The 138,827-nt window shown below is 40.0% G+C and overlaps 8 protein-coding genes across 12 annotated transcripts in view; 4 read left to right on the forward strand and 4 right to left on the reverse strand.

Moving 5' to 3' along the window:
- Window positions 1-3,437, reverse strand: part of ehmt1b (euchromatic histone-lysine N-methyltransferase 1b) — a 25,745-nt gene extending 22,308 nt beyond the window's left edge. Inside the window, exon 1 of one of the 2 annotated variants that reach the window (XM_034126058.1) lies at window positions 3,395-3,437. In XM_034126058.1, the coding sequence (XP_033981949.1) occupies window positions 3,395-3,415 (21 nt within the window). In that variant the 5' untranslated portion in view covers window positions 3,416-3,437. Of the gene's footprint in view, window positions 1-3,154; window positions 3,257-3,394 lie in introns of those variants that run through there. The other variant, XM_034126059.1, reaches the window with a different exon arrangement.
- Window positions 3,438-4,814: 1,377 nt separating this feature from the next.
- Window positions 4,815-7,436, forward strand: ssna1 (Sjogren syndrome nuclear autoantigen 1). Its single transcript, XM_034125898.1, has 3 exons — window positions 4,815-5,130; window positions 5,958-6,157; window positions 7,194-7,436. Exons 1-3 carry the CDS (start codon window positions 5,079-5,081, stop codon window positions 7,284-7,286), a joined length of 345 nt encoding a protein of 114 aa, XP_033981789.1. The 5' UTR covers window positions 4,815-5,078; the 3' UTR covers window positions 7,287-7,436.
- Window positions 7,437-7,516: 80 nt separating this feature from the next.
- On the reverse strand, window positions 7,517-35,991 carry tprn (taperin). Its single transcript, XM_034125839.1, has 4 exons — window positions 33,662-35,991; window positions 14,186-14,393; window positions 11,850-11,974; window positions 7,517-11,187 (listed from the first exon to the last, which is right to left on the reverse strand). Exons 1-4 carry the CDS (start codon window positions 35,795-35,797, stop codon window positions 11,125-11,127), a joined length of 2,532 nt encoding a protein of 843 aa, XP_033981730.1. The 5' UTR covers window positions 35,798-35,991; the 3' UTR covers window positions 7,517-11,124.
- Window positions 35,992-37,457: 1,466 nt separating this feature from the next.
- On the reverse strand, window positions 37,458-40,192 carry tmem203 (transmembrane protein 203). Of its 2 annotated transcripts, none has more exons than XM_034125903.1 (2): window positions 40,054-40,192; window positions 37,458-39,600 (listed from the first exon to the last, which is right to left on the reverse strand). In XM_034125903.1, exon 2 carries the CDS (start codon window positions 39,349-39,351, stop codon window positions 38,935-38,937), a length of 417 nt encoding a protein of 138 aa, XP_033981794.1. In that variant the 5' UTR covers window positions 39,352-39,600; window positions 40,054-40,192; the 3' UTR covers window positions 37,458-38,934. The 2 variants fall into 2 exon arrangements, with proteins under 2 accessions (XP_033981794.1, XP_033981795.1); XM_034125904.1 differs by having other exon boundaries at window positions 37,458-39,596; window positions 40,054-40,186.
- Window positions 40,193-40,403: 211 nt separating this feature from the next.
- alad (aminolevulinate dehydratase) lies at window positions 40,404-46,946 on the forward strand. Of its 2 annotated transcripts, XM_034125906.1 has the most exons (12): window positions 40,404-40,514; window positions 41,211-41,336; window positions 41,473-41,523; window positions 42,402-42,498; window positions 43,083-43,218; window positions 43,309-43,392; window positions 43,813-43,901; window positions 45,102-45,157; window positions 45,248-45,335; window positions 45,418-45,504; window positions 45,759-45,888; window positions 46,446-46,504. In XM_034125906.1, the coding sequence occupies exons 2-12, from the start codon at window positions 41,218-41,220 to the stop codon at window positions 46,502-46,504; spliced, it is 996 nt and encodes a 331-aa protein (XP_033981797.1). In that variant the 5' UTR covers window positions 40,404-40,514; window positions 41,211-41,217. The 2 variants fall into 2 exon arrangements, with proteins under 2 accessions (XP_033981797.1, XP_033981796.1); XM_034125905.1 differs by lacking the exon at window positions 40,404-40,514 and having other exon boundaries at window positions 41,218-41,336; window positions 46,446-46,946.
- A 2,560-nt stretch (window positions 46,947-49,506) lies between these two features.
- LOC117479053 (atrial natriuretic peptide receptor 2) lies at window positions 49,507-108,760 on the forward strand. 2 transcript variants are annotated; one of them, XM_034126073.1, is made up of 22 exons: window positions 49,507-50,637; window positions 63,541-63,722; window positions 66,000-66,113; window positions 66,496-66,631; window positions 68,219-68,313; window positions 71,523-71,658; window positions 74,000-74,084; window positions 81,142-81,262; window positions 83,842-83,916; window positions 84,817-84,894; window positions 88,310-88,414; window positions 89,842-89,913; window positions 90,808-90,967; window positions 91,066-91,230; window positions 93,593-93,761; window positions 100,642-100,788; window positions 101,980-102,103; window positions 103,996-104,064; window positions 104,694-104,868; window positions 106,123-106,221; window positions 107,501-107,592; window positions 108,215-108,760. In XM_034126073.1, the coding sequence occupies exons 1-22, from the start codon at window positions 49,941-49,943 to the stop codon at window positions 108,275-108,277; spliced, it is 3,159 nt and encodes a 1,052-aa protein (XP_033981964.1). In that variant the 5' UTR covers window positions 49,507-49,940; the 3' UTR covers window positions 108,278-108,760. The 2 variants fall into 2 exon arrangements, with proteins under 2 accessions (XP_033981964.1, XP_033981965.1); XM_034126074.1 differs by having other exon boundaries at window positions 91,075-91,230.
- Window positions 108,761-115,565: 6,805 nt separating this feature from the next.
- Window positions 115,566-120,367, reverse strand: spag8 (sperm associated antigen 8). Its single transcript, XM_034126017.1, has 6 exons — window positions 120,219-120,367; window positions 119,379-119,538; window positions 118,709-118,754; window positions 118,111-118,225; window positions 116,948-117,010; window positions 115,566-116,189 (listed from the first exon to the last, which is right to left on the reverse strand). Exons 1-6 carry the CDS (start codon window positions 120,285-120,287, stop codon window positions 116,082-116,084), a joined length of 561 nt encoding a protein of 186 aa, XP_033981908.1. The 5' UTR covers window positions 120,288-120,367; the 3' UTR covers window positions 115,566-116,081.
- A 5,623-nt stretch (window positions 120,368-125,990) lies between these two features.
- Window positions 125,991-126,584, forward strand: pmchl (pro-melanin-concentrating hormone, like). Its single transcript, XM_034125963.1, has one exon. The coding sequence runs from the start codon at window positions 126,057-126,059 to the stop codon at window positions 126,435-126,437; it is 381 nt and encodes a 126-aa protein (XP_033981854.1). The 5' UTR covers window positions 125,991-126,056; the 3' UTR covers window positions 126,438-126,584.
- The last annotated feature ends 12,243 nt before the right edge of the window (window positions 126,585-138,827 follow it).

Consider the following 138,827-nt stretch of genomic DNA (forward strand, 5'->3'; position numbering starts at 1 on the left):
TGCGAGGCCTTGCCAACAACCTTGCCAACAACCTTGCCCAAGTTCTTATGAAAGGCAATGTTAAACTAGCTGTTGGTCCACACTGAAACATCTAAACAAATGGATTGATTTCCATGACAAAGTCGCTCATGTTTCACGGAGGATAAAGCCAACCGATTTGGTTAACGATGAGGTTAACATTTTTCACCTGGAGTGAAATATCTTGACAACTATTGGATGGATTGCGATAGAATTTGGTAGAAATATTGAATGTCTTTAAATTCTTGGGTTTCAAGCTGAACACTCCCACTTGTCGGAGTGCACCACCGAAGCAATCTTAAAACACAAAGCCTGTCTCTTAAACCATAGGTCACTTCTTTGCTGTGTTTTCACCATTCCTATATTTAGCTATCAATCAATGTGTTTGGAAGTTTTCATGAGGGTTTAAGATCCCCTAATAACGAAACAAAAAAAATTGTTTCCAGTCATCCCATGACTTTTCTTCTGGCAACGCGCAAAAGTCAACGCACATAAAAATCTAAAGGCTTAGCGCTTTTTTCCTCAAAACAGAAATGTTAAACTATAACCTTAATTATGACGTATTGATTTTTGCAAATTGATTGAGAGTCATGGAAGATAATAATTGTGATAAAAGTGAATTGAATGTGCCCCTTTACCTCTTTGATCAAACAAAACGCATATTATCACTTATACCTGATGCACGTCTCCTAATTAAATGGTCACCTACATACCTATTCTAAGCGTTGATCAGAACATTTTTGTGATTGTTCTTTGTTTATCACATAGTCATTTGTCAGCCAGCACCATAATGCCCATACAATTCTTCGGAGACACAAGGGGACATTTATTTCAGCTGAGACTATAATGACCAATACATCAAGATCAGACTTAATGTCCTTCTTAAAATGCGAACAGATTGCCTTGCTTACAGAATAGCAATATCTAGAATGTTAACCCCTGTATGTGGATGAGTATCATGTCACCACATTTTTCCCAATACACATCCTTATAATGGAGCCAAAAGCACATCCAACCAAGCCTTTTTCCTGCTGTGTTTTCTTTCCGAGATCCTGAACACTGAGGGACCAGGAAATCAGAAACACCTGCTTGATGTTGTGCAGATAACAATGCCTTACCTCAAAGATGAAATGCAAACCTTTTTTTGTTAAAATATGGTAATTTGTGGTATTGCAAATGACAATTGGCAATGTAAATTCAGTGTGTAAGAAATTACTTGCCCTTATTTCAACTTTAGTAGAGGCTGATTGAAATAAAGAGCAGGCTTTGACACAATCTTCTGCACCAAATATAAAAAAAAGAAAATGGCCAGTGAGGGGAAGCAATAAAGTGATGCTCCAAGATGAGGGTTTATATTGGGTTATAGGCATAGACCTAGCCATAAGGGCTGCACATAACATTTATTTGCATTGTGTTATAAACTACGGAAACGTTTTCAATCAAACAATAAGTAATTTAATTGTGCATTTGAAAAACTAAAACTTTGATTGATACATATTTTGATTGCAACATTCTGGGCAATCATGTTCAGTCAATACATGTATCTATTAATTGATCAATTAATGAAGTAGGATCCTGCCACTTTAATGACAACGGATTTCATTGGGACTACTTTTTTGGAGAAAGTAGTTCCAGTGAAAACAGACAATGGTGAGGTGATTTCAAGGTTTATAAAAACCTGTTTGTTCTAAGCTTTAGTCTAAATCAATTTGCCCTTTATATCGGGTTGCATTATTTGTAAACAAATATAAGTAATTGTAATTGTTTAGACTTGTATTGCAATTGCAATATGATCCACGAAAAAGGAGGGATTTATCACTTGTCAATGACAATTCGTATCATCATTGAAACACATATACATTAATTATTATACTTTTTTAGGAGTATCTGTTCCAAACAAATATGTTCTGTTAAATCTGTAAAATAATATTCAAAGGCCCAGACATCTCTGCAGCCCTACCCTACCTGTTTAAGTGGGTATGTTAACATATTTAGCCTATGCTTCCTGCTTCCTACTTCCTGCCCTTTGGATATTGCACTTGTCAATATTGTGATTTTATACAATTTCAATTAATTGTGCAGCCCTACTCTATTGTATTTGAAAGGAGGCAGCATTTTAACAGACATATATCTACATATATCAAAAGATACAACTAAAACAGGGCCAGATAAAACCAAAGATACCTGGAGAACTGTTATGGTAATTTGAGGAACTAACCTTTATGACAGGCCACCCATTGATCTACGTGTCTAATGCATCAACAGATCACACAACACTTAGCTATGAGTGCAAACGGAAGTGGCTGCATACCTCAGTGTCCCACACCTTCCTTCACCTCAACATACTGCCTTCTCTTTTGAGGAGATATCTGAATGCTGCTCGAGCGACCTCTGCTGAACAAAATCGCATCTTATCTCTCGAAAAAGAATAAAGAAACAAAGACTGTAGCAGTGATACATTTATGTGGTTATGTAACTAAGTCATAAGTAAATCAGTTAATCTTTACTGATAAAACCTTCATACAAACAACAATTCAACCTGTTACAGCCAGCCCTAGACTGCTTTATGCCGACTGTAAACCAGGACCTAGCTAACAAAGGCAACCATAAGAGTAGTTTCTTATAAAAGTGTAATGTGGACAAATAACAATGCAAAAAGCCTCATAGCAGGTTCAAAAGCTGGCGCCATATGTTTACAGTGGGAGGCAGCACTGCCAAGGTTCATTTGACTGCATCAATTATCATGTAGCTAACAGACTGCAAAGCATAACGGGTGATAACATTATCAGCCGACCATTTAGACATATTGTTTACAAACTACACAGAGACTACTCTCTATCGTTTAAGTAAACATGTTAAACCCAATTATCAGCTTTTGTGTGGATTTGAGTAAGTGTGCACTGTCTGCTAACTAGCACGGCGGCTAGCAGCTAGCTAAACATCAGTGTACACATTAGCATCAAGTGAGCCGGTGACAGACGATACAGCTAAAGCCGTGAATAACGTCGGCTAAATACGCATGCATATATATTTTCAGTTTGATTTTGAACCGCTAAAACTGGACAGAAGCAGGACACTGACTTGAGGCTGGAACATGTATAAATAACTCCCGACACAAAGCTAACAACGCGCCTACTTGGAGTATTCATGTTCCCGGGTTCAGCATCTTCCTGCACATTCAGTTGCCCTCCGGTCCAGCACAAAAGCAAGAGACTGCGGGCTTCCAGCGGCCAATTCACGACAAAACGAAACCTCTACACCGACAATTCGCTCTGTTTACAAGCGGGGTTTTCGTTCCCGGGGAGCAACACATTTTCCAAAACCATGGATACAGTGTAAAAGTAAAACAAGCTTAGAGTAACGCTCACACACTCACCTCGGGTCCAACCGAAGCCATGGTGCCTGGACGTTAACTCCGCCCACTCGCGATTACGTCACATATATAGAATTAACAGACGGTGTTATACCACACCTGGTGATACGACTGTCAGTCATATTCTTGTTTTAATAATAACTAATAAGACTATATTATCCAGAATATATTCATATGTCATGATAATAACACATAGTATTGAAACATGCTGAAATCAAAAACATAAAGGTGCCATAATCATCTTGTAAATATTGAAAGATACAACCCATTAGCCAAATGCAAATACAATAAAATACACTCGAATAGAACAAATAAGTGTTATAATGTATAATAATAATAATAAGTCTTCACTGAATAACCAATTTCAGATGTTTGGCTTCCTCTCCTCACCTGTGTTTAGGCCTGATGCCTGTTTCATTTCCTCTGTTTCTTCAGTTCTTCAAGACTGCAATGAATTTATCTTTATAAAATACATTTGTATACATATTGGAGTCATTTTTCTCAGTTATTTGAGTATATCCATCTATGAACAAACACTTAGTTGCCATTTCTAAGGTAACCTCAAATACATTGAATGCAATCATATTAATTCACATACATGTTCATATTGAAAAGAAAAAGGGAGAATAACATTGGCTTCTGACCATGTGGAAGGAATTATTATCTGTAGCCTATACACACAGTAATTAGCTATGGGCAGTAGCCGTATAGAAAGTTATTAATGACTCTCACCTCGATCAGCTGCAACATTTAAGTTAGATATACATTAATGCATCAATAATAAATATACAAAATACAATTCTTTTTCAAAAATGTGTATTTGTACTTTCACAAAAATAGACATTGTAATGCCTGACTTGGATTAATATTCAATATGTGATATCATATAAGAGTAATTCTTCCACTACTGTCTATTACAAACAAATACAAGTGCCTTGACGTAATATCATACCGCAGTCAGTGTAATGTCAATTTAAGTGTTCAAATGTCCTATATTCTGGTTGCCATTAATACACAGGTGAGGGTCTAAGTGATCTTTATGCAGACACATAACAGATGAATTTCCAGTCGTTGAATGCAGTTTGGTTTGCTGTTTATGGTTTGAGTTGTTACAAATTAGGATACCAAGGTTGATGAGTTGTAGCTGTGAGCATCTGTCTGCTTAGAACAGTTTGCTCTCTCTATTCCTGTGTCCTGCGCTTTTTCCAGTAACCTATGACCCTATTTATACACCCTGCGCCGACAACAAACACAAACGGCTCCTACAGACAGTATAATAACTATCCATAGACTGTATATAAAATAATTATTTTACTACTAGACAATATTCACAGAATGGTCAAAAGGGGGCGCTAGGGACGTAGCACCTAAATATAAGAAGACGAAGAAGAACGAAGAAGAATCATGAAGTGAGGAAGAAGCAGAAGAAGAAGAACTGCCGGGTACTTCAGTTGTCCGGGAAACCCGCCTCGTAACCGCTCTTAACCCGCCTTTGAACGCTTTTCTGCGGATAGGCGCTTTTTCTATGCGGATACATGTGTGAACCCGGGCGGATTTAACTCAGCGAAACATATGATAACCTTTGGGACACGAGAAATAACATATAAAGTGTTTAACATTAGCATAATAAGCGGTGTGTAGCCGCGGTTGAAGCTTATAGTCAGGCGGACTTCAGCTGAAATCCAACATGAGCCAACAAGCTGCGGCTCTGCAGAACTACAACAATGAACTGGTCAAGTGTAAGTGACTTATTCATCTTTTTAATAACTCTAAATACTTATGTGTGGGATATTAACACTAGTCGTTTTTGAAACAACGTGATGCTGGTGACAGTTTTGACGTTGTGCAGAATTCGGAAATGCATCCCAGAGCAGGTTTCACATGTAAATGTCACTTTAGGTCCAAAGAACTCACTTTGTAGTTTCACACGTGTTCAGCTTTCTCTTCTCCTTGAACTGTTCTTGAAGCTTCTTTGACTGGATAGTGCTGTCCAATCTGATTAACCGTTCCAGATTATGTTATCCATGACCTGGAGATCACCCTTTAACCTCTTGCAGGCCCAATTGTGCAACTCAGGTGTAACAGCTATAATATGTATGACCTGGAGCCGGTTTGACTAATGTGTTGATCACCCACAGAAAAACCAAATGTGTTTTTAGTTGAGAAAAACTCATGACTGAAGTAAAACGGGCCACCTGTCAGATGCTGGTTGCAAAACACCAGGCATGTTACACACTTTCTGATTGGTTCAAATCTTGCCTTGTTATGCATTGAATATAATATGAGATATCAATAAAATATGTAATTTAACGTGATTCAAACAGGGGACATCCGTTAACTTAATGATATAAAATGGGTAAATAAAGGAAAAACACTCAAGGTAACTCTTAAAGAAAAAGAAAACATTGAATCCATATTATTGATGAACCTGCTACTATATAATAAACCATTATTCTAAAAATCTTTGTGTGATTTAGCATTACAAATCTCATAATCATGCAGGATGGTTTGTCACTAAGCTGATCCAGTGAGTCTGGTGTAATAACCCTGTGTTTGTCTCCGTCAGGTATGGAGGACCTGTGCTCCAAGCGGGAGGAGTTGAACCGTCAGATCACGCAGGAGGAGGAGGAGAAGGATCGTCTGCAGCACGACGTCCGCGTCCTCACAGAGAAGCTGAGCCGAATCAACGAGAGCCTGGCTCACAGACTCGCCGCACGCGCCAACTTCGACCAGACCATCGCAGAGACCCAGGCTGCGTACACCAAGGTGTGTGTGGGGACCATAGACTCTATCGTGGTGACTGATCTACATACGTTTCTTGTTGAGCAGCACTGAACATGCAGAAACATTCATTATGTCAATATCTATATATTTGTTTTTAAGATAGACAAATATATTAGTTCTTTTAGCTACTTGTGTCCATGAAATGTGTAATTGATAAGTAATAATTGACCAAAACATTGTTATAAAAGGTTGATATTCCCTTGGGTTTTACCTTTTCTTCTAGCTCAGTCTTTAAAAAATTCACATTTGAAGTTGAAGGGAAATATGTTCTTTAAAGACGAATCGTCAGGGTTTTTTTTCCACTTCATAGAAAAACCAGTCCCCAAAGTATGCGTTTGGTTATATCAGAAATTAAATAAATACTTTCATACAGTATAATGCACATCTGTGGAGCTTGTCTTGTCGGTTTTAGAGCTGTAATGAGAGATGATAAATTGATGATTTAATCATAAACAATCATCAAATAAATGAGTTTTACAATTAATAAATTATAAAGAAAAACGATGCAAGTCATTTTAAAGCAACAATCCCACATACTTGCTGTTTTCAGCCTTCCAAATATGGACATTTTCTGCTTATCCATGTTTCCTTTTATTGTAAATTGAATATTTTGGTAATTTAGCTTTAGCAAATACAACGTACTGTCAATCTGAGTCCCCCAATCTGGGAAACAATTAAAGTCTAAACATAATATCTGGGGCTTCCATAGGAACCCTCACAATGTTCACATGTTTATTGCTAACAGGCTTATGGACCGACTGCTGTCTTTCAGGACGGTCTTTTTTTTTCTTTCCGTGACGCACCATGATGTTGTCCTTGTTCAGCAGTTTCATCTCCCCACTTACTGACGCTGACCTCCCTGCGCTCTCCCACTAATCACTGCAAAGAAACACAGAGCTGCTCTTATTAAAGAACAACAAGCAGTGCCTGGGCCCCTTCTTAATGACTCTTACAGTATATACACCACACTACCTGTACGTATCTACAGTATATTTAATGTTCTTTCTTCCCCCTATAGATCTTGGAGAGCTCCCACTCTCTCCTGAGCGTCCTGAAGCAGGAGACAGGAAACCTGAGTAAAGCCACAGAGCCTCGGAGGAAGGATCACTAGTGGCCGGGAAAGGTCAACAAACTCTCTTTAGGACCACAACAGCAACACTTGACTCTGCACTTTTAACTTTATACCCCTCTTTGGACCCTTCATGAAACATCAAATTGATTTATTGTCGTACTTATTCTAATAAATGTTTCTTATCACTCCCATGACTCTTCCTTATTGGCAAAACCCAACTCACGATTAGTAGCAAATATGTTGTTCCCCAGGAAGGAAAAGGACACGTATTTACATTTGTTCAAGTATTCTATTTATTGAGCTTTCATTTGTACAAGTATGACATCACTTTTTTGTTTTATTTGCCCAAATCGTTGACAATAATTACAGTAAGCACATCTGCTGCGATGGAGATTTACAGACGAGGGGGGAAAAGTAAAGTAAACGAGAAGATGGAGAAGCTTCTACCACAGAGGCGCTACAACCAACTGCTCAGGAGGCAGATAGCAAACACATGTACACTTCAGAAGTTCCAATAGTGGTCAAAAGAAAAAGTCCTCGCCGGGATTATTTTAGACGATCAGTGGGGATTCCCAAAATTCACTCTGCCTCTTTTGGTCCTTCAGTCCAAGGAAAGTTTCCCACAATAAGTGGACGTCCTCTTCTGGGTGTTGGACATTGAAGGCAGCAGTCAGCACAGATGCATCCACAGGTGTGTTGTCATGTGACTGTTAGCACCACAGCATGTCCAAGTGAGGCCAAATTCAATGTTAAGAACCATACCAGTGTGTTTACAGATCATGTGACCACTTTGGCTGATTGTGTTTCCTCCCTTGATTCAAGCAGCCATTGGTTTCCATTCATTTCCTCATGGTATGAAAATGTAATATTAGACTTCTGAGTTGTGGAATCCATCAACCAGAACATCAAGTCTGCATTGAGTTTTGACAGTTACACGTAAGTGACCCTACATTATAAGGTCTGCTGACCAGCTGTTGCTGATAGTGCCCAAGACCAGGCTCAAAACCAGAGGGCACCGAGCCTTCGCAGCAGCTGGCCCGAGGCTCTGGAACACTCGGCCCAGACCCTAGGGGTTTTTAAATCTACTCTTAAGACACACTTCTTCTCCCTGGCCTTCTAGTCAAAGCGGAGCACGACTCCTGACTTTTCCCTGTGTTTTATTTATTGTCTTTTATTGTGATTATAGAAATGTGTTTTTATGTGATTGTAGTTATTACATGTACAGCACTTTGGCCCGACCAAAAATCGCTTTTAAATGTGCTTTATAAATAAACCTTGATTTGATTTTGATTTGATTATGCTAATGAATGATAGTAATGTAGTTTAAGGGCAGGATATTGAACGTTAACATAATTTTGTGAGGGATTGGAATATGTCTTTGGCATTGAGTAAAGAGAACAGAATGCTTATTCAGATTCCTCATCTTGTTTCAAGATCATTTGTTATTCTTGCATGCCCAAGGGCGAAAGAAAATGGAGAACATTCTTGATGAATGGAAGTAAATGGAAGCCACGTTTCACAACAGCGAAACTATATCAAAACACTTTTTTACAAACTCAAAAAACTTGAGTTTGAAACCTTGCTTTTAAAAATACTTGCCCAAAACAGAGACAATGCTCACCTTTACAAGTTAAGAGACAGTTGTTTATGAGGCAGTGTCTTTAATCTGATGTTTTGATATAGTCACCTTTTGTTGAACACGGCCCGTTTACTTTAACTCATCAAGATTTATTCCAGTTTTGGACTTTTGTCATCAAGAATTCAATTTTACACAAGTTGATATTTTGTTGGTCATTATGGGGGTATACCTTTTAAGCTTCTAGTAGATTTTCATACCGTATAAAATAGAGTGGAAATCAATGGACATCTTTTTCGGTTAAAAAATACATTCAAACTCTTAAACCACAGTCGTACGGTTTGCTCAATAGATGGAGTACAGTATATGGGATTTGTAATAAAATGGGCTAAAACTTGCAAAACACTGGTATGGTCTTTGAATGATCAGCTCAACTGACCAAAAAACAGATTTTGGGTTCATTTTAGGCCAAACATGAGGCCCTCACCTGTGTGGAACGCTACAGTTTGTGGTCCGAGAGACAAGGACGACAATCATAAGACTTGATGTTGCAAGGCTGCGGCAAACAGAGTAAAAAGAGTGGTCATGGCATTCATCGGCAGTGCATTCATCGCATCCAATTGAAGAGTTATATTCCAATTCTATTCTAAAAATGTTTTCTGCCTTACCCATGTCCTGTATCTGACATACAATCACTGGGTGCAGAATAACAGGTGTAAAAAGTGGCTTTTGTTTGGAAACAAAACTCTTCAACTAGACTTCTTTTAAGTGCACATATCCTCTGTCGCCTTCTCATGAGGTGCAAAACAAGGCTAAAAGCAAGACAGTGCAAAGACATTAAACATCCAAGACTCCAGACAAAACATAGAATTCCTACAATTCCTCCGACAAAGACGAAACGTCTCCTAACAGCACAAACCTTCGAGGACTGAACAAATGTCATCTGATTGGAGAAATGAAAGAAAAAGAGAGTAAGAAATAAATCTTATGAAAACTGTACAACAATACTGGCCGAGGGACGGGAGCAGAACGAATGTGAGGCCGTTACAGCAACACTTTAATCACTTGGCATTATGCGTTAAAAAAATCTGGAAACATGGTGCATTCTTATATATAAAAAACAATCTTAATTAAAAAAAATCATTTCATATCCTTTCAAAAACACACTCGCTCTCACAAACATGATCATAAGGACCGATTTCTTCCTCCGTGGAATGTGAAAGTACATGAGGTCCGACTGGAAAACAACAAAAAAAACGTCCGTCCGCACCGGCAGATATCTTTACAAAAGTGGTTTTGTACATGAGCAGGTCTCTGACATGCAAACTTCAACTGTAAGCGGGGAATAAATACACGAGAAGCCAGGATAAAAAGTTGGCCAACAGCTTTTTTTAAACGGGACGCAGACACCTTGATATACGGAAACATTCTACAGTATGATGATCTTGATTTCGTCAACGGACGTACAGACATTATTGGCCAAGGTCACTTTTTTTCAAGCGTGTAATCATGGGGTGCATAATTCCCCTTCCTCGTCACGAATGGGGGAAAATGTGTTGAAGTTTGCTTGCTGTTAAGACTCTTCTGCTGCAGCTTCAATACAGCATAGTTTGCCAGAAGACATACAAAAACTAAAAAGGCATACGGAAGCTTTACAGTACAGCCAAGCTTGTTGGCTGAAATCAACACATGCAGGTACAAAAACAAAACAATTGTGGCACCCTTTTGCAATTTTTTTGTGTGTTTTTGTGTGTTTGAGTGTGCCGGCGATCTACACAAGCAGACGCGTCCTCCACGTCCTAAATGACATGTTTCCATGCTAACACTGTTCCCGTGGCGACACCTACATGTGGCCACTGGCGGCCTCCTGTTCTCTGTAAGGAGTATGGTTTTTTTAAGCTCCCAAAAACCCGGAGGCAAACGTTGAAGACTTGGAAGCAGATAATGACAGGAGGGGGGGGGGGGGGGGGGGGGGGGGGGTTTGGAGAGGCCAGTCTAGATAGATTTCAAGCAATTTTCGAGGTTTTGTGAGGGACGATGTGGACAGATCAACCGTCCGGGATCGCAGGGTAAAGACAGTCCAGCTGCTTTGTTTTTTCAATTTGTTTGGTCAGGAGGAAGGTGGGAATCGAAACCTGGCAAATCTGCTCTGATATGCGGTTGATAGCGTAGCATGTGGCGGTTCCGTGGCAGGAAACAGCCGAAAAACTAAATACTGTGTTGCCTGTGAGATCAGGACGATGTGCTTTTAGAGGCTGGTCCCACAGCTGTGATGCTACTGGACAGCTGTTGGTCCGCTGATCAGAAGTAAAGAGCCGGCTCGCTGCTGTAGTCCGACAGAGAGGAGCTGTCTGCGGGGGTCAGCTGAGGAGGAGAGATATCATGTTGTCATTATTTTAAACCTTTTAATATTCCTTTTTTATGGCAATATACTTATAAAACACTCTCTGCTATATAACATGTGCAATATTATTATAATTAATAATAACGTGCAATTACGAATCTGCCACTACGTTTTTTTGCACTACTCAATAGTGCTCGTCACTGTACAGTTTGACATTAATTATTTGACTGTCTATGTTTCTTTAATTGCTCTTTTCACTGCACTGATAGTGGACAGTTGTATTATTATGCTGCTGTGTTTATTGTATTTTTGTAACTCTGGCACAACAATTTCCTTCGGGATAAATAAAGTCCTATCTTATCTTATCTCTTATCTTACATAGAAATTGATTTAAGTGGTCGTCTTACAATATACTATTCTATTAACCATGGGAAGTTTATAACTGTGTTCACTCAGAGACATTTTAAAATGTTAAGTGAGATACAGTTTATTTAGTCAGAGGCTTTGAGTTTTGTGTGTTTTTAATTCTGGAAGTTCAACCTCAGAACTTAATATAAGATTACCTGTAAAATGATTAAAAGGCCAAAATAGAGACAGACCCTTAAGGAGGAAAATGCCCCCAGTAAAACACATATTCTATTGTCTTAATGATTAAATTGTTATATTGAAACCCCTCTCTCACCATCACTTCCTCCGTCATCTGAGTCGTCTGGGAGCCGTTCTCCTCCTGGTAAACACTGTCCTCATGTTTGTGCTCCTGCCAGGCGCTGAAGTCCACAGAGTGCTTGGGAATGTAGCTCGAAAGGTCTGCACACAACAATAAGACATGATGTGTTACTGACAAGTTGTTGTTGCCTCTGTTAAACCTTCATTTATATTAATGTGTTGGAGAAATGACCATTTAATGAGATATTTTTGAGTCATTTTTGACGGATAGAGAATGAAAATGGAAACAGAAATAGCTCTGAAACTGTATTACACACTTTTTATTAAATGCTGTTCACACTTTGTCCAGTAGAGGTCTCTGTCATCATATCTGATGTTGTGTGTCTGTTACTCAGGGTATATGCAGGAATCCTGAAGTCAAATGTAATACCTTTTAAGACCTTTTTTAAGACCCTTTCCATACATTTTAAGACCTCATCGCCACTTTGAGATCTAACCGGTTACATTGGCGACACACTTTACCTCACATTTACTATATACAGTATTGGTTGTCCTTCCTCCTTATCTTCCAACCATTTGGACGCAGACTTGCATTTCCCCATAACGATGTTGTTTAACAACCGGCGTAAACGGACTTTCGCGCGCTATCAAGCACTGAGTGTGCGATGATGTCCTGTTTAGGTGACGTCAAATCCAACGGGATGCCATAAATAAACTACACAGAATCACACTACACACCTACGCAATGATTACATTCAGGCAAACTGTAGAATACAACCTCTTTGGACAATTTATATACTTATTGAAAACAAGCTACAAAATGTAATACCTTGGAAAATGCCGTTTAATACTTTTTGATAGCCTTAATTTCCGCTAAATTGATTTATCAACTTTGAATACTTTTTAAGACCCCGCGGACACCCTGCTTACTCTTTCACCAGGAGGGGAGGGATGCTTCTTTAATAAAGAAGCAGTGTCCTCATCAGACTACTTCCTGTTTCCCTGTTTCTATTACTCAGAAGCAAACATTTATTTCACAACATGTCCTTATAACACCTTTACAATGCAGGTGCTAAGGGACGGGCTGCTTCATGTAAACTCACTACAAATACTATAATAAAGTCAAACAGTATCCGTATTTACTTATTGCAAGATCCAACATATCTATCATCAAACCATTTAGGAGTGGTGTCATTTAAGTTTCCAATGCTATCTTTTTATTTGGTCATTATTGGCCGTAACTGGTAGTTAGGGGGTAAATAATAAATCTTGATTTCATCCCTCATAAAACTGAAGTGACTTATTGGTTGTTTGTCTGGTGTCCCCAACTGACCTTCTATCATATTACTATTATTATTATTATGTCTCTGGGTCATAATAAAAGTACAATCTAATGTTGTTTTGCTGCACATTTCTCCTTCAGATGTTGTTGATCGTGCCGTCTATGGTTATTTTGGTTCTTCTTTATCTATTTTTACCACTGTATAAAATGGTCCTATCCATATTTTGTCTTGCTAGTGCTTCTGATTATCTATTTCCTAACTACTACATCCTCAAAGGAGGTAATGTTTTTAGCTTGTTTCTCAGCGGGATTATGGAAAAAACACTGGCCTGATTTTCACGAAACTTGGGCATTAGCCTAGAAATAACCTATAACATTACGGAGCCTATACAAATCACGATGCAGATAGTCAATTATTCGTCCTTTTCATTAACATTGCGAGATATGCCGTTTGGTCTTGGTGGAGGTTTGAGCTCTCCGAGTGCCCCTTCTGTCTTAGTTGTTTTTACTTGATCTAATCTGTCCCAGAAAAAAAATGTTTTAAACACAATTTGTATATTTATACCCATAGAAAGATGAAAGCTGGTGAGATGTCAACAAGGGAAAGGATTCATCCTCTGAGGAGCATGAATGTGCTTAAATGTAATAACAATGATGCCAGCAAATGTAGAAGTTTGTGTATAACAAGTAGAACTTTCAGAGAGTTACCAGTTAAAACTTGTTATAGGGTTCACCCTCTGTGGACCATGACAATCAGCAGGGACATTAAAGAGTCACTTAGCCATGAGACTTCAAGATACATTGTTGTGGACTAGCTTTAGACAACTAGAATATAGAAATAGAGAGTTTTGCTTCAGAGGTATATTGAGAGTTCTGCCAAATTCATTAGGGATCATCCTATGGGGACCATGAATATTTCTATTCGCAGGGAATTTCCCAGCAACTTGTCCCAAAGCTGTGGTGAAGTGTTGGACAGAAGATAGACATTTTTATTCTGCTAAAACTGGACATCTAACCTGCATGTCTACCACAAAAACATCAAATGACCCAAGCATTTCATTTGTTCTCACCATTACTGTTGTTGGTGTGCGTTGGGGAGATGGAGAAGCTGGGTCGGGGGATGTGGATGCGTCCCACCATGCTCGGCTGCTCGTCAGACACCTTCTCATCGTGCATCTCGTCCTCATCCTCGTCCTCGTCCCCACTGTCCCATGCGCCGTTCTCCGACGGATACTCATACGTACTCTGGAGACTCGACTCATTGAATGAGATCTTGAGCTGCAGAAGACACAATCAGAGAAAGGAGAATTAGCGATTATCTATCAAAGTCAACACCACTTTGATTTGGCAATATTCTTTTTTTGTAGTGATAAAGGTTTTGTCCTAATGATGAAAATCAACATTGAGAGAAACAAATACAAATAGGTTAATAACATATTTTTTTGTTGGAGACACATGGCGACACTAATATCCCCTGCCCCATTTTATTTTCTCTTCATTGGCACCTTGATAAAGAAAATAAAAACTGTGACTGGCACAACTAAACTTTGGCTGGTGCCTTTTCATGATGTGGAGCGAGTATTTCATTTTCTCTTAAAATGTAGTTGGCTGAAAATAACAAAATGAGACAATAAGGTTCAGTTTTTCCTGATGAGAAAAACTGTTTTCACTAAATTATTATCCCCCCCCAAACTTTGGTTAGTTTCCACAGGGCCGAACACCAATGCAATCCTCAAACTTGGTATAGTGACCTTAAAATTAACATTTAAATTATTTGTCTGAAAAAAACGTTGCCCTATTATTCTTTTTGGAATTTTCTATTTCCTGTATTGTGTAAAAATAGGGTTTTGTCTCAAAGTTCACGCCAGAACTTTATAACATAATGACATCACTATGTTACACTTACGCTTTTATTGGCTAGCATCCAACACATTGTACGTAACAGGCAAAGGGGCGGGACATTTCTAAGAGGTTGACCAATCACAACAGAGCCTGCCAGCTAACCAATCAGAGCAGACTGGGCTCTGGTTTCAGACAGAGCGTGAAAAGAGGGCAGTATGAAACAAATAAAGACCTTTTTGAACATTAAAGCATGGCAACATGTCACAGTAAAGGCACAGAATACAATAATGAACCTGAACATGAGCACAATATGTCCTCTTAATTCACCAGCGTTTTCTAGGGCTATCAACAATCTTTTGGTCTTCATCATCAGCTGACATTAGCTCAATTGTACATTCATTAGATAAAACTATGTAAACATATATGTACTCATATAGAAGCACTGTTATCACTTGACTAAAGTTCAATACCCATCTCGTGTGATGACTCCATCCACTGAAGATGTAGGTGAGAACTCCAGGAAGTTGTGATGTGGACTTTTCAAAGAACAGTTTATACAATACAGACATCACTCCTCTGCATTATACAGCGCAGTAAACATTAACAGGTTATGACTTCCTTATTGCTCTGTAATGAAACCATCTATACTGAACTCTATCACATGTCCCAGACTTTTGCTAACGCTGCAGTAACACCAATTTATCTCAACACCAACTATTAGCTCATAACTTATTCAACAGTGTTTTTAAATGAGGTGTTTTGGAGAGCCAGCTGCAGTTTGTTTAGGCTGCATGTTCTGAACTTTACGTGTCCTCTAAAGGACAGGTGGTGGCCTTGCAGGAGCTCAGACCTGTGATTGGTTGTCTTAAGGGGCTCTCTGTAAGACATGTCTGTTTGGCAACGCTTCAGTGGTTTGCAAACATGGCTCCGTGTGGCGAGACGGGCCCTTGCACCGTGTAATCCGACGTGAACATGGCTACTCTGGCACCAGGGACTCTGTGGTTTTAGCCAGTGAGCACGCTGACTGGCAGTTATTCTCAAAGGGGACATCTTTAGAAGAACAATTTGACATGTTTTCCCGAGAAGTTGGTGCACCAATTGACCTTTTTAAGGATCATTTCTGTAACATTCAAAGGGAAGATGGTCCGAAAAAACGTAGATTTTTTTTAGCATCTTTGCTCGATTTTGTTCATTGTTCTTAAAGTCAATGGGTGTTTTTAAAGTTTTTATTTTTTTGGGGGCCTGAAATAAGATCTGTGGCTAATACAAGCTGAAAATATTTTTTACGTTTTACTTTAAAGGGGACCTATCATGCAAAATGCACTTTTGTACGTCTTTTATACATGAATATGTGTCCCCGGTGTTCCAGGGAACTCACCAAGTGTCAGAAAACACAACCCTCTCTATTTTCCTCCATACCCAAATCTCTAAAAAAGGGGCTGCAACGGATCTGATAAAAACTGATCCAGATTTGAACACTGTCCTGACGTCAGGACGGTGGCGCTACGGCTATTGGGCCAACTCCACCAATCAGGAGGAGACAGCCACGGCCATTGCCGTTCAAAAGCGCTGGAGACGCTGTAGTACATATGCCAGGCCTGTAGGTGGTGCTGTTCTCACAGAATCTGCCCAGAGCTAGAAATTGTCAAATTGAGCAAAATGAGGCATGGCTAAAATGCATGATCTGTTTGGTATTTTGAAAAAAAAAAAGTATAAATATGCCTTATATAGGTATGGTCCTACACTATATTAGTCAAATATAGCATGATAGGTCCACTTTAAAAGAATAGCAAATACCCCTATCGTGAATTTGTAACCTTTTACGTGCTGGGTAAACATGTGGTTGAATCATTTATTGATTGAAAAGCAGTTCCTAAATTAGACTGCAGAGGTGATTCTAGGACACTAAAGAAAATCACGCCTTCTGAGCTTTGTTGAGTTTAAACATGCACATTAGCAAATATTTACAATCCATCTTAAATGACGCTAAGAAGAAAGGCTTTTCCATAAAAAAGAAAGCGTAGAGAATCATTGTTTGGTCATGCAACTGTGGTGTAGCTTGCCTTTAGCTTTTTACTTCTGGCATTTTTGTTTTAAATGCATAAGTATCAGAAACATGTGTTTGCCAGGGAGCTTATTTTGTGCAATAATCCAAAACCCTATGGAAAAATTCCATTGGCTTTTCGTTAAGGTAACCAGGGCATTGCTAATTTAAAACACACTTCCATTCTGAATCATAAAAATTATTCCATTAATAGACCTCTATTTTACTTGTGTGTGTGATTTCATTTGGTTGTGCAGTCATGGCTCTAGTGGCCCACACAAATCTGATGGATAGTTTCAGAATGACCGCAGATGGTTTCTAATAAGCAAACGCAGCACGACAGCTCATAAAAGCTTTTATTTTTCTCCGCCGAGTTTCCATGGAGATGACAGCCAACACACACACACACACACATACAACAGTGTGTGTGTCCATGTCTTCTCAGCTGATTGCTCTTAACGTATAGTACCTGGCTCCCTCTACTCTGAAGTCCATGATCTAAATCTGCAGTAATCTCCATCACAAGGCCACAGCCAGCAACAGCTCCTCCGACTCTACACCAGTCAGGGTTCACCTTAAAGCCGCAATTTAAAGGTCACCTATTATGCAAAATCCACTTTTTCATGTCTTTTATAAATCAACATGTGTCCCCTCTGTGTAAAGAGATTCTGAAAGTTTCAGGAAAAAAGATTCTCTCTCTTTTTGTCCTGATCCATTTATATAAAAACCTGTCTGAAAATGACCTGATCAGATTTTGGCCACTTTATGATGTCATAACGATTTTTTGGCTTGTGTAACCATTAGCCAATCACCAACCAAGGAAACCCCCCCCAACCTTATCACCTGAATCTCCTCCTAGAGCACCATTGTGTTCTTTTTAACCAAATCTCTCTCAGAGGGGCGTGGGGAGGGGCTCCTTATTTTCATCTAAAGTAACAGACAGAGAATCAGCACTTTTGAAACAGGGCTGAAACAGAGGGGATTATGGGATGCTGCAATGATCTGTTTGGTGTTTGGAGCCAAACACTTCAGAGACATGTTTTGTATATATCTGAGACCTCAAATATATTGATGAAAAACAGTATAATAGGGGACCTTTAAAAAGGACATGCTTGTTTCCGTATCCTTTCTGACTTTCTAAATGGTCAAACGGTTCATGGGGAAATGGTTCTTTCATCATATTATGTGGGTCAGTGAGTCGACATGTCAGAAAGATGTCAGTACACATGGAAGCACAATACTTCTTACTCAATAACCTGGGAATTTAACACATTTCCTTGTCCTTCTGAAGTCTTTCAAAGTGGCTCAAGATACAGACTGTACCACTCAAGTCTCATTATCTGGTATCTAAGGCAAAGTATATTATTGGATTTGTTTAATATTGGTTTTATATTGATTTCACACATTCAAATGAACTGAATGGGGTTCAAATACTTTACGACAAGCACATTATAAATGATACACAATACAATAAACTTCCATCTATTTAAAAAAAGAAAGGAAGTGTTTTGACCATATTGAATGTACAGATTCAAAAGTGAGGGGTTTAGAGATGAAGGTCTGGAGTCAGTTGATAAAATACCAGCGCCTATAGATTATAGACAAGGATCTCTTCATTGAATAGAAAAAACGACCCAATGACATAGTCAACAACTCAAATAGATCTAAGCATGTGGCCATAGTGGTTTTCCACCAAGGGTTATACCAGGCTATTTCATCACTATGAAGGCATTATAATTGTTCAAAAACGGATCAGAAGCCAAGGCATTTTCTTGTCGTATGAAAGAGAAATCGATTCCCAAGGATTAGGGTCTATAGACTGAAGACGAGTGTCTATATTCAGAGGACCTACAGCTTAAAGACGGGGGTCTTGAAATGATGGACTAAATTAATCCAAGAGACACTTTCGGGGGCCAGCTATTTTTATATATATATAGAAGTTGTTGACCGGGGGGGGGGGGGGGGGGGGGGGGGGGGTTGCTAGTGGAGCACGCTCATGTACTGTCAACTCGCCGGAGCCTCGCAGCGTGACTACTGCGGAGCGCATAAAGCAGACTCTTCACTTCTTCTTCAGGGCAGGGAAGGCTACTGTCCCGCAGCTGCTGCCTCTCTGTTGGACTCCGGTACTGCACATTACTCACGAGACGTTGTAAAAAATATATATTAGTGGGGGGCGAACGCACTAACCACTCCGCCAATGCCACAGTCACCCTCGCCGTGCGGGCCGGGTGAGAATGTCTGACGGGCCGGATGTGGCCCGCGGGCCGCCAGTTGATGGTCACTGGACTAGGGTCTATAGATTCCAAATGAATGTTGGTAGAGTAAAGATCAGATTTACTGATGAGGGTCTGTTTCAGAACGCAGATAATGATATCAGTAATAAGGCTGTGTTGTTTTGCTTTCAAATGGGTCTTCGTGTCATGTCAGGGGGTAAACTACACATCACCAGGAAGGAGCTGCCATCCAAGGAGGAACTTTACACCCACCGATCCACGAAGAAGGAATTATGAGGGGGTTTTTGTATGCCTTGATTTCTTGTTACATATTTAATAAGCTTTATGTGAGCCAGAGATCCAAGATTTCCATTTCCAAAGACTGCTGCTCTGTAATTGTTGGGTACATGACAATGAATAACCTGAAACTTGAGGCGGCCATGTGGTGTAGGACGAGGGTTTAGTGAACAGTCTGTAAACCCTGTGAACTAAACAAGGGGCCTTTACAAGAGTAACCTTTCAACCAATTACTCACTAATGTTACCTAATGATAAGTACTACTCCGTGTGGGTTTTCCGGGTTATTACACATGTCACAATGCCTACAAACAGTAGTCATTTTACGTTTCGTCCTCTAGTTTCTCAAGGTTTGGAAAGGAGGTATTTTAAATAAATACCATCGACCTTTTTTGTACGATAACAAAGAAGTCTCGTTATTTGAGAAGATGGAGTAGAAATAAATGCGATGATTTGAGAAAGGAAATCATCAAAGTTCCCTCCAATGAAACTAAATTCACTTTTAGTTTTCATTACAAAATATTCCAGATGTAGGTTTCTTTCAATACTGGCCAAACTATGAGTAGCAATTCCTGCCAGATCTCACTCTCCAGTCACTGGATTGTCAACAAAACAGCCAGACTAGCTTCCCACATAGATATGCAGCCATAGTAACAGATACAGGCTTTGACACTATATGTTACCATCCAAACAACGAGCCTTCAGTCCCAGTAGTGCTTATTTTTAGCCCCAAAACCTGTGTTGAATCTTACACCACAGAAAAAGCATTTCCTTGCTAAACTGCCATCCTGTCTTAGAGGAAGTATCTGGATGACAGAAGTGAGTCCATCAATAAATCACGCTAGCCGCTGGGCTCGTTTCCTCTTCAACTGTCTTTCACTTTTCCATTTTGTCTCGTCTAGCAGCACTCTTCTCCCAATAGACTCATTTGAAATGCCTTAGTGCATGTCTTAGTGCATGTCCTCTCTCTCAGTTAGCGGCAGCAAGGATCCAACTTATAGAAGGAGAAACAAAAAAAATGGGGTTAATAGAACTGGGATCTTTGTGTATCCCAGCCTGCTGCTTCTCGTGTTTGAGCGTCGGCGGTGGGTCTTTTTCATGTCAGTGATAAAAGCCTGCATCATGGAGGCAGAAGTGATTGGTCTTCTGTCCTCGGGCTGTGGGACGAGCCAACAGGGGCCCGAATCAGGCCCACTGTCCTTCTCATTCACCACAGACCGAACTGCGCCAATGACAGGCCACCGACTGACTCATTATTTGTATCAAAGACTGACTGTGTATCACAGTATTAGAAAATCACAACTTACGGTTGCAAAATGTCTGCCTATGTCTAAGCATTTCATGTTTTTTATTTAGGAGTGATAGCGAAGAGAAACAGGGAATGCAGGTAAAGAGATTTTGGAAATGAAATGTAGCTTTTATTTTGAAATTGCAATGTCATAATAAAGGAATGTCTTACTTTTGTTTTAAGACGTTTTGTAATCAATAAAGCCCTATTTGAATATCAATTAATTACATTTAAGACTTAGTAATGATCCACATGAAGCCTGAAGGTAAGAAGGACATGAAAGAACTAAGAGAAAAGTGTTCACACTAAATGAAAGAAAGAAAAAAATCCTCTTAACAGTTACACCTTTTAGGAAGCTAGTATAATCATTTCTTATTTGCTTTCTCTAAAAATAGGGGTTTTGGGTAAAGCGCACTTGTTAGGCCTGCGGTTTGCTGCCGAGTCAGAAACTTCTGCAGCAAACCAGACTGAGACATCCGACAGAGGAAGACGCTGAGTTGAGTAAATAACACTGCGTTTCCTTTTAGCTGTTTGCATGTTGTGAATGAGGCACGGGGGAGTCAGACAAAAGGAGAAGTGAGGGAGAGAGGAAGTCAACAGATGAGATTATGTCTCCATGAATGGACCTCGGCCAATAGGCGAACATAGGAGCAGCGCCAGGAATTTTTTCCAGGCCACCCGGCATGGCGTGTCCTCGTTTGGTGAAAAGTGGGTCCTACTGAATGGACACACACACACACATACAAACACACACTCACACACAGATAGCTCCCTGGTCGTGCAGCTGATCGTGTTAGACTCTAAACCTGCAGAGGTATAGTGCCGCTGACACACAATAGCGCAGCTCTTGGTAACAACTGAAGGTGCAGCATCATGTGAGCGTTTGTGAACATGATGTGTGTCTGTCTGACTGGGTGTGTATCTCTTGAAATGTGTTTCTACATTCATCTCAGTGGGGCCAGATGGCTTAGGGCGTTGTGTGGATGGTCATGTTGGTAATGGGCGTGCACCTGCTCATATACAGCATATAGGCAGGGTTAATGGTTGGTCAATTTTTACTTGTCTCTATACAATAACTGTTATTTATTAGCAGCTATCAGTTCCACATTGGTACTGTGCATATGTAACTCTCTCTCTCTCTCTGATATAGAAGGAAGTAAGCCATTCTACATCCGTCAGCATCAAAGAAAAACCCAATGCGTCTAAGACTGAGTTGCCCCGATCACATTTAGTTTTGCCGTAGATACTCATTGCCGATTATTTCGTCCCAAATGTATCATCCCAAAGTCAGTTTAAACAATCAACATCTGACCCTGTTGTCGTCATCTAATGTGTTAATTTGCATAACAACGTACACTTGAAATGACAAGGAAATAATTGATTGCATTTGGATTCAAATATTTGCTTCAATAGTAAAACAAATAGACCCTGATTTAAAAATACAACAAACATCATGTAAGAAAGAATAGACTCACACAATGTTGCTATCGATTCATCCTTAATTTAGACTATGATTTATAATCTATCTGTGATGCAATACAAATATTAGATTTAAAACTAAATATATCTTGTCCGCTATTTTTGGGTGCCATTTTAAGAGCTTTTGACACATTTTGATGATTATATAGATCATAGAGTGCCCAAAAGACATCCAAACAGTCTGTACCTATGATAAGAGTTCATCTCTAGCCAGGTAGATAATACTAGATCAGCATTACAATGAATCTGCTGAGTGGCTTAGCTGCAGCTGCATTAGCAGGAGGGATAATAAAGCCTACATGTATCCAAACAAAGCACGCGGTGTACCTCTCCACTGTGCTGGTAAATTAGGATAACTAGTCTGAACCGGAGGACCTCATTTTGGGAGGCTTAGTGTGTCGGTGGATGATTAGTGATCAGAAGGAGAGGATGTCACGTTTGAAAAGTCTTCTCTCTTTTGATCCATTTTTTATTTTGACCTACATTTAAGACATGACGGAAACTCTTCTAATGAACTAGCTAAACCATTAGAATACAATTGAGAATCTGACATGTTGGGTACTCACTGTTTGCTTATACTAAGAGAAAATCAGTATCAATTTGATCTCTCTATGATAAAATATGGCCAAGAGGTGTTTTGCCTAGTTTAGCATTAACAGCAGGTGGAAAGTGCTAGAATAGCTTCGTCAGAGATTAACAATTAAGATATTAAAAGGTAGGGTAGGTAAGAATGGAGAAACCAGCTCGAGTGTGCTAGAATTTTAAAGTACGCAGCCGAAAAAGATCTGCCCCTTCCTTCAGACTTCCTTACAGAGCCCCTCCTCCAACACACACGAACGCGCACATGACCAATGAGGGCACGAGATAAGTTTGTGCACGAGATGGAAGGCTGACAGGCAGGTAGGCCATCCAGTTATTTTAGCCGGGCCGGCTCAGATGATTGGTCGTACTTTTCACAGCGCCACGGCTTCGACAGATGACATTTTTTAATGTATTTGTTGTCAAAGCACTTAAGATATTCATTGCTATCGGGATGTTAAGAGCATTCCATGGAATATAACAAAAAGTGTTTCTGAAGGGAATTACCTACCCCACCTTTAAGTCTGGGCCAAAAGTGTCCGAGGCCCTGCCCTTTACCCACAAACAGTCACTCAAAGAGACACTACATCTTAACATGACCACAAAGAAACTTCAAACGACTATAAAGAGAGACAAACAACAAAGAGAGTTGTGCATAGGCAACATCTTATTTTACAACAAACCAGCATGGTAAATACATCTTCATCAATAAAACAAATTCCAAGTCATTGTCGTTTGTCTTCAACCCAGATACAGAGGTGAATGGGATTTCTACTTGGAAAAGTCACAGTCTTAACAGGGACTATTTCTTTGGTAAAACAGACAAAGATGCAATTTCAATGATAATGTGCCATTCAGCAGGAATGTATGAATACTTTTTAAATGTATTATATAGTTATTTCATTCTGAAATGGATTACTGTCACAAAACCCAATTTCCACCAAGATAAATAAAGTATTCTGTTTCTGAACTGCTGATGTTTCCTTTTAAGACCATTTCAGGGCTATTTGCAACCAGTTTTAAAAATTGATAACCAAATAAATGCTTTGGTTTCCGTCAATGGAAACCACTTTTTTAACATAGAACTGAAACCAGACCATGCTGCAGGTGTGTGTGTGTGTGTGTGTGTGTGTGTGTGTGTGTGTGTGTGTGTGTGTGTGTGTGTGTGTGTGTGTGTGTGTGTGTGTTGAGTTGAGTTGCATGCTCACAGGCATCTGTTTTTGAAGGTGAAGCAAATGAAGTGACTTGACTCATCACAAACAGATGAACTTCGATCATTATCAGACTGACGTGCAACTCCATAGTGTCATAATTACGGAACTAAAAATAGCAACCGTTTTCAGTTTCTGCGGACTGGTTGCCTAGTAACCACTTGTTGCTCAGAGGGCATGGTTATAAGTACAGGTGACTCATCTGGTCTATATAGTAGTGGTACAGGAAAGAGTCCTGACACCCAGATTTACAGTTAACTTGTCTCAACGTATCTTTGTAATCGTGCTTTTGGTTCGATTCTTGATATAAAGCTTGAGAGATGTTGTTTTGTTTTATGACATATGACATAAAATATAAAAGAAATACTTTTACATGTGTCATAAAAACGGCAATTGCTATCAAGTGACAAAATAAACGACATCACGCTAAATATTTTAACATTCACTTTAGCAATTGGATTGTCTACGTTGTAATTTTATAAATATAGTATATAAATATATTTTGATTTGATTTTATGTTCTAGTCATGTAAATGTGGTTTCTAGGAAATATATATAAAGAATTGTCAACTATTCTTGGTATTTCTTTAAATAAAACACCCACTTTCTTCCTACTAAAAACACTAGAGGAAATCAAAAAGAAAATTCCTAGTACCAAGAGTAGCAATTAATTAAACAAATTACAAGGAATTAGTTTGAAGATGAAAACTTCAAATATGACATTGAGTATACTTATGAGAATGAATGATGTATCTGTTATGTGTAGACCTATAAGTATTCCCTTTTGTTTTGAAGGCCCTGTTACCATATTATTTATTTAAATCACAAATATATAAAAATAGGAAATCAAAAAAATAAGAATATGGGTTTAGCCAATGTTATTTAAATAATTAGCTTTCGTTGGTGTAAAAAAGGACACCTAAAATCTTATTCTTTACAGTTATGAGTAATTTGTGGAATGTATGCATGGATTCAAGCCTACGAGGTCCATCAAATATCAGTCCTTCAGGCTATCAGTGAACAAAAGTGTGTCAGAGAAAGGTCAGTGCACGCTAGCTAAAACCACAGCACACCTACTGAAACCCCTGCAGCGTTAAAGTCAAAAACGTAGCCTACATGCTCTTGTGTAGGTGTTGTTCCTCATCACATGACATAAAATCATTCCAGCGTTTATGTTGAAACGCTTCCAACTATCCATGATCCCACCGCTGATACAACCGTGGAAAACTCATCGAGTGTAGGTGGGGCAAGCGTTGCACACATGTGAAAATCTGTGTTTACACTGCCATGTCTCAAGACTGTGTGAGTCGTAATTGTAATAGTGTGCCCTTTGTAGCCACGTGTGTGTGTTTAAGCCCCTCTGTGTTATCTTATCTGGCCGATAAGAAACCATGTGGGATGAGACACATTTCCAAAACTTGTCAAAGAGCCCCAAAAAAACACATCAGCCTTAGACCAGTGGAGACATTTGAATCCATATTTCATCCCATTTTGCTGATAAGAAGGATCTGGCACAGACTTATATGACACATTGTATATGTAAGGTGATACCGGCAGGGTGGAGATCAGAACATATTAGTAATACACACACGGTCATTGTGTCGAGGGCGTTTAATATGGAAAAACTAGCTTATGGACTGTCAAATAAAAAGGTGTGTCTGAAAGGCCAGTATCAGGACAAAGGATGGGACAGAATCCTACACTGGGTCAGGATCAGGGATATTTCTCTGGTGGATCAAACCTCATTGTTAATATAAGGGTTTGTCCATCTTATCTACAATGTATTAACCTTAAGTGAGTGAAGAAGAGCCAATGGGTGTGTCTAACAATGATCCTAAAAGGGAGGCGTGTGGTGTAGTGGGTTGTGCGTTGATGTTCGGATCAGGGGGTCACAGGTTCAAACCCCACTGCAGTCAGCATGTCGTTGTGTCCCTGGGCAACACACTTTGCTCCTGTGGGGATTGTCCACAGTACTGAGTATGACATGTAATGTAAAAAATCCTTAGTTCAACTGATCATGAAAGGCTGTCAAATGATGGTGTTGGTATCAAATCACAAAAAACGGTATCCATCGGGTTCTAATAACAACATCCTAAACAATAAGATGGCCCAAGGAAGTGAATAAATAAAACATGCTTTGAGACTTTTTCAACCTTGCACTGAAATAACTGACCTTGGCTGGGGCTCATGAAAACATACCAGTCCTCTCTAAAACATAGAGGGCTGTTTGGGTGTCCACCCACAGTAATAGTCATTTAGGTTTACTGATTACAGAACATGGCCGCCAGGAAACCCTTTCAAGCATCTCTACATTTCAAATTTGACACAGATTTTTCGTCAACTGCAAATCCACCAATGACAGAATCTACAACGTCAGCACTGATGTAACAGTGTGTGTGTGTGTGTGAGAGACAGAAACAGTGTGTGTCTGTGTGTGTCCTTATCCTGAAATCCTAATGACAGGATAGAATGGCGACGAGTGGTGTTGCCCTGGCGACAGGCGCCATGGATATGCGACAAAGGGGAAACGGGAGAGTGGAAGTAGAGACAGACAGTCAGAGAGAGAAGACTGTAGGCAGTAAGACAGGCAGAGTGTCATCGTTTGAACAGGAACAAACAAATTATTAAAAGGGCATTAATGATTCAAAAATAGAATTATGATTTACATGCCGCACATCTCACGGCTGGGAAGAGGACTTGTTAAGCACCAACAGTCAAGTACTGTAGAATACACACAGTGTCCATAGAGAGAGTATTTGAATACGATTTACATTGTACACAAAAATAGCACCAGTTACAGCCCTAGACTACTAACAGTATGTGCATTTGTAACCGAGGAGAGAGAACAGGATGAAGTTATCAGGAATAAAGGCTTTGCTAAAGATTATTTTATTAAAAAAAAGGATGTAGCCCTCAGAAAATGGGGTAAAAAACACTATAGCTATAAAAAGTCAGTGGCTTCTACCTGCCTCCGTCATCTACCCACTCTCTTTCCTTTTATAAACTTTAAAAAAGCCCCTTCTGTTAACATCCTCCGCTTTTAGTCTCCTCATCTTCATACTCATGCACTCTGCAAGACACTCTCACACACACATACACACAACGACACACACTCACAAACACACACTGAATTAAACATGACTATGATAGTGGGGCTTTGCTGGCTGAATACTAATTACACTGACTTTGCAGGGCTGCACATGTGCCTGAGGCCTGAGTGTGTGTGTGTGTGTGTGTGTGTGTGTGTGTGTGTGTGTGTGTGTGTGTGTGTGTGTGTGTGTGTGTGTGTGTGTGTGTGTGTGTGTGTGTGTGTGTGTGTCCGTACGGGGGTGTTTATGCAGAAATGAACCATGGTTGTGAGAGTGTGTGTGAGTGTGTGTTCACATCCTGCAGCCACAGAGCCCTCGGAAGAAATGACAAGCTTGTGAAGAGGAAACCGCTCGTGACATCAGTCTAGCACATTTGAAATACAAATGAAAGCAACGTTTTTCAACGTAATCAGAAGAGCCATTTATCGTAAAAGTTGTGTCATTTCTTTGAAGAGTAATGTTGTACATGGACACTAATGACTTGGTTGTTGTCAGATAGTAACTTGGCCCAAAAACAAACAAAAAAACATGTTCTATTTCTTATTGTTGATGTACTTGCATGACTCTTGCCAATTTTGGTTTGAAGGCATGTGGTTGAATGCACTTAGCTTCAGTCGCTTTGGAAAAAAGCTCAATATAAATGGATGAGAGTGTCTTACTGCTCTTACTGGCTTTATTTTCAGTCACAACAGCTCTATTAAACCCACTTTAAAAGGCTCAGATATCAAATGGGCAAAGTTAGAGAGTAGCCGGTGAACATAGGGGGAGTAGATTAAGAGCCACATATCTTTCTCTGGAGTTGGTAGAGACCAAAACAAAGTTGATAGGGACAGTGAATAAACCCTTTTAGTGCTGAAGTCATGATAACGTTTGTACCGTCTGGTGTGGGTTAGGGTATGTGTCTAAAGTTGAATCATACCCTCTAACTAGAATCGCTCTTGCAACTCTTATTAGCACATTAGCTAACTTTGTCAGGTATAGCTGTAAATATGTTGTCAACATCTTATCAGATTGTCCATGCTGCAACCTAGAAAAATGAGCACTCGCAGATAAGGGGTCTAAACTTGACTTACATTCATCATGGAGACAGAAACACGATAACAAATGAAAGTAAATGCTCGATGTGTATATAGGCAACTGTTTGATTACACATGGTAATAAGGTCAATGTTGCGTTTAAGATTGTTGTGCTGCACTAAGTTGAACTGCCATATTCATTAATGCGGTATAAAACTATACATTAACAGAATGCAAATCCAATTTCAAACCTCATAAAACTTTACTTGGTGCCTGATTATGTCGAAAAGATGTAGAATATAGACCCCCCCCTCACTTCTGGATATATGTACAAACGTCTAAATTATCAGGGGAGTTTATTTCTGCTTTCTTATGTCTTTGGAGGGAAACATTTAAGATCTTAAAACAGATTTAGTTGCATGTCTTTATAGCATTAGTCGATCTGCTTTAGGTAAAGACGAGGGACTGCAACTGGAATGAATTGACAACAATTATGAACTCACTAAAAAGAGGGCTAGTTTACTGCTGTCACAGTTACTGTATAAAACGCACTGTCCCAAAGCTATTTTGGAGAAACAACCCAACTTCCACACACTCCTAATCTGAAGCATGTCTCCTGTCTCTTCCCTTCAGCCTCAATAACAAAAGAAAGCACTCGGGGTAGTGGGCCGGTATTTACTTTGTGGGTTGGCTTAGCTTTTCAGGAAGTATGAGGGACTGAGATGGGGAATGTCTGCTCGGTGGTAAATAATTAAACACAATGGACTTTCCCACCTGTAGCCCAGGCGCACAATGTAAATTTAGGAGTGTGCCCTTTCATTGGCCTTCCTGCGTTACACAGAGCTTTGACCTGTTTTAGGTCTGGGTATTTTTAACCTGCTGTATGCATGACATTTAACCTCAAGTGTGTTTCTAAACGCAGATTACGATAATGACCTTCACATGCATGCAGTAGGGGAATGTACTCAATGCTGCAAAAGCAAAATGTTGATGTGGCTGGTGCAGAGGGAGAGAGAGGTAGGCCTTTCTCATAGAGCCCTTTTTAAAGAAATCTTTCTTGTGTACTGTTTTTAAACTGCAGGTTTATTCATTTATTCAATCATGGCCATTGTAGGCTGACACAATTAAAGTAGAGAGGCAGAGGAGGGGGGATTCATACGAGAAGAAATATCCACATTTCCACATTTTAAAGAAAAAAGTAAAACATTTTGAAAATATTCTCTGAGATTAAGACTCAGATATTTTCTGAGATTTGCGAAGTCAAAAGTTTGTGTTGATTTTTTGTGGAAATTGACCATATCTCTTCCCTTTGCATGGTTGGATGAGGTTCATCCAACCATGCAAAGGCGCCGCTGTTCGCCATGTATTACGCCTGCAGCGGTTGATCTAATCAAATGATACTTTGCACTTGCAATAAGGAAATACTCAGGATTTCTTCCCAGAAACACCATATCTAAATAAGACATCTGTACTTTGAAGAGTTGTGCTATGAATTGGGCCTATTCGGATGATAACAATGTACTGATTTGAATGAAGTGATATCTTTTGTACATCAGGAACAATAAAGCAATTTACAGATGAAGGATACCACCGTGTTTCAAACCGTCGCACCTCCTAACTAATGTGTGTCGCCTACCCCGTCTACAAGATGGGTTGTGGGGTGTTGATACAATCTTTCTTCTTCAACCGGTTTCTTGTATTATTTACGTTTGTCTCGTCAATTTACCACCTCAATCGTAGAAATTATCACAGGTTTTTTTTTATACTAAAGTGAGTACTATTGCTCAGTATATTTTAAATAGACATGCTTTCACACCTGTAGTTCGCTTCATTTAGTCCACAAAAAAAACCCAAAACAAGCATTAGGGAACACGCCTGTAACCAGTAACGTGCTGACGTGCACATGTGTTACCATGGTTACTAAATTACCTTGCATAGTATAAACAACACGGACCACGGACTAATTCTGACCAACATACTCCTACTGCCTTATGAGATAGCTTCACGTACCCATTAGCTAGATGGGATGGCCTTCATGGTGCAATAGCACTTAACGGTAAGAAAACACAAATTAAGAGATTGATACAAAACCAAATCCCATAATTCCATTAGACTAAAAGCATCTGAATAATTATCCCTTTCAGTTTAACAATCCTCCACCAAAACTAATCATTATCCTGACAGAATGGTCATCATTACACATAAAAATGCTGCAGCAGTTTAAACAATTACAGTGGTTCGTCTGTGTGAATGAGAACAGTGGAAAAAGACGGCTAAGCTCATAAAATCTCTCCCTCTGGATGTTGTGCTGACAAACACATGGGTCTGTCTCCCTTTTCCCATAATAACCAGTAAGAGGGAGCAGACACTTCAAAAACAAAACCACTCCACCCCCTCCTGGTTGTTGCACTCTTTTGAAGGAGAGTGGCCGTGTCTACCACAAGGACATTTTCAAATTGGTCAAGTCAAGAGAGCCCATTCCAATCAAATCAGACCAAGAGAAGTGAGTCGATCCTGGCCTGTGCATTACACTCGGAAGGCTGAGTCGATTTTATGCAAATTGCGGGAATGATGCGGTACGAGAAGCTGCACTTGACCTACATAACGCTTCCACAATTCTTTCCTCAATAGAGAGGAGGGGATCACAGGAAGCTGGGAGCGAGGGGAAAGGCCTTATTAACCACCACCTCACAGGAATAAAAGCAGTGCACCGTGGGTAGAGGAAATAGACAAACAAAGCAGAGTGGTGCTTGTGGAGCGAGAGTACATGAGACTGTGCTGGATGTGGTCCAGCTTTCAGCAACAGTCTTGAAAGAGTTCAAAAATAAGAACATGCATCAAGAGAGCGTGGATAGAGTGAAATATTTTTGGAAAATGGGGAGGAAGAGTTGATGATCTGCTTTGGTTAAGTTCTCAAGTACTGACGTGCATGTGGAACATTCTTTTACGGCCAAGTTTTCTCATAAAAAATGGTTTGCTGGAAAAAGAAAAGCGGAACAAAAAAAACCCAATCTCCAGAGCAGAACGCTGAGCGGAGGCCATTCTCGGAGGCTGCTCTCACACAGAAGCACACAAATTCCGTACAAATTATACAGGCCAGGCCAAGCCTCGATGCTTTTGTAATTGCCAGTGCAGCCCTGCCCAGAAAAAGAAAAGAAGTAGAAAAAGAAATCTGGTCCTTGATGATGACCGAGAAAGAGTGGACAGACAACAAAAGCAGAACGTGTTTGGTGTGTGAGAGACATGGACAAAAGACAGGATGTGGTCATGTCTTATGGCCACAGTCCCTGGTGTTCTGCAAGCAACACATGCACTAGAACCAGGTCGCATGGGTGAGGCTCGACACAAGTCAGCAGCTGAAATATCCGTCATTATAAAGTCATGATTTGCAGGCGAAACCCGCAGAACTTTGTTTTAAATGCTTGTCACGAACCTAGAGTTTATCCTGCCAAAAAGCAAAGCTCAATTACAAGGAAATGAGGAGAAACTGCTTCACAAACTCCCATTTAAAGCAATTGTGTGACAATAAAAAAGCATTTTGGGTTCGAGTGTTTACCGAGTACTAAGGATGTTTGAGAGGTTTCCAGGCAATATGATAGCTAACAGACTTTCAGTCCTAATACTAAAGCTATCAAGCTAGCACAGCATGTCTCAGTAAAGCCTTTTGATTTGATCAAATAATCCAAAGTAAAAGGTTTCAGTTCAAGACATTTGTGTAAATATAATAACCTAGAGGAATTAAAGAGTACCGTCCAGACCTGCTCAGAAAAAACATTTCATTCATGCATCATTCCATTTGGTCACCGTGTGCACCGTATACAATCTTGAGTTTTGTGCCCGAGTTGTAAGAGGTGTTTGGATATATTTAGAGGGCAGAGGATTACAGCAGTCCAGGAAACAGGACTACAGGCCAACGTCTGAGAGGCGACTGACACACCGGCCTACATTTTAAAGCTGCCAAAAGGCTCGAAATATTTGGCATTAGAGGTGATGTGGTGCTTTTAACTCACACGTTGTGATGTAACTTGTGTTGAAAACATTTCCTCTTTGGCTGACAGAGTATGACATGCTTAGAGGAAGGGCGAGGGATGATATGAGGCTGGACCCTAACCCAGGCTGCTGTGGTTCCCTGCACCAGAAGGACCGGAACTATCGCAATGCTTCAAATATGTTTTTTATTGGGTTGAAAAAGACTGAGATCTTTGGCATTCAATAATTACGTAAACATGCTGAAAATAATGTTTGCCACCCAGGCTGATTCCGGGCTGAAAGCAGCCTGCAGCAACCTTTGAAATGAATTAGGAACATTCTGTGGTATCTAATTAATCCCTAATGAAAAAGGAACAATTTGCAGCCAGACCTTCGCCGAGCAAGCACCAGCTATCTGATTATGATTGTAAGAAAACCGTGATGCCCCAAACACAAACTTTGTTATCATTTCATTATGATTGAGGACCAGGCCTGGGAATATCTCAGCTTTGGGCCAAAACACAGATGAATTCAACCGAAAAATAACCAATAAATATGTTCCTCGTAGAGTGTGAGACAGGTACAAGCTGGCTCCAAACCCCGAGCCAAATCCTCAGAAATGAATACAGTCTTGGTGAGATTGTTCAGTCAATAGGCTTGGAGGGGCACCTAACACAATAATGCACTCTTTGACAAATAACATGCCTTTGTGGCACGGCAATCCGCAGCAAAAAGCGCTGTGTGTCGCTCCAAGTGGCTGTGTAAACACACCCTTTTAATCCACTTAGGCGTCAGGCCTGAGAGCAAGTCAAGTGATGGGCAGGGAGATTTAGAGCAGCAGACAGACTCACTCGCCACCTCGCATGCAAATAAGTGTGAGGATTTACCCGTGTGGCTTGACTCCTTAACAGGTTACTGGTGTGCTTGGTTTGAGAATAATAAAATGACGGATGCCAAGACAACCAGAGACTTTACTTCCCTGTGTGACGTTTGGTTACTAAATTTAGATCAGAGAAAGCTTTCATGATCCCCCAGGGGAGATTTGGCACATGCTACGCATTCGATTGCAAGGACACAATAATATTCCTACTGTTTGCTGCAGTGATGTACTGCTTATTTCCATGAAGAACAATAACCTATCAATTATGGCAGCAAATAACGATTATTTTCATTATTAATTAATCTGTTGTGTGTGTTTTTGGTGAACTGATTTATGGAAAGTGTTACAACACGCCCATCACAAACTCCCAGAAGCGAATGTGATGTCTTCATGTCTTGTTTTGTCTGCCAGATGACCTAAAACCCAAATATATGCAGTTTACAGTCATTTAAAACAGAGAAGAGCCGCAAATCCTCACAAACAAGAAGCTGAAACCTGCTATTTTGGGATAAATGACCCTTTTTTGTTTGTATAATCAACTAATATTTAAACCAGTTGTCTGTGTGTGGCCCCTACATGCTCCTAATATATTTGATAACTTGTGGAAGAAAACAACAGTTTGGTTCCGTTAATGCTCTCACCTTCTTCCCCGTGGAGCCCGTCTTGGAGATGCAGGACTTTGCGAGGGAAAGGTACCCACCGATGACCTCGATCTCCTCCACAGCAGGGTAGCGTTTCTTCAGCAGGGAGCCCAGCTGAGCGTACGGGGCCTGTGGGGGTGTGGACGCCAGGGGAGCCTCACTTGAGGCCTCCTGCTGGGGCTCAGGGGAGCTGGGCTGGCCCTCGGCCTCCACCCTACGCTTAGGGACCACGGTGAAGGTGTTCCCCTTTCTCCTCTGCCCCATGGGGCTGGGAGCAGGGACATGCTGCTTCTGGGGCTCCACTTCAATGTCATCTATGTTCGTTACAGGCAACTGATCCACAGGAGGTTGTTCTGGAGCTGGGGAGGGGGTAGAAGGGACAGGTGATGGGGCTGGGGAGTCTGACAGATCCGGATGAGAGGTGGGTGAAGACGGGACAGGCGGAGAAGAGGAGGGGGATGACGGGGCAGGAGGAGAGAAGTGAGCTGGTGTTGGAGCAGGAGGTGGAGATGAAGGTTCGGAGGTCGGAGAAGGACTTGCGGCAACAGAAGGAGATGAAGGCTTTGAAAGCCTCTTCAGCCTCTCTGCTTCCTTCTCCTCCAGCAGTTTCTCCTCAGTCCTCTTCGAGGGTGACGAGGTTGGCAGTCCTGGTGTGGACACCTCTGCCACTCTGTGGGAAGGGGAAGACTTGAAAGGGCTGGACGGTGCAGGGCTGTCTGTTGCATTTGAGGCAGCAGGACGCCGCTTGGGAATGACTGTGAAGGAGTTACGGGACTGCAGGCGCAGGTTAGCGAGGGCCCGTGCCTGGGTGTCCCCATCAGGAATACGATCGAGGTCTGGCTTTGGAGAGGGACGGATTTCGAAGTCAGATGAGGAGCGAGACACCTTGAATGAGATTGGGCTTGAGGGGGGCTCAGCACGGACACGACGGGTCTCTGGAGAGCATGGCACCTTGGGTTTTGGTGGCACCTCAGAGCCTTCCCAGTCCCTCTCTCTGATGGGCTTGGTTTGGGCCCTTTCTGGCTCAGCTCCAGGGCCTCCACTCTCCGCAAACCGCTGACGGAAAGGAGACACAGGTAGAGTTGTCCCAGCAAGGCACTGGGGGCTGCCCAGTTCAGAGAAAGCAGGCTGTGGCTTTGGTCTGGAAGACGAGGGACTCTGGAAGACAGGCGATGATGGCTGGCTGCTGACCGACGGGCCTTGCCTGACCTTTGGCACCAGATCTGGCTGTGGCCTGGACCAGAGTCGTGGCCTGCTACTGGCACTACAATCCAGATCCAGCAGGTTCTCTGTGCTGCGGGACTTCTTTTGCAGCTTCCCGTAGTTGCAGTCAAACTTCTGCAGCATCCGGCTAACCCTGCCCTGACCCTCACCGGTCTCATATGATGCAGACTCATGATCAGGGCGGCCCAGGGTGCTCAAGTTCTCCTCACTCTTGCTTAACGTGGTGTCATAAATTACCACTTCCTTGGCCCTTATCTCAGTAATAGCACTCCCTCTCCGGTCCAGGAGGTCGTTCAGGGAGCTGTAACTACTGACACCGTAACTACTGACACCGTTTTGCTGCCATTTGGACCCGCTGTGTGCCCCTCCAGCTTCCGGAAAGTAATCCGGGTCCGACTCAATTATGATAATATTGTCTGCACGTATAGTCCGTATACCGGGTACACTGCCATACAGCTCAAGGATGTGCTGGACCGGACGGGCGGTGTTTTCTCGGTCCTGTCGCCTCCTCCGCTCCTTCTCCAGCTTAATGAAGGGGTTCTCCTCCAGGGGGCCCAGGCTCTCTTGTAGCACCAGGCTCTCCTGTCTGGTGTACTCCCTCGGTGTCGTCCTCTCCGCGTCCGTCGGCTCTTTGTTGTTGCCGAAGTGTTGACTGGCTGTGGTGATGGTGTAGCTCCGCCCGGACCCGCCGCTCGGTCCGCTGCCGGTGTTACCGTTCACATTTCCCGTCTGCTCACCGTTAACCCGCTGCGAGCCCGCACTGACGGGGCTGGTCTCCGCGGCACCGGCTCCTCCAGACCCGCCGCCCTTCGCCTTCCTCCTCTCCAGGATTTCTCGCTTCCAGGCCGGCATCCTCGGGCTCTCTTGTCCGGGCTCTTGGCGGACGACGCGTACCTCTCCTCCGCCAGACATTGCGGAGTAAGGGGGGAGACGAAGAGGAGAGAGGCAGGCTCTGAGGAGGTTTTGCCGCGGTCCGGTGCGGCTACAAAACCTGTATCCGGCTCTGACTGTACCTGCACCACCTTTCACCGCACACTCACACACATCCCTACCGTCTGTTATTTCTCCCCTCTCCCTCTGCTTTTTCACTCACTCTCCTCTCTCCACACAGCCCCTGAACGCGGCCCCGCCCATCTGCAGAAGCACGAGCGGCTTCGGCAGTCCCATCCGCTTCCTGATTGGTCGTTATTGCTGAGGGACACGCCCCTCCCGAACGTCACACGTTGACGTAAACCACTCCCGTTTCTATTGTTGACTGGCCAAGGAAGGCCTGTCAATCAGAAATGCTGCGTTCAGGTTCAATCCGCCACTCCCTTTTTTTTGTTACTATATTTGTGCTATCAGTGTGTCATGTGTCGTTTATTTAGGGATTACATATTGATTGGTCGTCAATTGTGTGTATTACTCATACTCATTCATTAAAGGTTTAATTTTAGTGAGTACTAGTTGTTTGATTACAATCCTCACAACGCCGTTCATTCACCTAGCACATTAGAAACGTACTAAATATTATTACTCCTAAAATCTGTATCCAGTTTCCATTGTGGTTGTCCTATGACCACTGAATTGTGACTTTTCGTGATTCCTCCTCTTTTTTTTCCTAATCTATGATATCCCCAAAATGTTCCAAATGCATTGGGGTATTTTGGTATTTGTAGAGTTTTCCCTGTAGCCAATATTGCAGTTTAGGGATCCTATAGCTATCAATTGTTATTCAGCTGTGATCAATTGGGAGTATCCAGTGTAGGGTGGTGGCCGACGATGGTTCAGTCAGCATTGCTGGTGATGCCACCTGTCGATAATCCGGCTGCAGTAAACACATGAGCTGAGAGGTAGCACATGAATCAGCACTTAGAGGTCTATTATTGGAAACTACAAGCGATCACTGTCCTTCATCAAACATTTATCACCGAGACATAATTAACAACAGCAAGACGGGGGGAGAACTTAATCAAATGCATAAAAGAAATAGGTAAACATTTACCTTTGTCTGCTCCTCCAAGTTGTTTTACAGAAAACCAAGGAGAATGTTTAAAGGTGCATCAAATGGGTTTTAATTATATCACACACTGATACACGTGTATACCTTATTAGCACTGCATTTGGAACAAATCTAAGGAATTATAATTACATGAAATACACCTGTTATTCGTCCCCAATGCTGTTTAAAGACATTGGTATTTAATTTGGTTTAAACCTGAAAGCACTTATTTACTTTATTTGTAGTATTTATTCTTATAAATGTAATTGGCTTTCAATATTTCATATGTATTTATATCACTTGCATTGGTTATGTATGCTGATATTGTTTACCTTAATATCTTTTGCACATTTCCTTTGTCATTAAAAAATAAAACACATACATGTGTCTGAATATGATATTTCCTTTGAGCTGTAACGCAACAGTTTTAATCTGTATATTACATTAGCAAGACATTCCAATCCACTGATCTGAAGTATTAAACCTATCACTCAAATGTCTACAAGCAAATAAAATGCTGATTATATTTGACAGAACGAAAATAGAAGTATGGCATATGCAGTGATGTATTTTCTTGAAGTAATTACGACGAAAGACGAAGAGGAAATACTTATATAAAAGGCAAATACAACCTATTTTTTGAAGTATGCTTTGAAAGCAGTATTTGTAGCCTAAAAAGGTTAAAAACAATACAATCTAAATGGTTCTTCACGCAGTGGCGCCTCCTGGTGGCCAGGTGGACCACAACATCATAATTGGAACACATTGGATAAATGTTGATGGTTTATTTACATGTATATACAGAAGACAATAAAAGGTGCAATAACAAGAACATAAATAAGATTTGGAGAATTTCCTTCAAAAATCAACATATACATATGACACAATATTTCACATAGGGAATTACTTTTAAAATGGAGGCCTTGAACACATGCAGTGCATACACACGGTAGGATCGAACTCAGATCACATACATTACATATAGTTCAAATAAACAGCAATATTCAGGGAAGACGTGAGCACACAGTGGACTTCTTGTGGAAATCACATTCAGTTCTTGTACAATGAGACTGACAACAAGCTTCAGAAGCAGTTTCCTGCCTTTCAGACCATTCCCACTGATGGAAGTGACACGCTAGGCAACTCTGGGGTGGGACTCCCTATAAACAGGCCACAAAGTGAGACGCATGATAATAAACCAAATGTAGCTGGCAAGCAATTTCTTCTTGTGGGTGAAAAAGCAAAACAGCTGTCGCAACTCCTTGAGCTCTGTTACCCATCACAGGTGCCCAAAAGGGGCCCGGGGCATTACAGCCTTTCGGTTCTGAGATGTTTATTACATTTACATGTGTTGTGTGCACATGTGCATTAAAACATATCTATGGTATATACATTTTCCTTATGGCTCATTGTCTATCATTGATTGCACAATGTAAAAGGCACAGCATGTCCCAAATACACATTTACTACTATAGGACCCCTTTGTATCCGTACAAGTATCAAAAATGCAAAGCCAGATTTGACCCTGATGAAAAAAGGACTGACGTACAATATTTTACATTTACTTCCATTCAGTCTTCAGAATCAACTAAAGGTTCCCTAAAGGAATTGTTACTTTTAAGTATGTTTACATGGCCGAAATAATTATTCATTTATTTACCCTCACCAAGTTTCAGTATGAGGCTTTGTTCGTCACCCGGATTACAGAAAAGCTATTGACCCGATTTTTTCAAAACCAAGGGACGGACTTTGTTTTATTTTTCACTTATGGCAACGGCTTTTCGCACATGGTTTTTGTTATTTGATTACCATGGTGCAGCTACAACAGCTTTCAGTTTTCACTTATGCTAGTAAGATGTTTTGCTCATTTTTAAGCAATTAGGAGCACAAATGTAAAAAAAAACTGTATTTTGGACCTGTTTTGGGATTGTTTTTATAGGAGAAAATAAAGATAGCGATGAGCCAAAAGCAAAAAGACACCATTGTAATGCTTTAAATCTCTAATGGCAGAAAAAGATTGCTCTCTCTTCCCATTTGGTTGTTGATGTGAACCACTAATTGCTTCTCTTCAGTTGACGCGGCATGCTCGAATCATCAGCAGCTGCAGCAGGATGAACAGCGGCGATACGATGAGGCCGAACCACAGGTCTCTGGCCTGCTCCTGCTCCGCCAGCTTCTGACAGAGCAGCACCTCGCACACCAGCTTCAGGCTGAGCACCGTCAGCACCCAGAGGAGCCGCAGCACTGCCAGGCGCTTCTCGTTCTCCTGGTAAAGACGGATGGACACAATGGCCGTGAAGTAGGTGCTGAGGCCGTCGGCGGCGAACAGCGGGACGAACACAAGCCACCAGCTCAGCGAGGGGGTGAACATGTCAAATCGCAGAGCAACCAGCATGCTGAATACCAGCAGAGCTAGCAGGTGGAGGAAGAGTTCAAAGGTGGCAAAGCCCAGCCACTGGACCAGTTCCCTCAGGGAGAACAGCATGGCTGAGGACAGCAGGGTCTTCAACCAGGGACGGACTGACTGAGGACGGCCGAGACACGCACTAGGCAGCCCTGGTTAGGGGCCAGATATTCCAGAGTTAGGGTGGAGGTCAGAAGTCACTGCTTATGCCTGGAAATGGAGAGGTGCTGCAGAGATGACCCACTTCACTCTTGGTTACATCTTCAAATCCAAAACTGAGGAGGATGATGATCTGGGAGGTGTCTGCAGAAGGTCCTCTGGAAACCCTTCCTTATGTAAAATAAAGAACACATAACATTATAAAAACGGATAGAGTGTGTCACATCTGAAAGAAAGAATCAAAAACAACTACACCCCGCATTGTCTGTAACGTAGTGTAGACAGGGCCCATGTCACATCTTACTGAATTAGTAAACAGCTAGTGAAGATAGGCAGTGATTATACCTTTCTCCCTTATGTCATCACATTGTCAGCTCAATTTTCAGAAGGACTAACGTCACGTAGAAACCAATTGACTATCTGAATTAGAAATGATACATTAACATTACATATTAGCGTTAAAAATCGAGCTACTGTTACATCGATGATACAGCCAGTAGCCGATCCTTTCACTACAATGCTAGCTAACGACAGTCAGAGATGATACAGCCCATCTTATTACCAACACAACACACATAAAGCCTTATACAACATGTGTTTCATTGTGACCACACTTTACTTTACCTTAATAACAGTCGGGAGTATTTTCCTCCATCCAGCTGAAAGCGAAATTGTTTAGTACATAAGGCTAACAAACGGCTACCATCGTAGCTTCTTCTCTTGTCTCGCCTACTGAGAAAGCATCGCGAGAAGAGAAACTCGGATTGTACGGTGGCCGGAAGGGACGGATTTTGGTTTATGAGCAAATATTTGCAATATCACCGCTTATTTTACAGCGTTATGTGAGTATAACAAGTAGAACTTCCACCGGTTTTTTTGGGGGGGATAATGATAGATATAAAACAAATATAAATATATAAATTGTGGTTGGTTTCTTTATATTAGGCTCAATATATAGATACATCTCCGGTCTCTAGGTGGCAGTAGTGAGGTGACACTTCAACCGCAAACAGTCGGGTCAAAACCGAAGAAGAAACACAGTTCGTGTGGAGAACTGTGGAGAACTGTGGAGAAGTCATTTACAGGTAATTACAATGTCTTAATGTTGTATTTCTGTCGTTTTTATTTATATTTGTGTATTGTAGTATTACATATTGAATACATACGTTGCTCTGGGTTATTGCTTTAACACCCCCCGTACATTGCAATGTTATTTTCCCGACCAAGGTGACAAATGAAATGTTGTAAAAGTAACTCAACCTGTTCTGGCTAAAAAGCACACGAGCACACTGGCGGTGAAAATGTTAAAAATAACACCCATTAAAGTTAAATGGCAATTACACAACCGTTATTACTGATGTGTTTCATGCTAAAAAAAAAGTAAACTGCTCCGTAAGAACAATGTTTTTCATCTTAAAGTTACAGTTTGCCATATAAATCTATCACATTGCTCGGGAAGATATTCGTTATTGTGAATTAAAGCATTGCTGCAAAGTTAAGACAAAGCATGTGCATGGAGAACAAAGTGCTAAACATTGCCTTTGGGACTAAAAGCTTTCTATTTAATATCATTTGAAAACCTGCAGCCTGCTTTTTGTGCAGTGAGGTGGGTCTAAGCTGGTGTTTAGAGAAGCAGCATCACGCATGCCTGCTCACATTTAACGCTGAAATAGTTGTGTTGAAGCAAAAGAGTGTGAGAGTGGTATTCTGACTGATGTCCAAACAGAACCTGACCTGTTCCCACGTTCTGTGTTGTTTCACTAATGATCCCTCTGTCTCAGGGTAAATATGCAGACACCAGCAGAGTCCATCATCCACAGTGGCTATTTCCACCCAACGCTCCGATACTGGCAGACCTGTGCTGCTGATATAAGACCTGACAACCTCATCTACCCCATCTTCGTCACGTAATTGCAATTTGTTCACCTTATTTGACATGAAAAGGCTGAAATAAACAAGTTTACATAGTCAACAACGATGGTCTTTTTGTAATGTTACGCTTAACTGGTTTTAATCTTGGTCCTTTGTCTCTTTCTCCTACAGAGACAGTGCAGATGCAGTGGAGCCCATTGGCAGCCTGCCGGGACTGGCCAGGTAAGATTCATTCATGTATAGCCATCCCATAACTGAATTAACACAACACCCATTTTTCTAAACACATTTCTGTTTATAAGGCTAACATATGTGTTGTTGCCTTGCTTTAACTGTAGGAGTTACATTTAAACATAATTCAAAAGACACACACAGTTAACCCTGCAGCTGTGAACAAACTCAGGGTGTTGTCTTCAGATAAAATCAGTCAGGCAGGGCGGACCCAGAGCCAAACACTGGAGCTGGACTGAGATAAGGAGACAATCCGTTAGAGCTTTTTATTCCTCACAACAAACCCTCCTTTGTGTTAAGGGTCCTTCTGAATTACATCAACAGAGACTGCACACTGTTCCTGTTTGAAATGTAACATTACGTGTCAATAGTTCAGTTTCTAGTTCCTTGAATATATATATTTTCAATTTATTGTTTTAGGCATTCCCTGTTTTGATACAAGGTTCATATAGAGCTGGGCGATAATTCAATATCATAGTTTTTTGTCTTTAATTTGAAAGTATTGAGATAAATTATTTCTTGAGATATCATGATACACAATTACGTTGTCTAAATTGATAATAACAAGCACAAACTAACTCCAATCTCTCAGATAATGTAATCCGAAATATTTTGATGGAATACAATTTAAAGATTGCGATTTTGTTTTAACATCATACTTTACCACTTGGTTTGAGGCAAATTTAACAACCAGTGTAAAGTTCATTTTGCATTAAAGTTATTTTCATTTTTTAAATGTTTAATTCACACAGAAGTAAAAATGAAAAAAGATAAGTATTTGGATTTATTTCCTCAAAAGATATGAAATGAGCTATATTGGGATTTACGCCTAACCCTAAAATGAATATGATCTGTATTTCCATCCACAGATATGGGGTGAACAAGCTGGAGGGAATGCTGCGGCCTCTCGTGGAGAACGGCTTGAAATGTGTGCTGATATTTGGTGTCCCTGCAAACATAGAAAAGGTATGTAAGACTAAAAAATGTCCAAAAGACACGCTAAACAACTTGAATGAAATGCATGTCTTGCCTTTTTGTCAACATTCATCTTAAGGAAGTGGTTAGTAGAAAATAGAGTGTTTACGTTTTATATTGCCAAGTAAATCTATATCTAATAATGGTTTTCAAATGTGTATTACACTGGTAAATGAGAAACCCTGTACCTTGACCTGAGTGCAAAAGTACAAGGCCTTAATAAGGAATTAGCCAGTTATAAAAATGCATGATATGGCCAAAGTTTTATTATCATACGCATAAAAGCTACAGTCCCAGGCCCCACCAACAGTACAATATACTTGAGACATAAAAAAAGGAAATAATAATAGTGCAATAAAGAAGTTGAGCCTTATCATCAAATATAGTTGGACCTCACTCATATTCTTGTGTTTATATTGAAAGAAATCCCTGCACAGATGTTCCAAAATCTGGAGGAAATCCCCCTTAGAGGGTGTTGCTTTTGCAATAAGGATGTGAAGGGGCATCAAACCTGCTTCTTCACCTTCTCTGTAAAGAAGCAGGTCTTCTTAACACATTCTGTGATCTTCCCTCAGGACGAGAGAGGCTCAGGCGCGGACACGGACGACACGCCGGCGGTCCTGGCGGTGAAGAAGATCCGCTCTTTGTTCCCCGAGCTGCTGGTGGCGTGTGACGTCTGCTTGTGTCCTTACACATCACACGGACACTGCGGTTAGATTATCTCTTTTTCATTTGACTTAAAGAGCAGAGAGAAATAACGGCATGTATTTACATTTTCTTACTACGTTTATTTTCCTGCAGGTATCCTGAACGATGACGGTACTCTGAACAATGACGCCAGCGCTCTGCGTCTGGGGGAAGTGTCGCTGGCGTACGCTCAAGCTGGTAAACATGTTTCCACACGTTTTTATTTATTGATCAAGCCTTTATCATCGCCTATGATCATTCACAACTATTTTTAGAGTAGGTCTACAACTTAGGGATTTTAGCTTTTCAAACATTCTTTATGTAATTATGGGAATTTTAATGAAAGGAAAACATGTTTAATTGTGTTCACCTTTGAAGGAGCCAGAACTACCAACATGTTTGTATTCTGTATTCGGATTTATTGGGGGTAAGCATTAAGTAGAGTTTACTTTCCAATATCTTTTTTTTAAATAAGGGACAAAAGCTTGATACCTGTTTATTTATTTTAGACTAAATATTTAAAATGTGACTAATTCAACTCTGGTAGCTATGTCAGTTTGGTCAGTCATGACAGTATATTGGTGTGTTCCCTAATCATGTTGTCATGTTGCTCTGCAGGCTGTCACATCATCGCTCCCTCTGATATGATGGATGGAAGAGTCAGAGCCATTAAACAAGCCCTGATATCCAACGGGCTGGGAAACAAGGTACATTACTTTCAATCCCTGGAGAAGAAAGAAACATGTACAAACTAGGAAATCAAGAAGCCCTCACAAAAAGTAATCAAGGTCTTACAAAAAGCTTGTGCGTTCTCTAATGGCGCATTTCCACTACACGGCCTCGCTCGGTATGGCTAGGCCTTGTTAGGCCTTGTTAGGCCTTGTTAGGCCTTGTTAGGACTGGCTCACTTTATGGCGCATTTCCATTACAGTTTAGGAACTGGGGTAGTATCTATAGTAACGCAGTGTAGGCGGAGCCGTGACGCCATCTTCAATGAGAACCACAAAACCAACATCAGCCGTTAGCTGTTAGCCCTCAGAGCTCACAGCTCCTCATATCTGTTCAGAAACTAGACAAAAGTTAAACAAGTACAAACCACAGACTGTCTGTGTCATGGCGAATACAGTCGCTGCTTTATTTATGTCTGTATAGGCCGTTGTTGTGAGTGTGGACGGTCGGAGCATACACTGCGTTAGCTTAGCCAATCTCCATTTAGACAACACGCATTTTAAAAGGTTTTTCGCCTGCCGTCTGTCTGCAGACTTGTCAAAGCATTAATTCATGGTTTTTACTAACCGGTATCAGTATGTTGTTACTTCGGCATCATTTTGAAACGTGTATTACAATTAAATCACGGTCAAATATGTTCATCTTGTTGTAGTTGTAGCCCCCTTGCCAGCGATTCTCTCTCTATTTTAGCATACTCAGCCCGACTCAGCCCTGTTTGTTGGCCCGGAAAGAACCTCAATTTTATGGGGCCAGAAAAACTGTGAAATAGTACCCGCTAGCCGGTACTACGCTAAGTGGAAACGCAACCAAAAACGGGCCGTGCACGGCTCGGCACGCTTAAAGCGAGCTCCGCGCTGTAGTGGAAATGCGCCATTAGTTCTTACTATATAAATGATTCTTCTAAAACAGCTGGAAATGTACTGACAACATTTACTCACCCAGGAGTAAACTGTGACTTTGTTGGGGACTATTTTTAGTGGCTAATTAATACACATTTTGTACAACTGTGTGTGTGGGATTGAGTCCAAATAAATTGCAATGCGTGTTCATTACAGTACATACCAAGTACAACAGTGGAGCTCACTGATGTTTTTATTAGTTTTTCAGCAACAATGGAGCTTTACGGCACAGAAAGAAGAAATATCGGGCTCTAATATTCACATTTTTCTCTTCTCCAGGTTTCAGTGCTGAGCTACAGTGCAAAGTTTGCCTCCTGTTATTATGGTCCCTTCAGGTGAGGAAGCGCTAGATCAGGTGTAAACACATAATTGAAATATCACCATAAAGAGAGATAAACGTCAGCTCTCCACTGTGTTGGTTACAGAGACGCTGCTCAGTCCAAACCTGCCTTTGGAGACAGACGCTGCTACCAGCTGCCTCCTGGAGCCAGAGGCCTCGCACTGAGAGCTGTGGTCAGTTTATTTGTGTGTGCTTTGAAGATTCAGGGTTACAGATGCAGCTGCAGGAGATCTCACTGTTGTTATATTTCTACAGGAGCGAGACGTGAAAGAAGGAGCTGATATGCTGATGGTGAAGCCGGGTCTGCCTTATCTGGACATCGTGAGAGAAGTCAAGGACAAGGTCTGTAACTACATCCAATCAGAATCAGAATACTTGTCCAACATGATAAAAATAAGGTCAATAAAGAAAAAATCCTGCATTTGTGCAATTCAGAAAACCTGCTCTGTTGCTTAAAACACAAATGAGAATGTCCCAGAAGCATATTTAAAATGTCAAGAGATACTTCCTTTAAAAGATGTTGAAGTGTCATTGTGCCTTGTTGAGGAAGTGTCCTCCTTGTAATGACTCTTTGTTTGTCCCTCATTGTCTCTCAGTTCCCCAATCACCCGCTGGCAGTCTACAACGTGTCGGGGGAGTTTGCCATGATGTGGCACGGAGCGCAGGCCGGAGCCTTCGACCTGCGGGCCGCCGTGATGGAGGCCATGACTGCTTTCCGCAGGGCAGGTAAGAAGGAGGAGGTGGGAGTCAAACGCCCCTGGGTACCTGAAGTAAATGAATACCTATGTACATTAAAGCGGCAATGCAGAACTTTAACGTATAAATGAATGTTGTTACATCCTGGCCAAATGAGTTAACATAATGCCTGTCGTGGAAAACGTTCCATATCTCGCAGTAAACTGGACTTGTTGACAGAGTAGGAACTAGGAGTATGACGAAAACTATGGTAGATAATCCTAAAAAAACTCCAAGAAAGGTTTCTGGAGTGGACGCTCCTGATTAAAAGAGATACTCAGCATTCAGTTGAAGGATTAAAGTCAACAGAAAGAGACTGTCGGCTGGCACAAACATGAATATTGGCAGATGAAGGGGGAGATAACATTCAAGCTCTATCATTATGCCCCATTTACAGTGTTTGTGTAATTCCTCTTTCTGCCAGAAGGGGGAGACACAGTTCCACACTGCAGGTTTCAAATGCATTTGTGTTCCTTGTTATGGATATACTGAATGTTATTGTTAAATCTGGCTATATGCTAATAATGTCTCCATGCTCTGTGATGCAGGTGCTGACATCATCATCACCTATTTCACACCTCAGCTGCTCAGCTGGCTGAAGGAGTGAAAATGAAGATCTGAGAGCAAATACGGGATGGACCTAGAGACCGACCAACACACAGACTCCTTTTATAAATATCAAAATGATAACTCAATCAAGCACAGAGCTAAGCAAAATCAAATGGATGAAATGTATGAGAACATGTTAGGCCTTTTTGTCTTTTCTGTTTAGCTTTGATATTTAAATATCAGTATGCACATGTTCACCTGTGTGACTTGTGTCTTTCATAAAGCTTTTAAAGGGCTGAACACTGAGAATGTAAAAGCTGTGTTTCCTAGCAGGACCTGTCTCCTGTGTGTGAGTGTGATCAGCATTCAATCAAGTAAGTCATTTCTTAACTAATGTGATTATGGAGGTACTTGTATGACTCGTGAGCAATAATCTGATATGTTCCTGCTGCCTCAGTTTAAGCACTCCCCTAACGAGGGAATAAAATCATTCAGAGCTACAAGTGAGTGTGGGTTTTTATTTGTTCACATTTAGGCATGCTGGGTAATGCATCACCTCTTTACTCTTTGTTACGACTTAAGCCACGCTTTATTAAGACCTTTCTGCACTTCCTGTCACATGGTTTCTCTTAAGCAAACATTTATATCGTTGCTGCTACAGGCTGATTCTACTTAATGAAACAATGTAAAACACACATTGAATGTAGATTAACTGTTTTATTGTCCTTATATGATCCGAAAAAATGAACGCTTGGTTTTTAGACCTTACATTTTTTTCCCCCATGTTATTCAAATTGCCTTTGCCATATATTTACATTACAATCAACACATATATTCTGTATATTAAGGCACATAGATAGTTCTCATTGAAAACATATAACCAAAAGCACATGTAAAAGTCTACTATTCATACAAAAAGTACAATTAAATACACTTAATAAAAAATATGTTTAAAAAAATAACACAGTCAAGTACTTTTAAGGATTAAAGTACTAGCAAATATATTTGTTAAAGGTCCCATGTCATGGCCATTTCTACTAATCATATTTCCATTGTTGAGGTCTACCCTCCCTGTGAGCCCAGTGTGCTCTGATTGGTCGGAACGTTGTGAGGCTCGTTGCTGCTGCGAGCTGCTGCGAGGAGCGGACAGGTTTCCGGGTCGGCGATACAGAGAGACACAGCGAAACTCATCCTGATCACACACAAACACTCACAGCCGAAGTAAAAACAATAAGTGTGGCTTGATATTGAGTAAGAAAAAGATTTATAACGCTGTGAGAATGGGTCTGCGGAGAGCATTACTCCGCGGTCGCAACTCTTCTATTACCAGCGTTCAGGGAGCTCTATGCAAGTCAATGGGGACTCCCTGTTAGTTAGCCAAGGGATCCTGGTGTGTGAGGTGCTCCGCGGATTGGTCCATTTGGGCGTTCTGGGGCAGCATAGACAGGTCTTTTCTGTGTTAGAGTTTTACTCGCTACAGGGTGTACTTTGAGGGTTTGTGACTCTGCAGACCGTTTACATGCAGAAAAAGCTACATAACACACAAGGGGACGGGTAATAACTGGAAAAGCATGACATGGGCCCAATAAGAACATAAAATACGATTGTTGCAGGTAAAAAACTGCGTACATTGATTACATATTTAATATAATTGTATTTTTCTTTTTTTACATGTGTAGGGCTAAAACGTGTGACATTATCTCTAAAAAAACCATAAATATAGAATTAAAAAGTGTGATTTAGATCCTTTTTTAAATGTGGTTTTCTTATGCTGCAGATAGAGAAAGACACTCATTTCTAAACTAAATGATTTATAGGATGGATATGTTGGCAGTGTTAAGACCTTGACTGCTGACATCTGAGACGTTCCAGAAAAGCTTTAATACGATGAATCATTTCCGCTTAATTCAAGGTGCTGCTGTGTGGGCGGGGGCCGTTCTGCAGCTGCACGGTGAAGAGAAGACACACAAACAGCATCCGGGCACACAGTGCTCTGTGAATGTGCTGTATGTCTCTGGATATGGTCTTCCACATTTCTTTAAAAACACCCTTTCAGATCTTTTCACAACAAGCAAGGGCGATGATTCACTCATCAAGTTACAGTCCGTTAAAAAGCAGGAAGATGTGACCCCCAAACTGACCTCTCTGGAGACATGCACATGTAGGCGGCGTGATGGGTACAAATCACATTTTAGATGACTGGATTATTAAATATAATTATAAATTCAATTATACATTTTTAAAAAGTGTCCATTTCACAGGGGTAACTAGTCAAATGAACAATGGCTGACTTCCATTTAGCTGCTTCTGTTTTAGGATCCGGTATTTATTTCTGTTTTGAATTTTGCACATTCCTTGGACAATTTTTGCACATTTCTACAAAACTACCACTTCTAAAAACTGCAGACCCCTTTTTTTCATTTTAAAAGTATAAGACATGTTTCAAAGGATCTCCTTGTTCTGAAATGAACTTTTCTGCCAGGCAACTGTTTTATTTTAATTCAGAAAAACATTTGTAAAACATTACATATTTTTATAGAATTGTTTCCACATTTATTTTTCTATTGTCTAATGGCTTTCCTAAAACTGCATAAAATAGCAGCAGACACTTGCTAAAAAACATGTTTAGAAAACTACACGAGCGACCCCTTAATAATCCCCAAATTGCTCAACAGTTATGCACTGGTGACTAGCAGGTGTATACCTTTATACAGTCTACACTGGTCAAATGGCAGGCAGGGGGCGACTCACGTCCGTTTTTAAAGCTTTATTCATACACTGCAAAAAACAGGCATCTCAAATATTTTTACATTGAATTTTATCCGTCGCTCTTTGATTCATTGTCACATTTATCCCTAAACATGAACAACTTGCCACCATGTTAACACAGGAACCACTTGTTTCCAAATCAATTTTATTTGTGAGTTTGTCTTAAGAAACACAGATGTCATTCAGGTTCTGCCTTTAAGGAAGATAATAAGTCTTTCATTTGTTAATAATATAAGCACAAATAGGTTCTACATTGACTTTATCTCAATTCGTCTAAAGAAGCACATTAGGTCACATGTTTACCTGAGTAATACTTATTTTAAACCCAATGGTCAGATGATTAATGGACTTTTCTTGCAGTGTGTGACGTGCGGGGGCCGAGCTGAGGGCTGCTCTCGTTTAAGTTGCAGTCATCTGGATGGATGTTATCACTCTCCGGGAGCCTGTCAGTGGAGCACCGTGCTGCGCTGGAGAAGTCTCTTTTGGAAGTATACGGGAACTTCACTCACCGTGGATTTACGCAGCGGAGACGCATGGCACCGCCGGACTGGCACGACAGGATGATACCTTTACCGACTTTTAACGTTTGAAATAAAGAGAAACAGAGAGTGGGGGAAGACGGACACTTATGGTGTGGTGTCAGGGTGCCACAGCCGGCCGTGTCTCCTCTCCAAACCGTGCGTACTTTCATTTTGGGGGTTTGTTCCAAGCGGCTGGGACGCGACATGGGATGCAGAAGCGCGCGGGGATGCTGCCTGCTCCTCGCGCTGTCCTGCTGCCTGCTCCCGGGCTGCGGAGGTAACATCACGGTGGCGGTGATGCTCCCGGACAACCACGAGAAGTACCCGTGGGCTCTGCCGCGCGTCCTCCCGGCCATCCTCATGGCGAACGAGGACCTTCACGGCAAACACGGGCTACTTCTCGGCCGCCACATCAACATCCTGAACTACAGCACCGAGGACCCCATCGCGGGATCGTGCGCCGAGAGCAGGGCGCAGGTCGTGGCCGTGGACGCCAAGCTCTACATCCGCCCGGACGCCTTCTTTGGACCCGGGTGCGTGTACCCACTGGCCTCGGTGGGGCGTTTCGCGTCCCACTGGAAACTCCCGCTGATCACCGCAGGAGGACCGGCGTACGGCTTCGACAAGCGGGACGAGTACCGGACCATCGTGCGCAGCGGGCCGTCCACCACCAAGCTGGGGGACTTTGCCAACGTCCTGCACACGCACTTCAACTGGACGTCCCGCGCCGTGGTGATCTTCCACGACCTGCGGCATGACGACCGGCCGCACTACTTTCTGTCAGAGGGGATCTACCTGAACCTGAAGGAGGAGATGAACATCACGGTGGAGGCCCAGCCGTACGAGGACGACCTGAAGTACTACAAGGAGCATATTAGTTTCATGAAGGAGCGTGGGAGAAGTAAGTCCATGCTGAGGGAAAAGCGATTTAAAGTTGTGGCAAATTACGCATGACACACTGGTGGTTATACAAATGCGCATGCATATTGAGATATGTGTCTATATCCCCTTAAAAATAATGTTATTGTTTTATTGTATCTATTTCCTAGGCTATCTTTTAGTTTCCTGCATGAGTGTGTGAACTTATCTGGAGACAGTGCAGATCACCAGCTGGTTACTATAAAGATAATGTCAGCGGATGGAGGAGGAAATTCCCTCTAAATCAGGGGTCTCCAACCTTTCTTCATCTGAGAGCTACTTTCAAAAAATGAAAGTGGCCAAGAGCTACTTGCATCACATCGCTTACATTTATTCACATAGCCCTCATCAGTTGAATTAAGCTATACTTTTGTACACGTGTGAAATTGCAATACCTAAAGCTTATCAAAAATAAGGTCCAAGAAAACGTGTGATTTCTCACATATTATTATGGCCCACATAATAAGTACATCACTGAACATTCACATAAGTGTCCTTAATCACCACCTTACAAGCATTTCACTCTTTTGTTAGTGAGATTAATGGCACTGCATACAGTCCACCATAGAGGTGTATGCTGGACCCACTTAGGTTCACTTAATAGAGTCATTTAAATGTTCATCAGTCGGTCTTGTTCTGTATTTAGATTTCATTCATGTCAGAAAAAGCTGCTTCACAAAGGTATGTAGAACAGAACCAAATAAAGCAGACATTTTCAGTGCTGCTTGGTGAATGTTCTTATAGTTTTCTGGGTCTACAAGGCTCCAGAAATGTTGTGAGTTTTGCTGAGACTTAAGCTGAACATTATTTTGGAGATCTCCACAGGATTGACACTGAACAGTTGTTCAGCCATCTTTTTCTTCTTCTTCTTCGTCTTGACATTAAATTATAAACCATAATAAATCAATTGTATAGGTCTAGCCTCCCTATATCTGTGTGTGAAAATGGTTCCATCCTCAAAAACAAAAAACTAATACTTCTGCAGTCTAGCTGCAGCTTCTAGCTACGGTCTTCTGTTAAAAAAAAGACACACATGACTTGAGTCTGAAAACAGCAGGAGTATTTACAATAGCATTATAAAAACAAAAATAGTGCATGTGGGTGCACACTTACATTCTCTGTCTTACTGTTACATAAATCCCATGAATGTATGAGATTAAGTTAGCTTCATCATATCTCAATCAGTGATTAAGTGAATATATAAAGTTTCTATCGGGTCACTATCAGCCTGTCACTCATTATTTTCAGGGAGGGGGCGGGGTTTGGAGGAACGGAGAGGAGACGGTGATCGCGGAAGCTTTCCTCCTGCCTTCACAAACTTTACACAAGTATTTATCAACTGAAAATAGCAAGAGGACATTCATACTCTGCAATCCAAGACTTGATTAAATCCACCAAAAACCTGACATGACGATAACGAGTGTTTTTCAAAAAACACAAATCCCTCCCTGTGTGTCTCTGAGGCGCAGCGACAGGGCCTGATTCAGAGCGGGTCATTCTGCTGTTGGTTCTGGACTGGTGCTGGTGGAGAAAGCAGACTGCTCCGTGTGTGTTGTCGCTGTGCTGCTGTCACGTCTGTTCCTTGATCTCTGCGTCACCGACCATTTGATATTCGTGTGACAGAAAAAAATCTAAAATAAAAAAACGTTATTGTCCAACCGCGGCCGAAAAATCAATAAGCAACCTTACTACGCTATAATCGATAATCGAGCGGCGAGCTACTGAAAAGCTGCCCGCGAGCTACCGGTAGCTCGCGATCGACGTGTTGGAGAGCCCTGCTCTAAATGGATGATCTGGGAAACAGTTTAGTAACATTTATCCAACGCCTTCAGGCAGAATTATATCTACTCTTTGTAGAAAAATGGCCTGAGTGCACCAGTCGACCTGTGCCTGGAGCTGCGTGGGAGGAAAAATACTTGAAATCTGTCTGTTTTATTTAGTGCATTGACATGAGGTGGCTTACAATGGGAGATTCCGCTCTACAGAGAAGTCTGAGTGTCTTTCCCAGCAGATACAAACAGGGGTAGGCAGGAATAGGTGCAGGGAAAGCCTGTTTATTTCGGAGTTATTACAGAGGAATGTTTAGGCTGTGGGCAGTCTGTTGCTGCTGCTGCTTTATTGCCTGCGGAAGACCACCACCTGCGCTCTTTACGGGAACAGAGAGGCGCATGGGGTTGTGATCATAATGTGATCATTATTGGTGCCCTCTCAGACTCAACACGAATTGTGTGTGAGGTTTACTTTACGCATTCTTGCAGCTGCCGGTCTCCTGTAACGATTGAGAGCTGTAGCGAATAGTCGACTAATCGATCAATCCATGGGCAAACACATTTTGTTAATCGGTTGCCATTGTGATTGATTTCATGCAAAAATGTCAGATTTCCTTCTTTTCTCCATTTTATATCTTCATAAAATGAATATATTTTGGATTTGGAGAGACAAAATAAGACATTCATTTAAATACATTTCCTAGGACTTTAACAAACGTTGATCGACATTTTTCACTATTTTCTGACATGTTATAGTCAGAAGAACTGTTATTCTAGAAAATAACTCGGATGAATCGATGTCGTTGCAGCCATGATGAAAATCCAAAAGAAAGTGAATGCTTAACCTTGTGCTGATAAAGGAAACGTTTTTTTAATTATTTCTAGTTGAGATTGAAAAGTTTTCCGATACTAAATATGTCAGGATGAATTTAGGGGAAAGGTGTGTAAAAAGATGCAGATGACAGCTAGAATATTTATTTTCGATGGATTGATGCAGCCATAAAAACACGTCAATCTTGGGATTCAATATTATTTTCTGTGGAAACATCAAATAGCTTCAATGAGAAGCTGAAGTAAAATGATACAGAATGTCAGCAGTGTGGAATAACATGATTTCCAACCCGTAAAGCTTCTCGAGGAAGGGAACTACATGGTTAATAGAACACATTTAGAAATATTTGATTAAGTGGCCAAACAAATTTTGTGTTTAACAAATGAACATCACAGCTGTTTTGTTGATGAGGCGTAAATCACACAACGGCTGTTAAATCACTCGTCGCTGTTCTCGCTTTAAGTTTAATTAACTGGAAACATTGTGAGGTTCACTTCATCATCACTGCTGTAGTGAAAAGGTAATTGTGTGATTATTATGGCTGGTGTGTGAGCACAGCTGCACATGTGTTGGTGTATGAGGAGAGAGAGAGAGAGTTCAGCTGAATAATTTACCCAGTGTATCATTTCTAAAAATGTACCCATTTCTAGTTATAAATAAATACTATTATAAATAAAAGTTAAAATGTTTGATGAATAACAGCCTAATGCAGTGATACAGTGCAGTTTACCTTTCTGTTTTGTCATCACAGTGGGGTTTGATTGGACTTTAAATAACACCAATAACTTGTGACTCTCATGTTATTATATAATTACATTGCATTCCATGCTGGCTAAATATACTGTCTATGCCTGCTAGCTGTCCATTCAAACGAAGTACACTGGATATAAACTCCCCAAACACTGTCTCTGCCACCTCCCTCCATGATGCCTGGCTCCTCCGGTTTGTATCCCGGTAGGTGAACAGGGACTGCCCGGACTGGTCATACAACACCGGGTGATTCCCTACCGCTACAATGATTTTGTCCTCCATTTTTTGGAACATGAGGAAATGACCTGCGGTATGGCTCTCCCAGCATACACGCGGTTTGATTGGCTAGCGCTTGGACTGGCAGATTTGCATAAACGGGATTTGATTGGCTGACGCTTCCGTCGAAGCTTCAAAAGTAGAACATTGCTCTACTTTTGAAGCGAGCAACGCGAGCAAAGCAAAGCTTTGCTCCCACAATGCAGTTCGGCAAAGCGTGACGTCACCCCATTCAAAGTGAATGGGCAGAAGCGTTGAAGCTTCAACGCACGCCGCCGTGTGTAGGGGCCGTAACGGTACGTCCACACGGTTCCGTTGCGTGCTTTAACGGAGACGCTACCCATTCACTTTGAATGGGATGACGTCAAGCTTTGCCGAACTGCATTGTGGTTCCGTCGCGTCGCTTTGCCTCTGTTGCTCGCTTTGAAAGTTGAGAAAAATGCAACTTTTCAAGCGTCGACGGAAGCGCCAGCCAATCAAATCTTATGCCAGTACAAGCGCTAGCCAATCAAACCGTGTGCTTGTGTGTCCGGGGCGGGAGATTAATGTGATTGGTTGTTGGTCCGCGCCAGACACGCCCACCGGCAAGCTTCAACGCGACGGAACCGTTTGGACGATACGTTAGCGTTAGGGACTTGATTATGAACCTGCCCAGGTGGCTGTGTGGAAGGCACTGATAAACAAAGCCTAAAGGGCCGTCAAAACAGGAAATACGTATGAGTTGTCCTGGAAATACCTATTTACATTTTGATTTCCTTTAGTTTGCAGAACATGTTTGCTCCTCTGGTTCAGATAGTTATCTTAAAAACACTTAGGGCAATGTGAATAGACTCACTGTGTAATGTTGTTGTGGTAAACCTCTAAGTAAAGGTGGAAAAATTGAACTAAACTCCAATAATGAAGCGTTCAGTTTGAGCAAATGTGCTTTCAAACCATTTCTTCTTTGAATTCTTGTGTTCTGTAGACCAGCTATAGTTCATGGGTGTGTTTCAAAAATATTTATCTCCCTTTAGCCCTGGGAGCGTTTGGAGGCAATCACATTTGGAAACAACTCAACATCTCAGAGCAAAATTTGGTCTAAGCAGTAAATCTTGTGGTTTCTGGTGCTGTGAGAGAAACAAGAGTTTTAAACTGCTTAACCTGTTGTTACAGTAACGGCATCAACAAATAATGTAATACACACAGAGCAAAGGTAATTAAAGGGTGGTGCCGCAGTAGCAAGGGGAAGAGGTGAAAGGTGCCAGGCGCCAAACACCCTCCGTTTACACCCCCCCTCTTTCCCAAATGAATTATGGAGCTACCGCAGTGAGCTGGAGGTCACGGAAGCTAATGGTTTTGTCAGGGCTTGTCCCGGCTTGGCGTTGATCTCACTTCTCTCCCATCAGATAACCTCCGGGCTATCAGCGCTGTAAAGTCACCCCACGGTTCGGTTCAAACGGCGAGAGGCTGAGCAGGGATGGGAAAGGAAAACGGGGGCTTTTAAAGTGAAGCTACACATTGTTGAAGCTTTGACAGATGACCAAGTAATTGCTTGCTTTTGCAGAGTTTTACACCCCCTCCCATAACCACCACGTCTAATTCCTCAAATTCCTCGTTTTTATACCTGGAAAAATGCACATGCGGGAAGCAACCAATGACACTTACTTATGTTTTTATGAATCTAACTTGAGTATTTTCCCTTATGTAATGCTTTATGTTATTCCTCCTTAGAATTGTATTTGACTCCTTCTGACTGCTGGAAATTATTTTCTGATTTTACATTTTACATTTTATAAGCTACCAAACAATCTCCCGGGCCAGTGCGGCCACAGTAGTCAGAACAGGAATAGTAGGTCAATATAAGGGGGCTTAGTGGCTGTTTGGGGTCAGATTTGATCTTTATTCAACCGGCTTTAATTAAAAATGTCTTGTATCCTGTTGCTTTGGTAGTCTGAACACAGTGTCTAGTGTCTACAGCCCTGCTAGCGGCTCTGTGAGGGTGATCATGCTAACATCAGTTTGCTAATAGGCTAATAGCGACAATGCTAACATGCTGATGTTTGGCAGGTGTTAGCGTTTACCATGTTCACCATCTAAGTTTAGGGTGTTATCATGCTAACATTGCTAAATTGAACACTAAATCAAACAAAAAAAAACTTGATGTATAGTTTAATTATTTATATCGTTTTAGTTGGTTTGTGTTGTGATGAAGTGGTGATCCCCGACTTGTCATCCAGCGCCATCATAAGGTCAATATGTTCAAGCCATTACAAGTCCTTCTCTATTTACCTTGAACATCTGTTTGGGGATCCAGACTGAGGACATTTTGCACTTAAATTACTGTAAATTTGGACTTTACAGTAAACAACAACTCTATCAATGTAGCATGGATGAGGAAGTATTGTTATTAGATTGAAAAAAAGTGTGAATTTGCCACTGACGGGGTACAAGCATAAAGCATAGTGGATGGATGGTGGAGTCAACAGGGTTATTCTCCATAGGCAACATGATAGAATATGGCTGTTTTCTAAATGTCTACAACTCAGAAAGGCACGGTTTATGTGAAAGCCACAATCCATTTTAGACAGTGCTTTTCTTGCGCTGTAGAGGAGAGTGTTACCTTTCAGCTGAGTCGAAAATCATAGCAGGAATCTCAGATATATGGATTTTTAAAACCAAAAGTATCAGTATTGCTCTCTGATCCTTTAAGTGAAGGTTTGGAGCCTGTTTGCTATCTCTGGTGCAGTGTGAGATAAAAGCAGCACTCAGAACACTGAATATATTCCATATCCCATCACATTTTGACACTCTCACCTTAATGCTTTTTAGTCCATTATTAGCAAAAAGGAGTGGAAGGAAATATCAGGCCGTGTTATGGTTTTTCATTTTGTTTTTTCAAGTAAATTTGCCAGTTTGTAGGGAGCTTGTGATGAAAAGAGTGTCCTCTGTGTAATTACAGAAGCTAAGGGTTAGAGTTTAAGGTGTTGTTTCACAGATAAACCTTTTGCCAACAAACGCAGAGGCAGAGCATTATGTCGTGTAGTTTACAACAGAGCCGTAAAAGCCCCCCAGACAGATAAGAGCATAAAGCAACAAAGAGCTGGAGGATAATCGTCTTTGAAAAGGATTCTGCTCGAAGACAAACATGACACAGTGTCGTGTTAGAAAGTCAAACACATTCCAGCTGTGACAAAAACACGTTGAGTGAAGTAATTGGTTTGCTTTCTGTTTGTGCACTTGCCTGTTGTTATCTATGGAGCCTTCCAAAACAGTGAAATGTCACATTTTGCAAACCAAACTAACACTTCATCTAGATATTTTTGAGTGTTCATCTCTTACCTTTTAACCCTCCTGTTGTCTTCGGGTCAAATCTGACAGATTTACTACTTTCATCAATCATAACTTTTTTGTTTTACATTCGATTTCATTAAGGCTTTATGATATCCTTCACAGTAGACATTTGAACATATGAAATTGCTGATCACCACTTTCATTGAATTTTGGATGATTTAGTCAACTTTGTAACACCCATGGTGTTCCCGGTCAAAGAAAAGGAATTAGTAACCATCCGGATCAGATAAAACACACACCACAACACACACACACACACACACACACACACACACACACACACACACACACACACACACACACACACACACACACACACACACACACACACACACACACACACACACACACACACACACACACACACACACACATACTCATACTGTCCCCCCCTTATGTGCCCATCCCCCCATGTGAATCACACCTGGCACACACAAACACACACACAGAACAATTTGATACATTTCCCGCTCTTATGTGCCCATCCCCCCACATGGATCACACCTGGCACACGCAATACATGTTCAGTGTCTATTCTTTGTATATTTACTGCAGTTTTTCATGTATACCAGTAGTCTGATACAATATTTACAGTTTGAAAGGGTGTTAAATGAAATTTGGTGATGATTAATGGTTTTTGTGTTAATGTAATAGCAGTTTAAACAGGACCGGTCAAATTTGACCGCAAACACCAAAGTAAGGGGGGAAAACGAAGACAATAGGAGGGTTAAGTGGACAATCTGGCAATTCCAACACCAATTAGCTTCTTTTCAAAACTTGATAATAAAGTGTAATTTACTTACTTTTTTCCATGTTATTTTTTTTCTAATTTCATGACACAGTATGTTCACTTTTTACTGATTGTGTTAGAGAAGTGTTAAATTCACTTGGTAATCATGATCGTTTTTGTGGATGAAGTTTGCGATGCATTAGACGGCTGCTGTCTACTGCTAACAAATTAGCTTCTGTCAGATAATTATCCAGTGAAATTTACTCTGAAGTAACAGGGGTGTTATCATAAAAATGTGTCCTGTGGCACACTAATACATCTGTAGGTAATCAGAGTCCTATGTAGGAATGTTGGACTCCAAAAAGGAACCAATAACAGAAAGTACAATTAATCCATCAATAAATAGAATCAAAAATGGAAAGTTTGATACAACCACATGGAAATATATTAGCAACAGCCAGAAACAAGTATTCCCTTTAGACTTAGTTGTAATATTTCTTTCCACACTTCAGACATTATCTTTAGAAAAGGAAGTGTGGAACGCTGAAAAAACATCGCTCTTAATGTCATACGCTCTGTTTTTCAGCTTTCATGAATAATCTTTGACTATTTGGATAATTCTTTGCCTCATCCCATTGTTCCTTTTTGCAAAGTCCTGGAGAATCATTATCTTGAAGAATGGCAGACTGTTGTTGTCCAGGAGAAAGAACTAAGAGAGCTCTCACTTCGTCATATTGATGGGTTTTTGTGTTTGTGTTTTAATAACAGAAAATGATTAAAAAATGTTCTTTGCATTCAGCAGCCAAATTCGCATTGCAACACCAAAATCACAGGTTGTAAAGTCCAGTAGTTAATGTGGAAAAGTACGTTTGCTCTCCTGCAATATTGAGAAAACAATAAAAAAGTACTTCGACCGTAGAAATCTGTCAACAAGTTTTTGATATATCTTGTCCAATAAGACAAAAAAAACAACAGTTGCCTCCTAAGTGGAGGTACAAATGAAACACGGTTATATAATATTCTTCAATATTGGACTTCATAACAAGCCTGCAGTGTAGCGGATCAGCACTGATTATCTTACTGGATTCTGTGAGGTGGAACAAGTTGTACCAAACAATTTAATGTACTTTTGTATGGAGTGAAGCCACGGCAGGTCCATATATTGGCGACTGCTACAACATAGGAGGACATTTTCGCCCGGTTGTGCAGCACATTTATTTTGGAGGTGCTCCAGGAGACAGCAGGACTCCTTGGCACGGATAACCTTGTTGGACGGGATGAGGGTTGGGGTCTAAGCAGCAGCCGACTTTGGTCTCACACATGAGGAAATGTCTGCTAACTGGGAGGACTGCCTGGGAGCTGGCAGCAGCCGCTCTGACATACACTGCGAGTGGAAATAATGCCATGTTTTTTTTATTCATGACTCAACAGCAGGAAGGTGTAGGTGGCAGGGTGGAAGGAACGGGCAGAGACACTGTCAGAGCTTGTAACAGAAGTCTCGATTCCTGCACCAGTGTCCTTGAACAAGTCTAATTGAGGTGAAAGCTAAACTGTGTGTTCCTGTTTGAATAGGCATTATGTTCTGAAATCCAATGCTTTTTTAGATGCCAACCAAAATGTGCCAATCGTTTTTCTTAGCCTATTAACCAAAAGGTATGGAAAGTGGTAAAAGAAAAAGTTGGCAATGGTCTTGTTCAGCTCTGTGTTTAAACTTAACATTTGTGAACTTGGGATTCTCTTCCTAGTGTTGTTGAAACTTGGGTTTTGGAAATAGTAACAATAGGCGCGTTCACACCGTAGTACTTATCCCCGTACTTTTCCTGTTTAGTTCCGTTAGTACCTGGGATTTTGCGTTCACACCAAAAAGAGTACTTAGTGCCGGGGACTTTTACCCCCATTTTTAGTGCCTGCTAGAGAGGTGGTACTATCCTGGGGAGAAAAAAGTACCAATTTCGATTGGCTGGGCGAATTGCAAACCACGCCCTGTAAAACTCTGAAAAGTTTTGTGAAGCCGCCATTGTATTTGCTGGCATTAGCATTATTAGCATTAGCATTAGCCCCGCGCACCAACGGAGAGAGAATAACTTATGGCAACACAAAAAAAAACTTCAGTAGAAGCCAGTCCCCAACTCCGGGGACTTCCGGCCGGGGACTTCGGGAGGCAGTATACACCGTGAAGTGGTTTGCGGCCTGCCAGTAAACCCAAAGCATTAGAAGAAGAAGTGACGTCAGCGGCTTCATTTGCGTAATCTTCCCTCAGGGAACTTATTCCGGTGTGAATGCGATCTGTACTAAGTTCCATGGAGGCACTAAGTGCCGGCACTAAGTACGGCAAAGTACTTGGTGTGAAAGCGGCTAATAGTTTCACGGGAACTTGAGCAGTAGGCAGAACACAAAACTCTGTGTTGCACAACATATGAGAATCTGACAATGACTAAGAGAAAACTTAAGTAGAAGCTGAACTAATGGGGGAATAAAGTGCAGGTATACATGAGGCCAGGTAGCTGCAGGGTTAATGGGGCACCGTTGGAACTAGTAAGGCCAGGACGAACAATCAAAACAGGAAGTTAACACAGATATGACAGATTGAGAAAACTTCTAAATAAAACAAGCAACAGATTACCTTGAAAATAGGATCATGACAAGTAGTACTGATCTGACGAGACTACCGTACGTAACTTATCACTTATGCATCTCGGGTTCATACGTAACTTCAATTTTAACGTAACAAACATACATATTTAACCCCAACCACAATCTTTTCCTAAACAGAGTAGCTTTGTTTGAATTGGCAACGTTAACCACGTGTTTGAAGTCAATCAGGACTACCTTTATGTTGAAAAATGATGCCAAAGAGGTACCAAGTGGCAGTCAATTGGAAACAGTAAACTTTAAAGTGTTGACGTTCAACATTTTGTTGATCAATCCGTCCATGACTTTCTCCTCCTCCTGCTGAAGGGCTTTGGCAATTTAAAGTAAACATGTGTTGGTTTTGGGCAAATGATGAAAGGTCTGATTCTTGGTAGGATAGTTTCTTTTGAATCCCTTTCCTTGGTTCCTTTGGTTATTGCCACTTTGAGAAGTCCTCTGATCCAACATCACGATTTGTGGCTTATTTTGGGGGAAAACATTTTCTGGCAAACCCTGGCATCTGCTTAAATCCAACATTTGCAACACTCGAAAAGTACATAGAGCAAAAGAGCAAAGTTTGAGGACTTCCAGAACTTTCTAAAACTTGTTTTTGTGAAAGCAGCAATAATGTTGACAGAATCAAAGGTCACCTGAGGCAAAATGTGGATTGAAATGTCTGGCTGAATATTTAACACCTCGATCCAAGTGTAGTATCCACTATATGTGTAACACTGTTGATTTCAAGATGTGTAACAACTAGAAAAGGTGAAAAATATGTCTTTGGGCTCTGGTTTTAACAGATACTATTGGTCAGTTAGAGTGGGTTGCAGAAATGATCTGACACACATTGCTCCAGTGGACCTTTGAGCAGATGGTGAGCTGGCCCGGCACACGGCCTTACATCTGGCATTTATTCATGTATGCTTAAGCGCTTGTTGTGAGTGTAAATAATAAAATATGGCTTACTGCTGAAACGAGAAATAAACAGGTGTTCAAACAAATTCAGATGTGGACACAAATTCAGAACAGTGTGTCAAGTCCTGTGGTGTAAATGTGGCCTGTGACTTTGCATGTGTCCAACAACGGTCAAATCTCTATTTTTTAAGCAATTTTTGTCTATTGTCGACACCTGAAGGTTTTGTTTACCTAAATAAAGTATTTTTACCATTGTTATATCCTTATTTCAGCCTGTTTGAATGATTATCTTGAGTGTAACTATAAGAGAGTAGTAGTGGGGTAAGAAAATATTGATGCATTGAGTATTGCAATATTATGATTTGTGATAGCGTAGTAATTCCCGAAAACATTGTTGTTATTAATTACATGCAATTATTTGGGGCAGAAGGTGGATCAGATTCTCAAAAGTAGTGGATATTCCATTCCTCACATACTTAATGTATATATAATATCCTGCTTTATATTTTGTTACTGTAAATTTGTAATTCAACATGTATATTTTCTACTTTTTTAATGCTATTTTATTTGTTTACTTTTTGGAATGTTTATTTCTTTCAATTTTTAATGTACAATACCATGTATTTTTATGCTGCTGCAACGCAAACATTTCCCAAATAGGGATCAATAAAGTACTTCTTATCTTATCTTATGCAATCTATATACAATGACAGTTTTGCTAAAATTTGATTTAAAAATAAAATCCCAATATGTCGCCTTGCTTACATCGTTTGAAAATCGAAATTGAATCCAACAATTCTTAAACATGTTTAATGAAAAGCAACCTTTTAAAGAAGTCAGTGCTTAGGATGAACATAATTGTTTTGTTTACTTTACTTACATTTCTGTTGTTTGTTTACTTAACACAAAGGAGTTTCTAAGTTGTAGTGTTTACTTGTGATTATTTTATCTTGAGTTGCAAATAATGGTTACTTAAAACACCCTTAAAATCACAACAGCATTAGTTATAAAAAAATATAAAATAAAATAAAAAGGATGAAAGACAAGTAGATACAGGCGAAAGGATAAGAGAGGATAAAAGAGAACAATAAACAACACACGTTACTACATACAGTACATGTCACATATAGCACATCACAATCACATAACAGAAACGAGGGGCAACATCCATGATGACAACATGTAACACAACATGTACCACAACATGTAACACAACATGTAACACAACATGTAACACAACATGTACCACAACATGTACCACTCACGCCATACTCAACACAGACTAGTGTGTGCAGGTGTACTTCCTAGTGAACCATGTTTTTAAGTGAGCTGTGAAGGTGGTATGTGTATGTATGTCTTTGATTTGAGTGGGTAGAGAGTTCCAGTTTTGTATTGCTGTGATGAATGATGACTGACCAAAAGTACTCCTCCTGAATGGGACTGATAGGTCGCCATGTATGGTCAGTCTGGTGTTGTTACTTATCTTTGATACTGTGTCTCAAAATTCAATCCTTTATCATTTACGGAACATATTTGTGAATTTACAAGAAGCGTTTTTTTGTGTGAAAATGGAAAAGAGGCCTAACGTATCTATCTAATCTTTGGCTCAATACAAATACTAATAAATGTGTTTTATTGTTGTTTTCTCTACAGTTGTGTACATCTGCGGGCCCGTGGAGACTTTCCTCAGCATCATGAAACTGTTTCAGAGCGAGATCCAGGACCCAGAAAACTACGCCATTTTCTATCTGGACGTGTTTGCGGAGAGCTTGGCCGAAGGGAAACCGTGGCAGAACTCCGACCCCGACTGGGCCGATCCCATCAAGGTCTTCAAGGTAAAACACACACAGAACACACACAGACACACAGTGTGTATAGCAACAAGCATGCATATGTTAAAGTGATAAATTGAGACAGTGTTCGCATTCTTTCTAGATTTACTGTCAGAGTTTCACCCGCTTTGTAATTGGAGGCAGGAAATAATAGAAGACCGAAACCACCATTTGGCATGAGAAATTGATGTCCCTGACGATGCATATTTTATTCCTGCTTCTGCTCATTTTCTCTCTAAATCCCATAATCTCTATCAGGCTTTACTTACTGAATAACTCCTTAAATCCAAATTAGAAGTGCTAGTTAAATACTTTCAAAATCAATTTTCTTTAATTAAATATCACTTTTTCCACAAAGTTTCTTCATATTTATGGAAAGCTTTTATGGTAAACACATGATGTCTCTCAAAGGACAAGGAGCCCTCAATCCTTTCGACCACATTAAGGCTTGAGATTACATTAATGAATGATGTGTTTCATCGGACATTATTCAGCCCTTTTTAAATGAGTGCATGAGACATAAGAGAGTGGGCGCACACGTGTTGCTTCGTCTAATCTCCTTGAATGTCAAACATGCCTTTACTTAATTCTTTAATTCAGGGTTTGAAGGAGAGTGGCTTCGTGAATATAAATCTCAGGCATGGTGAACATTTCTGTCATAATGGTCTGACTAAAAGGCTTAAAACAAGTGAAACATTAACATAAGAATGAAATGGAAATGTATGTATTTCTTTGCTTTCCGTTTTATAGTAATTCAATGTTCTCAAACCCTCTTAGTCTTAACATTTGTACTATTTTTTCTAATATGTTATAGGCATAAAGCATTGCAATATTTAAATTTTAAATGCAAATGACTGATTCTTAACTTCCTTCAAAGGAAGTGAAAACAATGACTGGGAACGGACACTTTTACTGAAGTACAGTATTATCTGAAAATTCTTCAAACAGCTACTTTAAACACACCTACACACATCCATGATACTGTGTGATAATACCTACTCTTATTTAGAAAGATGGGATTTATACAAGAACAAAGCATTTTTAAGAATGTAGACATCATCAAGCGGAGGAATATCGCTTTCTGTTTGTCTCAATATGAACTCCTCCTGACCTTATGTCTGTCGAAAAAAAGTTACATTTGCTGATCATGCAAGGCGTTAATTTGTCTGCAAGCTATACCACGGCTCATTATGGCAGTGCTTTAATTGCATGTGGATGTCTGTGGTGGGGATCCAATAACTGTTCTTACATGAAAAACGATCTATAGTTCTTCCAGTTGAGAGCGACGCTTAGTCATTTTCTAAAAAGGTGATAGCAGCACATATATCAACAGTTTCAAAGGTCATTCGGACAAATATTTGGACTGAAATGTCTGGCAGAATAATGTACTTCTCCATCCAAAACTTCTACTCATATGGTGATACAGCGATTTGTTCCCATTTTACATATCAATGGCTGACATGTTGTTAATCTTTGCTGATCACATTACAAGCACTGGTAGTTATTTGGTCATTGACTACACGATGTCTTTATAAAATAATGAAAGGTTGTTGATTTTAGCTTTGGTTAGACAGTTAGCATGCTTATATCTGTATTAGCATTGACCCTCAAGCAGAAACAATGAAATACATTACTAACTGTCTTGTATATGACTGGACTAGGATGTTACTATATAATATCAGTCATGTTTTATGACTTTTCATTTCATTTTATGGTCACAATTATTTCTAGAAGTTCAATTTACAGTTTTAGGGGAAAGGAAACTGCAAACATCCATTTTGAGGCTTTCACAACGGCTAACTTAACTTCACTTAATCTTAGCTGACTTTTACTTATCTTGTAAAAATGTAGCTTTTTTTTACAGAGCACAGGTGTTTTCATTCACTATCTGTCTGTTTCTGATAACAGATGAAGATGACAAAGTTATTGGGGGGGACGAAACGTAGCAGAGCAGGAATGACTGCTAGCTTTGTTTTGACCGTTAGCTCAACAACCGTTAGCTTGTAGGCTTTTTAGCTACTTATTCAGTTAACAGATTGTAACACCAACCACAAACAACTAAAAAGTGTCACAAACAATGCCTTAAGTGTATAGATTGAGATTTCCTCAATGAGTCACACAAAAAAAAAGTATTTTACCGATTTTATAATTTTTGACTGCTAAAACCAACATGATAATAACATGATTTTACAGTTTTTGAGTTTTACTGTTCGAGAATTGATCCCATATGACATGATGTAGTTCTTTTAAAATGTTTTTACCTCTGTGTGTCTCCTCCAGTCTGTTTTCGTCATTACGTACCGGCCTCCTGATAATCCCGAGTACAAAGACTTCCAGAGGAAACTCCATGCCAGAGCTCAGAGGGATTTCGGTGTGCACTTGGAACCATCATTGGTAAATAACAGCCTATGAAAACAGTATGCGTTCTCAGCAGCATCAGAACCTATTTAATCTTTTATTAGATGTGCAAAAAAATCCCCACTGTGCTGTGTAATTGGCAGCAGTAATGATGTTGACACATTAACGTTAGCAAATAATACTTTCCCTTTTATTACTGCTTTGATCTCAACTTTTAAGTAGGGGAGTTTCACAAAAGTACATTAGAGGGATTACATTTTTTTGTGTACTTTTACGTGATCATCTTTTTAAACAAGCAGCTATTTGAATGTTGGCTGAAGGATAGGAAATTCCTCCATTAAAAGTGTAATTTTGTATTCCATCATTAGGTCTTAAATCATTGTTGCTGGTAATCTTAATGATGTTTCCCCGTTTGCAGAAGGACTACATCGCCGGCAGCTTTTATGATGGATTTGTTCTTTACGCGATGGCCTTGGAGGAAACGCTGGCAGACGGCGGAGCGCAGAACGATGGGATCAACATTACGATGAGGACGCAGAACCGCAGATTCTGGGGTGAGCAAATGTGGTGTAACATGTTATATACAACTTATTATTGTATTATGTTTTACGGTTGTCTGTCCCATTCTTGATATCTCAGGAACATGACAAGGGATATCTTTAGATTTGGCACAAATATTTCTACTTATAATAATAATAAATAATAAAGCTTTATTTATATGGCACTTTTCATACAACACATGCAGCTCAAAGTGCTTTACAAAATGACACATCACAAGTTAAAAACATCAAGAAATTCCCCTAAGATTGGTGTTTAAAACTTAGACTCCACAATTAACTAGTTCGATTTCATATTAACTCAAAAAGTCATTTGCTAATAGTGACAATTTCTAATATCTAATAGTACTGAAGTGATGACAGTTGAGATGGATGTGGTTTTAAACTGCAGTTAGACTGAAGGCAGAGGCAAACAGCCACAGAGCAGTAACTTTAGTTGGTATTTTGTACTTGTTTGCAGCCTTGTGCAAAATGTGAATTTGCATTGTTGAATATGTAAATGCAGGATTCATTGTAAAGTCATGGCTGCCTCTTAGATAAGCGAGCTTTAATTTAAGAAGCAAAATTTAACCCAAAATGTGATTAAAATATTGTCTTTCAACAGAATAATTATAGTGTTATTGAACATATATCACACACTACTCAAGTTAATAGTCAATTTGATGCTTGAAGTGTGTGGGATGGGATGTTGTTGCTTCAGATTATAAGAGTTGATGAGGATTGTTTTGATTATCATGATGGGAAATAAACCAAGAATATACAGTTGATGTTGAGAAATAATAATAGAAACTTTAACCGATTGTGGATGTTTTGACAATGTAACATGGTTTTACAGATGGAAAATAACTTCCAAATATCTAATACCAGCTGAAAAAGTATATTGTTTCATCTTAGAAATCACAGCCCATCTTATTGTTAAGCTTTACTTGATTGATCAGCAGTATAAAACTATAAAGGGATAATGCCGGAATTCATGCTTCTTCTGTAGATGGATAAAGCTCAATAAGAAACTGTGGTGTAATAAAAATGCAAATAAATCAATGTTATGAGCCAAACTGATGCTCTGTGGATGGGGTTTTGTACAGTTTTAAGCCCACATTGGAAGTTAGCATTGCCCTGGCTCCTTCAGCTGTTTCGTTCATCAAGATAATCTTCAAATGAACACCTTTTGAAGCATTAAGGCAGTCGTAAAAAGCCATAAACTAGCTAGACCACTAGCACATGACTACTTGTCACTACCACAAAGCTAAGGGGTAGACTCGTTTTTCGCAATAACGACGACTAACATAATTTATTCATCCACTTCCTTTATCAGCTTCCTTTTCAATGAAATCTAAAAGCTTCCAATTTACGACTGGTATATTAACGACTTAATTTATGTCGTAAAACAAACTTTAAAATCTCCACATTCATTATTTCACGCATAAAACCCATTGACTTCAAGGCAATAGAACTAGAAGTGCAAAAGTCCTGACTCATATTTGTTTGTTTTTTGGCTTGCAAAGTCAATGCAAGAATATCAGTTTGTATTAGAACCATATACGTCTCACACCCGTAATGTTTATATATGATATGTGTTTTTAGGAGTGACGGGACTTGTTACCACAGACCAAAAAAATGCCAGGGATATAGACGTCAACCTGTGGGCGATGACCAATCAGGAGACGGGAGAGTACGGGGTAAGTTGAGCTTTCACGGTTATTGTTCGATAATATGATCTGTGTTTAATGTGTCTTACAGATTTTAATATATGGGATAGTAGACGCTGAATTTTGGAGGTTGACTATCCTTGCAAAACCTTTTGTCAACTATCCCATAAAGGTTGCTGATTGGCTAATGGTTACACAAGCCAAAAAATCGTTATGACATCATAAAGTGGCCAAAATCTGATCAGCTCATTTTCAGACAGGTTTTTAGAAATGGATCAGGACAAAAAGAGAGAGAATCTTTTTTCCTGAAACGTTCAGAATCTCTTTTACACAGAGGGGACACATGTTTATGTATAAAAGACATGAAAAAGTGGATTTTGCATAATAGGTGACCTTTAATACAGACATTTTCAGTCTCCGTATGTAAAGCTGTGGTCACAAATACTAATGATATTAATGGAACATAATGCAAGGCTCCTTAACTTCATGTGTCCCTTTAAACTCCAATCAGACTTTCAAACTCTAAATTGTTTTCATTATAATGGAGCAGTGTAAAACCTCAGCCTTCTCGTTTCTCTGGCTTTTAAAGCAATAAAAGCAAAGGGATTTGACTATCTGGGACATATTCTGGGGTCATGACTTCTCTAATGATAAGATGCATAAAACCTCAAATTTCCCTCCCAGTCCGATGAAAATATTTGTGCATGTTGCGCTGTGCAAACACTGCTGTGAACTGCTCCAGTGTGTGTCTGAGGGTGGGAGAAGTGTGAGCTCGATTTGACTTCAGTTAGAATTTCATAGAGGCCCGCAGAGGCTGTCGTCAGGACTTCCTGCTCTCTTCTCTGCTTTTAATTGGTTCATTTATACGGCCGATTGACCCGAGTAGCCAGCAGACGGGTTGAAAACATCCCAGGTTGATTTCAGCTACAGGATCTCAGACTGCTATTAAAACAATATATCAATATCAAAATGACTCAGGCTGATTCATATTAATTGACAGCTGATTATAAACATGTTGTGTATCTACTGTCATCTACCGTGTTAGTACATTTGCAATAATCTGTCAATTGATAACTACGCTGACTGTATATGCAAACATTCAAGACAAGGATGTATATCTTACATTTCTGTTCATCTGGCGTTGCTATAAATAGCTGAAACTGGAAAAAGGTTAGAAGCATGTCTTTACATAATAAATGACATGATTACCACATTTGGGATTGTTTCTCAGTGGATGTACAGCTGTTAGCTCAATTTAATTTATAAAATAAATATAGAGACCCCCCTGTTCATCTTGTTCTGACTGAAAGACTCCAGATGTAATAAGCAGTAGTACTCCCAATACCTGCAAACCAAAAGGGTTTACTATTGGAGTTTTACTTAACATGTACATCACACATGAAGCCAGGTCCATAAAGAAACCATCATCACTTACTGTGTGAGGTATCCACAAACATTTGGCTGCTGAGCCATGATCCCATAACTATATATTAATGCTAATTTTAAAGTATCACATTAGAAAAGCTGTATTAAAAATGGCAAAATTGGATAAAACCTTGTCAATTGCTTAAAATGTTTTTACGCCAAATTGACTGACTTTTGTCTTTGTCAAATAGTTGGTCCATATGTGATAAAGAAACAGCCTTGTCGAATCATTTCTGATATAGAAAACATTTGAACTGATCAGATGTTTCTACTGTCAGGGTCTGTTAGGGTATACTGGTAGGGATTTGGATTTGGACCTATCTCCATTTCTTGCTTCTTGTTCGCAACTTCTACTTTTTATGCTGCGTTAACTGTCAGATTAAAGATGTGGAAAGTATAACCCAAACCAGTTGATGGAAACGTGACTAATTCGTATTTCTTTTTTTCAACATTTCAAAAGTTCACTTAAATTCCCTCGACAATTAAACTGAAACACATCTACAGTAAAGTGTATATTCCCTTTTTTCTACATATATGTTTTGTATACCTTTATGTATGCTGTTGATGTACCGCCATTATATTTTTTAAGCTGCAAAAGAAAACATGTCTCTCTCAGCCCACAGACCCTTAGGCAATAGTGGTGTTGAGAGTGAGCTCAAGCAATAGGGGATCGCAGTGCAGTAAACAGAGCCCCCTAACTGACATGCTGCAGCTATTTCAGACAGGCCTCCCTCTTCCCATCACCCAACACATTCTGCATTGTTTTGATGACCCTCTGTCGGGGTGATGCCCTTCAGGGTTTCAGTAGAGATGACACAACATGCTGGGAGCAGGGGAGGAAAACATAAAAACTCCTCAGGTTGCTTAGAAACACAGGAGTCGAGTTTCACAGCAGGACGACAGATGCTGCTCATGAGGCTGTAATGTCAAAATAGAGGAGCTCACGCACGCACGCACGCACGCACGCACGCACGCACGCACGCACGCACGCACGCACACACACACACACAGCTATTCAGGATGTTTTGAAAACTCTGCTTGTGTTGATGTATGCAGGGGCATGACGGAGACCCGGTAGACATCTTGCCTCACTTACTTATTGGATTATACTGACATGCTATCTCAAATTAGCTTTTCTAATATCACTATTAATGATTCATATAACTTATTTAATCTCAGTAAAAGCTAAATTACATTGATGTTTCTTAAATACTCCTACATTTTAGGAAATACTCGTCCCAGGAGCAACCAGTGGATGCTCCTGGTTATAACATAGTTTTAGAACATTTGGAAACTTATCGCTTATACGTGTTTGAGAGAAACATCTTGAGGCCCTATTCTGCTCATTTTCAGGTTTATATGTGTATTTTGTGCCTCAACTGTGACGTGTTTACATGATATAACGTTCAGAAAGTGCTTTATTTTTCTCATACAGTCTGTCTTTTCACTCAGAGCGAACTTTGTCGAGTATTTACGTGCACAACGACCTATATAACACACTACAGGAAATGAAAAAAAACAAAATCTGTTATTGATGTGAAACCATAAGTCAATATTAACTTATACTAACTAACTATGTTTCAATACTCTGACCATAATCCAGGAGAAAATAGTTTTTGAGTATTCAGTTTAGCTTAGTTAGGAAAACATTTCAGGAGACAGGGTTTCATATTATTAATTTTGTTAGCTTGTGGAACAGCGGCTTGCCTGGAAGTGACATCTGTAATCACTCGGATGCACAACAAATGATAAACATTGTCATCAACTTTGTCTTGTTCATCCATTTAAATGAGTGTTTCCCTCTGTGTTTGCAGCTTGTGGCATACTACAATGGAACCAACAAAGACATCATTTGGTCCCAGACAGAGAAGATCCACTGGCCCAACGGGGGTCCACCACTCGATAACCCCCCCTGCGTGTTCTCCACAGACGACCCCTCCTGCAATGATGGTATGACCGCCCGGACTCATCCATCATACAACAACACACTAAACCTGCTACAGATGACTATACCTGCTTCTGAAGTTTTCTAGAAACATCCACTAAAGGTTGACTAATGGACACACTGATTTTAGGAGATTGCATGAAGTCATTATCCCACTCTTAATGACTTCTGGAAGTATATTACAATGCACTGATGCTTTGTTTATATTATCGCTGTCATCTCTTCAGGGCCTGGGTTATTACCATTGACGCTGTGGTGATAAATGTGTTCATCCATCCCAACTCTGTCTCTCAGCGTAGTGACACATCAAAAGTAGAGTGTAATATTTGCTCGAGTAACAAGCAGTGCTAGAATCAATCTTTGTTGCATGGACAGAGTGACAGTTTCTCAGGGAAATGTCACGATGATGAACTGAGGAGGGAAACCATTGCAATTATAAAATGTATTTTGGTGTGAAGGAGGGATAATTAGTGGAAGAGATATAAATCTAACTCTGTCACAAATCCTGAGCCATCCGCAGATAATCTGCTGAGTTGAGAGCCTGGATGTCGCCTTCTCTAGTGTCGCTTTCTGCACCAGCGGCAATACGTGATCAGAAATATGAGGAAAAAGATTGACGATTAACAGTTTTAAATTACGTACACCTAGCACAATGATAGTGGTGTCTCATCTATAGAGTACAGAAACAGAAAGGGCCAGTATACCATACACAGATCCACTCTAATGTTTGTTCCCTGACATTTCTTGAAGGGTTGATCATTAATTATAAATATCATTCTGGCCCAGATTATAAATCAGGTCCCCCTCTCCGACACTTTAAAGGGGCCCTATTATGCTCATTTTTGGCGGCAGTGGTTCAGTCTGTAGGGGGTTGGACTTTTAACCGAAGGGTCGTCGGTTCATGTACCGATCGGACCAAAAAAGACAGAGTGTGGACTGGTACTGGAGAGGAGCCAGTTCACCAGTGCCCTTGAGCGAGGCACCGAACCCCCAACGGCTCCCTTGCGCCGGCTAGACTGGCTGCCTCACCGCTCTGGACCTCTCAACTGCATGTGCATGTGTGCATATAACTGTGTGTATTTGTATATGTATAACAAAAATGCATGTGCATGTTGTGCACAAACATAACTGTGTGTAGTTGTATGTACCTGTATAAGAAGCATGTGCATGTCTTCTTCAGGTTCATATTTGTATTTTGTGACTCTCCTGTGACATGTTTACATGCTTTCAGTCTGAAACCAGAGCCCAGTCTGCTCTGATTGGTTAGATGGCCGGCTCTGTTGTGATTGGTTAACCGCTTAGAGATGTCCCGCCCCTTAGCCTGTCACAATGTACAATGTATTGGAGCGTTAGCCAATAGAAGCGCAAGTGTTACATAGTGATGTCATTATGTTACAAAAGTAAACAAAGGAGTCCAATGGAGGTGTTTTCAGAGGGGGTAGTGTGTGGGTGAACTTTGGGATTTCAGCCTCTGAAGACTATGCACTAAAACCTCTATAACACACTAAAGAGAAAACCACCATTTTATAACAAATACATTTTCCCACGCTTATCAGTGATGAACCCCGTGTTTTGGCTTGATTTTCCATGATGTCCCATGTATTGAGACAAGTCCAGCTAACCCCCGTCCTATCCTTGTGTTGCTCTCTTCCTATCATCAGGGCTATTGTAGGAGCGTATAGTCTGCAGAGGAATGGCTGACTGTGTGTCAGTTCTTGCCAGACTGACAGTATTTTTGTTATCGTCGCTAAGCTAGGCTAAACATGTCCTGACTCCAGCTGTTTAAATACTGCAGTTGATCTGCTGTCACAATATCAGATTTTTCACAATTTATGAAAGTGGCCCAAATAAGTCACAATAACATCCATAAAATATCATACACTATCATTCAAATTCATCTTTATCTTTGTTTATTGTGCAATTTTGACCCTTTAAGCATAATGTTGAGGTATCCCTAATGGATGCTTTTTATTGTATTTGCAGGTAAGGTATTTTCTTTGTAATTCAGGCCAGCAAGAACAGTTTCAAACATATTTTGTCATACATTATAATCCCCTGATAATGAGTGTCATCCTATCCTGTGATTTACAGCACGTGCTATAATTAGTCTTCATTAGGGCTGTAAATATATATCAGGAATGTCAGAGCTGTGTAATTGTGTGAAATTGTTCCCGGTTGTTGTGGTTGACAGATTGCAGCTGCACTTCAGGAAATCGCAGCTGTGTTTTTTTTACAGCACAGTGCTTTTTTTCGTCTTCTTTTCTATTCAAAGATATGAATGTGGACATCTGTTGAACATATGAGAGACAACTGAGTGAGGAATCCTTCTTCTTCTCCTGTTTCCAGGTCATCTGCCAGTTCTGGGTATCGTAGCTGTGGGATCCGGCTTAGCGCTCATCATTTTTGGAATCTCCAGTTTCCTGATTTACAGGTTAGTTTGATCACATCGCGCAGACGCAGAAAAGCAGGGATTTATCTTTCTAATTTAAAGATCGTGAGAGAGCTAGAGAGTGTGAACACGGGATTTAGCGGTCGTGCTATAGGTGCCAGTGTGGTATTTACACAATTGTTGCTTGGGCAACGGCTCAGCAGGTGACGGCTGTAAAGCAGCGCTGAAGTGTGTTCAAGCTGCCAACTGAGCTCATAAGTGAGGCCAAAACAAGCCTCACTGCTATTCACACTTAATGAGCATTACAGTGTGTTCAGTAAGTGTGTTTTCTTTGCGCTGGATTACAGCTAAACAACACCTATTTTAATACGCACTGCTGATTTCATATATAAAAACTTGTGAAGGTGTTTTTTGTGCTTCTTGCAAAGGATCACATGGTTGTTTGTGTATGTTATTAGCCCTATTGCTTTTTAAATCCTATTAGAAGAAAGCAAAGTGGTTTGGCTCTTAACGAGGTTCAAGTTCTGACATCGGAAAAGTTTTTTTATTGCGCCTTAAAAGCCACATTTTAATTATCGAATAAATCTCCATGAGAAAGTGCTTCCAATGCAAAGCACTTTTTAGCAGTTCCATTTTCTTTTTGGAAAGGAGTTTCACCTCACCCAATCTGTAGGTCTAAACATAGACAGCAACCTGTGCTCTTAAGATTTCAAAGTAATCAGCTACTTGGTTTGGGATCAAAATAAGTAGACTTGTTATACACACATAAGTTAAGTATGTTGCGTATGTGAACGTAAGTTAGGGACATTACGTACATGGGGTCATTACAGTATGTTAGGTACGTGGTAAGATATATTACTTCCTGGCTAGGTTAAGGCAAAAAAACGACTCTAAGATTAAGATAAGTACACTTGTTACTCAACTTAAGTTACATACATTCACTTAATAAGTTACGTTGGTGACGTAAGGGGAGTCTTTTATGCTAGCTAACTTACGTACATTACTTAAAATAAGTCGACTTTTGGTATCACTCAAGACACAAATAGTAGTTATTGGGTGAAGTCATGTTTTTATTCCATACCCTCCGATCTCAGCCCTATACTGACCTCATCGATCTTTAGACTAAGTCACCTGAGTAACATAGTTTGACGTTTACGGTAACTGACAGTGTGTTTGACCCGTTGGGAGCGATAATGCTCTGCTTGTAGCTTCAAGTCGAGAGATAATATTTTCACAAAAACTTGACTGGAATTTGCACTTATGACCTTATATCTCTGGAATTCTGCTAAAGCCCTGAAAACAAAGCATCTACGCCTAGAAAAATTGACTGTCATAACATTGGGTTGTATTGCAGTGTAGTCGAACAACATAGATGGCAATAACATCTTTAAGAGAGAATTATAGACTGTGTTGTACAAATATATGGACTGTGTAATTACATGTATTAATAATGTTAAATGCTCTTTGCTGCTCCTGAGCTGTTCAATAATAATTGTCTGCATCTTTGATAATTTTTTTAACTTTGTGTTCCATATTTAACTGTAAAAAAGTATTTAATTGAAATTGTTAAAATGTCTACATGTTTATTGCAATCCGTTCTGAGCCTCATTTAATTTCACAAGAAGTTAATTATGCATGCTCTGAGCAATTAAACTACTGGGAGGATTGCTAAATTCTGGGCAATTTCATGGGTGGAATCTGCATGAAATGAAATAAATTAAAGTTTCTATTTTTCCCTTTCCATAATTTCTTCAAAGGTGTGTTTACATAGGCGGTTTATCATGTTCACGACTAATAAACATTTTTATGTAAGAGCTGATTTTTATGTCTCTACACATCTCACACTAACAAATCGCCTCGGTAATCTGATCTGAATTTTCTAATACTGACTATTAACACAAACAAGTGTTAATCACCAGCCACTATCAATGGATTCTCATCAGAAGAATGGTGGAGGAAAGATGGAGGAGCAGCTACCTGCCTGAGGTAAATTCTGAATCTGATTTTATCTCAATTGATATCAATTGACAACCAGATAATTAGACACAGAGTCTGCTTTTTATTCTGAAAACATTGACATTTACTCATCTGTTTTTTTGCAGATCACAGTTCAGCAAGTACAGCATGGTTTCCTTACTAGCTAGCTAGGTTTCCTGCACTCGGCCAGTAAGTTTTGTCAAACATACTTTTATTTTCTTCAAGCTCTATTTTCTCTTAAATCAGGGTGGCACCTTCCCTCTAGCATAGACTGGTTGGTTGTAGGATGACATAACTTTCATCTTTCCTTCTCTGGTGTCAATTCCAGACTTCCCATAAATATTGTCACAGATAATTACATTTTTCACTTCCTTTGCTTATTCAGTTTGGGCAAAAACAAATATATCTTGTGCCCACATTGCCTTACTACTCAAAAAAGTGCTGGAGGAATGAGTCTTTAAAACTCACAAATGAGTGAGCATTTTCACACTTCCGGTTCCCTCTTCTCAACGTCAATTGATGTTGTTTCGTAATAAAGGATGTCAGTAAACACTTAACTTGTGGATATTGAAGCTTCAACATATCATAACAAGTTGGTTGCTTAGCTAAGTGGCATTAAGTCAAACAGCCATGGTGCAGTTACATTACATTACATTACATGTTACTTGTTAGACGCTTTTATCCAAAGCGACTTACATACTCAATACTGTGGACAATCCCCACAGGAGCAATTTGGGGTGAAGTGTCTTGCCCAGGGACACAACGACATGCTGACTGCAGTGGGACTCAAACTTGCTATCCCCTGATTCGAAGTCCAGCACACTAGCCACTGGGCCACAGCCTCCCCAGTTTGTTTACAGCCGGACATTACGCCCCACCTTTAGCTTTATGGTGCTAACAAAAACTCGACCAAAATACAAGACCAAAGACACCTTTAAAACAATTACATCCATAGGATTAAAAAAAAAAAGGACATACAAACAAAACAATATAAAATCCTAGGCAGAAACACCAGCCTTTAGTGGTGGGTGCGTGAAATCATGTGACCGTGGTGTCAGCTTATTACTACTACCGATCATCTTGTTGTTTAAACATATTAGTATCATGTAACAACATGAGGTTAATTCTGCAATAATCCAGAATTTGGCTGATAATTCCCATTGGCTATTTGGAAGAGAATGATCCTTAAAGTTCCTTAGTTTGCCTTTAAAACATTTCACATTGAGTTGTTGTGACTTATAGCAACACATATCTATTTCTGTCAACAGGGAAACTGTGATCCATTTTTGGTCCTGACCCATAGTTTTGTACTCTCTCCTTCTATATTTAGATCTAACATTGACATTCATGACCGTTTTATAAATGGAAAGTCATCCCTCACAGACCTGAAATGTTGATTTTGAGTCGACTTCATGCCGCAATGGCCTTGAGACTGTTATAGTAATAGTAACCCTCCTGTTTTCAGCAAAAAGCCCCAAAAAACATCATTAGTAGAAGTTACAAGCGTTTCTGTGACTGCTCTGTCTGATAGTAAAAGCTAACAAATCACTTCCTGTTTTTGCAGACACCAGTGGAGCTTTGCTGATGGACATGAGGCAGCAGAGATGTTTACAGCCGTCTCTAAGATCATCCGGCTGCTGAGAGGCCTCCATGTTCACTACTTGACTTATAAAAACACCACTAAAACGTTCAACACTTTGGACTTTCTTCACTGTTCCTACTTATCCTCAATCCACTGATACAGACGTTCTCAACTTTGGGAGTTGCAATTTATAAGAATTATATATTAATATGTATTTTATATATGAATATTTTTATAGAAAATATATTATTGCTTCTATCTATTTTGTAATTGCTGCTGCTTAAATACATATTTTATAAAGATTTTATACTTTTTTATAAAGATTATATACATTCCTGTGGTGGTGGGAATATTATATTGCACAGGGCAGAAAGAATTTAAAACCCCAAAATGTGTCTGGGGCAAATACTGAGAAATGATTGGTGTATTAACAGAAATTGGTGGCTGGTTAAATAGTTTTGGTAATAAGTTGCCCCTGTAAAATGTTGTGAATATACAATAAAATAAAAATAAATGACCTGTATATTAAATTGACTGCTTCTTTGTATTTCTTTGTGGTACATTTTATAACACAAATCACTTTTTTCTTAGAAACTAAAATTAAATCCTGGAGCATTCTTGTACGTGTCTACAAGACAGAATAAAGCAGATTACTGCACTAATACGATATTTTTGTGACTAGTTAATTTGAATACAAAACAGGTGATTTAATCAACTCACGTACACTGTCAAAACATAAAAAAGCTCTCTGATTTCTGATCCTTAAGGTTCGATATCGCCCCGCAGTCGATCTAACCTGTCGGACGGTCAGCAGCCCTCGTGGTGTTGGAGTGTGTGTTGCAGTGTGAGGAGATGTTGGAGTGTGTTGTGCAGTGTGAGGGGATGTTGGAGTGTGTTGTGCAGTGTGAAACGATGTTGGAGTGTGTTGTGCAGTGTGAGGGGATGTTGGAGTGTGTTGTGCAGTGTGAGACGATGTTGGAGTGTGTTGTGCAGTGTGAGGGGATGTTGGAGTGTGTTGTGCAGTGTGAGACGATGTTGGAGTGTGTTGTGCAGTGTGAGGGGATGTTGGAGTGTGTTGTGCAGTGTGAGGGGATGTTGGAGTGTGTTGTGCAGTGTGAGACGATGTTGGAGTGTGTTGTGCAGTGTGAGGGGATGTTGGAGTGTGTTGTGCAGTGTGAGGGGATGTTGGAGTGTGTTGTGCAGTGTGAGATGATGTTGGAGTGTGTTGTGCAGTGTGAGACGATGTTGGAGTGTGTTGTGCAGTGTGAGGGGATGTTGGAGTGTGTTGTGCAGTGTGAGGGGATGTTGGAGTGTGTTGTGCAGTGTGAGGGGATGTTGGAGTGTGTTGTGCAGTGTGAAGTGATGTTGGAGTGTGTGTTGTGCAGTGTGAGACGATGTTGAGCGTCTCTGTTGTTTTAATGCAGGGGCTGGTCCAGCAGAGGTATTCACATGTGGGACTTCTGAAACAATAGGCCCAGTGTGAAGCCCCACACTTTGCCCCTCTGGCTGCCAGAGGTCTCTAAACGAGGCTCCTTAAATAGAAAATAACCTTTTTTCTTTGGGTGATGGTGGTTAAATGGTGTTTCCTGCTCTCAAAACGGTCGCATATAGGCATAACCTGGAGTATTTGTAGACACAAATAAGCATCAGGAGCCCTTTTAAGTTCCTGGAATGGCTAACTACGCAGTTTGAAGGAAGAGGTCAAAAAAAAAAAAACTGAGACACTTTTGGGGCCAACTTTAAGGAAAGGGTAAAACGCGGTGATATGCAAACGCAGCAATAATTTCCTGCTGCCATCTGGAAGTGTTTTACACCTTTTAGATTGGCTTGGAATGTATGGCCTCTGCTCGTTTTTCATAAGTGTTTCAAACTGAAAATGAAATTCCTCCTCCCTCACAAAAAAAAAAGAAATTGCTATCCAGACGGTGCTAATAGTATCAGTGTTTTTCTGTAAATCATTAGGTATCCAGAGACAGCAGCTCCTTTGAGATTTGCCCCAGATGTGTTGATCCGCTCGGATGCCATCTCCTCCTCGGTGGTGCTTGGCGTTTGCCAGTCAGACTGATAATAAACACACATAAATAACAGTTTCTATAACAGCTGACATGAAAATGACTATTTCTGGTTAGGCTGTGCAGACATTTGGAGGCTGTTTAACGTTGTGGAGCAGCCATGCATGTTGGAATTATTGAAATTTTAGCTAAAACAATGCTTTATCATGTTTACTCGTCCAGTTACTTAAAATGTATCAGTTTTAACCTCTTAAGGACGACGGTCCCCCCCAGTGGACCCCCCCCCCCCCCCCACCTCTAAAAAGGTCAAATTTCACTTGTTTTGCATCAATCTTGATACAGGGTACTTATTATATGTTGTACTTTGGATTCCTAAAGCTTTTAGTCTACTAACCCATCATCCAAGGGTAGTTTTCACTATAAGTAAAAAAGAATTTTTGGACGGACACTATAATTTACAGTTTTTTACCATGTTCAATCTGAATTTTCTTTAAAATAAAAAACATCTATATTGATTCTGACTTTTCTACATCCAACTCACAGGTTTATCATTACTTTGAGAACAAAGATTATTAATTTAACCCTTTTAGAAGGGAAGATATGGTCATTTGTTCTGGGAAGAACAAATGACCATATCTTCTCAGGCTGTCATTTTCGAGCCTGAGACCTGAAAAACAGGCTCAGGTCTTAACAGGTTAAGGAGCCATCATTTTTTCATTTGAGCTAGGAGTTATTTATTTACTAGCTTTAGCACTGAGATAAGGTCAGAACATCTGAGTGAGTTTGAAAAATAAAGAGTGTGGGAGTAAGAAAGTGTTTTTTATCTTCATCATGGTAACCATTGTTTTTCTTACAAGAATGAGTCATCAGAGGTAGAGGAAGAAACAGAGACCCTCTCAGCGTGGCATTCAATCGACATATCATTGCAAATCGCAAATAGATTTTTACATCTGTTCATTTCATTCCAGTATTGGTGTTTAATACCGTGTAATGTTGTTGCATATGTTCCAAAGAAAGAGCCCTTTGTCCACCAGGACTATTAAAAACAATCACCTTAAAAAGTAATTTTCCATTTCAAAGTTTAATAAGTAGAGCATATGGCCCAGGGAAGTTCAAATCTAATAAAATGCAAACAAACAAGCCTAAACACAGAATAAGCAAACGCTGACGTGAAGAATCTGCCATCAGGTCTGAGAGCGCTATCTCGGGAAATACCACCAGAAAGATGGAGAAACTGCGGCTTTTTACTCTTTGTTTAAGGTTGATTTGCAAGATGAAATCCATGTTGTTTTAAATCCCATACCTTAGTTCTTCATAATAAAACCCTTGAGTCAAAAGACCACCTCGCCTCTGAAGGATTTGTAAGAATTTAAAAGACTTCAGTGTGCAGAAAGTTGAGATTCAAGCCTCCGAATTCACAACCCTGTGGTAAAAACATCATCTCACAAACCCAATCCACTTTATTGTTCCTCTGTTCTTTGTGCTCGTGTCCTTGTTGATTTCACCACCTGGTTTCCTTCTCTCGCAGGAAACTGAAGCTGGAGAAAGAGCTGGCTGGAATGCTGTGGAGGATTCGGTGGGAGGACCTTCAGTTCGAGAGCCCCAATAAATACTACAAACGGGCGGGCAGTCGCCTCACCCTCTCACAGGTACTTCATCTTCTCAGACATCACTGTAGGTACAGATTAATGTACCTGCACTGTCAGATACATTTATTAGAAAATGTGCAGGTGAGGTAAACAATCGTACCAAAGCGCTCTGTGGCTTTAGATTTAAAAACACCCCCATGATCTCATATTACAACTGGCAGCTCCGAACATCTATCCGTAATTCTGAGCTTTATATCCCCGAATACTCCGACAGTGTTGCTGGCTCGGCCTCCAGTGTGTGATTAACACGTTGTAGTTCTTCTGGCATCTTACACTGCCATGTCTGCCAGTCGGATAGACTGAACACTGTGCCACAGCTTTCATTCATACAGGACCGATTGTGCAATTCGTCCTCGTAACTATAGTTGAACGACTCCAAAAAACGATAAATACGACGTTGGGGAGTACTAGAGAAAGGCGCACGTTGTGAAACGGTCACAGTTTTAAACACAGGATAATGATATACATTTGAAAAAAGCCATTGGTTAAGTATAGGAAAATATATTGGTTAGGGTTGAGTTAAAGGTGGGGTAGGTAAGTTTGAGAAACTGGCTCGAGATACACTTTTTGTTATATTCCATGGAATGCTCTTAACATCCCGATAGCAATGAATATCTTAAGTGTTTTGACAAAAAATCCATAAAAAAATGTCATCTGTGGAAGCCGTAGTACTGTAAAAAGCACGACAAATCATTTTAGCCGACCCGGCTAAAATAACTGGATGGCCTACCTGCCTGTCAGCCTTCCATCTGTGCACAAACTTATCTCGTGCCCTCATTGGTCATGTGCACGTTCGTGTGTGTTGGAGGAGGGGCTCTGTAAGGAAGTGGCAGATTTTTTCCGGCTGTGTATTTTCAAATTCTAGCGATCTCGAGCCGGTTTCTCAAAATTACCTACCCCACCTTTAAGTACATTGCATGAGTTAACTAAAAAGGAAACGTGTTGACATCTGGTTTTGGATAAGACATATGGCGACCATTTTAATGTTATCAGGTGATTCAATTGTTGTTGTTAGTGTTTCATCTGATGTGGCTCAGAGAGGTACTTCTACACGACCTATACGATCATCACTCTCATGGTTGATTGAGAAAAAAGTGGAAACAACATTGTTTTATACGTTCTGTTTTGCACGAGCAAAAGTAACTCTACGTTCACGAAACACAACTACAACTTCTTTATGTTCAGGCAACAAAACTTGTGGTTAAGTTTAGGTTATTAACAAGGTTTGGTTTAAAAATGATTGCAAGTTTGCGGTAAAAGTGAGATTCATTCAACACAAAGAAAACAACATGTTGGTTTCCGGCAGGTTGCCAACCCTAATCTCCTCGGGTTAATGCTGCGTTGTATGTCCAGTCCCCAAACTCCTTCCCAAACAAACACAACACTTCTCATCTTCCATCGATTTCCGTTTGCCCTTTATTTCAATTCAAATATTGATATTTTCTCTCTCTGTGTACTATTCAGAACCACATACAGTATATCTGTCTGATTACCACCTAAAAAATGCGAATTTAAACACTTGAGAACATTTTATCAGGGGGCCTGAGATAAAAGTCAAGTATCTGTTTGACCAATTCATCCCCCCCAACCTATTCCTTATGCTCCTTACAAAGCTACTTACAATAAGTGCAATCAACCATGAAGATACCAATTTCAGAACAGCAAGAATACTGCAAGTAAATTACCATAAAATAAGCCACAGTGGGTTTCCCCCCCCCACCCCATTCACCTCACAATAAAAGTAAACAAGGGTCTTAATCGTCTGGTGTGAAGACGCCTATACGGTCATATTTTGGGGAGGGTGGTCTGGATTATCAGTTTGAGAAATGCTAATGTTGACGTATTCTAAATGTTTACACACTGTGTGCTGTGCATTAAAATGCTCTTTGTGGTTTTTCTTAGAAAAAGCGGAGCTTCAGCCCTGAGAGAGTCCAAGTCTCTTTGTTAGTTCACACATTCCTGAGAGCTTTCCCGGTGGTTTATTGAAGGTGGCTGGGTTTCGCGGCGGCATATTAAATGATTGTTAAAATAAGCCCCCGTCTGGCCCCGTCCCATACACATGTAATACCTCATCACGCTCTCCGAGTATCATTTTCTGTTGTCTGAGGGCTAATGCATCTCCTCGGGGTTATGTTTCGTCTCCACACGTGCAAGCGCTCATGAGAAGCACATGCACACACCTTTTTCATTAGCGGTTTTCCATGCAATTCCTGGGATAATGTGCATGTGGAAAACACAAGCCTTTTCCAGACCAATGTATTTTCCAGCGTGCCATGTGTTGCCAACATTTGCATTCTATACAAAATGTGTACTTTACTGTGCTGGCGGTGTGTGTGCAGGGCGCCCACTTGATTGCTATTCACTCTGTGTGCACTGCAGACATTAGCCCAAGGACTCGAGTTGGTGGTATAAAAACTGAAAGCACTTTATGTTCTTGAATTGGCCATTTCATTTATTTCGGATAAGGATATCAGCGGACAAACCCTCTCTATGAAGCAGTAAATTACCCACATTTAAATCCTCTTTTCTCTAATCTTAACCTCACTAACTGACTTATCTTTTCCTTTCCACCTTCTCAGAGAGGCTCCAGCTACGGCTCCCTGATAACTGCCCATGGAAAATATCAGCTATTTGCAAAAACGGGCTATTTTAAGGTAAGGCTTAGTGAGTTCTGACATTTTCAACTCCTGCGCACTCCTTCCCCTCCCACACATGTGCACACTCTCAGAGAAAAGCCGGAGCGCTGGAGGAGAGAGAAAGACAGAGTGTGGGCGAATTTAGGTAGTTGGTTTTAATGTGAGCTGCAGAATGCGTCAATTACTTCTTCTCTATTTTTTTTGTCTTGCTTTGTTTTCTACTCTTTCCCGCCTCGTAGTCTGGACATGGCCATCAACTTGTTGCCGCCGTTAATTGATCCGCTTAAGACAGAAGGAGGTGTGAGGAAATGTGACAAAAAGATCCTGAATAATGAGACGTCTTTGTGTACGGCTGCATGATGCTGGGTTTTTATTTAAATAGTGATGTTATGCTTCAGCTTGAATGCCTCATGGATCATTAGAGGCAATGATATGCTTCTCAAATTATGATTAAGTCTGACACCGAAACTCAAACACAGACAGCCTCGACAAAACACCGGAAAATAACTCCCGAAATAAAGTGTTTTTTTTTGTTTGGCTGTCAGAAGCCAAATGTATCTGCTTTCAAACATACGCCCCTCATCTTCTCCTTACTGTTATTGGATAATATAAAAGAATAAAGCTCACATGGACTCACACATGATTTATATAGTTGCTACAGCAGCGCTTTCCTGCAGTCTGTGTCTCTGAGATACCTCGCTTTCTTTCTTACTGATCCTCACATATCAAAGGGACATATACGATTGTGCAGCCGCAGACTAAAATAGGCCCAGAATGTACCTGAAGGCTGAACTGCAAAATGCTGCTCCTTTCTCTCAACGCTGCTTTGTTTCCTCTACATTTTCATTGTCCTTGTTTTCACTTTTTACATCATCAGTGTGCTGTTTTATTTACATTGCTCTCTTTTTGTGCACACAGGGGAACCTGGTGGCCATCAAGCATGTGAACAAGAAGAGAATAGAGCTGACAAGACAAGTTTTACTGGAACTCAAACATGTAAGTGTCCATTAAATGTGCAATTGTAGGTTTTGTTCGTATGTATCTAGCCAAAAAGCAGTGTTTCTGAAAGCATTGCCAACTGTACAACATAAAGGACTCTATCCTGGATTCGTAAACTTAACAAATGTGCAAAAAAAGAGAAACTTGCAGCGTTTGAGGAGTTCTTGCAATGAAGTAATTATTTATTCCTGCCAAGTATATTGAGCACTCTGTAAATCATCTGCAGTGAGTCCAAAATGCAGCGGCAAGGCTCTTATCCAATCCCATCTTTAGTATCCCCTCACTGGATTCCCATTACAGTTCAATACATATCAAATTCCCTCATTAGGAATTAAATCCATCGGATCCACAGTATATTTCTGACCTTCTGAACACAAATTGGCACATTAATATAACCAATAAAAGTTCCTCTGACAGTTCCTAAGTCTTGATTTGCTTACACTTTTATTACCTAAACTATTCACAATCCATGCTGCAACCACTGTATTTTCTTTTCGAAAATATTTTAAAAAGTAAAATACTTACAGTAAAGGGGACCTATCATGCAAAATGCACTTTTGTATGTCTTTTATACATGAATATGTGTCCCCGGTGTTCCAGGGAACTCACCAAGTGTCAGAAAACACAACCCTCTCTATTTTCCTCCATACCCAAATCTCTAAAAAAGGGGCTGCAACGGATCTGATAAAAACTGATCCAGATTTGAACACTGTCCTGACGTCAGGACAGTGGCGCTACGGCTATTGGGCCAACTCCACCAATCAGGAGGAGACAGCCACGGCCATTGCCGTTCGAAAGCGCTGGAGACGCTGTAGTACATATGCCAGGCCAGTAGATGGTGCTGTTCTCACAGAATCAGCCCTTGCAAAAACAGAGCTAAAAAATGTCAAATAGAGCGAAATGAGGCATGGCTAAAATGCATGATCTGTTTGGTATTTTGAAAAAAAAAAAGTATAAATATGCCTTATATAGGTATGGTCCTATACTATATTATTCAAATATAGCATGATAGGTCCACTTTAAGTCAAACTCTTATGTATTTTGGGGGGTAATGGTACTGTGTCTATACTGCTCACATTTCCTCTGTTAGACTCTTTTCTTTAAAAAAAAGAAGGTTCCTATCTGAGTGTTTATATTGTCCTCTGTGTTAGACTTGCTAACTAAGACTTAGAATTGTGATATTTCTATTTCAACAAGTTGTTTAGCAAACCATTCACATGTACATCGAACAACCATGAATTGACATCATTGTGCTCAGTGCAGGGAAAAGACCTTCATACAGTGTTTAAACACTCCACCTGCTTTACAACACACACTACTGAAAAGGCCTCTAATAAAGCTGCATTTGTTTATTTCTCTGGACTTGTGGCAGTAAGTGGCTCCCGGCCTATTTTTAGCATGTTCAAGCAGCACCACTACAGGATGTTAAGTGTTCAAGACCTAACATACTTAAAGGCAGACTTCACATGCATAATAAACATTTGTACGCGTTTTCTTGCATTTGTGAAACACATTTTTCTCACATGCCTCCTTGTTGAACCAAGGGTAACTAAGCCTAACCCAAGTCAATTAAGGTAAATGGGGCAGCATTTAATGACAGACAACTTTATCAAAACATCAGTTTACAAACTTTGGCACAACTCGTGTTTCACTAAAACATTAACACTTAAAAAGTTCAACTTTGATAAACAGTGATCGTGCAAACTATAATGCAGATTGGCAAGCGTGAGGCTGTTTATTTTAATTCTTAAAAACTAGTTTGTGACCGTTTTTTAAAATGATGTTTTGAAAGATTTTTTGCAGCCAACCTTTCAATCAATCATCAAGACTTTTCTCACATTTTTGGGAACATTTGTTCACTGTTGAATCGGAAAGAATCAGAAACAGGTTTATCACCAGGTAGGTTCACACGTACGAGGAATTTGACTAGGTGTCGTGGTGGATACATAAAAATAAAAAACAAAACATTTAAAAAAGAACACAGATAGCGAACTATATGAAGAACACTGTAATACAAATAGTAAGATAGCAATAAAATAAATCAGTAATTTACATTGAAATAGAATGCAATAAATTATAGAATTTAAAATATGTGCAGTAAGCAATATTGTCAACATTGACATGGAGTCTATGATGCTGCATCAGAAGGTTAGGGTTAGGGTTCGAGAAACCAGTGTAACACTAGGTGAGTGATTGATAAACAAATGGTCGCACTTGGGTGAAGCGTTCCCCCTCTTAAGCATCAACAGCAACAACAAGCTCCCTTTAGCTGGGATTTATTTTTTACGAGACAGCGATAAGGAAGCCGACAGGGGAAAATGTTAGTGGTCTGGTGATGGAAACACACTGTGGCACTGGTAAGCCCATAACTCGGAAATTACATGGGTGCTCATGAACCAGATTTGTGGCCGTCTCTTCACTTTTTTACAGCTCTTGCTCCCTTATTTTGCGTGTGAACTGCAGCCCGCTGGTGGAGAGCAGTTTGGGCTCCCTGGACGCCTCTGTGGCCTCTCGGTCAGTAGGCAGCACTCATGGGGTGGTAGGGGGGCTGCTGTGCTGTCTCAGACGCCCCAAGGGCCTGATCGGCTGTCAAACCTCAGCTCATGAAAAAGCCAACCAGATGGGGGAAGAGACGGGGCCTGCCAGTGGAAACTTAACCACTTGTCTTCCAGCTCCCTCTCCTCCTCCTCCCCCCATGTGGTGGTTCGACTCCCCCTCCCCACCAGTGTGCAGCAGGGGAAATTATATAGGCCAAAGGGTAGGCTAACATCTCAGAAGCCGTGAAACAGGAGCGACTAACTCCCTGCTTTAGGTGTGAACGCGGCTGTCACTCAGTGTGTTCAAAGAGAAGTACACTGTTGGAACTGTTGAACAGCTTTTTTGTAGTTAATGCTGGCTACTTTTAATTGCTCTTGCATATGACTGGAATGAGAAGGACGTCCATACTTGTTTCTCATTAAAAAGAAAAATGTTCCCCTAATCACTTCACTGCAGAAACCTGTTTTTGTAGAGAAACCGGTGTGATTATTTTCCATGTCGAGCAGTTGTACACGTTCTGCTCCGCTCTGATATTCCTGCTCCGTACATCCTCTCGACACCTCAAGCTTCTTTCTTTTTTTCATCATCCTTCGCACACAGGCTCATTCATAAACCTCCAAGGGCAATTTATGCACATGCACATGTTTCAACAAGGGTGCCCTGAGCAGGAATGCGTCTCAACGCGTCGAGAAAGAACACCGTGCCAACGAGCCGACTGCAAATAGACTATTTTGAAGAACTGCTGGCAGCGTTATTCTTAAAAAACGTTGTATATAAATGAACCGTCAGTCTGCTGTTTCCATGGGGTTTGGGAATGTGATGTTTGGAAAGAGTTGCACTCACAGTTGCAGTGTGTTTGTGTGGTTATTTTCAGATGAGAGACGTTCAGTTCAACCATCTAACCAGGTTCATCGGAGCCTGCATCGACCCTCCCAACATCTGCATCGTCACCGAGTACTGTCCCAGAGGCAGCCTGCAGGTAACACCCCCCCCTCGTATACCCTTACACATACACCCTTACACATACATCCATCAATTGTGAACGGACGAACTGTTCCTGAGATTTTATGATTTATTTTCCTGTGCAAATAAATCTTTCTCAAAGTGTTTTCATTAATTATATTTCGCTCCATTTTTAAGAACATTTTAAATATATTAAACATTGAAAAAGTGATGAGGACTACAGTGTTCCCAGGGTAATGATGCCCATGCCAGTGAGGCATTATGTTATTAAGTATGGATAATTTGCAGAAAGCTCTGGAACAGAAATCAGAACATTGGGTCAATTATTTTGTTGATATATAAAATGTTTTTTACTTGAGGGATTTTGCAATCTTGGTAGCAAAAAACAGTCAAAAGTCATTGAAAAAAAACAGTTTTTGGTTGCTTACTTCTTTTAGATATGATGAGTGACACCAGAAGGCTGCTTTTACATTCATTGTTATGGGGAGAAGGTTTATCTCCAATACATATACGAGCAGATTTTGTGACATTTCGTCTTTGCCTGGAGACCTATTGTGGTCCAGGATGCAACCTCTTTAAGTGTGAAGGTCACAACATATTGAGTAACAAAACAATAACTAAATAGTTCTTGTAACAGGAAGTGAATCTGGGTGGACCCTAGTGCACTTAACTGCAGCCAACATGGACTGTCAGGTGAGAGTGGTTCTACCTAGAAACAAACTGAGATTGCTTAGGGATCAATACATAGTACACACAGTACATTAAAGTGTTGCCTTAATAATCGCTGAATAAACATTTTCTAACATAAGCCAACCTAAGTAACTTTCCTTGTTGCAGCATCAGGAGTATAAACCTTTCTAGCATAAACAATCTTGTCAATTTGCTATTCCTGGCAATGTTTGAACCAAGTGTTTCAATGAGCTTTCCAACACGGGTCTATTTAGTCTACAGAGAGCGTACAGTACGAGGACAGCTCACCTTGGAAGTCTGACATATTTCAGTCTCATGTTAATTATTTTTGCAATTTGTATTCTTTTTATTCCTATAAGAAGTGCATGATGCCTTAAATGAACTTGTTGTTGGCCAGCACTCTGAGTTCCCCACATGCCAGCGGCCTCTTTAAATGGACGAGCTGGAAACAGTAGGAAACTCAGCCATGGTCTTCATCACTCACACTCAAGAGAGACTTCTGTGCAAAAGGCAGATAGCTGAAACTGATGTGATATGGCTGGATGTCAAAGCTGGACCCAGATTCCAGTAAACGTCCTGCAGGGAAAAGTGTTTGACCCTGAGGACGGACAATAATATACTGTGCAGTATCTGGACTGAAGGTGGTTCTGGACTTAGTCCCAAAAGAAAATCCCTCCTGCCGACAAGCTCTTGTATTTTTATTTTGTGTCTGTAAAACATTATTTATCGTTGTTTTTTGTTTTGTTTTCCCAGGACATTTTGGAGAATGAGAGCATCAACCTGGACTGGATGTTCCGCTACTCTCTGATCAATGACATAGTCAAGGTATGTGACACTCACTTAGAAAGCTATGAAAAAAAGAAAGACAGAGATCAAATCCAAAACAATGGAATATATGAAAGCTCTGAGATGCAAGTGAGAAGAAAATATATAAAATGTATCCTGGTAAAACGTATCTTTAGTCAAAATCAATTTAGATCAGTTTAGATCAGTCTTAGAAAATGGATCACCAGAATATTTGTTCCATTTTTGTTTGTAGTGCTTCCTCAGATGTTTTTATATAATTGTTTGCAAAAAGGTCGCTTTTCAATATTAACTGAGATGCTTTTGGTCTTTGAGACACACAAAGAAATGCCTCTCTTGCCATCATGTCACATGGAAAGTTTGTGAAACTGTAAAAATAAAAGATTTAGAAGGACCAACAGGCACAAAAAACTGTTTACATTGCTTTTATAGCGTGCAAAGAAGGACAGAAACATATTCATAAACGTAGCTTACACTGTCCTTCCAGCCTAATGAAACTAATCATGGATTTAAATCAGAAGATTATTTTTAATCTGTCCTCACAAAGAGGCTTCTGTCAGAATCCACTTGGATGGATTGGATATTGAACTGCATGCATGACGGAGCTCTCCGGCTACATTTCTCCACACAGATAACTGCGCTCTGCGGAGAAGAGGGATGTTTGACTCACCGTTTTCCACAACATATTGAACACAAGCACATTCAGTACCCTCAGTCCCTTTCCCAAAGGAATTAGCAGTCATTTGACAGAAATTCCCCTGACACTTTGCCCTTGAAACACGGCCTCTTTTCAAGAAAACCTTCAGCATACATCCACTTGTCAGGGTGTATTATTTCCATATGTCTGGATTTGTGTGTTATGTGTGATTTGCTGTGGAGGGAAAAAAAAAATGCTTGACTTCTCCTCTCTACCAGGGAATGAACTATCTCCACAACAGCTACATTAGCTGCCATGGAAATCTGAAGTCATCTAATTGCGTGGTGGACAGTCGATTTGTTTTGAAAATCACGGATTATGGCTTGGCCAGCTTCCGCTCGTCCTGCGAAAACGATGACACGCACGCACTCTATGCAAGTAAGTGGAGTTCATGAATACGGCGGCAGCATTAAAAGTTATTATCCTCTCAGTAAAACATCAGCCGTCAGACATTTTATGAGTTCTTCTGCTTTTTGGTTTCCCAGAGAAGATATGGACCGCTCCTGAGCTACTCATATACGACCGCCATCCTCCTGAAGGCACTCAGAAGGGGGATGTGTACAGCTTTGGCATCATACTGCAGGAAATAGCCCTGAGGAATGGACCGTTCTATGTGGAGGGCATGGACCTCAGCCCCAAAGGTAAACAGAGTGTCTTTTATAGGCCTCACAGAGGTCAGCTGACCACTCAAGCATGCAGCAAACAAACATGTAAGCACGAAAAAAGAGACATTTCAACGGATAAATCTGTTTTTTGTGTCGGTAAATCATAAACAAAACCATATATTGGTCACGTTATGTAGCTTGAAACTACTCTGAGAAGTGTTTCTGAAGAGTGAACAGACGGAAGTTCACTCAATAGGAACTTCATTCATTGGCTTCTCCCTGACATTTCAAAGGGGACCCTGGTAAGGTCAGACTACTTTATCGCAGCCCTGCAGCTCCGTACACAAACACAGAACACATGCTGTCCAGATGTCAAAGGCAGGTGGAGTCACAAAAACAACATGTTTCAAAGCTGGGTCAAGAAAATGTGACATATACCAAAACAAAGCACACAAAAGAGACTACCGGGAAAATAAGATTTGTCCTGTATTTAGCGAGGAAGCTGCCAATGAGACAAACTAAATAAAGGAATAAAAACCAGTAAAACACATCAGGTAGCTGAAGGCAACAGCATCAACAGCAGCAAGTCAGCAAAGTCGACAGATTTCCTTTACGGGAAAGAAAAGGTTTAAGTTTAAAATCCTACATTTACTAGAAAATAAATCTTAAAGCAATAACGTTGATGTTCTCTGACATTAAAGTATGTAATTAACGACAGACACATTATACATTTATAAAGAAAAATAGGACTTCCACCACCTTGCATGGTTTGATAAACCTCATCAAAGTTAAGATGCTGCCGCTTGCAATGCATTACTCCTGCAGTGGATTACTTTGCAATCATATTGTGAAATCAAGAAACACTCATGATTAAGGCAACGAATTGTTAACCATACTATCATGAACATTTCGAATTTGAAGAGACATATTGTCATGAATCGGCGTCTGTGGGTTGATCCGAAGTTGCGAAGTGTTTTATTCTGAAATGTATGACTTTTTTTGCTACATTACATACACTTTAAGTTGAGCCTAAAAACCATCAAAAAAGGAAAGAAATTGGTTCAAAGTAGCTCATAGCTAGAAGGCCAACAGTAGCCCCAAATATGACATAATTCTTGTGAAAAAGATGCCTTTGGACAGCAGCTTTCCTGAGAAATCTTGCTTTGCAGTAGCTTTATCTCACAGGAAAAGTCTAACACATTGTTGTTATCTTCTTAAATTACCCAAGTCTAAAAAAATCAGAGCTTAATCACTGCTGACACTTCTGCTCCCCGGCTTCCTGCACACATGTTGCGGTTTGACCGGTTTCTTCACCCGCATCTACTTTTACCTCCGCTGCTGTTTCTTCTTAGCGACGGCATGAAAAACTTAACCTAGAAAGCCATTTGAGATCAGGAGTTCAACCTTTACGCATCCAGAGTGGAAGTCTGAAACTCTCCCGAGGCGCTTCCTCCATGTGCAGATTTTGATGAGCCTTTTATTCAATGTCACGCTCAATGCTGATTGTACAAGTGCCTGAAAGTCATTAACAAGCTGAGAGCGTGCAGCGCCGGCCTGCACCTGTTCTCCAGTGTCAGAGCGTCATTCTGTGCTTAAAAAAAACTGAAAGGAGAGAATGTGGAGGACTCATTTTGGGCAGGAAGTCTCTTATGAACTTTTTGATTGATATAATTAACTCATCACAGAGGAGAAATATGAAAGTCTGAATATATTAAGGCTCATCCAGCAGGAATAGCACATTAACGGAAATACAGAACTTTCAAATGAATATCAATATTCCTGAAAGTCTAGGTTTAAGAAGTTAGTGATCAGCAGCTGCAGAGATTAATTTCCCCACTTTTACAAAAGAGACAATAAAACGTAATCATCTCAATTTAAACGTTTGTAAAAGACACCCGTTTTTTGTTTTTCATCTCTTCCAAGATGTTTAAATGTAAGTTTAAACGTGTGACTTTATACTCAACTCACACACTTTGCAGATGAAAATAAATTAAAAGGCTCTTTTGGCATGCGTACATTGAAATGATATTGTCTAAATTCACATGTGGCACGGGCATTTGGAGTAATTATATCGAGATATCCAATATTGTTGCTGATAGTCTTGTTTGCTTATGTGGGTCATACAGAGCCATGAGTATTAATGGTTTCATAACCAGTAAATAACTCTCTGTACTTTCTTTAAATAAGCAGGTATGGTCTAATGAAACATTCAACATCACCATAGATATGTGGATTCATTGTAAAGCCACAAAGAAAAGGTGTCTCCGAATCCATTACTGAAGGTTGTTTGAATATCAGTTGTTTGAGTTTTATTGTCCACCCCCACATACAAAAGTACAGTTAGTATGCATTTCCACAGCATGAATGACATGTGAGATGTCTGTCCTCTCCAACACAGAGATCGTCCAGAAGGTGAGGAACGGTCAGAAGCCGTACTTTCGGCCGACGACGGACAACAAGTGCCACTCTGAGGAGCTGACCATCCTGATGCAGGGCTGCTGGGCCGAAGACCCCGCGGAGAGGGCAGACTTCGGCTACATCAAGATCTACATGGCCAAACTCAACAAGTAAGAGCCACATTTCACATTTTTAAATTACCCAGTCTCATGTGCAAGAGTCTGATCACGCATATTACCAAAAACCACCTCAGGAATCAAGACATACAGTGTGGTAAGTTAGACCATAGACCATAGGGAAGGCCATAAGACTGTTAAACACCTGAACTAAGAACATCCATAACATTCACCTGTTTGCAACTCACAAATTATGGATCACTTGTATGTAGACTCTTATGGCACTACTTCTATTCTATTTTATTGTATTTACTTGCACTGTTTTATTGTGTTGCACTGTTGGAGGAGCCTGGGACCTAAGATTTTCATCGACATAACTACAATGTAGCTATGTACGAAGGACAATAAAAGCCTTGAATCTTTAAATAGCTTTATGTCATTTGGGTAAATTGTCCGTTGTTGTGACTGAACCCGTGATCAATTGAACGTTTCCTACACCATCCTTTTTTTTCAAAGCGGAGATGATTTGACAAATTCAATTCGACAGAGGTTGCTCTTTCTCAGACTATTAGTTTCTCCCCTGCCAACTCAACATGTGAACACCGTGTTGAAAACCTGAAGTCTCCCTCGCTGCCGTGCGAGTCGATACGTTGAAGAGACTCGAGCAGACAAACAGGAAAAGGAATCATGTTCTGGGAATCACCCGGACACTTTTAGATAAAAGGCTGTTTGTCTAGGAAAGTGTGTGAGTCAATGTTTCTGGTATTGTTTTCAATGATCCCATGAATTATTCATATGCATATTTCGGTTAGTTTTTCTGTTGACACAGGAAGAGAAAAACAATAGTTTTCCCTCGACCAGGACAGCTCTGTCAGAAAGAGTTACTTTATGAAGCATCACTGCTGAAAGTGACACACACATAAAACACACATTTAAATTATAGTGTATAAAAGGATTGGCTAATTGTCTAAAAAGTCAGCCAATGCAAAAGTGAAACATGCCAGCAGGGGTCGACTCATGGTTGGAAAAACAAGTCTGATTGTCTTGAAGTCTATGAGAAAATGACCCTACTTCTCACTGGATTAATTACCTAATTTATGGTTTTACAGGATCGTTAATTTCAAATCTTCTTCGAGAGGTTCATTCTGTAAATAGAGTGCCTGAGTCAGCATTTTTGCTTATCTCGAAGTCAATGGGTTATGGAATAAGGTCTGTGTTTTACTCAAGCGTAAGAGATTTCGCATTTTGTTAAGTTAAATTGTGCATAAACTTAGGACATCTGGAACATTTCAATTTGATGTACCAATGCAGCCATACAATATAACCATTTTTTGAAATATACTGAATGTGTATCTGTGACATTTCCTTAATATGTAGGATTCCACACACGATGTAGGAAAAAGGGTACATTTTTTCAAGGTGTTATATGGTATATTTAAGGTGTTGTATCAGAATTGCGGAGATGGATTTTCTTGCTGCCAGAGGTTATAATGTTCTGCAAGCAGAAGGTGGACCTTTCTGTTCATTGAGTTGTGACGTGCAGATCAAAACACTGGTCATGGTTCATTTAACTGAATTGCAACTTGGAATTTGTTACTTCAAACATGATCATGCTGTGTGGGATCCAGCTTAGCTTTGGATATATAACTGTTACAGCCGGGCTCATAGGCTGCAACAAAGAACCCCAAACCTAACCCCAACCCCAACTCTCCAAAGCCTTCAGGGACAAAACATAAATACACAAACAGGACCACAAAAACTCTGCCACAAAAACTCATTGTGGGATATTCAGCATTAACTTGAAGATTTTAATTCTACTCATTGCTGAAGAGGACACTGTTATAGCGCAATCAACTGCCAAAGCAACTAAGTTGACACTCTTACCTAACCAAGTTAGCTATGGTGGCTACGTTTGTTAGCTTGTTAGCTCGTAAGTTCAAGTCCAGCTTTAGCCATGTATGATCAGATATTGTCCAGATATCTAAATACAGATATTCACAATGATGCTTCCAGTGTGTCTTTTACGTCTGCTGAAATCCGAAATTATTATTATTATAATGGTAAAGGGCCCTTTACGATAAGCACAGATAATACTCAGTTCTATTAAAAGCCTATCTGCTTGCAGCGATCTGAAGTGTGCTTAAACAAATTCTCTATCAAAGTGAAGACTTCAGCGCCTTTGTTGTTTTTCGTCAAAGCCCATTAACATCACCTTGTTTTTGGCGAGTTCAAGGCCGCTCTGACGTCAGACGTTTCAGAGTCGGATGCCAAGGACAATTACATTCATGAGCTAGGCATTTGTGAAACAAATCCGTGAGACTACAGCTGCGCTGCTTTGTGCAATACGGTATTGTAAAGTCTTTAAACCTTGAACCTCAAGAAATAACAGTATTCACAGGAATGTGATGGGGAGGATAAATACAAATGTTTGCATTAAAAGCTCGCTGATCTCAGATGATTCATGGAGGTGAATAGGTTTTACATTTAAACGTTATCTGTGCCAATATGCTTAATCTCTGGAAAGTAACCTTGGATAAAACCAGATTTAATATCGTTTTGCCATGGTTTTAGAAATAAAATATTCTATAAATTAGGCTATAAAAGATATGAAAGCAAACCCCATATGTAGGAATAAAGATATGCGTCGATCTGGAAAGTGTGGTGCATGTAAGTGCTACTGCAATAGAAAAAATGTAATTAAATAAAAGATGTCTGGCTCCGGTTTCAAAATGTAAATGAAGAAAGCTAGACACAGATAGTAACATACAAACCTAAACACTAGTCTGAAAAAGTACATGTTATGGAAGCAAACCAAACCAAACTCTCTCTGTTTTTGCCTGTAGTGTCTCTCCTTAAGATGCTAAGATCCACAGAAGCTACGATCCTCTAAAAACAGCTGTACAAAACTCGAAATGCACGTGTTGATTTGTTGGAATCTGAAGGCAGGTGGTTTGGAAGTCTCTCTATAAACAGATCTGTGTGTTTTTCCTGTAGCCCGACCTCTCCCCTGTTAGCTCGCTGTGTTAATGCAGGATGAGCCAGTGATGTATGGCTTTCCATTTGCAGTCGTTGGAGTAGAGAGCCCTGTGTGTGATTGACGGCCTCAGAAGCACTCAAGGATGCTCTTGACAGCCGAGCGCTAAGCCCCTCCTCCTGTTTACGTCCCCTTTCGCCACTGAGGGCCTATTGCTTTGTTTGCCGGTTATTTTCATTAGGTAAATGCATGTTGTTGACATGACGTGATGGATGGGCTGTTACTTCTGGTGTGTGTTTGAGCTCTGGCTTGAAGGACGCGGTAACAACAGGGTAAACCGAAGCTTTAACCCACACAGGGAGCTGAATAACTGACCTCTCCCTGTGCACATCAAATCTCCCACTTTACTAGGTCCGGGAATGAGTCCTGAAACCTGAAAATGAGTTAGCATCCGGTTCCCTCATCTAAATCATTGTTTTTTTGAACTTGCGGTTAACAAAACCTCAAGAGATTTTTTACGTTTTGTGCTACGACATGATATACGTCAGTAAATACCCCACTCATGAATGTCCAAAGCCTCTATTAAACAAAATGTGGTTGCTAACATATGACGAAATGACTTTACTCGCCTTTAGCTTAGCGATGGTGACGTGAAGTTATGCGATCGTATGTAGCTGGATTTTAACTTCTGGTGATTGCATTTATGTTTCAAAAATCATAAAGTGGAGTTAATATGTGGAGATTATCCTGCTGAACAAACATCTAAGTATCATAAACATGTTCTTATACTCTAAAATATTCCGAAATCCAAAGGAAAAGTCTTGTTGCTTTTTGTCGAGGGAACCCTTGTGATTCTATCTTTCAGGGTCGGGCTTTAAAAATGCGTCACCACGCTTTTAAAATGTTTTTTTTACATATCATAACATATGTTTCTTTTAAAAGTCTCAGACATCAGTGCACAGATTTAAACTTCCTGAATGTTAAGCCTCTTTGTAAACAAGAAAGCACTCAGAGAACACTTCCCTCTGCCAAGACTCGCAGTGTTCTGCATTTGTTTAATAAATAGTAGTAAATGTTATTAGCTTTTAATCAGCGTCTGGATCCAGATTAAAATAGTCTTAAGATATATTTTTTAAATAGCTGTCATAACAGTCCTATTTCTATTTTATTTTGTTTTGCTACGTATTCTTCTCTGTGTCTTTGTATGCACCACACATACTAAAGCAAATTCTTTGTATGTGTAAACCTACTTGGTAATAAAACCCATTCTGATTCTGAAAGCTGAGGTTCTTTTTTAAAATATGATTTAATCAGGCTGCTCTGTGCTCATCTCCTGGTGAAATCACATTTTACAGGATCACTCAGATTTCATATGTGGAAATCTAATGTATTTTAGTAGTAATTGCACAACGTGTTCAATAGTTATAGCGGTGTAAATGAGTCATTCTTTTTCTAATAATGTAGGTTTCATGGAAAGAAAAGTCATTTTGTATGAACTTGTAAGGAAAACCTGGTCCAAAGTCAGACCACCATTATCATAAAATATCTGCTTTATTTACATATAAAAAGGACAGTAAATGATAGTTGATTATTGAAAACTATTTATTGGTATTTTTTTTTATATATATATGCTTGACTGTAAACTAATTTCACATGCTAAGATAATAAACATTATTATCCTGGGAAGACACACACAGTGTTACACCAAAGACAAAACCATTTAAAACTTAAGTCAAATATTGCAAATTACTTTTGAAATGAAGATAATAAAATTATAAAAACCATAATGCATTATGCATAAACCTTAATGCAATGGCGCCTGCATTCTTACATGTTTTATGTGACCTGCCGTGCCGACTAAAAGCCTTGCTCAGTTATAGAAGCAATATATTATAATGAATCAAATGGAACAACTGTAAACTGTGTCCATTATCCTAAAACCATAACCAAATTACAACTACCTGTCCATTAGCCTTCCATTGAATTTACAGTTACAAAACAATTCCTTTCGAGAATATTCGAGGAAATAAATTGTTACTGGCTCCTAAAAGGATATATAAAATCCTCCGACTTCATAGAGGCTCTAAAAAATCATCATTCTTCTGGTTTTCTAATAACTGTAGTTTGTTTTATAGGTTTTTGTGCATGTTAATGGTCTGCAAAGGCAGTGTCCATGGCTTAACTTACCACAACACTCCAATGACAATGGTCAAACTTTTATCCCTCAATCACTCGAAAATAAGCATATACTATATGATATATAAAACCGACATTTCTTAGTTTTCGCCGGTACTATGAGTTTGGATGAATGGAAGGAAGATATGGATGTCTGTGATTGGCGGTGCGGTAAACACTGCGTGTTCTCATCATCGTCTTTCATGTCTCCCTCTGATGTGTTGTCCTTTAAACTTAAACTACATGTGGGTGTGTGTAGGCTCCGTGACCCACAACAAACATGGCAGGGGGCCAGGCATTGATGCTTTTAGCCGCCACGGCGCTGTGGATGACTCACCTTCTTGCTCCGTCTGAGTCAATGTGTGTGTGTTTGTCTGTGTGTGCGTAAGCATATGAATGTAAAAATCCCTTGAGACACAAACATTATACAATACATGGATTATATAATTATAAAATGACTTTTAAATGCTACCATGCCAGCAGTAGAGATGTAAATAGAGACTTTTTATGTATGTTTATATATGAGAGATACTGTACAGAGTTACAAATAAATATCTTATTGCTTGAACAGTACTATGCATTTTTGGTGCATTTAAGGTACTGGCCAGAAAGAGAGTTTGTTGTTTTGAAAGTGGTTGCCAATGGTCACAGGTGGCCATGTTGGAGTACAGACAGCAACAGAAAGCTCTGTGTCTTCGATTTTAACCTCAGTTATCCACACTGCCATCTAACCTCCTAACTCCCTCACTTTTACACCTATAGATTGAATTTACTCGTGATGGTTGTATCTGCTCATCTTGTGAAACTGTTTCCGTGGGTCTAAAGGAGATTTGTCGAGGAAAATAATCCTGATGATGTCATCACTGTTGTCTCAGCTTGGGCCAGGAGACTAAAATGTTTGAACAGAAAGCTGTGTTACAAGCTGGGCATTTACCGGCAGGGAAGGTTCAATAAAAACATGCTGCTGGTAGCATTATGGGAAATGTGGGATCTAGAGTTGCTGGAGTTTGGCACACAGGGGAGTACAAGTTGGGGATATGTCAGCCTGCACTGCCTCAAATGTGTGTTGTGTTTTTATCCAGTTTGCATTCTCCAAATTGTTGGATCTGCATTGCTTGATAAATGTGATCGCTGTAGTATCCATTCAGTTCCACAGATCTGGATAATTTATTGTTTTTATATTGAATATTAATAACGCCATTTTACTGACTGGATCTTTTCTCACCTCTCAGTGTGCTGATAGCTTCAGTTGGACACCATATTTAGATAATTCATCATTTTAAAATTGCAGATAAGGATTTCCACAGGGGTCAATGCTCGGACCTGGACTCTTTTGACAATTAAGGCACCAACAGGATTGTTTTTATATATTGTTTTTTTCTCTTAATACATCTACATTTGAAATCCAAATAGTGTTTACATTTCACTCAGATCTGATTGCTAGAGCTGTATTGTAAAAATGTGTGTGTCGTATGTAACCTGATTACATAACAAATGAACTTATTTCAAACCAAATCAGGATCTTAGACCACGTGTCTAAAATAAAGCAACTATTCCACAACCTTTGCTTATCACAGGTACTCTCCAACTGTCACAAATGATATTTTTGGAGTCATGGCAAAACCACTTGCTACCAAAAAGAGCAGAAATGCCAAAAAATGAACTGCCAGTTTTAGCAGCAGTTTGGGAAAAGACAACACAGCTCTTCACAGACTGAGAGTTTGCATCTAATCACCTAACTATCCTGTGTGTGTGTGTGTGTGTGTGTGTTTGTGTTTTCCGCAGGGAGGGCAGCACCAGTATTCTTAACAACCTGCTGTCCAGGATGGAGCAGTACGCCAACAACCTGGAGAACCTGGTGGAGGAGCGAACACAAGCCTACCTGGAGGAGAAAAGGAAAGCGGAAAACCTCCTCTATCAAATTTTACCACAGTAAGAACAACCACATTCATACTTTTGTCCTTCCTTCCAAGAGCTTAAAAACTCCAATTAACTTGAATCCAGGAAATAGGCAGATTGTCACCAGCAGCAGCTCAAAGTCAACTGTGTTAAATCCGTGTTTTAATTAAAGACTCAGAATCCCTCCCAACACCACACTTTTAGGTACAGATTTCCCCCTGGTGCGATCTCATTGAAGATAAAAAGGTTCGCAGAGAGCTGACAGGCAAAGTGCTCATTAAGGGAGACAGAGGAGCAGACATGATAGTGAGTTTAGGCGTTAAGATAACACCACAGCAGCAAATCCATTCTTTTCTCACCCATTTATCCTCCGTTCGCGCTGAAAAAGAGTCACTCCTTTCAGTCTAACCAGACATTCAGAGAAGAGCCTGGGAGAAAGGGTGGATATTGTTTCTCAGCGCACTTGTGTCTAGGAAGCAATTGCATCAGAAGAGTCTTTTTTTTTTTAACTTGCTTTCTCACTCCCATTAGCTATACGCAGGTTCATGTCTTGAGCTTAATTGCATATTTTTCCCCCGAAAATGTTACATTCATGATTTAAGTGGTAAACTAACTGAAAGAAATTACAAACTTATTACAAAAAAAACTTGGTTACTGTGTTTTCTTTAATCAATACACACATAAACAACAGTCCCAATAGAGCCCGACTATTTTACTACAATTAACATATTTAAGGGTTTTATCGTTATTTTATATTATGTGTATTACATTTTATTATTATATTTGTTTACTTTTTATCTGACATTGCTCTTTGACATTTTGTTTTGATGGCAAGTTTTCTAATTGATTGCTGTCTATTCTTTTTCTTTTCAGTTTAACATGTACATTTTTATATAACTTTCGTTCAGTGTTTTCCATTGAAAATATGTTTTGTGTGAGAAAGTCAATAAACAGCCAAAATAATGAACATTTTGCAGGCTTTGCTCTGGCTCAGAAAACTGTAACTTGATGCAAATTAACGAGAAAATTGATTAATAAAATTAGCTCAAAAATCAACCCTGACGTGATGTTTGCCACAATTGGTGTTATTTAATTTAGAGAAAATCTGTGGTGTCAACTAAACATCCATCATTATTTTATATTCTCCTCTGATTATTAACTGTCCCTTGCTTCTTCATGATTTCACTGGGAGTATTTTGCCCTCATGTCTCTCTCTCTTCACAGTTCAGTAGCGGAGCAGCTGAAACGAGGGGAGACGGTTCAGGCAGAAGCCTTCGACAGCGTCACCATTTACTTCAGCGACATTGTGGGCTTCACGTCCATGTCTGCAGAGAGCACGCCTCTAGAGGTACACAGCAACCCAGTCACTGCAACCCTCCAGTGAATACATACCCATCTGTAACTCACTGTTTCTACAGCTTTGTAATGGGGCAATTGGAGGTAAAAAGCCAAGACATTGCAGGAAGAAGGGACTAATATTCAGAGAAAAATATATAGAAGTTTCAAGATTTAAAAGAAAACGTTCCTGGGATTTAATTGGTACATTTACGAGTAAAAATCTGACAATCTACAAGAAAAAAACGTGTATATTCTCAAGATTGTAGAGTGGTACATTTACAGGTGAAAAGCATAACATTAACATCAACATTTCAACCTTTAATTCTCCAGCGGATAACCAAATCCAATTATACTTTTCACTCAGATTTAGCAATAAGGAAATATTTGTGATTTGAAAACACTACAATATAAGTTATTTCCCTTTCATTTTGGAAATGTTCTCCCCCTGCTCCATTATCATTACCTTCTTTATCTACAAAGGCCCTTTAAGCCATCAAACCGTCCTTGTGCCTTTGTATGTGTTCTGTCTTTCCTCAACAAGAAAGTCTAAAAGCTTGTAAAAAGAAATCCCAGTTCGTGATCACAGCCAGTGAATTGCCTTTCTCTGTTCATACATGAAAGCTCTCTCCAGTAGCAGGTCTCTACCTACAGTGTGTCTCATAGTTCCCACAGTGGGCTGCAACTCAAAATAGTACAGTTAAATGTTAGAGATGTTGACGCAGAGTTGAGTCACTTTGTGTCACCACATATCTCTCTCTGAATATCAAAGGGAGGTTTCTCCAGATGAAACATTATCAACATGTTGCATCCAGGAAGAGGACGTGTTGAAGGACAATCTGACACCTTCAGATCGACTGTTTTACCCCCCCAGAACTTCTCATCTTCTCCTTTTTAATCAAAAACCAAGTCTCTGACCAGATATTCATACAGTACAACACAATATCCCATCCAGTTACATATAATCCAGAAATATAGTGACTATACAAGAATATAACTGTAAACAAGCTGCCCCCAAGTCAACTGAATCTACGCTACATTTATGTACTTCTTTATCAATCCTGTACATAATACAGAATGATCCAATTGTCTATGATAAAAGTCAAACAAAATATCAGAAAATCAATGAAAATCACAGTTTTACTAGTACATCATCGCACTTGTGTTGTATAAATCCATTACCCAGCCCTTTTTGGAGCGCTCAACAGTGTCTGCAGCTGCCAAACGTCTTCACCTCCCCCATGAGAGATTTGGCCCTTCCTCCCACTGTCAATCAAATAGTTCACCTTTTGTTGACCTGTCATTATAGTGGCCTTCCACCGTAACAGCCATTTTGGAGAAAATTAGCATTATCCATAAGCTGTTTGTGAGCATACGAAAGATGTAACCTGCATCCAGAGCTCGTCAGTATTACGGCCCGTCCACACGGCGGCGTGCGTTGAAGCTTCAACGTTTCTGCCCATTCACTTTGAATTTTTTTTTTAAGTTCAGACAACATTTTCAAAGATGAAAACTAAGTAATACATTTGCCAGCCAACCTCTGACATTTCTGCTACATTACAACTATTAGAACACACAATTTGGTGGATTTAATATGGATTGTGTGTGTAATATTCCCTCTGTGGACGGGATTTATGATCCTGTAAATGTGTTTGTCAGTGAGCCTTAGCGGGCGGCGGTCCAGCGACAGACAGGCAGAGATTATGTGGTGCAGACACACCGGACTCCCAATGGGCCCGCCTTTTACCCAAAGAAAACAGAGTCAAATGTTGGATTTACAGTCTTCGTTTAACAGCTATCGTGTAAAGTCAAAACCCTGTCAGTTTTACAGGCTTTAAAAAAGACTTTCAGTATTTATCTTGTAGTATGTTTGCTTAACGGAATCTCTTCTTTCTCTATATCCAGGTTGTCACATTGCTCAATGATCTGTACACCTGTTTTGACGCCATCATCGATAACTTCGACGTATACAAGGTAAGTCAGGATGATAACGACAACTATGGAGTCTTTGTTTCCAACCTGGTTTTGATGTCATATGCACATAAGCTACAGTGTAGATGGCAATGAAATTATTCTGTCCCGAGCTCCTCCAACAGAGTTAAAAACAGACTATATACACGTAAATAGATTTTTACACAAGAACATAATATCAAATGTAATATTGTTAAGTAAGATTAAATTAAATAAGGTTTATTAAAGTGATTATTTAATTTCATCTTACTGTTGATGTATATTTAAATATTGAACAGTAAGATTACGTCTTAGACGTCTTATCGATGCTGCTATATTGTATTGCCATGTCATAAATACTTGGGTATTCTACTCTTACTCTTGCACTTTTCTTGCATTTTATGTATTTGTACTACTATTTTTGTAATTTTCATTTTCTTAATGTTTTATGTGAGGGACTGCGGATGGAAAGTAGCTCAAAGCTAAATCCGGCATATTTACATTTGGCACATTTAATGTTTTAAGTGTTCATTAATGTGCAATGTCCCTGCCAAATAAACGAATAAATAAAAATAAGACGTGCTTTTTGGAATCCTGCGAATACCATTTTTTTTTTTTTTTTAACGTTCTATCCCTTTTGATTGGTCGCTCAGGTGGAGACAATCGGCGACGCCTACATGGTGGTGTCCGGGCTGCCGGTGCGGAACGGGAAGCTGCACGCCAGAGAGATCGCTGGGATGTCGCTGGCGTTGTTAGAGGAGGTCAAAACGTTCAAGATCCGGCACAGACCCAACGACCAGCTGAGTCTCAGGATAGGAATACACACAGGTGAGTCAGAGCAGCTGGGCACATCTGCACCGAGGTCACATGGACGCTCTCAGATTTGACCTCTCATAATGGCTGAAGCTCATCCCTCTGAGGTGTCCTTGAGCAAAGCACTGATGACTCAAACCCAACATCTATTTTCTGCTTTTTTCCCATTGGTATAGATTGTTTTATTGCTAATGAGCACACAGTGGTAAAAAAAAGGTATTTAGATATTTTACGTAAAAAGTAGCAAAACCAAATTGTAAAAATACTAAGTTACAGGTAAAAATATAAAAATTACAATGTTTATCCATTAGTTGATTTACATTTGTATTAGCAAATAATCTGAATTTATAAAGTAATTTAAAATGGAAAATGAATGTAGGAGTAAAAAGTACAATACTTGCTTCAGAAATCTAGTGTAGAGTGGAAGTAAAAAGTAACCCTAACACCAGACCTTTTTGAATTGTAGAAGAAAAATCTGACTATTAAAATATTGTTATTATTGGAACATAATGTATTTTGTTGACACATTGTTGTCCATTCCTTCCAAAAACAAGAATGGGCTGATTGAAAATTGGTAACAACACATTTTTCCCGCCAAAGAAAGTGAGAAATAATTCTCCCAAAATGGGACACACAGGAGCACATTGATTTATCTCCTCTTGTGTTTTATCGCAATGTTTGCACAGCTTTCAAATCAAAGAAGATGTTGACTAAGATAAACTGTAATTACAGTATGTGTAAAGTGGCAACTAATGCATTCCACAACTAGATAAGATTGCTTGTTAAAATGTATGGTACACATTTGTATCTGCCTCCTTTCAATAAAGCCTTGTTCTCTTGACTCAACTCTCAACATCTGAACAATCATTAAAGCAGGATGTATTTATTGCAGGGTGGATGTATTCGTTTTAGCGAGGTGTATCTCGTAAACTGGCAGCAGTGTGTATATCAAGTGCAGGGCCGTTGTGATTTGTAACGTCCCACCTCTGGACATAAACACTCCGGATGTTTTATCTTGACCCGTCTGTTGCATTTAGTCCGATGTCATTTACAAGAGGCCCCAGTCACAATATTTAGACTGTGTCATCAGCTAATGGGCGCACAGTTTGAATTAATGAGACACTTGACATGAAACAGGAATGGACCAGTGTGCGTAGGCTGGCATTATCCGAGTTAATAATTCATCCTTTCCATTTGTGTGATGAGGACAGCAGTTTCTAGATATTGTTAATATTTGTATGTCTGACTTTATTTTCCTTGTGCTTTTAGGGCCAGTTTGTGCCGGAGTGGTCGGTTTGAAAATGCCCAGATACTGTTTGTTTGGAGATACTGTCAACACGGCATCTCGAATGGAGTCCAACGGAGAAGGTCAGTATCACTGTCTCTGCTTTTTGTTGTTCTATTTTTATTTTTATTTTGTATAACCGATCTGGATTCTGAACATAGTGTACAACCATTTATGTTACAGTGTTTTCTCTGAGTTGTTTTTCAGTGTTTTCAAGGACTGTCACTCTGCTGTTTACTAAATATATCTGTTATCCAGTTTCGCTATATTGCAATTCTACTACTGTGTTCTGGTAGAAGGGTCCTGTCTGGTAATTCTTTGTTATTTATGTCCCTCTTTTACCCTATAAGGTTTTGCCTTATCTGAATTGATGACAAATCTGTGATTGTTGGCTATATTTAGATGAGGGCAACTTAAAACTTCTACCGGATGTAAGACATTTTTCTCCCAGGGTTAAGGTTAGGTTTAGGCTTAAACTGAACTCATACTAAAAGCCCCTATGCCCAAGTGTGGAGTCTCATATTTTACAATGCTCAGTCATTTCCTAGAACATCTGGGCACAAAACATTGCTTTTGTTGGGGACTATTTTCAGCTGTGGATGAATACACATTTGATGTTATTGTGAGTATTTATAGCTGCAGGTTGGTGTGTGTAGGATACAAACTACAATGTGGGTTAATGGTAATGAAGAAACATGCAACCCAGTGCAACTGTGTTGCTAATTTACTTCTTTATCAAACTAAGTCTTTTTATTTATTTATTATACTGTATTTTTCTAATATGGACCACAGGAAGAGTGCTTGAATGGTTGTTGCCAAGGAAACAGTTCATGGGGATCCAGATAAACAGTAAATAATCACTTTGTTTGAGCAGTAAATCTAAAGAGAGCATAATCTGTTGAACTTAACTGACATTTGTTCTTTTATCCTTTAAAAGAAGCATTCATCAGTACAAATATTGTTTCGAAGCTGAGTATAAGACACACTGCAGTGACAGGAGCCAGTGTTATGGAGCTGTGGTTGGATAGTTTGCGAGTGAATCATCAGATGTATTGATTAACTACCGAGCCGCTTCCTGTATTGTGCCTCCTCTGGTAAATAATTGATAGCACTTACATCTAAGGGCCCCTTAGCCAGCGATAAAGTGTGCAGCCTGAAGCTCCACCGGCTGAGTCTGACATCTCGGCGTTGTGTGCATTAATTGGACAAAACAATACCGATTTTCATCGCCGTTAGCATTTCAGATATTTGACAGGACTGAATTTATCTGCTCGTCTCTGGTGGTGATGAAAATACCGTTTTCAGCTGTTCTTCACAGTGTAAAATGCTCAGTGTTTGTTGTGCTCTCGTTGTGTTCTGCAGCCTTAAAGATCCACTTATCCTCGGCCACCAAAGAAGTGCTGGATGAGTTTGGATACTTTGATCTCCAGTTACGAGGAGATGTAGAAATGAAGGTAAGAACTTTGCTTTTTTTTCAATGACAGAGTTGAAGTGCCAGAAAATAAGCAAGCATGAAGAAATGCGGTCAGCTTTTGTCTGTGCTAGCATAACAAAAGTTCAAACAAATGAGACGTTGCTTTATTGTCTAACAGGGACCAATATTTACAAAGAAACATCATTATAGAAGACTCTGATCTAGCAGTTGTGACCATGTAGTCATTAGTAAAGTGTTTTCTGAGCTGATACATTAAGTTAGAAGCATAGACTGTATATGGTTAGAAGTCTAGTCTTTTTCTCATAGACTTCGACACAACTGGACTTCTATTTGCAACCAGTTGCCCCCTGCTGGATATAGGAAAGAATGCAGGTTTAGGCTCCTCCACATTGGCAAGTCTATTGAGATTAACAAGATTATAACAGTTATACGCTTTAAGCATTTTAAAATGGCAAGTGTAAAGATGTGTCTAATTCTCCTCTGATTATGCACGAATGCTTCATATGCTGGGAAAAGGTGGAGGTGTAAGCTGAGCTGCTGTACCCATCAGGGTCACCCTTAAACACAGGGCAGCCTAATAGGATATCACGCCCACGTCCACCATCTCCATTGATGAACCTATTGATTTCTGTGTTTTTCAGGGCAAAGGCAAAATGAGAACGTATTGGCTTCAAGGGGAGAAGACTGATGTGTATGTTGTCTGAGAGGCCTGCTGATAACGTGGCAGCGGCGGAGACGACAGCAGGAGCTCCGGTGGCCGAGCGAGCCACTTCTTTATTTGTTCTAGAATAAGTCCTTATTGGTTATTTCCGTGCAGAGGAAAACAGAACGACGCCAAACGTCAGAGGGAATTCCAGGTATATTTACTACCTGCAAACTGTAACTGCAAAAAAGAAGAAAAAAGTATTGTAAAAGAAGAACCTTTATGTCTGGAAAGTGTGTACTTTTCACTGATACATTCTTATTTTTTGTGCTTTCTATATTAAGATTTGTATAATGTGTTTGGAAGTCAATGATGTATTAATATTTACATAGAAGTTTGGAGGCACAGCTTTTGCCATTGATGTCACTGCAGGGGTTCATAAACCGTGTTACACAGTACAAGATAATATGTATATATGTATATCCAAGATACTGTAAGATATTTTGTTCAATAAACTGAGTAAAACACTCTTTTTTTCCATTCATGGACCAGGCGGTATTTTTATCCTTTTGCCTTTCAGTGTGTGGTCAGTTATTGACGTGTACATCCATAAAGAGTGTAACATGAGAACGGCAGAGAAGAGTCAGTTCTGTAATGCACTCACGTTACATTTCATAATGTGAGCTCTCTGGATGTATCTGGGCCACGTTCTCCTGACAGTTCTCACCCTGATGTTTCCATCCAAGTTTAACCCAGATAACATTTATAAATGACCTTGTGCTGTCCGTCCCCCGTCTCCAACACACACACACACACACACACACACACACACACACACACACACACACACACACACACACACACACACACACACACACACACACACACACACACACACACACACACACACACACACACACACACACACACACACACACACACACACACACACACACACACACACACACACACACACACACACACACACACACACACACACACACACACACACACACAATATTGAATGTACCGCTAAGATTTGCACATTGCAAAGTCTAGTCTTCTCGCTGTAACCTTTAAGGGAATGTCTGCTGAAATGAACCTAAATAATTTATTGTCTATTTTTATTTTCCAGGCTCTGCCCTTTTTATCAAGTCCTGATAATAAGATAAGGTTCATCTGATGAACATTAGCATTGTCACTTTACATTTCGAAAAGGCTGCCATAGTAATATTACAGATAAACATGTGCAGCCTGATTGCGTGCAAGAATGTATGTACATATCGGGGAAGAAGTGTGGAAATGTTGGTGGCAGGCAGCTGTGTGTTTGCTGTAATGACATCCCCGCTCATTAGCTGCTCATTATCGGTTGTGAAACAGGGGGCATGGGCGCTGTGTGTGGCCGCGTGTGAGTTTTTATCTCTGCAGGAGAACATCCTCCCCTCCTGCACGGCTGTAATTACCGCTCAGTGACACACCGCCTGCTGCAGCCACAGTGAGCGAGTGAAGGTCTCTGCTGGACCTCCTGCTGACCCTCCTCACAACTGACCAGTGTCATCTGTCATCTCTTCATATGTTATTTTCTACCCTTCTTACAGCAGAGGACCTTGAAGTTCAAAGACTGGCAGGCGTACTGCAAAGAACAGTTGAATCCTTTAAAAATAGTTTAGAACATCTTAAGGGTGATTTCATGTTTTTGAGACAGTGTTAACCTGCATTTGGGTTGGGGGAAATTAATCGTTTTCAGTGATAATTAAGGCTTTTAAAGCTAGTGATTAATCAGGAAACAACAAATTATCACGTTATCAGGTTTGACCCCAACTTCCTCCTGTAATACCAGCAGGGATTTTTACCAAAATGCAAAGAAAGCTAATGAACTGGAACAAGATACATGTATTGCAACGACTGAGATCACTGAACATCAGTTAGCAAATATAACCACCTCGGTGTGGCAGCACAGATGTGATAAATATGGAAGAAAGGCTTTTTGCTGAAGCATGTGCATAAGACAGTTTCTTGAAGGGGTGGGAGAGAGGGGACAGGGTCACCTCTGTAGGAACAGATAAGGATCACAGGATGATAGCAGTAGAGAAAATATGTATGCCTTGAGTAGCACACATTATACGGAGAGTGAACACAACAGCTCTCTGTGACAGCTGCTTTGTTGATGCTTTAGTTTAGTGTCGGAAAATCATGTTTTAATGAAGTAGAAACCCTCAGATTTCTATTACCAGTTTGTCATGCTTTTATTACTTTTTTATGCTTGTTCACTCCCCCCCCCCCCCCCCCCCCCCCCCCCCCCCCCCCCCCCCCAATATAATAAAAAACTAGTAGTTTAAACTTGTAATTTATCACGATTAACCACAGCTTCCCTTAAAAATAAAAAATGTCATAGCAATTTCTTTTAGCCAAGAGATAAACAACATAGATACACAACTAAAATCAAAGAAGGGGAACAAAGGTGACATTTGCTACATTACATTTTAAGACAAGCCTTGTCTTTAAGAAGCAAATGTTTGTTCTATATCATCCAAGGATATAAAGAAATGTTTGGAGAAGAAACCTGCATAAATATCAGCTAAAATGACTTGTCGCCATAGCTACCGCCTACTAATCCCTGCTGAAAGAACAGAGAGGGTCGGCAGTGCATGGACTTGTCCTCTGAGTGACAGAACACATGTGAATCTGTACCACACTAACAATGTGTTTCACATGTGCAGGTCTGTGTAGAGGTGGAGGAGCGCTCTCTGTGCTGCTCACTGATCCCCAGAGGAGTTCTTGTTGTTTTCTTCAAGGACAATAGCAAAGATATTTACAATGTGTGGGAGGAAAGTGTGGCTTTTTGTTGCTCGGCATCGTTCGATTGCAATAATTAGAGGTTGCCAGGGCCACAAAGGAATGATGGAAAAAAGATGAATGGAGAATGCAAAGTTTGGTCAAGAAACAGAAAAAAGGAACATCAGTCCAGCTATTCAGCGTCCTGCAATAACTGTCGCCTTGAAGAAAAATCTAACTTTCAACAACAGGACCTGAATTGTGTTTAGCATGACATAGAATAGTTTTTTGCAATCGATGCGTAGCAGGTTTTAAGTGAAAGTTTGGATTTTTTTAAGCAAGGTTATATGAGTTCATTTTATTTAGTCCGTATATTGCTTACATGCGAGGGCAGTCACCATTTAACTAGCTATTTTGGACTGAAACGCTGCCTTTGCTTATTATTCACTGACAATCCATGTGTGATCCATTAGCTAAACATGCTTTATTCTTTGCAGGGCTGACGGATGGGCTACGTCGTGTTTAGCAGCACTTTCCTTCTGACAAATATAACTGTACTATAAGCATTTAATCAAAAAGTGAAATGCTTTGACACAAGTATGCCTGACTGAATTGAGACAATGTGTAAATCAGTCACTGGCTGTTGGAGCAGAGTTAAGTAGAGAAGGAGCTGCCTTGATTAACATGCAGGTGTGCTGATTGCTGATTATAGCCAGGTGAGTAGTGAGAAGGAGGGAGGACAGAAGGGGGAGGGGAAAACCATCAAACAGATCAATCCAAAACACGTCACTCAAACTAAAAAGTAGAAAACATAATATTATTAAAGGTCCCCTATTATACTGTTTTCATCAATATATTACAGGTCTCAGATATATACAAAACATGTCTCTGAAGTGTTTGGCTCCAAACACCAAACAGATCATTGCAGCATCCCATAATCCCCTCTGTTTCAGCCCTGTTTCAAAAGTGCTGATTCTCTGTCTGTTACTTCAGATGAAAATAAGGAGCCACTCCCCACGCCCCTCTGAGAGATATTTGGTTAAAAAGAACACAATGGTGCTCTAGGAGGAGATTCAGGTGATAAGGTGGTGGTGGGGGGGGGGGGTTACCTTGGTTGCTGATTGGCTAATGGTTACACAAGCCAAACAATCGTTATGACATCATAAAGTGGCCAAAATCTGATCAGCTCATTTTCAGACAGGTTTTTATAGAAATGGATCAGGACAAAAAGAGAGAGAATCTTTTTTCCTGAAACTTTCAGAATCTCTTTACACAGAGGGGACACATGTTTATGTAGAGAAGACATGAAGAAGTGGGTTTTGCATAATAGGTGACCTTCAAAAACACTCTGGGATTTACCATGTTGTTGCATCTTGTAAAATGAGCCATATAGAGTTACTTGTGAAATGTTCTGTCATAGTACTTAATGGAGTCTGCGTTTTTTTTATCAAAAAAGCTGTCTATTCTGTGCACCTGTTCACTGAGACATTAACAGAGATAAGATAATTAAAAGATGAGCCAACCTGTTGCTGGAGTTAAAAAATAAAATGCGGCAGAAGTATGTACATGTACGTAATGTTTAAATTAGTACTATATTTATTCAACACTCAATGTGAGGTGTGAACATTTTGCATTTAAATACACACAACCAGAAAGGAAGAAAGAAAAAGAAAGCACCATGTAGGTCTATCATATAGCCTACCTCAGATTTACTACATGACTGATATAGGTTGCTGCACTAAAAAAAAAAGAAATGTGATGCAACTCATACAGGGAACGTCACGTGATGCAGACCAGGTTTTTTCTGCAGTATAAGTTGCCATGGCAATCTAGCCAGGTGAAAAGAGAGCCACCTTCGTTATATAGAAAGACTCTTTAGGTCAAACATACTTTGCTAACCCTCTGATCTGGCTTTGTGTGTGTGTGTGTGTGTGTGTGTGTGTGTGTGTGTGTGTGTGTGTGTGTGTGTGTGTGTGTGTGTGTGTGTGTGTGTGTGTGTGTGTGTGTGTGTGTGTGTGTGTGTGTGTGTGTGTGTGTGTGTGTGTGTGTGTGTGTGTGTGTGTGAGAGAGATAGTGAATGTGAGTGACAGAGAGAAGGTGGAAGCTGGAGCATTGTACTCAATTCTTCTGTAAGTTATTTATAATATGAACTTGAATGTTGATAAGCTTCAAACTATTGGATACAGCGGTATGAGCCACACAGCAATACATCAGCGGGGGAAAGGCCGCGTGGAGGTTTATAAAGAAAGGCTTTGGGCGTGAGGAGCTCTGACAGGAGGTGGGAATCTGTTAGGGCGTTTATTTTAAATATCAACATTTAGTTTTTTTATAATTGCAGACTCAAACTTTTAGAGAATTCACTTAATGTGAACCTTTCAAGTTCGGTGATATTGTTAATGTGAAATCATCATAATTGGTTCACTGCAACTCCAATATACACCAATAATCAAACAGCATTACCAACTCTTTGCTTTACTCCATATCATATCAAGTGTTTTTGTATCAAGATAGTGTTTACTGCGTAAGAAGCAGTGTGTGTGATGAAACTCTTGTAATTCTTGCACGCACTTCTAAATCTGTTATTAGCCGCTGAGGTTGATGCTCTATTGGTGACAGGTCTTACGTTCTTACATTTTATAATTATGCTCAGCAACATTCCATGTAAATGAAACCCACTTTAATCGACTAATCCAATCTGTTTCCACTTCATGACAGCATTTACGTGTGTGGTTATAATGTTGACACATACATGTAATGATGTGGTACATCAATATTTCCAGAAGTGACAGCAGCAAACTTTAACAACATGAAATGCAGAGAGGAAAAAAAGACATGATATATCAGAGGATGGCCAAAAGTAGAGCAGCAGTAAATGAAACATCAGGATTATCTGGTCCAGAAAGGGGAATTAGGAGTGATGAGGCTGCTCTGTTCATCTTTCTAGTTGTTGTTGATTGGCTGCAGTCTGCACTGTGTCACTGTTAATGCTTTGGGTCAGTGCTGACAGATTCAGTAAATAATTATTTTTAGGAAGCCAACACGCAGGCAAATGTTTCTCAGCAAAGAAAACTGTTATATGATTTAGTTCAGAGATAGACAGATGTTTAGCAGGTTTAAAGGGAAGTTCAGATTTTTTGAAGTAGGGTTGTATGAGGCACTTATCCATAGTGTAAAGCAGGGCTATTCAATTGGCGGCCCGAGGGCCAAATCCGGCCCCGGGGTGATATTTACTGGCCCTTTGAGTATAATGTTAAAAAGTGAAAAAAATTATTTAAGATATATATTTATTTTTTATTTTTGAGTGCCTTTATTCCAGAGAGGGTGTTACATTGAGAGATAGAGGGGAAGACATTGCCTGAAAACTTTGGCGGGCTCGGGTTTCGAACCCACCTACTAGCTACTGTAGTGACAACTCCTGTCATTTATTGCATCTCTGCGTGAATGATTAGATCATTTCACCTAAATTAAATTAAATCAAATGATGTTGATGGTTAAATTAGCTTCACATGTAGGCCTACTGAGTTCCATTTAGATATATAAAGGCCTTGGGGCTATGTTGTTTGATTTAATGAAACAGAATATATGCACTCCACTATGCTGTTGTAGTGTTAACTGTATCTGAAGCTCTTAATATGATTGCTCATATTTCAAGCCATCCTTTTCCCGGCCCCTTGCTTTGGATCATTTTCATCAACCGGACCCCATTCCAAACTAATTGAATAGCCCTGGTGTAAAGGAACAGTATTTTAGCCAGCTAAAATATGGCAAATCTAGAAATCAATGTTGAAATGTATGGTATTAGTGACTTATTAAACAACAAAGTCACACAGAAAAACTAATGAACTGATTGAAGCAGCGTGTCTCTTGTTCTGCGAGGTTGAAATACCGCTTCTGTCAATGAAGATGTAAACACTTAAACTGACATTGATTTTTCTTAGATGGTCCTAAAATACGTTTACCTGCTGCCTACTTCTCCAAACTAGTTGCGTGCTGAACGTCATCTACTGTAGGTGTACACTGACTATGATCAAGCACCTCACTCAACCCTCAAAAACCCAAACTATCCCTCTTAAATCCAAATCTCAGCATACGGATCTGTCTACTCAGATGAGCGTCTGCTATGCATTGATGTCGTTTTTCTGAAACCATATAGAAATTCCTGTTTAATAACAATCAGTACATGATATGGAGAGCAGATATTTAAGGATGCACTCATGTAAAGAAGAATTGTAATGTTGTAGTCGGAGCTCAGTATGTACTATAAACTAATGATTGTTTTCATTATTGATGATTCTAATGATTATTTTCTCCATTGATTGATCGTTTTGTTTGGTTTGTGAAATGTACTGTTTGTTTGTGTGAATTAACCCAGAGCCCAGAGTGACACCTATATGAATCAACTGTAGTTACAATACATTGCAGGTCTCCCTTGAAAAAGAGATCTATGATCTCAAGGGACAATCTGGTTAAATAAAGGTTTGAAATGAAATGAAATGAACAATGACCTGAACAGAAAACAGCCAGAGGGCAAGTGAGGGACTTGATATTTTGTAATACATTTATTTAAACTGTACTATTAACTATAAGGTAGTTCATGGTTTGTGTTAAGCTAACATAAGCACTCATTTGGTAGACAAACAGAAAAAACAGGCAGCAAACCCCATATGATGTTTAACAAAACGCTTAGCTAAGCTTAGATACATTCCACCTATGGTTGTGTTCTTATAATGTTAAGGATTTTAGTGAATGGCTCAATGATGAGACAGTCTGCTTTCTCCACGTTGTATTCTTTATGAGCTGTTTGCCTGGGTTGGACGGCAATAAGCTTATCTGTTGGGATCGACGCACTGAAACTAAATACAAATCCTTTTTTAATAACCGTCTTTATGTAGAGCAGATATTCAGGGCTGAAATGCTGAATTCTCCGCCTCCGGTACTATAAATCCTGCGCCTGATTTCAGATTGAGCATGACATCTAATAACAAGAGATGTCCCCGCTGTTAAGCATAACAACAACCTTTACAGTGGGTAATGATTTAATATAAAGTGGTAATGAAGTGATGTAGTGTGTGATACTCTGACATACGGTCTCAGTTATCAGACGGGAGCTCCATTTCATCCAGTCGCTGGCTGATGGGGGTGCTGAACAGGGCCGACTTCCTGAAAGGTGCTTTCACGGACGGTACGGCAGTGGCACCCTGGGACACAAACGAAAGAAACACGAAAAATGTCAATGCCATAATCCATCATTTACTGAATGCTTCTGTACTCGCTGTCTGACAGAAGAAACCGACAAAAACATCACAAAGGAGGACACTTCACAGAGGGAACAATGGGAGCTTTGAATGCAGAGTGTATAATCATCCTCCTCTCAACATTGGTGGATGTGTGCGGGTCTTCTGAGAACAGCTGTTGTTGCAATCCCTGCCCACATTAGGTGGGAGGTTATTTAAAAAAATAAGGGAAAAAACAGAAAACATGATCAGACATTAAAGGTGTGGTAGGTCATTCACTTCAGAAACACTTTTTGTTATATTCCATGGAATGCTCTGAACATCCCGATAGCAATGAATATATTAAATGCTTTGACAATAAATACATACAAAAATGTCATCTGTGGAAGCCGTGGCGCTGTAAAAAGCACGACCAATTATCTGCCGGTTGTGTACTTTCAAATTCTAGCGCACTCGAGCTGGTTTCTCTATTCTTACCTATACCTTTAAGCACAGTGGTCAGCATCAGGGAGAACAAATACTTTGAGATAATCTATTACTTTTGGCCCATAATACATGAATGTAATGTATTTAATATACAGGGGGGGTGGAGTCTCCCAAAGGCTGGGATTTAGGAAGCATTCGGCTGTCAGTTGTCTGTCAGCTAGCCCTTAACGTGGAGGGGCAAACCTAGGTGGCTCCATCGGTCACAGCAAACAAACAGTTGGAATAATATCACACACCTGTATCCGCTGGCAGTTTTCACTCCAAAATGTGATGGCCTGGTCAGATTTGTAATCATGAACCTGGAAAAAGGCAACAAAGTAGTGTTTTAATCACAAGCAAATGCACTGCACCACAGAAAATGTTGTTCATGTTTTACGTCTGCAATAACAGCCGTCTTAAAGTAACCCCCTCAATCCTTTACAGGTGAGGCATAACTTCTTTAAGGACATCATGTGGTTTATATCTGTGAAGAACTGAAAAGCAGAGACGGCTGTCGAGGAAAATAATGTACAATAATGTACTTGTGATCTGCACCATTTTATATTTATTTGTTGTTCTCTTCCCAGACGTCTCCTGCTTTGAATAGCCTCTTTATGTTGCTGTGTTGATATTCTGTTGTTTTTGCTATCAGTTTCCCTTTTGTAATAAATCATTTTGATAACAAAATGGTGGGAAATAACTGAATAAATTGGTACGTTTTCAGAACAGTCAGAGAATGACACAAATAAAACAACACTTGGGTCGTAGTATGTGGAACAAAGTAATGATGATTATAGTTAGGCATACGTACAATCTAACCAGTGCAGATAGCAGTGTATTAGGAGAGGGGAGGAGGGTTATCTTGCGGGCAAACGCACAACAAAACAACTTGTGTGTTTAGGACCAACATCACTTCACTATGGAGTGTTTCTTCTTGCGGGTGATTCCATGTGTTCTGCTAGATTATCATGGGGTATTTATTACCCCACACTCCCGGCATTATAGTCATTAGTAACACATGTGCTTTTCCTGCAAGTCAAAATGTCTGCCATTAAAGATCTTTGGATTAATCAACTAATCATTTCAAAACCTTTACACGGTCAGCGGCCTGTTTCCGCCCCAAATTATCATACTACTGAATCTGGAATCTTATGGCATCGTTATAATAATACGTCATTCATTAATCATAATCAAGCATCCTCTTAATTCGATTGGCTGGTAAAATAAATAATGCTGATGCAAATCTACCAAACAAATATAAAATTGGGGAAACATACTGGGCTGTTCTTTTAACAACAGTCCTAACATTAAAGTTAGGGTTAAGCACTAAATACAACATATTGTTTATGATAGTACATGATACTTGATCTCATCACTGCAGTGAACCTGCAAAACCCACAGAGTATATATACACACTTACTTGTGTTGTTTCAGGGGTAAGAGGCACAAATCCCTGTACACAGAAATCCCTCTGAGTTGTGGAGCAGAAGTCAGTTTTGGGACATGGTTTGTTCCTTTCAGCATTAATCTTCTCTCTGTAAAAATACGATGATATCAGCCTCAGTTTTATGCATTGTTAGAAGGAGCACTGTGATACTCAAACTGCCAAAAACTAAATGTATGAGTATAGAGGAGTTGTGTGGTTGTGGTCTTATAATGTTTAAAGTGAAAGGCTTAAGACTCAATGATGAGACACTGTCTGCTTTTCGACATGATGCTTTGTAGTCTTTACAAGCTGTTAACTCGTGCGGGACGGTTATAAACTCATCTGTGGGGATCAACGCAATGAACACCATAAGGATGACTGACCTTCATGTAAAATAACATCATAAATCTGATTTAAAAGGTATTACAGCTGTGATTGAACAGTGAAAAAAGGCCAGACGTGTAAATATGACATCACTTTCTCCTGCGTGTTGCCCTCAGGACATGGTCAGGCAGTGTTCTCCGTTCCCATAAACAAACCACTTCCAGTAAGACTTTCTTTAAGATCAAGACTTGCTTCATACTTGACTTACCTTATCCTCTGGGCGTTATGTTTTTCCAAAAGCTCGCCTCTGATGCCTAGACCATGGAAATATAAAAAAGAAAGATTAATGGGCAAATCATCTGAAAAAGATTTACTGAACAGAGAAAAAAAAATCTAAAACTAGAGGAAAGGGGGGGAAAGAAAAACAGGCAAAGGATACATAATTATGTATAATTCTGATACTGCATGTATGTTAATGTATACAAATGTGCATATTACACCATGCCGTTAATAACATAGAGGGCAACCTTCAGTGGCATGTATAAAAATACAGTTTTATGGTAAACAATACTTAGCTATTGAAATACAATACGAAACAATGTAGCTGTAGCCAACTATAAAGCAGTTGTGTTTATAATATGTCGCACAGTGATTAAGCATAGGTAACCTAGCTCATGTGATTGTGCAAAAATTCATGGGTAAAGTAACACTATACTGTACTATATATCTTTTCAGACATGTTTATTCAAAAGAGAATTCAAAACATTATCCAACAATATTTGGCTGCTCCCCTGCAGTCACTCTGAGAAAGCCCTTTTGTTCACAGACCCATTTTCGATAAGACGTACATCAAATCTTTTCAACTCTTCTGAAAACACATGCCTAGCCTATTCATGAGTTATAATGGTATTTTGGTACTGTTAGTGAAAGACACGTACCCCGCAGCCTCACCCCAGGACCTTTGGGAGGAATGAAATTCGCTCTCAGCGTGGTGACACTCTCCATTTGAGACTCCTGGTCCATTGTGATGATCCCTTTGTGTCCATGTTTTTGGATTTGTATCCTCGTTTCCTGAGTGTCAACATCCTCCATGGCCCTCTGTATAAATGGACACAGGGAGGGTTTAGATGAAAAAAAAGCAACATTTATTTACCTTTTATAAGCATGTGTCAGCTTAGAAAGTAATTCTTTCTTTTAGGTTTTCAAGGTAAGGCAGCTGGCAGAAAAGTCTTAAAGCCATTATGACAAAGACACACAACAAGGAACAGTGATGGAAAAAGTACTCAGGTCTTTTACTTAAGTAAAAGTACCTATACCATATTTTCAAGTAAATGTATTGCTTAAAAGTAGAAAGGTATAAGCATCAAAATATATTTAAAGTACAAAAAGTAAAAGTACTTGTTATGGAAATCATATATCATATATATTAAATTACTGCAATGTGTTCATTACCATAAGGACATTATCATGACTGACTTGCATGCTGGCTAACTGAAATAGCTCAATGGAACTCATAACGTAAGGAAACGTGGGTTTTTCGTGCTAAAACAAGGCTACTCTACCATAACAATTGTCTAACGTTATGAAATCTCATAACGTGGCATACCAGTAATATGACATATTTTATATGACGTATTAAACGTAACTATACAGTGAGGTTTGTTTAAACACGGTTAGCTTACACTTTAACAAGCACTCTTGGGTGACGTTTGGCGGCTAACTAACATTAGCCAGGCTAGCTTCTCAGTTACTAAAGTTAAGGTTAAAAGTAAACTCACCTCTTCCACCCAGTTGTGCAGCATACATTTACCAACTTTATTTCCCACCGCGGCGGGCTTCTCTGCCATTGTGCCACCAATATAACTACTAAGCTTGACTAAAATGGACCACGTCGTGCATGAACAACACACTGAAACCTGTACCTCTATACTAGCACGTCCTTTGAAAGAGGTGACAACGAACCCCCTTAGCAACAGGATTCTGTTGACGGAAGTGTCGCCATGACAACGGTATTCATTTTTCGTTGAGATAAAAAAAAGCTGGAGAAAGCTCAATTAATACTTAACAGTGTAAACTATGATAGAAGGTATACAAGAAAAGAGAAATACATAAATAAAGAATGTGTATCCTGTCATATGTCTTTGAAAAACGTCTGTTGTCTGCCTTATTTACTATTATGTTTCACCTTTAGGATGGATTGGCAGTTAAATGATTCCAACTTGTGAAAACATAAATACTGTTATATTTGTTCCCCTCCTTTTGCTTCTTTTAAACGTTCTTGTTTTGAGTGGTTTGTTGTTTTGCTGTGCATGTTTGTTGTTGCTTGATGCATTTTTAATGAGACAAAAAAAAAAGTGTTAGGGTTTTACAGCATTCTTTGACATGTTTGTATATAACTGCATTGGTTTGTTTCCTGTTTCCCCTTCACCTACAATCTGCTATATCTGTCTAAAGCGGCACATTTTGTTTACAGAGTGTGTGCAGCAGCGCTTGTTACACCCAGAAGGTGAACGACATTTACTGCCAAAACAAGAAACAGCATCTTTGTTTGAGGGAGAACAAAAATCTATTTAAGAATGTATTCATTAAAGTAACCTTTTTGAATCAATTGTACATTTCAAATCACATACCATTTATCCATTTTGATGCCAACTCTGCTGAATCTAACACTCGTTGTTTGTTTCTGTGGATATGAGACGCAGAAACAAACCACAGAGGCTGTTGCTGAGAAACAGCAGAGGAGTTTTCACTGTCAGACTGCCAGATAGTCTGGAACAGTCTACAGCCTCAGCATGAGGCACAGTAAGGAATCTAATCAATGTTTAATGGATGGGTAGACTGTCAACATGTGCTTTGTCCTTCCACACACATGTTCTTCATCCATTAATTTACAGTTATCTGTCACCTATAAATGCAATGACTAATTGCTGACATGTTGATATTTTGCATGGACGTCTATCATCTTAGTTAAGGGTAACAGTAACTAATTAGCACTAAACACACTGAGGGTAATGATTACACCTGTTATGCAGGTATTTTCTTCATAAACCGAAGACAACCCCAAAGTTATTTCAATTCATTCTGAGGGGGACATGGATGTTAGAAACACATTTCATAGAAATTCTTCTAACAAATGATGGATAGCAGACTGCCAGCCATTGTCATACTCATTTCCAGAGACATGCTGCTGGCTAAATGTCCTGATCTTCCTGGTGAATTCATATTTTGGATTTTGACAATACCTGGACAAACATCTTGAGAGTACAAGGAGGAAACATTTTTTCTGGGAGGATCATTAAGATACAAAGAAAGATAGTTACATTTATTATTTATGTTTTATAACAGTTCAAAAAGAATCTTAACAGAAAAATAAATTCTACTTTAAAAAGTAAAAAAAGTTGGAAATTGAAACAAAAGAAAAAAATCACAAAACCTCCCTGTTAAGATGACTTTACTTGATAATTTACTTGATAAGGTTTTGTAAAACATCATGCTTTACCTTAAAAATCGGTTTTTGTTCTGTTATTTGATTTAAGTAAATTATACGAAACGTAATACAGGAGAGTAGAAAGTTTAAGCAAGTAGGTTTTCTGACTTTTTTTATTCCCAGCATATATTGAATAATAAGTCCTTCTCTACTTTTAGACCAAAAATAGCTAAAGAATTATTCTCCGAGCTAAAGTACATAAGGAGCTTGTCACGTAAAGCTTTAAAGCTCAAACTTCTTGGAGCATCTTGGAGCAATATTCGCGCACACAGCATTAACATTGTGGCTTTGGTGTGGTCACTGAGGCGAGTGAGAGCTGAATAGGGACAGGATTCTCCATATCCTCCCGTCCATGCAGTTCATTATTCCATCCCTCCATCAAAAAACATGATGCTGAGATAAGTGCTTTCACTGTCTCCTTCTCCAACCGAAGAGCGCCGATGCTGCTATTTTTATACCACATTGTGATAGAAACCATCTCCATGACTACCAATATCTCTGCAGATGTATTGATGATATGAATGTATTGGGTTGTTTTTCTCTCTTTTCTCTCAGTTGGAAACCCAGCATTCGTGTCTCGCAAATAGGGCGCCCACTTTGGAGACGTCTCTTCCTTTGGTGTATGTTATGCTTAGTGGTTTAGCCAAATCACACTGAGGGGTAGCAGATCCAAGATCAGAGTCTGTCTTCCATTTTTTTATTTAATACAGAAAACAATAAAGTATCTCAAAATGAAGATACTCAAGTAGAGTATTGAGTAGGCCTACAAAGTCACAGAGTAGTTTTCCACCTCTGCATTTGTGTAAAGGCAGGACTTTGTGGTTGCATATTAGAGAACATCCAGTATCCATCAGAACTTCCTGCCCCTGTAAAAGGAAGTCCTCTCAGAATGTTGCGGTGCAGAACGTCTTAACCTCTCTGCGAGTGAACGAAAACTGAGATTTCAATCAGTCTGACCTCAAAACCTGCTGGCAGAACACACAGTGTTAGAATTTCAACAACATAATTCAATTTGTGCCTGTTAATACATGCACCGCTGTCGGAGCTGTGTCCTGTATTTACCTAGCTGGAATAACACTTAAGCTTGCGTCTCGTGGCCCACTGCTCGGTATCGTGAGAAAAAAAAACGATGCGCTGAGGGGGGAGAATATATAAGTACGTCTTCCCTCAGCACACGTTTGGGTCTCTTTCTTCGAACCGTTCGTACTCCTAAGCCGGGGCCACGTGTTTTGGTTGGCGACCATCAGTAAAGTTAGCATGTCAGCACATCTTATCCCTTTAAAAGTCTGTTTTTCCTTCTTCTTTTTGAAAAATGTAGCACTGACTGTGTAACACAAACACTTGAATGCGCCGGTGCTGCCTACAGTACACCCCAGGGCAACCATGGAGAATATTCCCTCCCGTAGCTTCTCTCTGTTTTCAAGAAATGTATTAGGAAAATATTAAGTTTTTTCATTTAAATGTATAGAGGTGAAGGTACATGCACTGTTTTTTAAACCGATACCCAAAGAAAAATTAAGTAGTTTGTCATCGAAGAATGTCGGACAGTAGTGCGAACATTTGCGTTTTGCAGGGTTCAATTCAGGAAAACTCAAAACTGATATAAACTGATCTGATATTTTCCTTTAGACTTCTCCTTTGGCATGGAAATTCAGAATCTCTTTGCCTAAACTCGCAACAGTCAGAGCAAATGAATGTATGTTTGCATCTTTGGATTGCTGGCTTGAATATGCAATCACACTGCCTATAAATGAGTTGTATCCTAGAGAACCCCTCCCACCCACTCCATGCAGAGCTAGTGAAGATGAGGAGTACGTTCAGCCACAGACTCATCCCTCCACGACACAGCACCAAGCGCCTCGGTCAGTCCTTTGTGCCTGTAGCTATCAGGCTGCACAACAAGGGGTCAATAATGTGAAACTATTAGACATAAATACACACTCCGTTTCCACAACCCATGTTAATATATCTAATATGTAACATATGACTCTATATATGTATATATGTCCATTTTAATTCATTTCTTACCTATAGTTTATATGACCAAATATGTATATATTCATTTCTTATTTCATAGTTTCTCATTATTATTATTTTTATTTTTATCGCTGATCTTATTTTTGATTTATTAATCTGTGTGAATCTGTGCTATCCTGTTTTTCACTCTTACCCTGTTGCTGTTTAAACAACTGAATTTCCCCACGGGGATTAATAAAGGTCCATCTTATCTTATCTTATCTTAATCAGTTTGAACACATCATATGGGGGGAAGTGTACACCAGTGTTGCTTTTCTTTACCTCTTTGTACCTGTAAGAGAACTACATTTGCACATTTCAGCTATTTATCTTAACCTTTATTACCTCTGCCAACGAGGCTATGTTTTTGGTTCTGTTTGTTTGTTGGGTGCGTGTCTGTTTGGCCAATGAAAGGACCCATTAAATGTTCGAGCGGCTCTGAATAAGGGACAAAAACACACATTATTTTTCACTCTTGTTACGAGATAGGGAATGGCCTTGGCGAGGGTCTGCGTTTCCTTGAGTGCTCTACTATTTCTGTGTGTTTTGGCTTTTTGGAACATCAGTAGCTCTTCTAATTCATTACATTTTGGTTGCAAGTTCTCAGAAGCCTGAGTATCCTCAAGTACCAACGAGTTTCAGAAAACCTAAACTTCACAGAAATGGAGAAAAATGTCTGTATTTTCGATGAAAGGGAATACACGAGAAACTATTCTCAATATGTTTTCATTAGAAGATGTTTAGCCCTGTTCCTGGCAGGTTTACCACATGGTTTTAAAGTACTGGCAAACAAATATAATCTTTTGGATAAAACTATTATCTTCTTCATTCCTAAAACACATTTATTGTACAGTTCCATATGGTTTTCAACCAAAATAAAGCTACAATCTCCTTTGCACCATCAACACCTAAGAGCTCCACTCTAATCAATGACCATCTGACATCTAGGAATGAAAGATAAGATTTTAACAGAACCGTCTGTCCCCTGAAAACCACACAAGGCCTTCCAGACAGTAATAAAAACAGGTTTTTTAGAAACCACAGAAATGGTTTTCAATAAGAAAATGGTCCAGCTGAACTGCCCGGCTGCTCATTACCAGGACTAAAATAACCTGAACAATTTAATGACATTAAATTATATGTCTAGCCATTAAAGTTTTATAATGTTCTACAATTCACGTCAGTCAAATCTAAAATGCTTAATACTGTGAGACGTTTTCAGTGATCATGGTGCATTATCTGCTCTGAAGATCTTAGTTGGAGAAAAAACCTGCTTTTTCTGAATTATCTGGACCAGTCTATGACATGAAATGATCAAAACTGCAAGTAAAAACATTAATTTGTGATTTGTGATTGATCTGAATGCAGCCGGCATAATAACATCAACTCATTCATATGAATCGTACGCAAGCCCAGGTGTGCAAAACTCCTGCAGCTCCAATCTGGCTACTTTAATTAGTTAGGATGGTAATTATGCTGCGGTCTAGCAAGAGATCAAATCAACTTCCGCCTCAGGGCCTTTGGAGCATATTTACATGTATATTCTCCTCAATTTCCCAACTTCCTCTTTGCCACGTCAACAACGAGCGGCTGCCACAGACACACAAACACTTCATGAATCACACATCTTTGCTTTGCTCTAATCCAAAATGAAATCCCATATTGAAAATTGTTGTAACAATGCCATTGGACAGCTTTTATTTCCGAGTGTCTGACACCACAAGAGATTCACGGGGTAGCAATCCCTCCTTGTTGTTTTAAAGGGCAGTCATTTAGGATTAATGTTTTTCTTGTTGTCATCTGCTCAAAGAATTCCCACTGTTTCATTGTCAGGAGACAAATGTCAGTCATTGATTTTAATTAACTTCACACCAAAACAACACTCTTGAACACCGCAAGAGTTCTACCCAACTGCATTTTAATGCTCTTAACTAATTTCCTGATCACAACAGGAAGGTTTATGATGAGAAACGAATCAACGTGGCCAATCCAGCAAGTCCAAAAGGATATAAAAGAGGATGATACGTCTCAGGGTCAGAACAACGAAGCATCACCTCCAGAAAGAACCTCATCCACCAAGCCAAAGCTTTGCGACTCCTGGAAGATCTTCACCATGAGACAGTCACTCATGTCCCTCATCTTCGCCGCAGCGCTCTTGTTCCAGTGCTACGCCCTGTCGATTGCACTACCCATGGGCAAGATGGACGACGGCTCCCTTGAGCAGGATGCTTTCGCTTCACTGCTGAGCGACGAGGTGACAGACAACAGTCTTGGCGACTCAGATCTGGCCACTGCGGGTAAAACCAGAGGGCCGAGGGTGATCATCGTCGGCAGTCCGAGCCTCTGGAGGGAACTGCGGTCGACGCACGGCGGACTGACCATCTACAAGCGGAGAGCGGACGACAACAACCAGGACCTGAACATCCCCATCCTGAGGAGGGACACCATGAGGTGCATGGTGGGACGGGTGTACCGGCCATGCTGGGAAGAATAGGACAGTTTACTCTGCTTCTCTAGGTGCCAAAACAGAAGACAACCACCACCTCTTTTCCTGCCTTACACTGATTGTAACATAATCCAAAAATATATGTATCTATATTTAAACTACTGCAGATCTGAGAATTAAAAACACTGAATTCTGCCTTATGTCTTGAATGTTTGTCTCTTTAATAACTTCAAAACATTTAACGGTTACTTTTTTGTTCTGTTCTGAAAAGTGACGGACGGTAAAACCCAAATTGTGGTTGTTACTTTTCTGTATGTGTTTAGATTGTATAAGATTGAATGTGATAACTAGAAAGGCAGTCCGATAGCGCAGACCTCCAAAAAGGCCATTTTAATAGGGAAAAATAATGTGTCCACAACAAGCTAACAGAACTGGAAGCATAACCTCCTCGGCAAAGTTAATTAAGGCTTAAGCATCATACTTACATTGTAAACTGATCATTTTTAAGTTTCTTCTTTCATTGTCAAATGTGCAAATTAACAATTTGCCGCTTGCCTTCGCGTTACTGCCGCCGAAGCGCCCCTCTCATTTTCTGACAAGGTTGGTCCTCTGACAGACTTTAGCCGGTTGGCGAAAATTCATTTGCATCAACATATCTGCAAAGTTTCCCTTTAAGCACAGACATTAAAATGGTTACTTTTTATCTAACACTGATCATCAATCAAGAGAGCCATGACCTAAAACTAGACATTAGAGGATGGATGAAAGCGAAAAGAGAGCTGATTTCGAAATAATCAAAAGCAGGGTTAAATAAAGTTTCTGAATGTGATCCTTCAGTAGCACTTTAAACAGCTGGTGTTGAAGTAACAGGTTAGTGTTGGCTTTGATCTGCCTGTACTTCTGGTTCAACAAAAACAAACTGTGATGGGAGGAGCGGCCTTGATAAGCCCTATGACCTGCTCCCTTTTAGCAGCTCCCCTAAAACAGACAGATTTTCACATAAGAGTTGCATCATATCCTGTACAATGGTAAATAACAGCTGTGCTACGTGTGCTTGTGGCCTCTTCTCTGCAGAACAAAGGCGGGCTCTTGAGAGTCTATTTCCAACTGTACAAGAGCTCATCAGAGCATCAGCCTTAATGATTTCCTAAGCTTTGCAGATGTGTCCGGCACTCAACTAGCGGAGGCTATAAAAGTCAATCAATCAGGATAGGAATGAAGCTTCCTGATAGTCATCAATTACACATGATTTGGCTCATGTAGAGACTATAGCTTCTGCGTTGCAGAATGCAGCGAATAACAACTCTTTAACAGATTGAAACACATATCTCTCTCTGTGAGGTCTCTTTTAGCAATACGGTGTAAGAGACTGTGTTTATTTTCTTTTACCATAATCTTTATAGACAGATACAGTATCTGCATTTCATCTTTAGTCAACAACAAGATTTAAATATTGGAAGCTTTCTGGTTTCCATTTGTAGTCGGTTTGTAGTCCGTCTTGTATTGACCATCATAAGCTACTTTGATTGGAAAGAAAAAGAGGTGGCAGGCATTTGCAGAAATGCAATCTTGGAATCCATCAGCTATCATCCAATGAGGATTTTGCTTTTCGCTGGGTGTAGACTTTCTCTAGTAGGACTCTAAATGATTATTGGTGCACTCAGGGGAAGGCTTGACCAGTTATCTGTTATCCCGATATCCATTAGTAGCCGTTGTCCACTGAGTCTAAATTGTCCTCAACAGATAGCTGACGGGTTGCTCAACCACGGAAATTATTTTCTGACGTGTTAACCTATTAGCAAGACACTTCAAGAAAGTGTCACCTAAAGAAAATGTGTGTATTTTACTCTCACACCATTTAATTCCTATACCATTTATACCATTTTCTATTACATATAAGCAGTCCAGCTGTGGTCTGGTCTTTATGAGGAGGGATTAACACTTACTGCCCAGTGACACCCTGCTGGTGCAAAATGATGAGGTCTCTGTGTGAGGTCCAGTTGTGACTTGTGAATAATTGCAAACACCTTCCCTGCCAGGAATCAGTTGTGAAAAGCAGTAAAAAAAAAGAAAGAAAAAAAGGTTGCTGGTGCTTGTTAAAATGGCTTAGTCACAACTGCAGAACATTCCTTACAATATTAAAGAAGGAACAGTCAGCAGAATGGAAGATGTGTTTCTGGGAATGTGTGCACCTTTTTGGTATTTAGGATTAAGCTTCTGGTTGGAAAAACTATTTGGTTTAAGACATCGGCAGATATCCAGCATGTGAGAAATGTAATGCTCCAACAAAACGATTTATAAGCCATGGTTTGGAAAAATGGGGTACTCGAAAAATACTACTTAATGCCCTGTTGGACTGTTTATTGCAAAGTAAATCCTTCAAGTTTGGATAAGCTTCCTTGTGTTAAAAAAAGTGGCAGTTGCTAACAAGGACACTACATTACGTCATCACACCAACGAGACCGCCTTTAGCTTAGCGGTGCCGGTGGTGATGCGAAGCCATGCGACCGGGATGCAGTTCCTTTATAGCCTAGCTTTAGCTTTTTACTTCTGGCTATTGCATTTCAGTTGATAAACCACAAAGTGGCATTAATGTGTGGAGATTATCCTGTTGAGTAAAACGTGTACGTATCAATCAATGTGTGTTTGCCACAGAGCTTATTTTCCGCAATACACTGAAATTCAATCAAGGGGACCCCAATGCGAGGCTACATTCCAAGACAGTCTACAAAAAAACGTCATCACTGTAACACTCTATAAAGATTGGTTGGGGTTAGTCCACCACTTTTATTGAAATGGTTATTGTAGGGTATTTTAGCTCTGAGCGCAGGATTAGCTGATTATTCTGAAAACCGGATGTTCACACACTCGACTTCCGGTTTTCAGAATAAAGCAGATTTAAATTAGAAGAACAGTGTATTAAAGGTGGGGTAGGTAAGTTAGAGAAACCGGCTCGAGATACAATTTTTGTTATATTCCATGGAATGCTCTTAACATCCCGATAGCAATGAATATCTTAAGTGCTTTGACAAAAAATCCATAAAAAAATGTCATCTGTGGAAGCCGTAGTACTGTAAAAAGCACAACCAATCATTTTAGCCGGCCCGGCTAAAGTAACTGGATGGCCTACCTGCCTGTCAGCCTTCCATCTGTGCACAAACTTATCTCGTGCCCTCATTGGTCATGTGCGCGTTCCTGTGTGTTGGAGGAGGGGCTCTGTAAGGAAGTGGCAGATTTTCTCCGGCTGTGTATTTTCAAATTCTAGCGCACTCGAGCTGGTTTCTCCAAAATTACCTACCCCACCTTTAATTTAAAGTTACAGCACATAATATTGATTTTATTTTCTTACAATATATCTCAACAGCTTCTTTATGGATGAACTCCTTATTTTGTGCAGATTGTTATTAAATAGACTAGAGGGCTGTAGATTATGTGAGACTTGACACAAATCTTGCAGGAGCGACTTTCTTCAAGTTTTTTTCTGTAGGTGGGAGGAGACAATAATTAAAAACTGCAGGTCATGACATTTCGCTAACACTAACCAGACTGATACCATTTACTGTAGCATTTATCTTCTAGGAAACATGAAGTTGAGCCTTGTGCATTGCTGTTTTTTTAATTACGTCGACCCCACTGGATTTTTGACAATTACAGCAGGAATCCTACTGGCAGGAATCGGACTATGGTGACCATACTGATGTTTCTTTCAACCATCATATTGACAGTTTTTTTGTCAAATGTCTGGACAACTATACTATAGGATGGATTGTCCATTCATGGTCCCCAGAAGATGAATTGTAAGAGTTTGTTACGGTTTTGTATTTGTTTTCATTTTCCACCTTTGTTTTGAAATGTTTTCCTCCTTGTGTCTTCTCTGTTCCTTCTTCCTGTGTTTGCCTTCCTGTCGTTAGTTTCCCTGGTGTGTCTGATTGTCTGATTGTGTTCACCTGTTGCCCTTGTGTTTCTGCCTCCCTTACCCCAGCTGTGTCTTGTCTTGTGATTACCCCTCTCTGTATTTAGTCTTGTCTTCCCCTGTGTGCCTTGTCGGTTCACTGTTGGTTTTTCCTGTCTCCCTCCATGTCAGTCACGGTCAGTTTTTCGGTAAATGTTTTTTCCTTGTGCTTTCATTTTGTTTCAAGTCATGTTTTTTGTCATCAGCTTTTGTAATAAAGCTCGTTTTTGTTTATAGACCTTTACCCTTTTTGTAGTCTGCATTTGGGTCCTACCTTTTTCACGCATCATAACAGAGTTTGCCTTTAGCCTCACTAGCAGGACAAAATGTCAATTTATCAGCCTGCGGTACTTTGTACTTTGCGTGATACCAAATGTTAGCATGGTATTATACTTGCTCAATACAAGCATCAACATGAGAATTTGATAAACCAAGAACCACCATTTTTAAACTTACATTGCCACAACTTCTGAGAAAAAACAAAACAATTATGCTGCATAAACTATTTCCAACAAATAGAAATACCTACCGCAGTGTGTATCGACCTGTTTAGCGTTATGCTCAACAAACTCTTTGCCATAATGCTTCAAGTCCTTGGCATTAAAAACAAGCCTTTTTAAATTATGACAGCTTTTTGGCATTTACTTACCTCATAATAGTACAAAGTTCAGATAAATGTTTTATGGGAAGGTGTGTTGTTTTCCCGATAACTGCGGGGAGCATCATCTGGAAACGGTTAAACGAGATGCTGTGCAACCTTTTATAATCGGTTATTGCTTATATGTGTATTTATAAGTCAAATTACCTTGAATGTTATCAGTCTGAATGTTTTCCATCATTTCAATGTGTTTCTAAAGAGTGTTCTATATAATATAGTTTATCCTTATAGTAAAATTCACTGTTGCCAATTTTTTACCTTTGAGAGACGGATAAAATACCAACCATGAAGAGCATTTCAGTCAAGACAACTCACGTGTTCTAATATGTTTATTATAGCAGCATATAGTTTGAGTTTGGCGTCTAGGCTCGGGCCTCATCACTCCACAGATTTACAAAGAACATTGAGTGATGATTAGATAACTATCCCCCGAGCCTACAGGTGGAAGCTGGGGTGGTGGTGAGGCAGGCGAGCAGCAGCAACATGAAACACAGCAGCAGGAACATGAACGTAGCAATAGCAAGTGAACACAGCAGAGGCAGGAAGACCTGGCAGCTTAAATAGAGCAGCATGTTTAGGAGAATGTGTTTGGTTGGTTGTAAGAGGGACGAGGTGCGTCACGTGTTAATGTATCATTGGTGCTCGAGTTGACTGCCTGAACTAGCTCGCAGGCTTCGCCCCATTTCTGGCATATCACTCTGTAATAAAGTGTGGTATAATGGCTATTAAAATTGCTGTGAATTTTGTTTATCATTTTAATTTACTTGTCACTGAAAGGCACAAAACATACTCATCGTACTTTTTCGTAAGCTAACAGCATCACAGGGAAATACTGTCAAGATAAACAGAAAATATAATCTTTAATGTCTTCCTTTTGTATCGTTTAAAAAGGGACGTTTTTACTTATCCAGTATCTAGTATTTGCTTATTCTCCAAAGAACCTTTTTGGACCTTTTGTTTTTCCTTGGTTCCTGCTATGGAAGTTAAAGATTACTGCACTTAAAGTCTCCATACCATCAACGAAAGTGAAAATGATTTCAAATAAAAACTTGACTATAAACCTGTAATTATTAGATAAGCGAAGCAAAAGCCTGAATCAAGGCCATTAAAAATGTATGACTTCCTATGTAGTTTTACTGTGCACTTAATAATGAACGCTTGGCCCAACATTGCTCCAGTTAATAAAGGGATTAGAAGGCGCTCTGTATCCTCTGCAGGGTAGCATTGTAAGCCATGCTTGCCTGTTGATTCTTCTGGAAGAAAAGCACTATTAATAGCTGAGGAACAGCAGGAGAAAGGTTAGCGAACTATTGAAACTGTCTCGGACTTAAATGGGTAGAAAGCACAGGCTGTCTGCTTCATTCGACTGATGCTGAGTCCCCTTTCCCCCGTAACTATTCCACTAAGAAGGATACATCTCTTGAGGAGCCTCAGGACAGAGGAACTCAGTGAGTGGGATTCAATAAACGTAATACTTCTTGAGTGGGGAGTTTAATGAAATATTTATAATTACAGCCATTTAGGAGGACGAAAACATTTTACATTTTGCATTTAGCATGCCATCAATGGAGCAGTTTCACATGTTATGAAATGTGAGAAAATCATGATTATTATAATGGTTACAGCTAGGTTTTTATATAGTATATATAGTATAACAAAGAACACATTATCACATCATCAACAGTACTCGGACACCAAAAACCTCTTAACCAAAGTGTGACTTGATGGAACCCAGAAGATTTTCCATGGCCTACCATAACAAGATACTGAAAGCAGACTGGATGTTGTGTTTGGCACAACACATATCTCAGTAACATTGTTTGTAGGAACAGTGTGTGCACAGAGTCCTTTTATTTAACAACAAACTGCATTTTATATACATGCCATTAGAAGTAATGTGATTACAAAGTGGGGGCTGGTGGCTTCACATTCCTTTATAATGTATCATTTATTTATGTCCAGCTCATACAAGAGTGAATGATAAATAAGGACAATTTAACATTATAGGTTTTGCTGTAAAAATGATTAAATCAAATTTAAAAAAAATTGAAATTGTGCATGTCTGTAGCACCTTTTAATCTTGGTCTGCTCCTGATGTGGCTCTCTGGTGTACAAATCAGCATTATATTAATGGTATGTTGACATTACAATTTACAATGCTAATATTGAGACGACAGGAGCTCTGCTATTGTCTGAAAAGGTAGAAACAGCTGACACAGTGAAAGGAGGTGAACAGAGCTCATTATAGCAGGAGAGGAATCGTTTGTGCGAGGTTCCTGCACATTTCTGTTTGCTCAACAGTGCTCGTTTTGCACAGTTTACAACAAATGGCTTTCACCCTCAATGGGGTACTGCTAGGAGAAAAGAAAAGAACATCTGGAAACCATTTTTGGCAAAGTGATTATTCTGTCTGGGCTGTCAGATATAAATCAGGGCATTGTTTTACCAAATGTATATTTATTTATGCCCTTGAGAAATGGAGTCTAGTGTTTTGAATTGAATAAAACGGTATGCTACATCTCATATACTGGAGCATGCATTTGCCAGGAACAGTCTATTTACACAAACATCTTTTTATTTTACTTTGTTTCCTTCAGATGAGTTTGTAATCCTAATGATTTATGAGGCTGAATGGTGTGTTTTTTAATACAAAAACAAGGCTTGTGTGAAATGTTATAATAACTTCCTTAATAAAGCATTTGAAGGCATCAATCATTGAACTGGTTGAATATTTTGATCACGCCAAAGTTTTGCATAAGTTCACCATGAAAATAAAAGGTCTTTTAAAAGGAGCAGTGCGTAGGGTTTAGCAACATCTAGTGGTGAGATTGCAACCAACTGACAACCACTCGGCTCAACACTCCCTTTTAAAAGCGTGTTGTTGATCTACGGTGGCCTTCAGGTAGCGTCAAAACTTCCAAGACTTCATAGAGCCAGTGTTCATTTGTCTTTTCTGGGCTTCTGTAACAGCATGGAGCAACAACAACTTGACAAATGCAGACGTTGTAGTGTTTTCCTCTGCTGCACTTTATTGATCCCTAAGGTTGATCCACTTCCTTACACCATGGAGAGGAAGAGCATGGAGGAGAGGGGTGGGTTGGACCACAGAGACTCAGCTATCAGCCTAAGGATAGTTATACAGTAAAAACACCTAAAGGGAACATTATTTGTAAGTGTTAAAGGTCTCCTATTATTGTGTGGCTCTAGGCATTTAATGGATACATTGTACACATGCCCTCAATTATAACATATACACCATATGCACAAAGAAAAACAACTACACACACACATGCACATGTTCGGCAGATTGCACCGAACTGATTAGACTTAAAAAGAAAATCATCTCATTAGTACAGAGAATAGAGAAACAAAATCAATGTACGGTATATATCCTCATCTTGGAATGCATCGACTGGATATAAACACTGCTTCACAACAAGTTTTATACAGACCTCTTATAGATTATAGCAACACACTGACGTTGATAGTTAACCGTGATTTATGACTGATCAATAGAGAAGGTAGAGAAGAGTCCATTTATCTTATGGTGAACATCTGCTCCGCCATCTGTCTCGAGGTATAAACATCGTACTTAATCTTTAGATTTATTTCATTAAGTGCAGTGATAATGACCGGCTCTTTGTGGAGGAAATCTGATACTGAAATCTAATTAGGTCCATCTCAATTATTTGTTCCCCAATATGATCGGTCTGATAGTTTAGTCAAGCAGTGACATGGCATCTGGCGCCAAAGGGCTCTCCGGTGTCCAGCGCTAATTTAATTCCTCTCAGTCACTTTCAATAATCAGTTTCACTGCTCAACATGTTTGAGCCGTTAATCACCACCGACCCCAGGCAGATCTGATGGTTTTAGACGGTCACAGCTGGAGCAAGACATGTTTTTGAATATGCTCTACAAGGTTTTCAATTTAACTACCAATGGCACCTCCATCGCCATCATCATGCAAGGCCAAGCCCTTCCTATTAGGAGAAGTTTTGGTTCTGTCTTGATGTATTCCGTCCATTCAAGTCAATCAGTTGCTGTCAACAGTAGCTCGAACAACATTTTTACCTTAGCCAGAATATACTTAAGCAAAATACATGTTTCGATGTATGTTTTCTTATTATTTTATATACAGGTTAGTTAAATAATCGATTCCGATTGGTCGATTTGGACATTTTTGCAGCCGTTAATACTCACTAAAACCCCACTGCTAACGATAATATGACCGTTGCTGAGGAGGATCAAGGGACGATGAGCAGTCATTTCGATCCGCAGAAAGAGCTCTGGTCAATGTAACATCAGCAATGGACAACAAACAATAGTTTTCATCCATGAAAAAGCACAGTGGAAAACTTTTTTAATATTTACTTTTGTGAAAAGCATGAAACCCAGAAAAGAAAAGAAAAAAGGCAGAAGAGAAAGAAAGCGGATAAAAGACAGAGTGCTGGACGTCAGATAATTCAACAGGGGAAGACAGACAGTAAGTAAGTAAACACTACCGGGAACAGCAGAAGAAAAAACAGACAGGAAGTACACACTAACTGGAACAGCAGAAGAAGACAGACAGGAAGGCCCAATTCCAAACCACCCCCTACACACTACCCCTCCGTTTGCGCGTTCCCGCGGAGGGTCCGCCACATTAAGTGCTGTTCCAAACCAACGAGTGTGGAGGGGGAATGGGTTATCAAGCCCTCAAACAGCGAGACTGGGTGTTTCTCAATGTCGAGTAAAGCTGCTCCAGAGCCACTATTTCAAGCATACTACGTCATCGAGTGCCGCCGAAGTACTGTTCCAATGTCCAGCATACTTGGAATTCTACCGAGCCCGGCGTACTTCGTAGCGAGAAATGTCGAGGCTGCACATGTGTAGACTCCGCGGTCTTAAAATCCCCACAATGCTTTGCGCACGGATCAATTTCCCAAAATCTGTGGTTGAAATTGTAAGGCGGGGCCTATCATATTACGCACACCTGCACACTTACGGCATTTCCTGTTTCTGCCGGAGAGAGGGGAGTTTGTCCCAAAGCTTGCCGCTGTATTTACACCCTCCATCTGACAGGAGGGAGTCTCGTTTAGCTGCGAGTGTCACTCCGCCACCGAGTGGGTAGGGTGTGGTTTGGAATTGGGCCGAAGTACACACTAACGGAAACAGCAGAAGAAGACACAGACAGGAAGTAAACACTAACACGAACACAGTTTAGACTCTGGCATTGTTTAAGGACTGGTTAATGGAAAGGAAAATGTGACGTGACCTGAAATCTTTAGTATGTATTCTTTATAGTATTTTTAGACTTTGTCATTTCCTGGAAAACAATAAAATGTTCATAACTTTTCCTGCATTTACTCCTTATATGGAAACTTTAAAAGACTGTGACAGAAATAATAATGAAGTGATAACGGATACTTAGTTATTAACTTTACATACATAGTCACAGGCCCCTGGACTCTGACCCTGTTTTCCCAGTCCTCCATCCTTAATGTAGAGCAGTGACATACCAAATGTATGTTAGCTTCTGCCAGTCATTTAAAGACCTTCCCAGGCTTCATGAAGCCCTTCGCCCAGAGGAAAAGAGACATATAGAGGGACAGGGAGTCAGAGAGAGAGAGAGAGATGACTCTTGGCAACAGTGTTACCTTCTCCTCTCTTGACTGTGTTCATATTCCACTGTGATTCTGTGTTTTTGCTGCGAACTGTACTAGCTAAACTTCCCAGAAATTAGACAAAAGTGAATCAACTGGGGGGTCGATATACCTCACACAGACACTTGGCTTATTTAATGTGCTTTTAAAATTCCATCAGTTGCTGTAAAAGCTTGTATCTTGACGTGATTGTTGTTAGAAAAATATCACTCGTCACCGGCTTGATCTTCAATATCAGGATACATGTATTTATTATCCTTGCAAGAATGGAAGTAGTCATCACATACAAAGCTGCATGGGACAAAATAGTTCCCCGAATAGTGTCCTTCACATGCTTAGAGAGTGTTACAGTCACAAGATGCAGAATACCGGTTCAAAGCCGTATTCTGGCATTAGTTCAGATTAGCTAAGGCCTGCGTAAGCAATAAACATGACAGTCACCTATCTCTCTACAGTCATATGCCTATCTCCTTAGGGGCTGTGTCATCATGTTTAATCGTAGGAACATAGCTATCATATGTAAAACACAGTGTCTCATAAGCGTCATCTATGTAATCATACATCCTGTTACGTACACAGCTACGTAGGGCCTTTGTTATCATGTGCTACTCTGATATTCAAAGAGTACATTCAGTATTTTCCCAACAATTGTCCAAGGCAAATTCCCTTTCTCTTTTTTCTTTCACTTTCATAGCCTCTCACAAGGGTTCAGGTTGTAACAAGTAGGGAGTACATTGGCAATACATTTGCAGTCAAGTGGTATTTATGGAGGTTGTACAAAGCCATACAAGTCATCGGACCAGGACAATAAGCAATCGTCCTCCTGGAGAGATCGGGTAATGACGGTATGTGCTGCTTTTGTGCAACAGAAGAGCGTTCCTTCAATCAGGCCTTCCTCCTCTTAGCCCCCTCTCTCATTCCCCCCCAGCAGTGTTGACGCCTGTCAGCCGGAGCGACACATAAGTGATGGGTGCATTTTGCCGTGGATCACTTCAATCCTTTTTCCTAATCAATATTCTCGGTACCGGAAGGATGAAAACTACCAGTTGTGGGGAGGGTAGCATGTAATCTATGTCAGCGATCCGTCCATCAAAAACATTTGTGCTTTTCAATTTATTCAAGATATGTGTGGGTTGTTTCCAACTGTTTCAAACATGAAAGTAGATGGATTTATAAAGTGAAGTGACGTGTATCCAGCTAAATGGCACATACAGTACCCTTTTGTCCTTCTGGAAGGGCCAATCATGTTACACTGTGTCATCCAATCTGTGGTGTTTGTTGTTGTCGTGGTACCTTTGGTAGGTTGTAATGGTCATTGAGTTGGCTGACTAGGTCCATGAGGTGCTTCTATTAGTCAATACGAAGGTTCAATCGGTCCTTTAAGTCAATCTGGTGGTCCATTATGAGGTTCTAAGCGTTGTGTAAGAGGTTGAAGTGGGCCTGAAGGAAATCATTCAGTTGGTGGAAAACCTAGGGGCAGTAATGTGACAGCGCTCTCCACCACCGTCATCTCAGTCTCAGAATCAATGGTCTCCAATCACTTACTAGTTATTTCGCCTTGTTGTAGTGCTGTCTGAATGTATTGTGTGGAATTATTATACCCTACTAAGTGGAGTATTCGACAATGCAACAAATAACGAAACAAAGCGAAAAGTCCAACAAATATCGATATTTGATGGACTTTCCACAGAGATCTTAGATCTGTTTTCGAAAGAGTATATCATTAAGACAATTTTTCAAAGGGAGTATCGTTCGTTCTTGTTTTAAATGTGTTGTCTGTAACTGTTGCTGACTATCTTGTCAAATAGATTTTTAATCTCAATAAAACTTCTCCTGGTTAAATAAAAAACAAATAAAATCACAACACAAACAGGCCGACAGTGTCTGCATGTCGGTATCTCTGGCACACTATCATTTTTGCACGGCAAAAAGTTCTTATTCTTAAATATAGTATAGTCCTCAAAAAGAACTCCCTAAAAAGTGAGAAAGTATTGAAGTGAATGATTTCTGACTTCTCTGACAAGGAGCGCTGAACTTGGTTTAACTCTGTTAGTTTTTCCTTAAAGATCTATGTTCATGTAAGGCCTTTTTCTGAGCACCAGCGGGTTTTTTAATTGATTCCAATGAGAAGAGCACATGCTGTCTCATACAGCCTCTCGGGAAATAGAGAATCTTTTTTCTGACTG

Source organism: Trematomus bernacchii, unplaced genomic scaffold, assembly GCF_902827165.1.
Source record: "Trematomus bernacchii unplaced genomic scaffold, fTreBer1.1, whole genome shotgun sequence".
Lineage (NCBI taxonomy): Eukaryota > Metazoa > Chordata > Actinopteri > Perciformes > Nototheniidae > Trematomus > Trematomus bernacchii.

What these genes read in the sequence shown, in the direction of transcription:
- ssna1 (XM_034125898.1), top strand. Translation starts at nt 5,079, where the DNA reads ATGAGCCAACAAGCTGCGGCTCTGCAGAACTACAACAATGAACTGGTC. An exon ending in CAACAATGAACTGGTCAAGT is followed by an intron (nt 5,131 to 5,957) that starts GTAAGTGACTTA and finishes TGTCTCCGTCAG; the next exon opens with GTATGGAGGACCTGTGCTCC. An exon ending in CCCAGGCTGCGTACACCAAG is followed by an intron (nt 6,158 to 7,193) that starts GTGTGTGTGGGG and finishes TTCCCCCTATAG; the next exon opens with ATCTTGGAGAGCTCCCACTC.
- tprn (XM_034125839.1), bottom strand. Translation starts at nt 35,797, where the DNA reads ATGTCTGGCGGAGGAGAGGTACGCGTCGTCCGCCAAGAGCCCGGACAA. An exon ending in GCACACCAACAACAGTAATG is followed by an intron (nt 11,975 to 14,185) that starts GTGAGAACAAAT and finishes TGTTGTGTGCAG; the next exon opens with ACCTTTCGAGCTACATTCCC. An exon ending in AGATGACGGAGGAAGTGATG is followed by an intron (nt 11,188 to 11,849) that starts GTGAGAGAGGGG and finishes TCTCCTCCTCAG; the next exon opens with CTGACCCCCGCAGACAGCTC.
- tmem203 (XM_034125903.1), bottom strand. Translation starts at nt 39,351, where the DNA reads ATGCTGTTCTCCCTGAGGGAACTGGTCCAGTGGCTGGGCTTTGCCACC.
- alad (XM_034125906.1), top strand. Translation starts at nt 41,218, where the DNA reads ATGCAGACACCAGCAGAGTCCATCATCCACAGTGGCTATTTCCACCCA. An exon ending in TCCCTGCAAACATAGAAAAG is followed by an intron (nt 42,499 to 43,082) that starts GTATGTAAGACT and finishes ATCTTCCCTCAG; the next exon opens with GACGAGAGAGGCTCAGGCGC. An exon ending in TGTTATTATGGTCCCTTCAG is followed by an intron (nt 45,158 to 45,247) that starts GTGAGGAAGCGC and finishes TGTTGGTTACAG; the next exon opens with AGACGCTGCTCAGTCCAAAC.
- LOC117479053 (XM_034126073.1), top strand. Translation starts at nt 49,941, where the DNA reads ATGGGATGCAGAAGCGCGCGGGGATGCTGCCTGCTCCTCGCGCTGTCC. An exon ending in AGGAGACGGGAGAGTACGGG is followed by an intron (nt 68,314 to 71,522) that starts GTAAGTTGAGCT and finishes CTGTGTTTGCAG; the next exon opens with CTTGTGGCATACTACAATGG. An exon ending in CAAAAACGGGCTATTTTAAG is followed by an intron (nt 83,917 to 84,816) that starts GTAAGGCTTAGT and finishes TTGTGCACACAG; the next exon opens with GGGAACCTGGTGGCCATCAA.
- spag8 (XM_034126017.1), bottom strand. Translation starts at nt 120,287, where the DNA reads ATGGCAGAGAAGCCCGCCGCGGTGGGAAATAAAGTTGGTAAATGTATG. An exon ending in CATAACGCCCAGAGGATAAG is followed by an intron (nt 118,226 to 118,708) that starts GTAAGTCAAGTA and finishes GTATTTTTACAG; the next exon opens with AGAGAAGATTAATGCTGAAA. An exon ending in TTACCCCTGAAACAACACAA is followed by an intron (nt 117,011 to 118,110) that starts GTAAGTGTGTAT and finishes GCCTTTTTCCAG; the next exon opens with GTTCATGATTACAAATCTGA.
- pmchl (XM_034125963.1), top strand. Translation starts at nt 126,057, where the DNA reads ATGAGACAGTCACTCATGTCCCTCATCTTCGCCGCAGCGCTCTTGTTC.